The sequence below is a fragment of the Diadema antillarum genome, unplaced genomic scaffold (genome assembly GCF_040938485.1).
Source record: "Diadema antillarum isolate AM-2024a unplaced genomic scaffold, OU_Dant_1.0 seq00001249_RagTag, whole genome shotgun sequence".
NCBI classification, from domain to species: domain Eukaryota; kingdom Metazoa; phylum Echinodermata; class Echinoidea; order Diadematoida; family Diadematidae; genus Diadema; species Diadema antillarum.
The window spans coordinates 6,486-150,664 of NW_027272035.1; the positions used below are offsets into that span (position 1 = coordinate 6,486).

The 144,179-nt window shown below is 38.0% G+C and overlaps 4 protein-coding genes and 1 non-coding gene across 5 annotated transcripts; 1 reads left to right on the forward strand and 4 right to left on the reverse strand.

Annotated features, from left to right (window-relative positions):
• Positions 1–4,507: 4,507 nt before the first annotated feature.
• Positions 4,508–17,535, reverse strand: LOC139745290 (uncharacterized). The gene is made up of 13 exons (XM_071655689.1): positions 17,480–17,535; positions 16,585–16,698; positions 16,213–16,339; positions 15,697–15,733; positions 14,970–15,082; positions 13,515–13,642; positions 12,706–12,817; positions 10,546–10,699; positions 9,930–10,175; positions 9,171–9,298; positions 7,987–8,737; positions 6,655–7,143; positions 4,508–5,032 (listed from the first exon to the last, which is right to left on the reverse strand). The coding sequence occupies exons 1-13, from the start codon at positions 17,533–17,535 to the stop codon at positions 4,788–4,790; spliced, it is 2,700 nt and encodes an 899-aa protein (XP_071511790.1). The 3' UTR covers positions 4,508–4,787.
• Positions 17,536–26,978: 9,443 nt separating this feature from the next.
• LOC139745262 (metallo-beta-lactamase domain-containing protein 1-like) lies at positions 26,979–33,619 on the forward strand. The gene is made up of 6 exons (XM_071655663.1): positions 26,979–27,090; positions 29,680–29,733; positions 30,440–30,584; positions 32,051–32,214; positions 32,920–33,031; positions 33,383–33,619. The coding sequence occupies exons 2-6, from the start codon at positions 29,701–29,703 to the stop codon at positions 33,565–33,567; spliced, it is 639 nt and encodes a 212-aa protein (XP_071511764.1). The 5' UTR covers positions 26,979–27,090; positions 29,680–29,700; the 3' UTR covers positions 33,568–33,619.
• A 7,463-nt stretch (positions 33,620–41,082) lies between these two features.
• LOC139745269 (sodium/hydrogen exchanger 9-like) lies at positions 41,083–71,270 on the reverse strand. The gene is made up of 15 exons (XM_071655669.1): positions 70,973–71,270; positions 69,683–69,903; positions 67,749–67,826; positions 67,112–67,188; positions 55,766–55,866; positions 52,714–52,819; positions 51,096–51,222; positions 49,764–49,869; positions 49,432–49,520; positions 48,893–49,006; positions 48,135–48,246; positions 46,154–46,359; positions 42,860–42,957; positions 42,103–42,196; positions 41,083–41,574 (listed from the first exon to the last, which is right to left on the reverse strand). The coding sequence occupies exons 1-15, from the start codon at positions 71,268–71,270 to the stop codon at positions 41,344–41,346; spliced, it is 2,058 nt and encodes a 685-aa protein (XP_071511770.1). The 3' UTR covers positions 41,083–41,343.
• Positions 71,271–78,432: 7,162 nt separating this feature from the next.
• On the reverse strand, positions 78,433–78,506 carry Trnaa-agc (transfer RNA alanine (anticodon AGC)). Its single transcript has one exon. It is a non-coding gene; the product is annotated as a tRNA-Ala (tRNA).
• A 4,408-nt stretch (positions 78,507–82,914) lies between these two features.
• On the reverse strand, positions 82,915–84,463 carry LOC139745263 (octanoyl-[acyl-carrier-protein]:protein N-octanoyltransferase LIPT2, mitochondrial-like). Its single transcript, XM_071655664.1, has 3 exons — positions 84,274–84,463; positions 83,595–83,876; positions 82,915–83,172 (listed from the first exon to the last, which is right to left on the reverse strand). The coding sequence occupies exons 1-3, from the start codon at positions 84,461–84,463 to the stop codon at positions 82,931–82,933; spliced, it is 714 nt and encodes a 237-aa protein (XP_071511765.1). The 3' UTR covers positions 82,915–82,930.
• Positions 84,464–144,179: the final 59,716 nt, after the last annotated feature.

The following is a 144,179-nucleotide window of genomic DNA, read 5'->3' on the forward strand; positions in this document are numbered from 1 at the left end:
CATGTCATATTGCCCCATTTTTTGGTATTGCATTTAGCCTTAACCTACTAAAAACCTATAAAGCGTGCCAGTGTTTGGCACTCCATTAAGCTGTAACCTACTAAACTATAAGCCTTTTATCATATTTAACCATTAGACAAACTCACTCAGGCAAAAACAAAACAAAACAAAACAAACAAAGCCATAGTCCCATTCAATATCCATTCTGATGCACTTGTGATAATCAAGTTCTGGTAACTCTATTCACTGGTGTTTGGTTTTTAGATGTTTGCAGCTTGGCCAACAGAGCAAAGTCAGTGTTAAGAACAGTTCTGTATCACGGTGGGGGTCAAGAGAGCAAATATGCCATTTTGATTTCAGCCTTTAAGTGGAAAGCAAAGTACTGAGCAAATATTTCATTTTCTTTTCTCCCTTCCACGCATCACTTCACTTCTAAGCTCTCAGATCAGAATTCCTTGCTGGGTTGCTGGTATATGAGCTTGACTAACATTGCAGCTTTATACATATTCAGGTTATTCAGGTTAGACATTTTAAACATATATATGAACTACATGTAGTCATGATATATTTTACCCCGAATTTTATATATCGTATTCCCCCCCCCCCCCCCAAAAAAAAAAAAAAAAAAAAAAAAAAAAAATTACAACGGTCTCCTCCACAACGGTCCCCTCCACAACGATAACTTCTAAAAATAGTGAATCAATCCAAACACAATTTCAGGGTATGAAACTACATGTATAATTTATTACCCACATCTTACAGAAAACCCCATCCAATTTGCTTCAGTGGTCACAGAGAAATTAGGATCTTTGTAAAGCATGTCAGAAATCCCTTCCCTCCGAGTTTTGTCCATTGTTTTCACAGTTTCAAGAGCATGTAAGTGCTTAACTTGGAAGAAACAGACCCATGACATGCTTCACAATGGCCCACATTTCTCTGTGACCACTGTCTAACCAAATTGAACGGGGTTTTCTGCAAAATGTAGGTAAGAGGCTATAGTTTTATTCCCTGAAATAGCATTCAGTTTTTTTAATCATTTTGAAAATTATATGTGAAAATCCAATTGCATTTTTTTTTTTTTTTGGGGGGGGGGGGGGAGACATACTGTATAATATATCATGAAAGAATTGCATACCTTGACACATATATCTGTAAACTAATGACAACCAATGTTTCTGATAGCACTGCAAAGACGATGCATCCAAAAGACAAAAAAGCCAAACACATAGTGTAGATTGTTTCAAGTGTAATTTAATGTTTACAACTCTCTTAATCATTGCTGTCAAACAACTCCAGGATAAAGAAATAGACTGTTTCCCTATCAAGGAAACACCTGCACTAGATATCCAGTGGCACAAAGAGGGCACAGTTCACCAAAATTGCCACATTGATATCAATATATGATCATCGCACAATTTCCATGGTAACCAGTAAAATCACTGTGTTTATTCTGCGTCCTAAGTGCACAGCTGAATTGTCAGCAAGACACAAATGATTCAATTTATATTTCATGAAAATCTTAAGTGTGAAAAGGGTTTTCACAGAAGGAATGTTGATGTACAAAGTACTATCACCTCCGCAGATTTAAAACAACATGAGTTTACAGCTCTCTCATTTGTTCTAATTTTTACACAACCATGTGACATGCATTACAAGGCCAATACAGAAGATTCAAAACAATCCATTTCAAATTGATTCAATCCAGAATTTACACCACTATTGTGGGTAAACTAAAAACTCCAAACTCCATACAACAGCAACTTTAAGATCAATTTCCATTAAAAAGAAGTGGTTACACCTTGGTGATTATCAAGGTAAGTACCAGTACTCAAAGGGGTTCAAAGGGATTTGGGAATGTGGACACTATTTTATTAAATCTAGGTTGATTCTGTATAGACAAAAATAACAACGACAAATAGATAGTAAGACAGGCTAGTAACTGACATCAAGTGATACATGAGTTTGATATACACGTGTACATATATCATGGGAGTAGAGATCTGCTCACATTTTCAACAAATTGTAGTAGCCACTCAATTGCAAATCTTGACAAGCAATATACAGCATTAGAGGAGCCTGCAAACTCTAGTGGTAAGTACAGTATATACCACAAAAATCAAAGATCATAATCAATCACTTGCTTTTTTAATTTCATCTATCATTCTTAGGTGAATAAAAGACTCTCCTGGTCAGCTGGCATTAGAAGAAAAGAGGAGAATATATATCAAATCCTCTTGATTTGAACTGCTAAACTTTTAGAAAGTTTTCAGCTATAGTTTGATATGCACCATTCTTCAAATGAAACTGATCAGGTTTAAAAGAGAGCCTTAAAAAAGTGTCTCCGAGAAGAACAAAGAGATTCCACAAGGTTTTACACTGCAGTAGAACAGGATGATTTGCCTTATTACTCAGAAGAGAAAACATGTCCTGTTAAGTAAAGTCTTAAGCAGACCTGAACTAACACAATAAGCTTTATCTCATTTTCTGACCACTATTTCACAAACATTCATACAGACCCGAGTCTCAATCTCGTAGCTTGAAGCAGTTGCCTTGGTGTGTTAAAGTCAGAATATTGGCAGCCTTCACACACCTATCTCAAGTGAGCATGTCTTTGTTTCTATGAATTTTTGAAAATGTTTGACAATCTGTTGTCAATTTATTGCATCTACATTGACATTTTCTTCTTCTTCTTCTTCTTCTTTATGTGGCTTTGTAAGCTTAGAATACCCTTGAGCTGCATGTAGACTTCTTCCAGTCTTTTCACTGAAATGTTGACTCAAAATACACTTTTAAGAAGTACTCCAGTGACATAATAGGTGAATAATCACATCATATACATAGTGTTGCACTGATCACATAGATACTCTTGAATCAAGAAGATTCCGAGATTTGTTAACCCATAGTTTGCTGGAATGGAGTATGCCATATCAACATGATGCTGGATGCATGGAACTTTGAAGGCAGAGGATAAATTGCACATGAAAGCACAGAGCAATAATTTCAGAGTAGCATCAATATTAAGTGCAGTTCTCCATAGCAACTCCTATAATTTGACAAATCAATACCATTGATATCAAATGTTTCACATTGTGTGTTCCTACGTGGTTGCATGCAAAATGTATCAAGTCTCATGTAAATACAGTAAGGCTGTGTAATGTGTTTTCTGTGTACTATGATGAAGTAGGCTGTCAAATATGACTTTACTTCATATGTAGTTATTGACATCAGGAAAAACAGCTAATACACACAGAAATCCATTCAATAGATGCCGGGGTCTAGTATAGAATTATACATAAATCTACTCTTGCACCTTAGCTGTCTCCACACACAATAATTGTACACTTCAGTGAGTATCAGAAAACAGAAAAAAAAAACACCAAAACACAGCTCTTTTCTTTGCTCATTCAAACAAATTTAACAGTACTGTTCAATACAGTAAGAATACTTTGGAATAATTGTCAAGTAGCATGAACATTGTTACAAATGTGACACACAACAGTGATATACATATGTGAATTTACATTTCTGAATAAAAGGAGTTTCTGTACATTTGACCTTTGTCTTTCACTAGCATTCACACACACACACGCATACAAACCGTGTCTTTTATCTACACTAACACATATCAATTCTGCTTGGAGTCCTGCACATCAAAAACATAGAGAGAGAGACAACTACTAAAACATGAAAATCCTAGCATTTTTCCCCCCTTGACGAGCAAATCAATATGTTGGGAATCATAATTGGGGATCACCCCCAAATACTGTAAAACCAGAAACATTTGCCACATGAAACTTTTGCTTTTAAACAAGAGCAGCAGCCCCATTTGCCAGTTGGAGCCAACAGCACAAAACTTTTGCAAATTGCCACTGGCATTCAACACATTCTGTAGCCAAAAGCTTTTGCATGCATTCTACTTTCTGGAATCCTGGCTCCTCGCAAAATTTGCAAGATTCATGCATGCAAAAATTGCTGGTTTTACTGTAAACTGACTCATTTGGGCGAAAGATGACAGTTGAAAAAAGCAAAATCTATATCAATATCACATTGCTGGTTGAAAAATACCATTAACTCTACTCTTTTGCCAGCAAATTAATCAAGGCCAACTTCAAGAAACAAATTCTACTTTGCCTATGTAATAGGAAACTCGATCAAAACTTGGTCACCTTCCACTCTAACCTGTGTTCCTGTTTATGGACGAAATTTGTGACCACCCAGCTAAAAACTTACAAGAAGTCACAGATTAGGATTCTCTTTAATGGACCAAAATATGCCATTTGGGTTGACCAGCTCAAATTTTTAAAGTTTGTCTTAACTGGGAGAACAGTCTCTTTTTCTATTGACTATCAAAATTTGGTGGCTTAAAGCAAAACTGAAATTGAGATATTAGCAGTTTTCTAGATCACATTTTATGGGGGGGGGGGGGGGGGGGGGACAGGCATTGCTTTCACTGGTAAATAAAGTGTATTTTAATTGATACATGCACAGCATGCCTGAATGGCCCTAATCTTTAAATCTTGTTTACTTCCTTTTCTATGAAAGTGCATCTCCTAACTTTCTCTTATTTCAATCACATTTTGAATGGGTCAGGATGGTCCAATTTTAATAAGTTATATATCATTTTACAGCTTAGAGCTTACTCTTTCAAACTATGTAGAAAAGAGGAAATTAATTTTGGTCTCCTATTTGTGGGTTTTGAACTGGCTGTCACATTTGGTCAGGATTTGGGAAGGACTTGCACAAGACGACTGTTACCATAGCAACCACATCAGCTCCTCTATCCTCTCTCAGTGTAGTGCTTCCACCTCATCTTTGTAGCGCTGGTTATCAGCAGCAAGCTCGAAATCAGAGCGCAGCTCTTCCTCGCTGAGCCTGTCTAGGGAAAGGTCATTGCAGGGGGTACTGAGACCAGACCCAAGTCCATCATCCTGGACTATGCCAAGGGCCAGGTCCTGGTACTCCTCGGGCAGTTGAAGCATCTTCTCTTCGTCCAGATCCTGGATGAGGCTCATACTGGAGATGCGACCATCAGCTGTGGAGGGTGACATGATAGGATGTCTCTTAAAGCCCTTGTATAGTTTTGGCTACAAAGTATGTCATAGAGTGCTTCAAGCACCCATAAACCTGGTGGCTTGGCACTTTATTACAGCCAAAACATAGTTCTGGTACGCCTGCAAAAATTGTCAAATTTTGCTCCCAAATGTGAACGCATGCCTAGGAAAAGTGCGGAATAACGCTGCAATAACAAGATATTCGATGGGTAACGATGAAAATGCAAAATATTAACCAAAAAGGTTCAGTCTCAGAACTTACCCAAACGAGGTCAGGCTAAACTCGGTCTCGGGGATAACTCGGCCTCGCTTTGTTGACGGCGGGCTGAGTTGTCTTGGTTGTCCCTCTGGAGTGTACAGTGTTGTACTATGGGAGCTGCGGCCTGTATAGCGCTTCGCGTTCTGGCTACTTGCAGTAATGGTCCAAGTTGTTACAACGTGCGCTTCAAAAAACCTTTTGGCGCGCATGCAAAATTAGTGTGCGCCTATCAAGCACGTCTAAAAACAATCAAAGACGCTTGATAAACTGAGACGCGCTGTCTTTGAAGTTTTTCAGCGTCTTTGATTGTTTTTAGAGGTGCTTGATAGGCGCACACTAATTTTGCATGCGCGCCAAAGAGGTTTTTTGTTGCGCGCGTTGTAACAACTCGCACCATTACTGCGAGTAGCCAGAACGCGAAGCGCTAGTTTATACAGGCCGCTCCCATAGTACAACACTGTACAATCCAGAGGGACAACCAATACAACTCAGCCCGCCGTCAACAAAGCGAGGCCGAGTTATCCCCGAGTCCGAGTTTAGCCTGACCCTGTTCGGGTAAGTTCTGAGACTGAACCTTTTTGGTTAATATATCGCATTTTCGTCGTTACCCATCAAATATCTTGTTATTACAGCGTTATTCCGCACATTTCCTAGGCATACGTTCACATTTGGGAGCGAAATTTGACAATTTTTGCAGGCGTACCAGAACTAAGCTTTGGCTTTAAGATTCAACTGTGTGATTTGTTCAAAAGGCACAGAATGGGTTGAAAACAGTGCAAATGAATGAGGGCTCCCATCTCAGTAAATGTTGGATAAAGTTTTCTCTTTCTTTTCTTCTTCTTTTTTTTTTTGGGGGGGGGGTAAATTGGAAAATAGCAAAATTCTGCTGCATCTTGCTGATGTCTTGCAAAAGTTTTCCACAGTTGGTAAAATTGGTTGATGATAGAAAGCTGACAAGCTGTGTGGTACCACTGCCAGTATACAGGTATTTCGGTAACCCTCAACAGGAGGTTAGAAGTGTCACTATTAATCCGTTCCTCCAGCAATTCTCCAAGAGCCTTCTATGCCCCCAAACAAGATTCTTCTTGCTGGTCCACAGAGAATGGACAGGTTGGTAATCTACCTGTGTGAAAGCAGTCAGGTGGTACATGTGTCCCCTTTCCATGGTTAATGACATATGCCATATGTCAACAAACAATGAAAATATAAATCGGGCGAAAGGTACGAATAGAGCGTGCACTGACGGGCTCACAAACTGTTTTGTTATACACAAAACGAGGCACCAATGTGTTTTTTTAGGAACAACTCGCAGGGGGAATTAATCATTAAATCTTATCTACTTACCAGTGATTCTGCCTTCATTTGAGGCAAGCTCCCAGGTGAGTTGCTCCAGGGTCTCTTTGTCTGCCTTTTCCTGATCACCAGCCAGCCCGTGGTCATCGTACGAGGTCAGGTCATCGCCGTCGACCTCGATGCGGCTGCTGCTCCTGTCCGGTAGGGTAGAGGCACTGGACGTGGCCGAGTGGTCATCGGTGAGTCTCTTCTGCTGGCTGAGAACCCAGTGGATGGTGTGGTCATCATCCGATGCTCCTGCCTTCACTCTTCCCGACTTCCCAGACACCTTTCGGGACGTACCCGTCCTCTCTGACTTCCCCCCAGCCGACGGTTGGATGGGCTTCTCGGCCGATGTTCGGATGGAAGAGCGCTTCCTTCCAGCCACACCCGAAGACTTGGCATCTCTGGACTGCTTGGGAGGGGATGGTGAGAAGACTGTCACTGGCTGGTCAGGGTGGTTGGAAAGACTGCTGTCAGGACGCCAACTGGTAGAGGGACCTGCCAAAGCCAAGGGACATATCAAAATTGATATCATGATCGATGCAGCGACACTTCCTTGACTTACATTCATCTTAAAAATTGCAATACATCAAAAGATCTGCCAAATTTCTGAAATCAGCAGCAGCAAATCATCAGACAAGTTAATCCGTTGAGGACGAGTCCCAAGTATACTCGGGCACGTGTCTATGGGATATGTGTGTTGGAGCAAAATCAGTGATCCATCCTCAATGGGTTAAAGACTCGAGTGACACTTAAAATCCACATCCCTGCAGATTTAACCTTCTGTTTTAAAAGTGTCAGAGAAAAGTCATTACAAAACATAAATATCAAGGTATGGTATATAACAATACATACTGAAATCATTTTTTTTTTTTTTTTTTTTTTGGGGGGGGGGGGGGGTTGACAGGTAACTAAAAAGGATTGATAAATATATGTTGCTCCATACACCCAAAGCAGTTTTGGTGTCCTTTTTTTTCTTCTTCTTGAGAATGGATACCATACTCTTTAGCAATTTGTTTGTGGTGTTGTTTCTGTGTGGCTAGGCCATTAAAGCCCATTGTATAGATCACCTATCTTTCTGGTTTTTTTTTTTAACAAGGCTAGCACATTATCTGTCAGAATACATATCTAAAATGAGAACTATGCTTGAGTTTAGAATTAAAGAAAAAGAGAAAGAAAAACCACACAAACAATACAAGCAAAGGTAAAATTAATTACAGAGAAAAACATGATGCTCTTTTGGGTAGCATTAGATACTTTGGAAATTAGTCAAAGATAACTGCTCTTGAAAGAAATCTAAGCTTATGAATAATATGTTAAAACAAAGCATTAATTCCAAACCTTTATAACTGCACTCTGGTAGTTCATTGGTAGGAGTCCTGCTGTCCTTCAACCGATCTGGTTCCTTCTTTTCCTTTCCCATCTCTGCCTTTTCACCTGCTTCCCCTCCTAGGATGCCACCAGTGAAGAAGGCACCAAGCCCTTCTCCATAACCCTGGTGTTGCTTGGTAACCTGCATCCTGCTAATCTCCTGCAGGTTCCTGGAGGGAAGGGTGGTGAGACCGGTGGAAGGGGGTCTCTCTGGCTCCACAGCCCTTCTCCTGGCACTCTCTTTTCCACTCCTCTGCCCCGCCCTGTCCGGTTTCCGCGACGACTCCTTGCCCGACCTGCTTGAGCTGCCTTTTGCGTCTGCAATCTGCTTACCGCGAATCTCGTTCCGCGATGATGCACGACTGCTCCCGTTTCTTGCTGTTGACGAGGGTTTTTTCTCCTCTACCTTGCTTCGCTGTGATGAAGGTCTATTCTCATTCTTCCCTCCTATTTTTTTCTGATTTGGTCCCTGAGATGGTGGTCTGTTCGTTGTGGCTTTTATTTTCTTATCTTTCGCAGATTCTGTTGGCCTTGAGCCTACTTTGCCAGCAGTTGTCATCTCAGTGGATGGTTTGGGAGAGTCGTCATGCTCTGCTATCACAACATCAGATTGCTTGGAGTTGACGATGGTGGTGCGGGGTGAGGGCGTGCTTGTTGTTCCGTCCCACTCCTGTACACTGTACACTGACTGGACATCTATATCCTTTTCATTCAGGGCGTCCTGGAAAAGTAACAGGTGGACAGTGAAATCCTGCATCATCTACAAGCCATTTTCATTGGAAGCCACCATGATTAAACAGACACTAACATTTCGTGTGACCAAAAACTAGCACGAAAATGAAAGCACTTGAATATTTTTGCTTCTTTTATGCATCACTTTGTAATGTCTCACTTCTGTTGAACTAAAAATACACAAAATTCATCTGACTGAAAAAGCGCAAAAGATTTCGCATGCGAAAATATCCACTTTTACAGTATTACATAAAGACATTCTACAAATCCGTTCTACAAATCCTGCAGATAAATCACTAATTGGACATCCTAGGTTTTGCTATTTGGGAGGTGCTCTTGAATTTCAGAAATGGATACATATTCAGCCATCCACTAGTATGAATCATCCAATCCTGTATGAGTTTCATACACTGCCCTCTTACCGCTTCTGTGATTTCCACAATGGTGACATTGCTCTTGGGACGTTCCATCTCAGCTGGAGGGGTCTGTCCGTTACCACCAAACATGTCGGCATAGCGTTGGTGCTCCTCTGCCATCTCCAGCTCCTCCTCTGCAGAAATGGATGATTCCAATCAATGAATTAAAGATGAACACTGCCTGACATCTCTGATAATAGTGGTAATAATAATCACTATTATCAATAGTAGGATGAAAATTACGATCATGGACTTCACATGCAAAGCATCATGAGGCAGCTGCTCACAGAGAGTCTATACTCATTGCTGTTCAAACTTACAACTAATTTCATTTTGGTATTATTTCTCTGCCTTGAGGCCTACTGTGTGCTAGGATCTCGTGAATATGAGGAAGACGACTCAGAATAAGGGGAGATGACATTCAGGGGCCATGTTGAATCACACTTCGTCTTGATTGCACAGCTTCAGTAAGACTGTTCAAGCACACAGTGTGACTTACAGACAGTGAAATTGTCATTCCTAATTCATAGTCTCTCATATTTTCCAACTTGACCTCTCTTTACTACCAGTCAAGTACGACATGTGTTATTGAGGTCAGACACACACCCTTTTACTCTGGACATTAAGTTCTAAAGAGGGGTTTTTCCCTGTTGGCCACATCATGAGTGGAAGATTGTTACTCTACACGGAAGTATGTGTCTGGCTGTTGTGCCCTAAATATGTCTTACACCAGGATTCACAGGATGCTGAACCAAGCACACTAACCTGAGGGGTTGTAGTGACCGTTGGTCAACTCAGTATCTCCCGTCTGGGACTCAGCCCCCCTGGCCAGGTAGTGGTCAGCCAGTTGGCTAGGGGTAGGGCTCAGCGCTGAGGGTAGCTCGGTGCGCCGGTGCTTCTTCAGCAGAAGACGATCGGCATAGCTCAGCGCTTCGTTGTCACGGAAGTTGATCTCTACTGGCCGCTTGTCCGAGTTGTCCACTGCAGATGTTCCGCTACCCATGTCATGGACTGTGTCATCGGGCACAAAGATGAGAGTTAGGCATATGTAATAATAATGAAACAAAGCAAAACAAGAAAGGAGAAGGGGTGTGAACAGCTGAGCAAATGAGATCAGCAAATATCAAATATTTGATGAGTAAAGTGAAAACATTTATAATTGTCTCTGTATCTTCAGAACTTTACTTTTGTTGAGCTGGTTTTACAAATTTCATTCTCATGAATTTTCTCATACCAGTAAATTCTTCTGGAAAACAAACTTGATAATATGAGTTCTATTCATCCACAGAATATGACTTAATACACAAAACTATGTGTGATCATCTTAATTAACATCTGATAAAGATGCTGGGTACATAGCGATGACCCAAGGAGCACTCACCACTTTTCTTTCCATCCTGACCATTCTGAATTTGCTGACCCCCTTTCTTTGCTTGCCTCCATTCTGCGAGAGCTGCAGCGAAAGAGGCAGCACTCTCCTCCTCGTTGTACTCGCCATCAAAGAGACTCTTACCCCCCGGACCCGGCGATGGATTCTTGTGTGCAAGCAACAAAGATGTATTTCAAATCAATAGAAGTGTTCTCAATATAGGAAAAGAGGCATGGGTTAATGGTTTTAGGGACAAAACATTGTGGGTAGTGATTTGGCTCAGCTGACAGCATGTCTGCCTCCAGATCCAAATGACCCGGGTCCGATTCCCAAGTCTAACTGAGCAATGTTGTGTGTACTCATAACTTCCCCTCTAGCAGGAGTCAAAATCCTCAGATAGGACATAAAATGGAGGTCTCATGTGTGTGAGAGTCGCAACTCATACACATCAAAGATCCCGCTTCATTCATTCATCGTAAAAGAGCAGGGTGCACAACACGGTGAAGTGGTCCTGCCTCACGTCCAACTGGACCCCATGAAAGACCAGCTAGTGCAGCTGAATATGGGCTATCCAGCCATCTTCTCAAATGGAACTAGAAATGTCGCTATGGCGACTGATGCCTCCGCCATAATGCATGATTCTCCCAATAGGGGTATAGTACAATGTCTTCACAATGTGTGATCCATGACAGTTTCACATAACTGGCAAAAAAATAAAAATATGACAGGTTTGTCAGAAATGACTTGAATGTTCACTTTCCTTGAACTGGGTTTGCTATAATTGCCGAAGAGTGCAGGTACACATATTTGGGGAATTGAATTCTGACAGACCCTTTTATAAGTTTAATGCATTAAGTAATTTCCAAGGTACAAATGTATGAAGAAAGAGTGTACTTAGAGTACAAAATAGATATATATTTTTTTTTTTTTTTTTTTTTTTGGGGGGGGGGGGGCATTGAAACCTGGCCTTTGACCCTTAACCTTTGACCTTTGACATTCTGGCTGGAAATTTCCTGGAGAATCTCCAATAGGTAATGCATGTAGATATTAAGTTAAAACTAATAATAAAATGCAAGCATTTCATATACTAGTGTATGAGGGAAAATAATAAAATATTGAAGAGTTGACCTTGACCTTTGACCCTATGACTATTGACCTATGACCCCTAAATTTCCTAGATAATCTCTGCAAGTCAGTACATGCGTATGTACCAAGTTCCATGAAGATACATTGAACCATTTGTGAGAAAAGTGATATTACAACATTTTCACCTAACCTTTGACCTTTTGACCTTTGACCTTATGACATGAAACTCTCTGGAGAATCTTTATGCAGTAGTACATGTCTACACCAAGTTTCAAGAAAATACCTTAGGGCATTGCATAGATATTGGGGAAATAGCAACATTTTCAGCATTTGACCTTGACCTTTTGACCTTTGACCTCTTGCCAATGTCACTAAAATCTACTCAACTAATTTTCCCATCATACATCATCCTTGGACCAAGTTTGGTGAAAGCTGCTTCATCCAGTTTTGAGTTATCACGTAAACAGATAAATTTCAGGATTTGACCTTGATCTTTGACCTTTGACCTCAGTCCGATTTCACTAAAAAAACTAATCAAGTAATTGTCCTATCATACATCATCCTCCGACAAAGTTTGGTGAAATTTGCTCGATCCAGTCTTGAGTTATCGCGTAAACGGATACAATTTCATGATTTGACCTTTGACCTTCGGCGGATTTCACCCAAAATCCAATCAACTAATTGCCCCATCATACTTTATACTTGGACCAAGTTTGGTAGAATTCAAGTCAATATTACTCAAGTTATCGCGTAAACGAAAGAGGACGGACGTACGGACGGACGGACAACCCGAAAACATACTATGCCTCCGGCACCACTTCGTGGCGGAGGCATAAAAATTAAACAAACAAAATTCATTAAGATTTTGTATTATATCATCTCCCCACTATCCAGTGTCAATTGTCCACTACTTAAACTCAAAAATGGAAATCTAAATCTCATCATTGTTGAATTTTTAACATTGTCATTTGATATTTTGACATGAGTATTTTACCTCACAGTCCATCCTACGACCACTTCTTTAGTGCAGGTATGTTACAATCATAGAAACAAAACATGAAGAATCTCTGCAGAGAATTGACTTACAGCTGGTGGCGCTGTTTGAGGAATGATAACCTTGGTCTCACTGCTCATGGAATGGCTGTCTGCACTGGATGAAGTTTTTGTGACACTGGGCTTGCTGTTACTTGCAGCAATGCTGTTCAGTGATAACAAGGCAGAAATATATCAGGAATCGCTCAACTGTTCATTTCAAGGTACGCATGTTTGATTTGCTGCAAACAAGTCAAGCTGACAAACTTAAAAACTCCTATCAATTTCGAATGATCTAGATGAATCAAAGGCTATACAGACATGCACAAACAGTCTCTTGGTATACAGTGTATGTAAACTTGCATACATAAAGGGAAAAAAAAACAGTGCATACTAATTGTTGGTACTGCTTTCTCAAACATATTTGCAGAAAATCACAGTGCCTACAGAATTGTATATTTGTGTTACTATCCTAGAGCAGTGGGACATCGTGCGCAGCACCCTAAACTATCTGCTCATTGCTTCACATTCTGGGAGCCCACACAGGGAACTGCAAAAAAAGGTAAAGTATGGTAAGGTCAATTACTGTATACGCCATATATTTTGCAATGTTCTTATGTTCACAAACTTTGCGAGTCAGGTGCTTTTCGCAAATTTAACAACATGTGAATATATCAACTCTCACACCACCATGAATTGGACACACAAGTGTACATTTCTTCATTCATTACTGTACTCCATGATCAAAAATTTAACAACTCGCGAAGGCCTATAACATTTTTAAGAGTTCACAATACTTTAGTGCAGAAAGCCTACAGCCGTTCAATTAGAAAGAATTGATATGAAAGCACGAAAATACTCACCTGTTATGTGGAGAAGTTTTTTCTTTGTCAGGTTGGTACGGGATGGACCGATGCTGACGGAGCGCCCCCTTGAGGTGAAATTTTGCAAAGCAGCCAGCGCAGTAGTTTTCACCACATTCCATGCAAGTCTAAAGAGGGAAAAGACAGCACACAAAAAAGAACATGTCAGCATTTAAGAGTGCACATGACATCTAAACCTTTACAGTTTTATGGCCTGAGAAGTCAAACAGCCTTGTGCTCAACTGATTTCCAGCTCATGTGATCAATGGAATGGAAATGCATTCATATTGTCAATTTAGCAAAATGAGGCTTTTAATGGTGAAAAGAGTCCATGATATCAGTCCCTTGTTGCTCCTGGTACTGGTATCAAAAGAAATGTCATAGAAGCAGCTGCCATTTATTTCAGTTCATATCACAATATTCTTGTCTTAAATCATGTAGCAACATTAAATATCTAAATCTGAAAACATTGTATCTATTCTTTAAACAAAAAATGGCCTGACAACCCTTCAAATGCTATGGATCAAACAGATACTAGTGAAATATTCAGGCAGAACTTTCATTCTTATTTCTGATACAAAAGATGGTTGAACTTAAATTTCATCAATTCTTTTCTATGTTCTCTGCCATCCTATCTGAACTTTTGTACAAAAGGACAGTTTTTGGCTCATTAAAGCACCTTCCATTTCACTGCACAATGGCTCCTGGCTAGCCAATTCTCGTTTGCTCTCGTTCTACAGTCATATGATCATCAACTGACCAATCAATGAAACACAAATTGTCACTGATGGATCTTAGATCATCTTGTTAGTGTAGTAGACTCTGGATTAGGGATTACCAGTTAATGGGTTAAACACTTCAACTGCATGTGGCAGAATCCAGCAGGCTTACTGTCCCATCATGGAAGGCATCATAAAGATGTTAACTCTTTTATTTGCCATGGTGTAAACCCCCTGTGTGCCACATTATTCTGAGACAGCAATGTAGTCATGCTTTGGGAAAACATTCTGTTTTTCAAATCCACGTAACTTTTAGAGTTTCGTTACCCTGGACATATAATGAGAAAAGTAGTAGAGAAAATGCCAAGCTTTGCTTTGATGTAAAATTGTATGACAAATCTAAGATTGTTTTTCTTTGTAATGACCAGAAGCTTAATTGTAAGGCATGACTTTTAACACAAAACAGTGAACAAACTTGGAATTTACTTGTAAATCCAGTAAGGAACACCACTTGAAAGTCAATCACCACATCAAATGCCAGCTACATGTGATAGAAATGGAATCGTGAGAAACCCTTTCAATGTATTTTGGCATTTGGCGAATTACCAATCAGCTTGGGTGGGTTTGTGCGTATATTTAAGCAGAATATGCAAACTTGGCATGCTGTAGACTTGAGTTTGGCGTGCGATCGTGACACACAAAAGAGTCATTAAACTGTTCTTTCAGTGAGACTCACCAAAGCCACAGCTCGCTCCTCACACTGACCACACGCTGGCCCAGAGAAGGATTTCCTCACTGACGCCATTGGCTCTCCAGCTGGGTACTTCTTGGGGGCACGATTCGGCACCTCTGTTTCAGTCAATGTTATTCGGTGTTAGTTTACAATCTTAGTGTCTGGTTTTCCTTACAAATCCACATCTGTGCTACAACATCACTACAATTGTTAACTTAACTTGACAATTTACATTAGCATACATGTGTGCTATGCATTAAGCATAAGCTGAAATTTTACCTTCTTTTATTTGTCACGAGCTATGGACTACCTTTAAGGATAGATCTCAGCATAAGTTTCATTAAAACCTACATCATAATTCAAGGCTGCACTGGCTTCAAACAATACACATTCAGAAGCAGGAGCAATAGCAAAGCTGTAGAATTAGGGGTATGGATGCTGTCATTGTGTGATTGATTGTGTAAGAGCAGGTAAGAGTTTATGGGGTTTATGGGAGAAAACTCTGTATCTTGCACAATTCAAGAATTTCAATGGACAGAACATAATATGTGACCAAATCAGAGAAGTTTTCAAGTGCACCATCTCAAAAAGTTCAGTTTTGAAAGTCTCTGACTTCAAACGAGAAGGTTAACTCTGAAATTGCCTTGTCACCTAAGAGTGTCCACTAATAGGTCAGAGCCAATGAAAGAAAAGGAAAGTAAAAATGAAAAATGACCAACACAGAACTCACCTATTGGTGTATCTTTGAGAACTTTGATCTTTCGGACCTAAGAACAGACAACATAAAAAACAAAAAGAGACTTCATTTAACATTTTTCAATCTGTCATAAAGTTAATGTGTTAAAAAAATGCAAAGCTATTGCATCATTATCAAAAGACAGAGACATCAGTGACATAAAGCGAGAACAAATTTATATGACATAAAGTAAGTATCAAGTCATTCCTAGTATTGACACATTTCAGTTGAAAAAAAAATAAAGAAAAAGAAAAGGAGGAGCCCATTCCTAAAGTTTATGGTTTCAACTCTTAAACACTGGCAACTCTTAAACACTATGCTGGTTAAATACGAGCTTTATAATGAACATTGGTAAGTCATCGTTGTTGGAGCAAGCTTTTGGACAGTGGTTCTGGAAGAACTTTGAATCTTGTGGTAGTAGTTCAACCTAAATTTTCAGACTGTGCATAAATGATGGCTGAGAGTAATATTTGCCCTGTAGGATTTCACTCCACATGAGAGAAAGCATACCTTCGGTTCTCCAGGCTTGGCAGGTTTGGTAGGACTCTTCTTTTTCACGAGTTCATTGCCGTGTGTTGTCAAGGCGCCAGGTTTCCCTGATGACCAGATTCCACCAGATCCAGCACTCCCCTGTCTCCTGCGTGTCATGAAAAAGAAGCACATTCACTGATGAATGAATACTGACTTAAGAACAGTGCACTATTGTTGTTAACTGTAAGGCAACTGCATGAAGAATGTAGGCACATCTTGAATCAATGTGGACTGAATTCAAAGAATGCCGACTGACTGATCATCAACTTTTGTCATTGTCATCTTTAAACCAAAGTTGCACTGTTGGGTGGGATTGCTTCTCTGTTGGTTGTCATGGATACCACTACTCACTCTCTCTCCTGTTTCTCCCGATTCATGGCCAACTTGAGCTCCCTCAGTCTCTCCTCCATCCTGCGACTGTCAATCTCCAGCTGCCGGGTCACCTTCTTGGAGGTGTTCAGTCCCCTGCAACAATTACAGATTGATTTGACCAACCATGCTTGATATACATTACATTCTCATTTCAAGACATAAATATGATGTAAATAGACAACACAGTATGCAGTGTTTTTAATTTCTTTTTTTATATTGATCACGCCTTACTTTTTTTTTGTTTTGGGGTTTTTTTTTATATCTTCTCTACATCAATACAATACATGTTGTTGGCTTTAAAAAAAAAAATCATGTGGAGTATTTGAGGTTTAATGACTGTCTTTACTATGACATCACCTTTCAAAATACTAAGAAAAACAAACTTAGTCGATCCTGACTATTAGAGTGAATAAGAACATTTTCATGCCTTTCATACCAACTTTTGCATCATATTCGCAAAACTTTCACAAATCTTAAAATCTATATAGGATGCATAAACTACACTACTCAAATCACAATACTACTACACTATCACAGCATGAAAATCTAACTTCAAAACCAGACTAACAACTGGGAATTTTATCTCACTGTACATGGCATTTCCTAACACCACTGAACTGCACTAAATATACGTTTTCACAATTGGACTTCACCCTCAGTATTACATTTTATGTCATATGAATCTCAATGCATGGAGCTGTACCGGCACCCATTTATTTTTTTCCTTCTGTTTTGTTTTATCTACTGTTCTTTTTGTGGTACCATCTGACACAAGACTTAGGTTATGTGAGGTATGACAGAATGAATGATAAGGCTCTTCAATTTTCAACAATATGTCTACTGTCATATAATATGAACACAAACTTGCATTTACCTCAGCTTCATAGATACTGGCTCTTTGGTTGAAGTGTGGAATGGTTTGGAAGCCATTGTGCCTTGGTGCAGAGAGTCCTTCCAACCAGACTGTTTTGACAAAACATGTGAGAAAAAACTATAAAGAGAGTCAGTAGCAAATATACAGGCTACTGGTCACTGCAAGAAATGTTACCGAGGCTTTCGTCCTGGATATGTTATCACATAACAATTCAAGCAGCAAATACTTACATTTAATACGTGTATATTCACACATACACAACGTCAACTATGTGCCCTAAATACTGCATTCTCTGGCGATATGGCTGCAACATCGAATAAGCCGCATCCCGACTTTGGTGATGAAAAATGGAATAAGAAAAATCTGAGGGATTTTATTCTGATCAAAACATCATTACATTTCAATGTCACTTTTGATAAGAAACTTTGTTATCTCTACATGTTTACATCCAAGTGTTTTCTCAATGATTTATGTTTGTCTCATCTCAATTTTTCTGGTGATGCAAACCGCATGTCAGGATTTTGAATATTTCTCTGTGTAAAGGGTTTGAAATTCATAGTTGTAATACAGAGCAGCACCAGGCAGTAGATTTCTACATAGACCTCTAACTTGTTAGTTGGGGTCTAGTGTTCTACACTCATTTTTCATGAGCACCCCTCTGGCATGGAATCACCTCCCACCTAACTATACACAGCCCAGTCGCTGTATAAATAGCAACAGGGCTGTACCGGAGCGGCCCACAACACAGAGCAAGCTCAGCGCAAATTTTACGATCGTGTTGAGTTTTGATACTTGCCATCATTTTTTGTCACCTCAAACTCATTAAATGTAATCTTCATTAATGACACTACATAGCGCCCTAGCTATGTTATCGATATTGACATACACATTTCACAACTTACCGAAAATGAAGATTATATGCAGCATGTGCGAACGGTACATCTGATACTGTAATCGGGAGTTCACGCTAGATAGAAATGTATCGGTATTCTGTAAGTGTAAGTGTAACCGTACTGTAATTTACCCACACATTTTAACATTACTCATTAGACTTGGGCCTTTAATATACAATTACATCGTTTTAAAGTCCGAGACGCTGGGACTGGCTGGGTTTCCAATTTAGTTTTTAGGGTGGTAGCTGTAGTATGACTAATATAATTAGATCTAGAACCTCTAAATTTATATCTAGAGTAAGTGCACTAGTTCGCGGCCATGCACCAGTTCGCGGCCGGGCCAGCGGTCTCCAGTTGATAAAATCTGGCCAATGGGCTGGCAGCCCGGTAACTTGTCACCATTCAACGGAGAATATCCTGCACAACATCAACATACCTGGGACTAACAGCAGTGCGAGGTCTAGTCGCTGTAAAATCTCTTGGAAACCAAGGTGTTCACCGCAAGAGCTTGAATTATAGGTATTATTAACACGTAAGTCAACTATTCTGGACGTAGCTAGACGGCTGTCATGTCCTTATATGTCGTTTTCTTGTTGAAATATTGATCGTAGAGGAGGGTTAGAATGTGATGACTACTCACCACGGACGATACATTGAAAATGACGAATCGCGAAGGAAACGGGGGGAGGTCGCGAACCGGAACACCATAGAGGGCGCTTGCTCTATATCGCGTCCGGGGGTAAAACGCCAGCCAAAATAAGCGTACAGAAATATAGAAAAGCATTTGAAATAGAACAAAAATATATTTTTTATTAATAAAACAAGTAAATTGAAAAATAAGATCACGCATCCATATACTTTGATGACTTGTAAGGGCGTGCCTCATAGCTGTCCCTGATCTTCAGTTCTGCTGTCCCTCATATTCCTTGAAGTCCTCTTCCTCTTCCAATTTGTCAATGGCTCATATTCAGTAATTTGGGGAAAATTTTGAGGAAATAGTTTTATTAATCAAAACTAATATTTATAGATTGGGAAAATAGCATTTACAGTTTGATATGTTTCATTCTTGATGGAAAAAAACAAGTCACTTTGCGCTGGACAAAACCCAAAAGCGCGAGGCGGCCGCGAACCAGAACACCCCGGCCGCAAACCGGAACGCGCTGTACCGGATCGCGGCCGCGGTCTTTTTTGACCAACGGGATGGACATTGGTCTTGCAATGGTGACAATATGGTGTATTGGTAAGTGGTCAATCTCTATGATATAACCTGGATTAGAGCAATCTGCACGTTTGCATTTCAGAGTGGAAAAACCCTTAAGCGGCCGCAAACCGGTGCACTTACTCTATAGAATCTATTGTCATGGTTGTACATTTAACTTGTGTTGTGTGTGTGCATGCAGCATGCAGGTTGTGTGCGACTTCTTGGCCAACTTGAAACTCCCAATTGAAGGCTCACTTTTTGTTCGTCTTGTAAATTTCGGCATGCAAATGGCCAAATGCAGAGAGAGGTGATTAGTTGTCTGAGCTGAGAACGTCCCTCCGTCGTGAGTGGCGCGGAATCGTGATCGTGTTGTTCACAGGCACATTATTTACACGACATAAATGAACACATGTGGGACTAGGCATGGCACCCTTCCATTGATTTGTTCGTAATGATCGTAGACAGAACCAGTCGCATTCAGATCTCTCTCTAGTATCTAAATCTGCTCTGGTGCACATCCTTGCATAAAATATGTTATCTTCATAGTAAACAATACTTACAAAACAGAAGTCTGTTGTTGGTTGATGTTGCTTTCCACCACGGGAATTCTATTGCATTTCTTCCAAGCACATCGTTTACATTGACAACGGAAGCGCCATTGGAATTCAAAATGGCGATACTATCGTTTATCGTAGTCTCGATCTCCGCAGCAGAATATGCGCAGTCGCCGAAATGACCTCACATCTCTTGGTTGCTGTACCCACCCACAAACGCACCCCTTATACCGTACTTCGTTAATGAAATGTGGTATTTATAGACAGACCTAGGTAAATCAACGAGTATTGTATTAAGACAGATACGTTTTTTTAAAAATCCGTGAAAATAAAACAAAGAATGAAGTCAGCGTGACACAGCACCATGACGTAAAAATATAGGAAAAAACTTGTAACTTGTATACATGTATGTACTTGTAATTTTCCCTACATTTACAGTACATGTCGTATCCTGCACTATTTGTTTGTTTTGTTTGTCTGTCGTTGAGGCCTATCTGCAGAATAGAATGTAGGCCCTACCCAATAGGCCTACAAGATTTGCATTTGTGCCCACGTTCCTTCAATGAACATAAATATTGTCAGTGTATACACATTTTCAATGTATTTATATGATATCAAAATGATGAAAAATATAATTCTAATCTTGAACTTGAACTCATACCATAATCGTATAGTAAGTCATACGATGATGGGTTGGTAAACCAGGGGCGGATCCAGGGAGGACCGCAACCGGCGCACGCCCCCCCCCCCCTTTATTTTTTTGTTGAAACAGCAAGAAAAGAAAAAAATGGGGGGGGGAGGGGTGCGTGCGCCCCCCCCCCCCCCCCTTTAATTTTGTAAACGCGCCCCCTCTTCACGGAATTCCTGGATCCGCCCCTGTAAACTTAAATGCCATGCAGGCAAAATTTATGCTAAACAGAGTTGGTCATTGCGGACTTATTTGGGCCTGGCGGCTCAAATGAAATTGCCACAAGACTGGGATTTCAAGTTCTTCATAATCTCTATTAACTTTCCAAAATGAAGCGATGAATTTCCGAAATACTGTTCATAACTACTGAGTATCCGAGTACAGGCACAATGGAGTTGTATATGTCGTGAGAACACTAGATTCCTAATCTCAAGATTCTCACTTGAAGCTTACGTTACACTACTTTCAAATAAAAACATCCATAAATATTTTATAATAAGACTGTGACAACGCAATATTGTTTGATTTCATGGATGGAATAGCTTCTGTATCATCAAAGTTTCTAGCGAGTAATGATAGGGATAGAAGGTTAGAATACAGAAAACCAAGATTCGTTTTAATTATATACATGCGAATTAATGAGATACCATTGAGCTTTGGTAGAAGAATATATCCCCAGCTATATCGGATTTGAAACAAATTTACTGGATTTTTTTTAGACCTTCACTGAAAAGGATGCTAAAATTACTAGTAGCATGTGACAGATCTCATATGCTTTTCTGTATATACGGAACTATATATAGTTAAAATTTTTTAAAAAGTTCTGGTGGTAGCGTAATTTTTCAATGAAAGTACAAATGTATCTATATCTGTTGAAATCTTATGATGTACAACCAAATTAGGTTCGGTTTCATTGTCTCAATCAAGTCGTTTGTTTGGTTTTTTTTTAAACAAGTATTAAGATATCACACAGAAATCATTTTTTAAGGAAAACAATCTGTCTAACATAAGTTTACCTCAGATATTTCTTTTATTGTACCAGACAACAGTGCGTCTATTCTCTTTCTCTTTTTTATATCCGTTCCTATGCATTCATACCGGCATATACACCCAATCAATCGCAATATCGAACCAGGGAGCGTTTTATTGTTTTATTATTGCATATCCATCCATTGCATTTCCATCATTGTGTCCACGATGGCATGTGTTGTACCATAGTCTCATTTCCCCCTTTTTGTTCTTTTTCTTTCTTTCTTTTTTTCTTTTTCTTCTTCTTCTTCTTTTTTTCCTTCCTAAGTTAATTTCATGTCAGTTGACATTGGTTTCTTTGATTTTGTGTACGTATTTTTCGAGGGTCCCATACCCTACAAGCTTTGCTTTTTAGTGGCACCCTCCATTTCCATTCCAATCTTTGTATTATGTATATGTATATACCCTTAGAAAGGAAATTCTATTGTTACTCGTGACCACTGTACGTTTTCTTTGAAATTGTTACAAACATGTTCTGTATATGTATTGTATATATATATATTTTTTTTCTGTTTATTCAATGGAAATGGAAATAAAATTGAATTGAATTGAATTGAATTGAATATCCTCTATGGTATAATGCGGATAATATTCGTTATTCTGAACATCCGTTGATCAGAAATCGAAATAAGGTTTATTATTTGGAAACACACAAATTCTGCATACTTAACGTGTCTGTTAGTCCCATAAAGGAATGGGGTTAATCAATTCGAATATTATAGTACATATTTATAGCGTTTTTCAGATGGTTCGTTATTCTCAAGGTTCATTCTTCCAAAAATGAAATGAGGTCTGTCGTTCCGAAGGTCCGTTAGTCCGAAAATTGATGAATAAAGGTTGTTATGCCGAAGGTTCATAAATCCGAAAATGAAATAAGGTTTGTTAATCAAAAAGTGGAAAAAGTTGCATAATCATTTTATAACGAACCTTCGGAATATCTTTAACCCTTATTTCATTTTTTAACAAACTGAAACCATGCAATAATGAAAACTTCTGTATGCAAAATTTGTCGAATTTACAGTTACTAATTAACACCGCGTATTAATCAAAATGTTAATCAAAATTAATGATGTAGCCAGTTAAGGTACATTGTACAAGGCGAAAGTACATTCCTTATTTTTGGCAAACTCCAACACACTTGTAAAAGTTGACTAATTCACTACTATTAAGACAATACATAATTCCCTGTCTTTCCTGTCCTCTTTATAACTCCTTCCACGCTATAATTCGTCTTAGTTTTCTCTCTCTCTCTCTCTCTCTCTCTTTTACACGAGAGGTCCCTCGTGTTTGTGTGTGTGTGTGTGTGTGTGTGTGTGCGTGTTTGTGTGACTGTGTGTACCACTTGTCACTTTTGCCCTTTTCAATTTGCCTGAGCATCATACTTAGGTTCAGTTCAGTAATTAGCTATTGTCCACTATAAGGAGAGTACAAAATACAAGCTTTGCTTTTCAGCATAATAAAAAATTATCTCCTTCATGCTGATGTATATGTTTAATTGCGTTTGCAAACGCAAATGCATTTAGTTTTTTGAAAGGTGTGCATCACATGATTATGGTTATACCGCCATCAACATTTTAGGCCTAACAGCAGCACATGTCTTGGGAACATAAGAGGGAATCGTTGTGTTTTGTGATTACAGTTCGTTATTCCGAAGGTTCATGATTCAGAAGCAATGGAAAAAGGTTCGTTAAACATTCTGACGGTTCGTTAGTATATAGGTCTTTTCGTTTTCGGCTTAACGAGTATCATTTTTGTTATCGGATTAACGAACCGTCCAAATGATGAACCCTTATAGTTCATTTTTGAAAAAATACCAACAACTTTCGGAGTAATGAGCATTATTCTATTTGCGGTTTAATGAATCTTCCGAATAACGAACTTTATTTTATTTTAGGATTAACGAACCTTCTGAATAATGCCGCAAATATTCGGATTGAATTAACCTATCTTTTATTTTCTGATTAACGAACATCTAAACATAATCTTTTATACAGGAAATTTGTGTGGTTCGAAATATAGAACCTTCGGAATCACCTTATGAGAACCTGATGGAATGTTAACTTTCGCGTATATAGTGCATTCATCACTCGTAATTCGAGTGAGATGCTCGCGCATTGTATAATGGATCGAGCAAGAATTAATGGCATAAGGGGGATCAAACAATGGATGATTAGAAAAAACAAAACTTACACATTCAACAGAAACAGGATCTTTTGCAGACCTCCCAAAGATGACTTTTGTGCAATGAAACTTACATTATCCCATTTATAACCACACTATAAATATTTGGCATTTGATGAGCAAAGGTAAAGTTGATACAAATTCAGAATAATGAAAGTCTGAAGATTTCTTACTAGTATGGCAATTTCCATGTCTGATCCTATAGGCCGAAGTAAAATTAAACGGAACTTATCAGATCGGTGATGCGGAATTGAATCGTATACAAGGACACAACGTTGCTTTTACGATTCGAAGAATTCAGCCATACATTTCCTGTGAAAGTCGTTGATACATAAGGATAATTTTCTATTTTTGAAAGCCTGTAGCATTTATATACATTGTTTTACATTCGGATATCAGTTACCACAATGCATGTCCGACATTACACAGCCATGATTTCCTTTTAGGAGACGCATTTTTTTTTCTTTCTGGAAATTGGATAGATCAAAATGTGTCACAAGATTTATGAAACTTACCCTGCGGCAAATCCCTCATTTTCAGAAGACATAATTATATCAAGCAAATTCGATACAAAATCATGAATTAATAATAAACATCAGTAAGTACTTCAAAAATCTCTTTTGGTCGCCAATGATATTGTCCTTTTACATATACTTTTATTGAGTACATTTTATGAGCCTTCTTTGATGAATTCAGTGAAGGTGTTATAAGAATTGTGACATGCAATTTTGATAAACCATGAGTAACTGACAGATGATTGGTTCCTGAATTTATATTTTGTAATGATATAGGCCAAGTTTTTGTCTGGTCGTTTGATGAAGTTGTTTTTACAAAATAGGCTTATAGGACTTCTCAGGATACAGGATTACTTTATAGTTGTTAGAATATTGGTCAAAATACATGTGACACGATATCTTTGAGCCGAGATAATAGTGGGATTGACCATCTACATATTTTTTTTTTCACATGTGAATTAGTTTTTATTGCAAAATGGTCTAGTTAAGCTCCATTTTAAAACATTTCAAAGTAATTCCATCATCAGATAGAGCAAAATTAAACCTTTCCAGTAATATACCTCACTTGTAACATAACAAGAAATATTGTAGAAGTTATGATTAAAAATATCCTGTATTTTCTTATTCTGTTTCTGTGTCTGTTCCGGTTCCGTCGGTATGACTCAGAATTAACTGTACTTCACCAACTTTGTTTTTAGCAGCTTTAGGCCCTAAGCACACATATCTCAACTTAACAAGAATGGATTTAGCTCGTTTTGCGAAAAAAAACTCTTTAATATAGGTTTTCCCAGTCAATTTCATACTTTTATCACTCAAATTCATTAATGTGCATTCAAATTCACGCAGCGCACGCACGCGAAAATATCGGGGCATTCAAATTCAGAATCCGAGCGATCAATTTCATTTATGAGCGTTCTATTTCGTTTTCGTGAAATCAAATTCACGATTGGGCATTCAATTTCAAAATGCGAGCACCGACTTTCCTACTCGTGCATTCAAATTCATACGATAGTCACGTGATAGTCCCAATGAGCTTGTTTGGAGCGTTCAAATTCATTTTTAGGCGATCAAGTTCTACTTCGTGCAATCAATTTAACGAGGAAAATGGAGGAGACTTTTAAAAAAGGAAAAAGGGCCAACACAACCAATGAATGCTTGCATATTGTGTAATTAGGATTGTTTACATGTTCTACATTGTTCTCTGTACATGTATTCTTTGTTTTTCATCTCAATGAATGTCAAATTACAATGTCCAATCAGCAGTGCATCCAAACAACACAACGACTAGTAATCATATTTCTTGATGATACTGCATGCTGACAACGCCCCAACACCAACCATATAATGACAATTCATCAATTTAAGACAAACTGACACACAATGATCTCACATAGTCCCGCAAAATTAAATCAATAAGACAGCAATACACAACAGACAACACGTATAAAATGCTCATGTATCAGTCTCCTCGAAAGTGTCAACCAATCCTCCGTATTATGCTCGTCTGTAGGCCTATACAGTGCCTAATTTTTGTTTGTTTGTTTAATTTTCTATCAAAGAAGATGGCTGGATAACCCATATTCAGCTGCAAAAGCTGGTCTTCCATATGGAAATGGGGTCCAGTTAGATGTTTTGCTCTTTGCTATGAATAATGAAGTGGGATCTTTTACATGCATGAGTTGTGACTCTTTTACACGTGGGACCTCCATTTTATGTCCCATCCCAGGGAAATGTGCCTGTATATTCCTATTTGCTAAGCGCGAGTTCAAAATTGTCAATTAACAGGTGGACCTCTACTGCAAAATAAATAATCATCATAAATCCCAATATATTCAAAGCCAAGTGAGAAACACATGTATACACGGCCCCAAACTAACTAAATTCAGGACTTCTTTTAAATTGAATGCAGTTATTTGGAACATGGTTGCCTATTCACGAATTTGAATGACCGACGAGATTCCGTCGCCAGCTTGACATGAATTTGAATGCTCTTTGATGAAATGCGTGCTCCTCTCTTAAATTTGAATGCTCCGATAGTGAATTTGAATGTTCCGATAGTGAATTTGAATGCTTCGAGAGTGAATTTGAATGCTCGGATAGTGAATTCGAATGACCGGATTTTGAATTTGATTGCTGATTCAGTGCTGCGAGAGTGGAATGCGTGAAATCGAATGCTCGGAATAGGAACTTGAATGACAAAAGTATGAAATTGACCGGGAAAACCTATATTATTATGTTGTTATCCAATTTGAGAACATTTTCGTGTAAAGAAAAGTCTGACACAGCAACGATACTATACAAAAGACGGATTACGTAATACGGACCACGTGATGGGTCATGTGATCCCAAAGGTATGATCCACACGTTCAGAGCAGTGGTGTACATAGCGCTCGCTCCCCGATCCCGGAGCTCCCGGCGGCGACATACGGTGTCAGTTCAGCGTGGTTTGGTGTCGATGGATGTTGCTTTGACGTTCAAACTTACTTGGGCTCTTTGCAGCGTATGCAGGGATGCTTCGAAACTGGCCACCACAGGATATTCACGCTGAAGGTATGTGTTCTTTTTCACGGTACTGGTACTTTGGATCACCTATACAGCAGACAGCAAAATGTACAATTAAGGCTTCCGTCCCAACGCGACGGCATGCTCGATGCTGCAACGCGCCACCAACTTCGCGCGATCCCGCGGCTGCGGGATCGGAGCTGGAGGAGGCGGGCAGGGCCACAGGGTCGGGCTGGAGCTGCCGGCCGATGCTCCGGAGTACTACTAGTGACCATCTTAATCAATGACAATGATGAATAAAATGTATCGGTCTTATTAATAGTTCGATGCCATAAAACTCACAATATTGTATTTTAACACTAGTCTGTATGTAGAGTCTGTAGAAACAGATAGTGGAGTACCTTATTGGCAACGTCTCAGACGTTGGAAAAAAGAAGACCCACTCTCACAGATCTCGGCTCGGGTTTCGATAGTGTAGTAAAGTTTACTTTAGGCCATTTGATGTCATGTTCTCGCCATGTCCAAGCAACCATTCCCAGATTTTTTCTTCTTAAAGCCCAAACAAAGTTCTGGTACGCCTGCAAAAGTTGTCAAATTTCACTCCCAAATGTGAATGTATGCTTAGGAAATGTGCAGGATAACGATGTTATTACAAGATATTCGATGGGTAACGACGAAAATGCGAAATATTAACCAAAAAGGTTCAGTCTCGGTACTTACCCAAACGGGGTCAAGCTAAACTCGGACTCGGGGATAACTCGGCTTCGCTTTGACGGCGGGATGAGTTGTGATGGTTGTCCCTCTGATTGTACAGTGTTGTCCTATGGGAGCGGCCTGTGTAAACTAGCGCTTCGTGTTCTGGCTACTCGCAGTAATGCCATGGTCCGAGTTGTTACAACGCGCGCATCAAAAACCTCTTTTGCGCGCATGCAAAATTAGTGTGCGCCTATCAAGCACCTCTAAAACAATCAAAGGCGCTTGATAAACAACAACAAAAACTCCAAAGACCGCGCGTCTCAGCAACTTAGGACCGCGCGCTGTCATTTTTGTTTTGTTTTGTTTTGTACAGGATTACGTTAGCACGCACTTTCCTGTCCATTCAGTTAGGCTTCATTTGGTATTATGCAGTGGCCAGTAGAATGTGGCGATCACTTACTGCTTGTGAATTGTCTGAAGTAGAGTCGAATTTTTCGCGAGACCGAGTTAGCCTGGAGCCTTACTGGATGAAATCGACGTTTTTTGTGGAGATCCAACAAGAGGGAATTAAGTTTAAGAGTGAGGAGTGCAACCTAGTACAGGATGGTTCAGGACATGAGCTGTGATATGATCCACGCAGTTAATGTTATTTACAGACATATTTTATGTTACTGTTTTTAATCCCAGAATAATTTAGACAGATCTTACATATTTATTGCAAACATTTACACATCAGTTTAGTTTTGTACAAATACCATTTATTAACATCTGTAGAAGTATTTAAGGGGTCTTTTCAAAGGCGCATATATGTAGTTTTTTATCACACATAAATATTTATATATATATCTTATACAACGTGTGCTTTTTTTTTTAATTTAAAAAAGTTCACTTGGACCAAACTGCGTAAAAATTGTACAAAATATGTGTCAAATGTCATGTTCCAGTAAATTATGAATCACAGAATAAAGTGGTGATTTTAGCTTCAAACACATGATATCAGTTGGTTCACTTTGTCACTGAACTTAACAAGTGTACCTGAAGAAATTCTCTTTCAATCATTAGCTCATATTCTCATAATTTTCTCATCACTGATTTAACCCATTGAGGACGGTTTGATTTTGCTACAACATACATTCCCATCGACACCTGCCCGAGGGACTCATCCTCAACGGGTTAACAAGTCCTGGGGAAATTTATGCTCTAGTTTGGATTACAGTGCACTCTCGTTACAACAAACACGGTTATAACGAAATTTCGTTATAACGAAGTAAATCTTCTGGTCCCAAAATTATCACCATTAAAGTCTATGGTACAAAATTCGCTTAAATATCGAACATGGTTATAGCGAAATTTCCGTTATAACGAAGTCTTTTTCCGAGCGCCGCAGACAAAGAAAAACAAAAGAAATGTGCTCTGTTATAACGAAATGCGAATTGCTTTCAAAAATACGTAGCGGATCAAGCATATTATATAGCATCTTTGCATGGGTGAACGCTTCACACCACTGTGTTTGCTCCTTGTGTCATGCACAGTTTCTGAGGGGAACTTGCATTTATTACTGTAATACAGTTATCCCATCACATTTCACATAGCTTTCCAGTGTATGATGAGTATTCAGCAAACAGAATATGATATTATACACATGGTTTCCCTGTTTTCGTTATATATTGTATTTGTTCGGTTATAACGAAATTTAGTTATAACGAAAGAAAATTGCCTGTCCCGAGCATTTCGTTATAACGGGAGTGCACTGTACTTCCAAAAAGATACAAGGATTAAATCTCTGCTTCAGGGCAAAACAGTATATACATTTGTACATGATAAACCTCATTTGTCGAATGCTCCGAACATTCAGCAAGACATGAGGCATATGTACGTAGTTTATATCCTAAATGTCATGAATCTAGCTGTCATCAGATTATGATTTTGTTTTCTCTGCAGGATGGTGTGTAACAGTTCAGGATGAACAAGGTCTATGAGAGTGACCAAGTAACAGTGAGTGTGTGATTCATCTTTAACTTAATTCCATAAAGGACAAGGTTTTTTACAGTAAAAAGTACCAAAGGTATTCCTTGCTGTTAGTACCCCTTGTTGCCAAAAAGTTTTATGTAACTACTTTGTAATGTCTAGTAGTTGCGTACTTGTAGTTATTTTCATGCATTTAGATTACAGTAAACCCATGTTTTCTGCCACTTATGACATACATGAGTTATCAGTTTGGGCTTATCCCCAAGTGTTAGGTGATAATATTATGTATATGTAGACAGAGACTCCAACCCCAAGCACCTTCTGATCTGGAGATTCTCCCGCCCGAAACCCCTAGCAAACGGGAGACTCCAAGTTGATGTGTGCAAAGCGCGAAGTTCCTAGGATTCTAGATGTTCTCTGGTGCTATCTAAGGTTTATTTTTTCAACATACGATAGAAATAAGTAAGAAATCCTTTCCACCGGGAGACACAGAGCCAGGGCGGGAGAAATCAAATCTCAAACGGGAGAACGGGAGATTGTGCAAAAATGGGCTTTCGGCGGGAGATCTCCCGTCGAAAACGGGAGAGTTGGAGTCTCTGTGTAGATGTACTTAGTACCAGTGCAGGCTTGATGTACTAGTACTAGTGTACCCCCTCGAACCTGCTTACTCTGGGGTCACTCTAGCTACCTCTGCATGAATTTCACCTTTTCAATGTTTTACGGTCTCTCCCAGGTCACAGTCTTGAAGGAAGGCTACTGCACCCTAGAAGAGGATGGGAGTTTCCATGCCGATGGCACAATCACACTGGTTGAGACCTCACAGTGCAAGGTGCTAGTAGACACTGGTGGACCATGGGATAGGCAGTACCTTATTAACGGTAGGAACATGTCTCCATTCGCTCCCACAAGAATGCAGGAGATGGGGGTGGGGGGGGGGGGGGGACAAAGGATCTTGACTGAAAATGAAGGCACTCACAATGCAGAAATACTCCTGTGAAGTATCAGAGTTGAAATGATGTGAAACACTAGTTCAAAGATCAGAGCATATATGCATGAGAAACTTGAAGCACATCAAAATTCTTAAAAGCAAGTTTAAAGGCACATGGTCCCGGTGGTTTAGTCAAATGTGTACGCCGGCGCACGGCGCAAGTTTCTTACAGAGACCTACGCTATCGACTCCTCTTCAGTGCTTACACTTTGGCCCATTTCCCTGAGTCCAAAGAAGTTCGATCCACTGTAGTCAGTGGTCCGATCACAGTTCGGCTCATGATTTGGCTGAGGAGGATGGCAGCTTGATAGCAAACTTCTTTTGTGATGTCATACTAAGAAGCACATAAGCACGCTTCCTGGCATCACTACAGACTGCGTGACGCGCAGAGAAGACAACAAAGGCAATGTTACCTTGCAACACCTACGCGCTTTACTCTTGATGATAGCTCAACTTGGGCAATCTTTGTATCATGCTAACGATGATCGGCAGTATCATCCAACGGCGCCCTCTAACCCACCGGGACTATGTGCCTTTAAGATCAGTATTGTGTGCAACGTTAGATCTGAGATTTGAGGCAGTAAGCTTTTTCAGGTGAGTTTCAGATCAGTATGATATCTATCATTGGTAATTGATAGATAGTTCTTCATGAACTGAATAACTACTGTAAGTCATGTGGTTACAGAAAGATCCAAAAAAAAAAGAAAGAAACATACTCGGTTCAGCAAAATGTCTTTGTCAAACAATTTTTGTCACAAGATGTTTGCCAATGTTCAGTCTAACCTGTCTTGGTTATGATTTCAAAGTTTCACGCATTAGGCAGATCAGGTCTTCAATCCTCCTGTGGTAACCAGGTTGTCAAATTTTGTAAGAATTTATGTGAGAGCTGCCACAGATATTCAAACAGAGCTCTTAAAACTCTGACTTAAATGCCAGGAAGATTTTTTGTTTGTTTGTTTGTTTGTTTGGATTTTTTATTTTATTTTATTTTTTTTTTGCTGATACCAAAACCTAGGTGCTTTTAACTCTTAACCTGTTGAGGACGAGTCCCGAGTATACTCGGGCAAGCGTCTATGGGAAATGCGTGTTGTAGCAAAATCAAACCATCCTCAACGGGTTAATAATCTGTGTTTCTGTGTTTCTGTTTGCAGAACTTTTTGAGTTGAGGTCAGAGCTCGTAAATTGCTTGTATTAGATCTACTCATCAACTCTTAAAATAACTGAGTGTGCAGCCAGGCTACCAGTAACATTCCAAAGTGTTTTTGTGTTTGTTTTTTGTTTTGTTTTGTTTCAATGACGACTTATTTTTTTTTATTCCACAATGAATTTGCTTCTCCACCTTGCTCCACAAACAAGCTTTGACCAAAGCTGGTGTTGGAGTGGACGACATAAGTCATGTGATCGGCACGCATGGCCACTCGGACCACATCGGTAACCTGAATTTGTTTCCTGGTGCCACCCACATCGTTGGATGGGACATCTGCTGTGGAGACCTCTACACCTCACACTCTTTCTCAGAGGTACGAGCAGCAGTTAAGGAATTAATCAATAATATTCCCCGCTCCAATTGTGTATCAACCTATGCTGTGACTTGCTAATGGTTGTTGTATAGTTTTACATAGGGAGCGATTATGTTCCAGCACCACTCTAGCATTGTGGTTCTCTGTGACTTCATAGTGTTCACTTGCAGTGACGAATGCCAAGTTAGTCAGAAGAAATTAGAACACCATTGTGCCAAACCTTCACAAGCAGGTTTAATTCAATACAGTTACAACAAAGTAAAAATTCAGGATGCAACATTATCCACTCTATGTTTTTCATTGCTTATTTGTTTGGTTATAACGAAATTTCCACATAACGAAAGAAAATTGCCAGTCTCAAGGACTTTGTTGTAATGGGAGTCCACTGTACAATGTACGTCATTACTTTCCTAAGCTTCTCCACATAGTCTGCGCAATGATGAATCTTACACTTTGTGATAATGATCAAGCAGCTTAAACTCCTGACAGGGATCACTGGGGACTCAACTTATAAGACTGACAAAGCTTGCTATCATTCTGGTCGTCTTTGTTGAGTGAAGATGATGTGTAAAGAGTTTTAAACACTGACTGTGTGTGTAACATCTCGACTTGGTTGACCAAACAAAAAGTACAGTGTCAATTAGCCTATTTGTCTGATTGTGCATGATACAGTGGTAGTATATTTTCCTTGTGTTTTGTGTAAAGGGAAATCCATATCAGATAAGTTCGGAGCTGGTTGTCATGCCAACACCTGGCCACACCCACAGTGATGTCAGTCTGGTAGTTAAGGATGGCCCCAAGGTGGTAGTGATTGCAGGTAAGGGATGCCAGAGATTCTTCCTCCACACACACTGTACTTTCGTTTTGTTTTGTTTTTGTTGTTGTTTTTTTGTAAGGCTACTTACTAAGGAATGAAGGAACACCTCCATCAGTAAAGAAAGAACATAGACAATATATAACATAGACTGCAGAGTTTGGCAGTCCTGTATTTACATAACGACTTCTGATTTCATGTGGTGTGAAACTGGCCTGTCGCTTTTCTAATTTCTTCATAAAGATTTGGTTTGGTTGGCTATTTCACTTTAAATGTTTGTGTATAAACACAAAACAAACCCCCTTAGTGACTGTCGCTCACCCTGCCCCTTCCTCCACCCCCAACTTATCCCAGGAGATCTCTTTGAGAGCGAAGCTGACCTGAGTGACCCTTCATTATGGAGAGACTGCAGTGAGGACCCACCATCTCAGGAGAAGAACCGGACCTTGGTTCTGAAGATGGCTGACATCATTGTCCCTGGTCATGGACCACCATTCCATGTGAAAGAGAGCCACAGACACTCAAAACCAGATTTATGACCATGGGGCCCTGTTTTGGGCCCGGGATGAGTTTGAGGCAATCGGTAAATCAAAGGTGAAAGACACAGATGAAGGCTAAGAAAGCGCAGTGCAAGAAGATGACTGGGAAGTACAAGAGCCATGGATGTGAACTTTCATGCATCAACACCTGGAGGAATTTCTGTGTGATCTGCAGGATGATTGACAAGATCTCTACTATAATACAGGAAAACCCTGTTATAATGAGGTAGCAGGAACCATCAATTCCTCTTCGTTATAACCGGTACCTTGTCGTAAATGTACACTAAACCTATTACCGTACCATAGTACATTGTAGATTCTTATATGCCTGTAGTTGCCAGATTGAAAACCAAGAAAATAAGATTTCCACATTAGTAATGTCCTAGCTAATGCCCTTCTTCAGGTAAAATAACAAAATTACGATTCACACCCGACTTTACCAAATACAGTAGCTGACCAAATTTCTTGCCACTTCCTGTTAGCAAAGGGTATACATGTATCTGTATTTTGAAATACATAGACTAATTATCCGAGTCAAGTCATCTCGGTGATTTCTGGGCAGATGTCCGTCTGTCAGTTCCAAGACTTGGAAAATGATGAAAAAAATGATGAAACTTAGTCATAAATGTCCATGAATTGCCTAGTCACAGACTTCACACATTAAATCTAAGTTTCTTTGTGTTTGTCTTTTTTTTTTTTTTGACAAGACTGTTCCTGAACAATGTTTGATATCAAGATTCTTCTTAAGCAAGAAATGTAAAAAAACAGACACTACCCATTTTGTTGAAAATATCGACTTGAGATGTAATGATAAACTTTGGTGAAAACTGTTAAGACATTTTGTACTTGTGTTTGTTTGCTTTCTTGGTTTTCCTGGAAAATGCATGTGATCCTGCATCCTACAATCAGAGTGCTATCAGTCAACCTCGCCTCAGTCGAATCTATTTGGACTTAAGAAATAACTTCGACTTAGAGAAAATTTGACTATGAGGGAATAAAAATCAATAGAATATAAAGAGAAGAGGATTTGAAAAGACCTTCAACTTAGGCGATTATTTGAGTTAAGCAAGGTCGACTTAAGTAAGGTTGAATGTATATATCTTGGGGAAACAAAACTTCTATGAAAGGAGTAAATGATGACACAAGAGAAGATGGTAAAGCTCTGTTTTGTCTTGATATAGATGCATATTTATTTCAAAGTTGCAAAGGAAATAACGAGGGCATGGATACAATCTGGATGAATGGGTGAGACACTTCACATCGTCTTAACGCACTCGAGTTGTATGCTCCATTTCCCACCCACTGACATGGTAATTGCATAAGGAACACATCAAAAAGAAATAAGCAAGTAGAAAGTAAGATAGTATGAAGTTATTGCCAGCAATCACATGGATACATAAATAAATTCTTATTCTAAATACATTTTACCTCTGTATCTATACTTCACGATAAATTGATGATCACACAGCCACTGATCGGTCGGACATCACAGCTAAAGCTTGTACTGTTGACTGCAAACAGATGTTGGGAGTAGAGAGCCGCTCACAGATATTTCTATTTAGCAGCATTGGCCTTGAATCTACAAAGTATTTACCTTGGGTTTTGTATATAGATGTTGCTGACAAAAACATGAGGTGAGCATGTGTTGATAACATGTTCATGATTGAGAGAATAATTCTTTGGCCTCTCCATTTTGTATGCAAACTTCCTTCAGTCCTAAGCTGTACCAATCAGTGTATACGTAATGTCCTTCTACGTGCGGGGTTAGTATTTATAGTTATGTAGTAGTGATGTTTTCCATCTACACACTTGCACATATACATATGCAGGAGCTTAGAAGTGCAGAAAGGGGACATTTCAATTGGAACTTGTTAAGTTGACATGTTCATAAAGAAAAGACCAGAAAATCAGTCTTTTTGGCATTAATAAACTGTCAGGATACTGATGATGATTAACAGCATTTATACAGCAACATTTATCTGTGGAACATTCAAAGGTGCCCGGCTCCCACAATACGTCAAACAAAGTTGATGGAAATGAAATTGTCATGAAATTATCTTCTTGTGTGTGTGTGTGTGTGTGTTTTTTTTTTTTTTTTTTTGTCTTTGAACAAATTCACTTGGCAAGATCCAACAAGTCATCTGGTGTCACTTGTAATTTTGAGCTTCCATAATTTTTCTAAAAATGGGAACTCAAAAGCTTGAACAATGCAGCATATGGATCAACGTTCTGAATATTACACAAATCCTTAGAATACTAATATACTGTAATCCCAAGCTGCATGTTGCCACCTCGACATACAATTTTACATGTACACACCTGAACAATAAAGCTTACCATTCTGGGTTGACTATTAAGTACATCATCAGAAATATGTTGTCATGCTTTTGCTAATGGGCACAACACATACATTTAATATGTTAAAGAAAAGCAACAATTATCCATCTTTCTTTCTCTGCCTCAGGCAATAGTATTTGCTCATTATCATCTGTTGAGAAGAAGGACATTATGTCAGCAGACTTGTGCAGTGCCAACAACCCTCTGGCTCTCAGCGAACGATATTTTCTACAACCTCTCAGCTAACAATATTTTCTACAACCTCTCAGTGCATTGTGGGAACCCAATTACGGGACTTCCAACATGCACTTCGATATGGGTTACCCAATTACCAGTTTGCAAGATATGAAACACTTAACATACCTGTAATTACAACTCACCCTGTGTGTGTGTGTGTCAGATTTCAGAGAGCACATGACTCTTGTACAAAGATACTGTATTTTAATAGTTCCTGTTTTGTGGAGGGTCAAGTACATACTCCACACTGATGTCTGCCATCAAAAGTAACTTACCTGAAATGATAGTGTTCTATTTTTACATGAGTGTGCCGACAGCCTTGATGCTGTGTGAAATACAGACCTCCATTTGTCTGTCATTCAGTGCAAGAAGACACATAAAAGTGACTGCATGGCCATCTCTTTACATAACCAGATTTTCTTCATACCCTGTACATGATTTAGATAAGATGTATGATTTTCCATGTATAATTTTGTTTGATATAAAGAGGGTGCCAAATATGTGCCCAATTTTTTACAGGAATCACAAGTCAAACATGGAGAGAAAGCAATAGCATCTTAAATTTTACAAAAAAAGAACACAAAAACATACAGAAAGATTTGATATCTCTGTCCTAAAATCTGATTTTAGTGACAACTCTTGATTTCCTCAAACAGGCATTCATTTAGTATGTATGTTAAATTAATATGTGATGCTGTAAAAGATGCTCAGAATAAGTAGATTAACCATGTTGATACACATTTGTCAATTTGTAAGGCTTTTAACAGTCTATAAAGGACATATACAAAGTCCCTTCAATTGCATGAACAGCATAGTCTTACTGAATGTGGGTCATACCCCATATTACCTGATACAGTGTATTTGATATCGACCGCAACACAAAAATAAAAACTCTGTAACAAACCTTTTCCTTATTTTGTTTATCACAAAAATAAGAGTCGAACAGTAAGAACCAAAGCGAAGAATGGTCGCTATTCTTGGAATCTCCCAAGTCTGCTCACTGTGAGCAACAAGACAAATGGACCAGATCATGCAGGGCATTATGGGATGCATTAATTTTCACAAACCTAGCTCAGCAACCTACATTCCTGTCTGATGTATATGCTCCAAATGAATATGTTACCATTCACTGAAGGCTTTGAGAATTCACTGTCTGCATTTCTTTGCCTCCTCGGGTATCATTATTTATCCTTGCGAAATGTTTGCATTGTACATATACCATATCACAGAATTGACACTAAGTGCTCTTGCCAAAATACATAGCTGGGAATATGTTTAGTATTCTCACATGGGGTAATCGGCCATCATCTGCCATGTAAAGATTTTTCCACATCCAATTTGTAGTCTACATAGCACAAGATTTGATTAATCTACAGTATTTTCAGGTTTCTTTCTTTTTGTGTGTATGTGTTCTTCAGAGTAAAAAGCTGATACAATTTACCTCCATAATCATATGCTTTGTGTAGATGTTGCATCGTTTCTTGTCTACTTAACTTAATTCTTTTCTTTCTCACAAAGTCTTTTTTATAAGTGGGTTCAGCCTGAAGTCTTTAATGCCCCACATTGCTCAGTTATCATTCACATTTTACTCAAATGGCTTGAGGAGATATCTCGTTGACAGGCTATATTTGGTATTGTTGAGCTCAATCTATTAAAAACACAAGCATTCCCCCGATGAAGAGATGAAATGTGCCAAGATATGAAACAAAACACAGTAGAAGGAAAATCCTACGGTGAATTACCTACAGGTGAGTACAACTTTAGGTTTAATTGTCAAATTCATCTCATCTCCAGTTGAGTTTTGGGAAGCCATGATTTGCAATGAGAAGCGATGGTCTGTACTTAGGGTAAACATATGCTTACTGTGATCACTGATCATGTTCATGAACCTTGATTCACAACACAGCCTCCTAGAAAATCCACTTACATCTGGGTGTTTTGCTAAACACTATGAAGAAGATTAAGAAATATAATTTCTAAATGGTAGCAAACCACTGACCAGACATTTATACACACAGAGAATCCAACTCCAAAATGGGTGACAATACAATTTGTCAATAAGTTCCTTACATTGCTATGGCTTGTAGACATGTACAACATACATATAACAAAAATATTTGAAATCTTATGAACAAATGTCACAGGCTAAAGCACTTCAACAATTTCCCTGTTTACTTTTTTTTTTATAGAAAATTATATTTACAGGGGATGCTTCACATACATTGCCTCATATACAGCAGGATTTAAGCACACCAGCTAACAATCTTCTGAAATGGTGCCACATCAAGTTGTGTTACTACTACTACCTAAACTATGAACAGAATATGCACTGTCTGTAACCACATTTAAAATGAAAACCTTATTCTGTTCTCCACAAGAGACACATACACACACTCGTGACGAAGGGTCAGAGGTCACTTGAAATAGGAGGGCAATCCATCATTTGTAGTAACAACAGTTTTGTGTTTGGCAGCCATTGTCTGATAGACTCGTGTCTTTTTCCTCAAAACCTTCCCATCAACTGAAGCCGTGGTATGCCCATTGCTTTGATCTGGTGAAGTATATTGGCGATATTGAACTCTGGAAGGGTTGCTTAGCGACTGTTGTCAACATCCATCAAGACTGACCTCAATATGATGATCTCTTGGTATGACTTTTTTGGAAATATTTTCCCTCAAATTTCAGATCCATTTCTAAATATCTGGATAGCTGCAGAAGACTCTCAAAACTGGCATAACTTTCAAAGTCTTCTTTTGTGCATTCTATATACAACTGTACATGACTAATTCACAACAGGATATTCATGAATTTCTATGCTACATTCAAACAAAACTTTTCAATGATCAGAGTGATATAGAACATCCGCCTCGAGCACAGATGATTCTTGTCTTTTCTACATGATTAAGCAGGGAAAAACACGGGCGTGGTTTCATATGACCTTGACACCAGCATTCTTGTCAAATATTTGTAACATAACATGAAAAAAAATAACCCTTATAGTGTATAAAAAGAAAATGAGTTAAATGACTTCAAATATCTCTCCTCTGCTTCATTTCACACAGTGACCGGTTGAGTGTCTCATATTGTGTCTAAACTTAAAATGACTATCATCTACATTGTAGCACCTTATAAACTAAAATCTGCACAATACTCTAGCACTGCAATGTAGTCTTGACAAAGCTTTATGCTCCATCTCTGCTCATACACTAATCAAACAAGGTATACATTGACACATTCTATATTTCAAACAACATGATATCACATTTTCAGTACTCATTTGCATAATAATGTGTTGGCATACGTAGTGACTACACAAGGTGTACAGAGGAAACATCAAAGGGCAACCATCATCATCACAAAAGTGATACAATTTTTCTTGTACCATGGGTAAAGGAGAGCATTTGCCTCTGCAAATATTCAGAGATGGTATATCTGATGGAAAGAGAAATAAATCTCTCACAGCTTCAAGTAACATTTAATGAAAACACTTCACTATTCAACTTCTCTCATGAGATATGTATATATATAATTATATATTACTGAGGAAAATATTCACTGAATCAAATCGGTCACATAAGGAAAACATGACTTTTTAGCTGAATCAGAAGATTGGTTTGACAAAATAAGCCAGTTCGGAGTTAGCTCATGGGCACATTGGCACGAATGACCTTTCTTTTTCTCGGTCAGATAGGGGCACTGCACTCGTTTTCAGCGCATAAGCTTTACGTAACAATTTATGGGATTCATCAATCCTGTTCAAACAAAGAATGAACTTGTGTAGACCAGATGGACAGAATGATCTGTCAAATAACACCTGAAAAAGCATCCATTTCATTACTTTGCACTGAATGTATTAACAATCTCTTTCTGTTGATATTGCCAAATACCAAAATTTTCTGTCAGGTGGACGTGCTGGCAAGCACCATTTATAAGGATTGCATGAATAATCATCCCATCACAAATGCTTATCTTAGTGAATTTAAAAACCAATGCTCCTGTTGGTACGAATGACCTTTTTCTGCTCATGCGCAAAGTGGAACTGCGAACTGGCTTACTACCATGGACTAGCATATGGAGTGAAATGGCTGATATAAGAACCCTGAACATGGCTATGCCTTGGACTGTGTACTGTATATTGAGAATACTCCTCATTTGTAGAAAGCAAATTTACTGTTAACAATAAAACCCTTCAATTTACAATTCTATCAAACATATGTCAAGAACAGCACATTCTTACATATCTAGCACAAACTACATGTATCATCATAGAAAACTGTAGAAACATCATATTTCCAAATTCCTCATTAGAAAAATAAAATGCACAAACATTACGCTATTAAACAAAACATTCACAAGCGCATTAAACTAAGGGATAAAACCAAGAATATTTCATCAACATCATAAGCTAAAACTGAATGACCAAAGGATATGAAAACATCATTTTAACAAAATAATGTCTAAAAAGAAGAAAAAATACACATTAAATGTAATAATAAAAGTGCAAGCCTCACATTCTCATAAAACTTCAAAAATATGAAAAACAGTTCTCTGGAAACTTTCCTCAATGATAGAATGAATTCCATGCTTGAAAAATGCTTTCAACGAATAAAAGAAGACAATCTTAACACAAAATTTGAGAAGTACAGTTTTTGCATGGTTCTTTGACAGGCTTTGGCCATTTGTACTTGATCTGGCTTTATTCTTCCGTACTTGAATTCCACCATGAAATTTGACATTTCAAGTCACAAATATGGGAAAACGTTGCACAGAAAATGATCCAACGTACATTCACTGTTCAAAGTTGAGTTGATACTGTAAACGTCCATATTTTCACGCAATTAATTTTTTGTGCTAAGTGGTTCAAAACCACATTCCCAGTTTCTTGAATTTGTACTGCACAATTTTCCACCCATTTTAAAATGTGCAGAGAAATTGTGAAGATATTTTTTTTTGCGGGTTTTAGAATTCTCACTAGCCAAAAATAGCACAAAATGCACAAAAATTAATGCACCGCGAAAATTTGCGCGTTCACAGTACATGAACTAAATGTACGTCAGGAAAGCTCTACTCAGACATGAATAGCTCCAAGCTGCCCAGCACGTAGCTGCTGTCTCGGGGGTGAACAGACACGCACATCACAGAGCAAGATAGGAAGGAGAATGCTACTGCCTACTGGTGGCAGGGTGCCCCTTTGATACTGCGCTATACCCTGGTTGGGGCAGGGCCACCGGTGCTGAGGATGCCTGCCGTGTGAAGCTGGTGATCCCCAAGCCCCAGGTCGCCTTCCAAGGTGGCGTCCTCTTCCGGTGGGCGAGGCCCTGGGGGAGTGGCCGAGCCATTGTTGGGCGAGTTGGCGTCTACTTGAGTGGGGTTGATATCGTCATCAAGGATAAAATCATCATCACTGTCCTCAGTGACGCTTGGGTTGTCATCCTGTATAGGAGTTTAAGGCATTGTATAAAACTCTGTTCATATCACTGTTGAATTGTTGCATTCTCTTTCAATCAAAAGATTTATGGCTACTTGGTTCAGAAATATTTCATTTAGAATTTATACCTCAAGGAAAGGAATATGACATATTTCCCTTAAACCATGAATTTGGTATACTTCAGAGTATTTGTCTAAATGGGTTATAAGGACACTGCACTGCCAAATGAAAGGGGAAGACCCTTGGCAGAGACCTTTAGGCACGCTTATTTATTTCTATCTATCTATCTATCTATCTATCTATCTATCTATCTATCTATCTATCTATCTATCTGTCTATTTGTATCTGTCTGTCTGTCTGTCTCCCTGCTTGTCTTACTATCTAATGTTTCTGTCTCTATCTAATCTATCTGTGTGTAAACATACACACAATCATACACTGTGGTTCTATATACTTGAGTAGCATTAGTGAAACCCTGGTCTGTAATACAACATTTGATATGTAAAGTACTTTATATGTACAAGGATCCCCACCTGCACTGTCAGACACTCTGCCAGAGGTAGACAGCATGTTGGAACGTTTTCCCTCAAGTCGGCACCCTTCTTGGTGAAGATCGGCTTCAGGAACCTGGGAAGATGTTCAATCCAAAACTGGCTTTACGTATTCTGAATGTTAGCATCAGGTGTAGTTTGGGTTCTGTTCATGGTGAACAGATGTTTCAGAGATGGATTTCTCTAAATATGATGGACTTTTAATGCAACTTATAATTGCCCTGCACCGACTTAAATAAGCTGTGATTATTGCAGGTTTGTTGGTTGTTGTTTTTTTCGTGTGTGTGTAATAGCCAGGACAAAATGATGGGCATAATATACTCAGGTTGGACTCAAACCAACAATCTTCTGATTTTTCTAAACAGGAATCCAGACGGATGGACTTTCAGTATGATACACACATGCCAGGCACATTATTCCCTGCTTTGTTAGTCGAAACAAGTGGCAAATGGGCAGTGAGACAGTGAATACACTAGCCTCTATTTTTGTTCATCAAACTGCTTTATCACTGATCTAAGGGCTCTATTCTAAACAAATGCAGTCTGAAAACTGTTATGAAGCTCGCTCCTCTTGTGACCAGATTTTTAAAGAATGGTGAAAATCAATCAGACTTTGCTACACCATGTGAAGCACAGAAAGCACTACATGATGAAAGTGATGACTCATAAAGTTACTGCTCTCCCTCCCCCATTCCGCTCACACATATATATTTATTATATGATATAGAACTCTAGTTTACCTGTAGTCGAAGTCGTACCACTTTCTGACCACCCACGCCTGCTGCTTCCTCCTCTTCAACCGACTCTCCTGGTCGGAGATCTGTGAATATTGTGTGGACTGTTCAAGGTCAATACCATCCAAAGGACATCACCAGCAGGTTCATCGTGTCAGATTCAATGAAATAGAGGACAGATGCAAGGGAAGTTTCGGGGTGGAGGGGGAAGGGTGGAGGGATCACAAGCAAGTGCCATGATCAAATGGGGGGGGGGGGGGGAGGGGTTGTCAAGGAATTAGTAGGAGTTAGAAGTAAGAATGAAAAAGAGGTGCAAGGAAAGTGATGGTTCAGGGCAGTTGGTTGATAGGTATGGCACATGATTCGTAATGTGGTTGGCAGGTAGGTATGTCAAGGGAAAATGCTCAGAGGGAATAAAAATGGTGACAGGCACTTGGTGGAATGTACATAGGGTATGGTTGGAAGATACATAGGTTGTGTTGGTTGGAAGGTAGGTAGGTTGGTGGGAAGTTAGGTTGGTTGATTTTAAAAAAAAAAAATGTTTGGTCATTCATCAGATTGGGTTAGGATGTTCAGTGGGGTGTGGTTGGCACATGCACAGTGGATGGATGATCGAAGGGGAAGGGGATTATGGGGCAGATAAGACAGTGGTAGGTAGGAAGGGAGAGTGGAAGTCAGGTGAAATGTTGGCCATGAAGTGAGGTAGTTGTACATCCATTGAGAAAACATGAGGAGGCGGCAAAGCAGTGGTATGGGAGGAAATGAAGAGAGAGAATCGACACAAGATATGTAAATAGACAAAAAGAATGTGGAGGGGAGGAGGAGGAGTGGGATGGGAGGTGGAGGAGTGGGATAGGAGGAATAGGAAAAAGAGGAGGAGGATGAAAGGAGAAGAGGAGGAAGACGAAGAGGAGAATGAGGAAGGGGAGGAAGAATAGGAGGAAGAGGAGGAGGATGAAAGCAGAAGAGGAGAAGGAAGATGAAAGGAGAAGAGGAGAAGGAGAATGAAGAGGAAGAGGAGGAAGAGGAAGAGGAGCAGGAGAAGAGGAGAAGGAGGATAAAGAGGTAGAAGAGGAAGAGGAGGAGGAGGAGGAGGAGGAAGAGGAGGAGGAAGAGGAGGAGGCGGAGAGAGAGGAAAGGAGAAATGTAGAAATGAAGGAGAGCAAGGGGCAAGAGAGCCGGAGAAGAGAAGAGAGAGAGGACAAAAGAAGGAAAAAGAAGTGAGTTTATATGGAAACAAATATATGACATATTATGGAGAGACCAGGAGAATAAAACGGTTGAAAAAGGGAAGAAGAAATAACATGAAATGAGTGATAACACACAAATACAGAGGGAAAATGAAGTTATGGACAGTGGATAAGACATGGAAAAGTACACAAGTACATGCAAATGAGGTTGCACACTAAGTCCATGAGACAGGAATGAATATATGATTGGAAACATTTGCAAAGGGAACATGATGCAGATTTTGAGGAAGGTTTGTATCAGATGCATCAATAAAACAATAACATACAGTTGTAGAGATGACAACACAATTTCATGACAAAGAAAAAGGAAAATTACAAATGAAGATACAGTATAACACAATGCGGAATACCACTAAATCGAAAAAGGAATACATTGAGAAGAAATTTTTCTTCCAGAAGCCAAAACAGAAGGCATTAAAAAATGAAAACGGCAGAACATGGATATTAACAATCAGACAGACAAAATATCAATAGTAATACCAAACTATCAAGGGTTTGTAGAAAGGTTGTGGATGACAAAACAGAAAATAATTCCCAAAATCAGGCAACATCAAAGGGAAAAGAAAAAACATTTACTAATCCATACAGTCATCCATTGGTCATGACAAGAAATCAGACAGTTTAGAAAAGCAGGCACATTGGAAAGAAAGAGATAGAACACAATCAATCAAGGCTTAGATATATCAAACATAAGTAAGATTTAATTTTGAAAAGGCAAGCATGCATAGTAGAGTCAAGAACTCGGCATCGTCAGACAAGAAATAGTCAAATGAAGAGGGGCAATTTGGCAAAGTACAAGAATAAGCATGCCACCATACAGAACGTTGCAATCATGGCAAAGAAACCAGATAGAAACAACAACAGTAAAGCGAAAAGGGGGAAGAAACGGAGAGAGAAAGAGAGAAAGAAGAACAATCAGCAACAACGGACAGTCAGTGCTTGGCCTCTTTGCATATTGTTTGTTTATTTGCTCGAAATCAAAGCTGGCAATGTGCAAATAATGAGGCAAGATGAGAAGTGAGTCATATCAAAAAAATAAAATCAAAGTCTTGCCCATGCATAAATAGCATTGTTTAGTGCACAGTAGACATCTTGCAAACAAACATGGTGGGCAAAACTTAGTGTATCACATATAAATCCTCAACACTTTGTACTCTGCATTTGGAAGATCTTCGTTAAAAAAAAAAGGAAATCAACTGTATCCCTTGGGTTCCCCCCCCCCCCCCCCTTCTTCTTTTGCATTCATACTTTAGGCACAATCAAATACTAACAGCAAAAAGAAAGAGCACATATGAATTCACTTGTCTTCAGATTTACAACTTCCATAGCCCAACCTTCAGCTGCACTGTGAGCTGGCATTTACTCACATAGATTTTTTCAACAACATTAATAACTAACTCACTCCCTGATACATTGATTAATCAAATATCTGCTGGTGTCATCTATCTATCCACATTTTAAGTTGTAAATCTTTCTCATTCATGACAGATTAAAGAGACAAAAAGTCAATCATCTGAAGTGGAAGGTTCATCACCTAATTGCTGATCTTCAGTCAAGCTTACTTACAATCTATCTGTCTCAGCTATCTTTCTGGTTTAATCATTCTCATTGTCCTCTTTATTACGATCATACACGTCAAGACTTTCGGATCAATGCATGTGAAATCATAAAGACTGACTAATCTAACATAAGAGGCAAGCAAACTAGTCTATGCAGACTTTGTTTATTTGGTCTCTGATTTAGAGCAAAGCCTGCTAAAAATCTATTCATCATACCTACCTTCTTTTTTTTTTCATTTAGTCACGCATCTATTCATTCACATTCACAACTTTGACAGTCACGAACTTGAAATCAGGTAAAATCAATCCCGTGTTAAAGGTCAAAGGCATTTTGTTTCATGTCCTCTTTGTTATTCAATTCCATAATCTGGAGTTCAGGTTGCCTACGATCTATCCATCCTACTAGTCCTACATTTTTTTTTTTTTTGGTCATTCATTTATTCACATTCACACCCTTTAACAAGCAATAAACCTGGAATTAAAGAACTGACCGAGCCTGCATGGAAGGCGTTCTGGTTTGTGTCGTCCTCAGTGACCCCGACCCGGATCTTGAGCCAGGCCAGCATCTGAGTGGTCAGCCCGCCACAGACCACCACAGTGACCAGAACGATGAGCAATGTCGTGGACAAAATCAGCTCCTGGCCGTAGGTGGCGTTGTTGCGTATCGCCAGAGCAAAGGCGATGGCCCCTCGTAGACCTGGTAAGGAGAGAATGCGATAGTCACAATGTGCGCTCCTAAAATCTAGGGCACAGGGAAACCTATTCGCACATCCATTCCTAAATTCTTCTAAGCATTTCTGCACCTTTGTGAGAAGGCAAAATTTCTGCATCCGCATTTTGATTGAGACCAAAAATTGGGATGCGGAAATGATCTTGATAATGGTCCTAGATGTGTCTGTGCTGTCCTGCTACAATTGGCATTTTCCACAGCATTTTGTGCCCTTCACAAATATATACCTGGGACACTCCCAAGCATGTCAGCAGTCAAAAAATGTACATATTTGTAACACTGTCCCAGGAATCTATGGTTGGCACGTTTTTCTGCGTACAACATGGAAAGAATGCCGAGATGCCATGTTCTGCTTCTGCAAGCTTCCTAATCTTGTCAGGACTCTAGTGGACATCCACCTTAACATAAATCCTTCTTTCATACGGCATAATGTGCTGGGTTGATACCATTCACTATCCACCAGTATGATAGCCACCTTGAGTGAGCAACAGGGAGCGGCTTTTGTTCTACAATATCAAAAGAGGAAAGTGTTTGGTATTCTCTGACAAACACCATGATTACCTGGGTGACCCTAGTAATAAAGGTTAAGTATGAAGTTTGAATGCATCAGTTTTAACTTCTCTAGCAACAACTTTACCTGAGAATGATAATCTCAAACATACCTCCCTTACAAAATTCTTCTGTACAGTATGTCCCAAACAAAAATTACAACGGGGGCCCTCCGCTATGATATCTTTAAAAATAGTGAATCAATCTTAATGCAAATTCAGGGTATGAAACCATAACCCATCGCCCACATCTTACAGAAAATTCCCATTCGATTTGCTTCAGTGGTCAAAGAGAAATGAGGAATTTTGTAGAGGATGTCGGGAATCTCTTCTGTTCAAATTCTGTCTATCATTCACACACAAGAGCATTGAATTGCTAAAATTGGAAGAATCAGACTTTACATGCTTTACAACAATTCACATTTCTCTGTGACTGCTTAACCAAATTGAATGGGGTTTTCTGCAAAATAGAGCTAAAATGTTATATTTTAAGACCCTGAAGTAGCATTTAAAAGAATAGTCATATTGGGTGTTATCAATTCGAAAATCTGATTGTAATTTTTTGGGGACATACTGCAGTAAGTCGCCCCCAAAATTACAATTAGATTTTCGAATTGATAACACCCAATATGATCGACCTGCCCAAGTGCTACTTCAGGGTCTTGAAATATAACATCTAGCTCTATTTTGCAGAAAACCCCATTCAATTTGGTTAAGCAGTCATAGAGAAATGAGGATTGTTGTAAAGCATGTCATGAGTCTGATTCTTCCAATTTTAGCAATTTGATGCTCTTGTGTGTGAATAGTACACAGAATTTGGACAGAAGAGATTCCCGATATCCTCTACAAAATTCCTCATTTCTCTTTGACCACTGAAGCAAATCGAATGGGAATTTTCTGTAAGATGTGGGCAATGGGTTATAGTTTCATACCCTGAATTTGTATTTAGATTGATTCACTATTTTTAAAGATATCATTGTGGAGGGCCCCCGTTGTAATTTTTTTGGGGACATACTGTATTACACATAAATGCTCAATTAGTGTGAAGTCGCATTAACTTACAAGAACAAATTTGTATACTTTAAAAGTTTTGTGCATACTTTTTTTTTCTCTCAATAAATGTTGCCCTTGGCAACCCAGTAACAAGTTGTGAATCCAGCAAATCATCATGTCAGACGGAAGAACTTTTCTTACCTGAGAAGAAGAGCATATGTTGCACATTCCATGGTATTTTCTCCTTCCTCCCAAGATTGAGTAGAAATGACAGCGGATATATGTTGAGTAGTCTGCCTAAAATTATACCAAGCTGTTGGGGAATTATTCAGTGCTAAGGAAAACACATAGAAACTGAATATTTGCTGACAGAGCAAATGTTTGCTTTTGGATTGATATATGGCCTTAGGAGATATCATTTTCCATCTACAGTGATATATATAACTATGAAATACAATATCAATCTTTGACTCTTTTAATGCAGCTCTTCTCATATCTATATCAATCAAGATATTCGTAGCACAGCCAGCAACTTTGAAATTCTTTCGGTGGTATCTTTGCTAAACAATAAGCTGCCGCATGACGTATCATATTTTAGTAGCAATAAACTTGCCACTGATTATGAAATAATCTGTGCTCACATATTCCTATGGCTGTATTACAAACTTACTGCTCACTTACTGGTTACAAGATATTAAGAGTAGGTAACAACACAACATGGATTCACTGTTAATATGGAATATTTTGCAGTATGGAAATAATGAATTTTCACTCTAGTGAACTAGTGAAAAAAAAAATAAGAACACTGAAATATTTTGGGAAATCTGTGCACAGAAATGAAACACACTCATGTCTGTAATTAGAAATAAATATAATTTACAGAACTTGGTCTAGCACTATTTATAATGGTGTGAAAGTTTCCACTTTGGAAGCATGTTTTTCATCATTTTAGAGGATACAAAAGCCGCTAGCGTGAAGCTGATGCTGAACTGTTTGTTGGTGTGGTTGAACACTGACAGACCCATGTAGGAAAAGATGAAGTTCTCTGCCAAGAAGTTTAGCAGCTCAAATGCCTGCAGGCAAAAGTGGAAACACATATTAAAGACGAATGAATAAGTGAATAAATAAATAAATAAATAGATTGATTAATTAATTAATTACTTAATTATTCAATCAACACATATAAATAAATAAATAGATAGACAAATAAATAAATAAATAAATAAATGAATAAATAGATCAACAAATGCAAACACGTACACATTAATTGCAATCTTACTGATTGAATCCCATTCACATGGGGTGATTTATTTTCTACATTCTAGGCAATGAACACATTGTAAGCATATAATGAGATATACCCATAACTTTAGAAGATATTCATATCACAGACTCTCTCAATGAGTGTTTGTTTTGACTGCAAAAATCCATAGATTATTACTAAACAGTCTTTACCTATTTCGTTAATCCATAGATTATTACTAAACAGAATATCTACCTCTTTCGTTCTCCTCTTTGACTCTTCTGATAAGTTATTGTAGGTGTAATGTGCCTGTGTGACTCCACAGAAGAGAACAGCAACGATACCTGGATAGATAATGTGCAATGCAAGATTGAAGAAATTAAAGGGACATATCAGCAAAGTGAAAACAAATATGTCTTTGTGTGTGTGTGGGGGGGGGGGGGTGGGGGGGGGGGGGGGTAGAGGAACAAAATGCATGATCCATGGTATTTATTAGCAAATTGTTTGGCCCTTGGTTATAGAAAAATGAATGTCGTGGCGTCCTGCATCATATAAATACAATAACAACAACAACAATCTAAAAATACCTGTGAGCTGAGCAGCTTCAGCCATGAGGTAGCAGCTGTAGGACATGATGGTAAACATGGCTGTCTCTAGCAGGGGGAAGTCCCTGATTCGAGTGAACTTTGTTATCTGCACATTGGTTCTAAAGTTAAGGAGATACGTGATTAAAGAAAAACAAATATACAGGGGAAAAATATTAATAGACAGATGCATTTCATTCCATTACGCTACTAAAATACGAGGTCAAGAATCACATACCAGTACATTGAAGGTAGTATGAATAACACACACACACACAAACACAAAACCCGTTTAGAGGCTGCAAATGCTTTTTGTTTTCTTTTCGATTTTTTAACTGTGTCCCTTATACAGAAATCCCTAATGATACTGTGTACTGTTCTTCTTAAGTTATCAATAAAAATACATACGAATACGAACACAATGAGATATGTGTGAGCGAGAATTTACAAAATCAATTATTTCTAACTACCAATGGCAAGTGGGAGTTTCAAATTTGCAATGCAGATGTTTAGGTGACAATTGCGTTGGCCATTCTCCTCTCTCCCTACGTCGTGTTGCAAAGTAGCTTCAGATTACATGAGGACCAAGCCTACACAAAGTAAAACGGCGCCCCCATATGATCATTGCATCAAGAAGCTCTCTGCATCGTGAATTGGAGCGCACACTAAAATGGCCCAGAACCGACCATGAAAACTCAGACGATGCCAGATCGAATTTGATATTAAAGAAATTTTGCACACGTGCCAAATAGAGTTTATTTTCCTCTATACGTCCATGCCGCAAAAATCTATAGCTCCCTTTCTTATCTATCAGGGAAACTTATGGTACACAAATACACAATCACATACAGTCTTCGTGTGGGTTTTTCTAAGCATCACAAAAATGTGGGTCCTAACATACAGGAAACCTTTTCTTGTAGGTCAGTACAATCCCTTATCTGGTCATTGCACATCAACCTGATTCCTGTCAACAGTCCCTTCAAACTTCCTCTGGGATTTAACTGTTAACAACCTTTACAACACCGGCACGAAAAAGTGACCTGTGGCCGTGTGTTTGACCACCTAGGAGGCATACTGTAATTGAACAAGCTATTTGAAGGAATCATTACAGAAAATGATCCATGTGTTGGTCGCTTCTGCATGTCATAGTGCACATAGAGAGCTCTGAACAGTCAAATATTTGCTGTGCATGCCCAGTTTAAACAGTGTCACAGTTTGGGGGTGTAAATATTTGCCGTTAGCCACTATGATGTCAAGGCTGTGTAACCATGGCAACCAGGAGATTGGCAGTCTTCCCTACCAGGTGCTACTCTTACATCAAGGAGCAAAGGATACAATGGCCGTGATGATGCCCATGACTGCCCCCATGGCAAAGGAGCCCATGAAAATGCCTGCAAAGAGGCCGACGGACTTGAAGAATCCTCCCGCAGTGAAGGCTGTGTCTGAAAACTCTTCTACTGTCCTGTTGTAACCATGGTAAAACACAACACAACAAATGAAAATTATGGCAGTTCAACGTATGCAAATATAAGATCTCTACACAATGCTCTCAGAAAAGGAGGAGATAAAGATGGATTGAAGAGAAAAGCCCATATTGTTGGCTGAGAACTAGAAGGGCACTATCAGGTTCCAAGACTTACAATAAAAACAGAACAATCAATTTTTATGAAATAAAAAGTGTATTTAATCCAAAGCAGGTACATTGTAGATTTAGCATTGTTCTAAAATTGGATGAAATAATGCCCTTAGTGGTTTTGATTTTTAACATTTTACTGAAAATGAAAATAATTTAAGATTGACATCATAATGAAGAGAAGATTGATCTCTACAATGTGACACCAATAATTCAATACCTCTGCAAAACTGAGATGATGCCCTTCTACTTCTCAGCAGACAATATAAAGATGTAACATGAACAACTTAACTGAATGATTTATCTTTCAAATCTCATGTTTATAACCAACAAAGCAACCAGCAAATTTTTGCGAGTCGGACACTATACGCAAATTTAACAACGTGCAAATTTTTATTCATTATTATCTCTGACCTTGACAGGAATGTGATGTGCATGCATACATGTCTCCTTTCATTACTGTACTCCACAATCGCGAATTTAACCAAAGTGCTTGTGAAATTGTCTGGAAGTCCCAATTCGGAAAAAGATTAGACCCGCTTAATATCTGGCGTTAAAAAGTAATAAACAGATTAAGAGAGAGAGAGAAAGAGAGAGGGAGAGAGGAAAAACACAGACAGACAAACTGAAAGACAAACAGACAGATAGGGCAATGTTGTTATTCCTCGAGGGTTGAATGCCGAAGTAAGTTAAACATTGATGGAGCCTTAGAAGATGCATGCTCCCTGCAAACGTGTGATGGTGTTATATTTCTGAGATGTATTACAGAGGAGACAATATTTGTGTGAATAGCAGGAACTGCGTGGTAATTAGAACATTATACTGCAAGGCGGGGGTGATTATGTTACCTGTGAAAACTGATCAACTATGCAAACTGACAAGGGAAGTTTGCAGAATGAACTGCAGTGAAAAGATGGTGTAAGACTGGAAGCTTTACACACAGAAATGGCTGAACTGAAATCTTAATAATTTAAATTTCCCCCTCCCCATTCCCCCCCCCCCAACAAAAAAAAAATGAAAAGTTTTGTTACCCTATTATGCATTCATACCCTCGATACGCCTGTTTTGAAAACTACTGTAAAAGTGGATATTTTTGTGTGATCAATTTTTCGTGCGCAGCCAGGTAAGAAACTGAGTTTCGCATGGTTTTGATTCCGCGGAATCAAGACATCAACTACTGGAACATATGGCAAGCAAAAATATTCATGTGCTTTTATTTTTTGCACTATTTTCCAGTTGCGTGAAGCGCGCGAAAATTTCCACTTTCACACTATGATTAAGATGCAGCATTAAAGTCTGATGATGTTGGTGTATACTTGCCTGGTTAGGACTATGGCGACAGCATCGTTGAGCACACTCTCCCCAAAGACCAGGATGTACATGTCGACATCAACATGGAGATCGTGGAATACGGCCAAGACAGTGACTGAATGACGAAAAGAGAGAGAGAGGAAACTGGCTACAATACCACTTTATCTTCCTAATAGCGCAATTCTTTTTTCCCATATATTTTAACATTTTGCGGTGATTTCATCAGACAATTGAGTGACTGAATTTTTGCTATTTCATTCTTTCATCACACAAATAACATATAATCTGGAATTCAAGTTTCCTCTTAATTATCTCACAAGAAACTTTGCAGTAACATAATTGGAAAACTTAAAAGGCATAGACAGCACTGTACAAATTGCCATTATTTTAATCATCCCCCCTCACAAAGCATATTTTAGAATATCCATTCAAGCAATACTTTGGTGGTGCACGGAAAATCATCAATGAATACAAGCATTTTTTTTGGGGGGGGGGACCCTCTTTACTTATTATGCAAAATTTAAGAATTATTGGGTAATGAAATGTCATGAAAGCTTTTGCCATAATGGACAAAGAACCAATAATCAAAGGGCATTCTTAATTTTTCTTTGTTCCAAAACCAGTCAACCTTTCCCATACCAAAAAATCCTGTCATCTCAGGGAAGACTTTGCCATGGCAACCAGAAAGAAATATTCAACACAAAAACAGTTGTAACCTTTAATTCCCAAAACAGAGTAAGCTGCCTGACAGTCAAGGACAGAGTTGAAATTTTTCAGCATTGATTCACAGACAATCCAATCTTTTCCATACTTCCCTCATTTGACACAATCTTTTTGCCAAAGCAAGCACATTAAATGTTTTTCTACACATTACTTGATATGAGAAGCATGTTTTTACTCATTTTGTACATTGTATATACACAAGGGTGCAGGCAGAAAATAGTCTTTCTTAGAAAACTGATTGTTCACATTTGCTTCCAATGAGGTATGTAAATCTGCAAGCTGCTCCATTAAAGATATTGGCTCAGCAAATCATACTTATTTTCATCACATTTACACCATAACACATTTTGAAGATTTCTTTCAATTTTTTTTTTCATCATACCTGTGGAAGTGTATACAGTGCTATCAAAATGTATGCATGATAACACTACTGCGATGAGAATACTGTATTCCTTTGGTGCACGAGCGTGACCGATTCACATGATGCATAAATGATTAACATTGTACACTGATTATGCCTCGGGCACCCTTCAGGGATGGAGTGATAAAAACTGTAATGATTAATGAACTTATCAAATATGTGCCATCTGTTGAATTGCCTCTTTAAAAAAAAAAAAAAAAATCTGAGTTGCATACATTAGTGAGCGTACAAATTTCATCATAAGCAGTATGTAAAGCAAGCCGCCCATAATTTGACCATAACGCCATCCAACATTTGACCGCAGGCTACAGTGTACGTGTGCAACCTACGCTTGTGCATGCAGTCGAGTTCTATCACGGGAGGTCGAACCTTGGTGCTGGTTTTTTGATGAGCCAACTGGAAAATGAGAGGCTCTACTTTTTCCAGATACACGTATGCCAAAAGTAGGAGTCAACTTTCATGACTTAATCATACTTCCTAGTACACAGATGACGATCAGTGAGAACTTACACAATCATTTTGAATTGATATTTTGTGACTCCACAGAAGAAACAGCAAATCAGTTCACGTCTTTTGGCAGCAGACCAGTTTACGATCATATTCGTAGTTTGAAACATATCTTTATTTGCAAACAAAAGTTTTTTCCTGACAGATGAACAGCATGCTAAAGCAACAACCAATGCATGCAAACTGGAGTGCAATTTAACAATTTGATTTCATGCATTTGTTAGAAACAGCTGAACTAGGTAGGTCATTAAAAAGTCCATGAATGAAATATCAAAAGATTTGAGAACATCGGTATAAAAGCCAGCTGATTGGAAACTCCTGTTCAAATTAAGATTATTATGTTGTGACGACAGTGCAATGGTGATGTGCAAATGAAGGTTTAAAGGTTTAAGGGTTTTAAAAGAGAAATCCCACAGAATGAAAACTGGTGATGAGTTTCCTTTTTCTGAATGCCAATGGCAGGGAAATATTAGTTTCATGCAAATTTTATGTATGACATCCTGCGTTGGTCGGGAAGAACGGTTGCCAATACACACTAAATATGACCTTTGCAAGGAGATTTTAAAATGAGCTGAAAATCTCCAGTGAGGAATAAATCCATCTCATTACGAACCAGAAAAACCGTCACAAATCCCTTTTGAATAAAACATCTGTTTGGGGTGTTTTCTGAGGTGTTTTTTTTTTTTTTTTTTTTTTTTTTTTTAAGTTTCTTTTGACACAATAGCATGCTGTACAATACATTGTTGAAATTACACCCCCTGCATGTATTTCAGTCTGTTCTTGTACATTGCCTCATAATATCATCTTTAAAAAAGATACACACATTCATTTTAATTCCACAAGATCCTTCAGAACAAGAAAGTATAATTTACAAATCACTTTATCTCAACAAGCCCAGTAGCATGTGCCACAGCACTGTATGTATTCAAGACAATAACAAGTATTCTTATGCTGTATTATGTTGGAAGGAGCCTCTTCTTGCATACAGTAATTCTCAAAAGAGAAGCCCATTTCCAATTGACTCAAGGCTTAATGATTCAGAGCAAATATCTCTCAAGGAAGCCATGACAATTCTTTCAGTCTGGGGCTGCAAATGAAAACAGACTTTCATCAAAAATGAAAGAAAAAAGAACATCTATAAACACAGGAAATAAGTTACATGGGCAGATTTGGCACCACGCAATGAAAACTTTAAATGTCAAAGACTACGATAATGACTCAATATAACAGATATAGAGAAAGAGAGGGGGAAAAAGGGAAAAACAAATGATCATACTATGAACAAGGCAAGCATATCTACAGTTAGTGTCTGAATGGCTAAGACTACATGATATAGGCAGAGTGATTGTTTTTCTTCTTCTTTTTTCCCTGCTCTTTCTTTCACAGGAGGCCGTTAGAGCGTTTTCTCACCTGGATCGGTGGCCGAGATGAGGGCTCCAAAGAGGAAACAGTCCTGGCTGGTGAAGCGGGACTCGCGCATGATGACAATCACAAACAGGTACATGATGCCCCTGGGAGAGGTGAGCATTGGGGATGAGAAGGGAGAGAGAACAGAGAGATGGAGGGATGGTGAGATGAAAATTTGTTAATTATGGTCTTTAACCCATTGAGGACGGACTGATTTTGCTACAACACACATTTCCCATAGACACCTACCCGAGTATACTTGGGACTCATCGTCAATGGGTTAAAGTGTTTACCACAGATATTCAAGAACAAGAGTCTGCAATCATGGGCATAGCCATGTCTTTACCATGTCATTATTCTTAAAACTCATATTTTTTTAGATAGTTTTGACCAATTTCAATTCATTCAATTTCTCATTAATTCATCTTTGACTTAGTAGAAAAAGAAATGGAATCTGGGGATTCCTGTTGTAAGCAGAACTCATCAGGTACTACATGTACATTGCATCATAACAGAGAACTTTCAAACAGTAGTTACATCACCAGAGTGTTGCTTTTGTGAATCTTGCCTTCAAGGTCAGAGAATAAATCCCAAATATGTAATTATGTATTTCTAATAGTGAATTGAAGAAATGCAGCAATATTAGCAGAACACATTCAGTAAAGTTTGAGGAAAATTGGATTATCCATTCAAAAGTTATGAATGCAATGGAACAAGATTTCACACTCAGTGAAAGATCTTGTACCATTGTACACTTGTACTTGTGATCATTCACTTTACATAGAACACTCTTTATTTAGTGTTGGACCATAAAGTAGAGCAAAAAATATATATTTCATACGAGCCCTTTGTTGCTCACCGTTTCCATTGTAGAATTTTCAAAAACCTCTTACACTGTAACTGATTTATAAAAATTGATATTAAGTTGGCAACATATCTAAGAAAAAATGAAGTTCCCATTTCTCTCTGAAATTCGCATATTTTGATACTTTTTTTCTGATTCCTTGCCGATTTCATGATCAGTGGAACTAATTTGATGTTGACATACAATACTGGTGATGATTTCTGTGGCAAATTTTCTAGTGACTGACTGGGTTAAAGGCAAACTGAACATAAAGAAAGACCACTTTTTTAAAAACAGTCTAAAAGATATACAATATACCACATTACATGTATATCAACAGTTTGGTGCATGGTATCTGAAATCAATAATAACAATAATAATACATGTACATTGTAGTATCTGATCAGTTGTCAAAACAACGACAATGATGATGAAGATGATGCTGATGTTCATAATCATTTTAGCAACAGTAATGATGAAAAGAGTAATATTTACTGCTACAGTTCCTCTAGTGGTGGTGCTGCTGCTACTACACTGTACTAAATAAAAAAGTGGATCATAATTCAACAATATTTTTTGGTGGATGCTGAAGCACCCATGATAAGGAGGCACAACCTTTAACAGTGAATTTACTTGCTCACACACACACACACACACACACACACACACAGTGTGAACAAGCCGTCAAGCTGGATTGATTGAAGCGATCAAGAGAAGGGGGAGATGAGGACAAAGGAAAGAAGCAAGCACGCAGTGGGAGGACCGAGGGATGATGTGTTTAAACAAGACATCCATTATGCATTGAATGTGGTTTGCTCAGCCAGCGAGTCTAATTGGTGAATCCATACACCACACCCTCCCTGACTGGAGAACAGCTTGAAGGCGTGAGCGTGACTGGAAACATGTACATCATTCTTTATTCTCTTGTGACTTTAATCTATGTGATATGATATAACGTGACAAGATTAGCCGACGATATGCTCAATTTCATGAGACATGATGAAATATGCATTATGTGTATGTTATGACATGATATGATATGATGCAATGGTATATGTATGACATGATATCATGGCATGATATGATGCACTGTGTTAGGATTTGACGAGAATTTGGTTTCAATTGTAATATTACATATTACAAAAAGTAAACTGTTTTGATATCATTGTTTAGATGATATGACTTTAACTGATTTATTGTCATTGTCAATATTAAAGGACTATGGCTGCAAACACTGCAAAATGATATTGATTTTGTGTTCAACTGTATTTGTGATTGAGAATGAAATCAATAAAGATCAAAGAAAAAAAAAAAGGTGTGTGTATGGGAGGGGGGATAGGGTCAGGCAAACAGCAAGGTAATTGATGGGTAAAAAAGAAGAGGTAATCAAATTGTAAAAATGCTGTAAACAGCATCTCAATCCAGCTGACAGAAAGACAAAACCACAACTCTGAGGAACAGTGGACATCTGATTGAAATGCCAATTTAATTTTCCACTGCACTCCCCCAGCCTGTTTCAAGAACAGTGATTCTGATTCATAACAACCGTTGCTGGGCAAATTATAAGCCACGAGTGGCCAGAGGGCAATATTGCATGTTCCAGGACGAAAATATGCATTAATATCCATCCTACCATCTCCATCACGAACAAAAGGAAAATTACTATTTCATATTCATATACCACAGGCATGCAGTTAGTACACTCAGCATGCCATACACTGTGTGAGCTACATCCCCAGCTCTGATCTCCATGCCTATCTATTCCTTGTTAGGGTAAAAAGGACAGTGTTTAGCTGTACATATATGTGTACATGGCATTAAAAGAGTTGAGTTATTTGATGCAAAGGGTTACTTTGAATGAAAGCAGGCAAAATTAAGATGACAAAACAGCAATTAAATATAGCTAGAGAAAATTTTGGAAGTAGAATGAGACAAAAGTTGAGAACAAGCTAGTTTGACTCTTCCTTGGTTGTTTGCAGCTGATAGCAATTACTCATGATAGTTTTCACTTTTTGGTAATTACAGAAGATAAATTATTTGCTGCAATGCAAGTGCTGGATTAAAAAAACAAACAAACAATTTCTTGACAATTTGTCAGACCTGTGAGGAGTTAATATCATCCCCTCTGAACAACATTGATATTTCATGAAAATATGTGGCACTTCATAGCCCCCATAAAATTCTTATTTAATATCCAATTTACAGTGTATATGTACCTCGTACAATTGTACCATTCTGTTTATGCTGGACTTTCCTCCATTGCACTGTATTCCTTTAAAGTCAATCTGAACATGAGTGGAATGGCAATGGAACAGTTTGAATGCAAAAAAAAAAATAGAAAAAAAAGATAAACACTATTATGACAGCTTTTTAAAGGGAGGTCCATCATCAAATAGAGTAAAATGAAATCTTTTCAATGATACTGCACTCATTACATGACAAGAAATATTTCTGAGCAATATTATCTAAACTATGACCAATATTTTAATCATTTTCTTTCTTTTTCCGCATACATGTAGTTCTTTAATCTGAAATGTACCTAAAAAGAAAAATACAAATGGATATATTTTTTTTTGTACCTAAAGTCTTTAACTATAAGCTAAAACTCAATGCACTTTCTCCGGTGACTATGGATGTACACATGTACAGTTTAGGTACTGTAAAGCACAATATTTTCGCAGCATGAAATTTTTGCAAATTGGAGCTGACAGCCTTTTCGCGGCATGAAATTTTTGCAAGTTGTCTCTAATGTTCATTGCGCGTAGTGTAGACAAGAACTTTCATGTGCATTTTAGTTTTTCGTGAATCTTGGCTCTCGCGAAATTCGCAAAATTAAAATGCACGGGAACATTCCTCGTTTTACAGTATATTGCCTTCATAGCATTTCCAGGTACAGGCCTCGAATTAACCGACGGCCACCGACGGCCATGGCCGTCGGTGCCCCTCTCGTTGGCCGCAATGCCTTTCTTTCCTTGATCAAAGTTACGGCCAAAAAAAAATGTGCCCTTTTTCTTGTGGCAGTGGAGCCCTTATAGAATGAAAGTTATTACATGTATGTATGACGTACAATATGCCCTTTCTCAAAGTCTACTCAAATATCATACCTTCAGTTCACTCGCGTCCCAATATATCTGATTCAAACTCAAAGTATCTTTCCGAAATACGAGACGACGTGTACGTTCATGTGTCTACACCCGACCGGCTTTTACCGTCCCGACTGCCTCCGCGCCGCAGCACAGCGGCCATAGAGTTACTAGCTAGGCAGCGGCGAACCGGAGCAAGTGGTCGCAAGCCATGCTAAAAAATGCCAGGCCTGTCGGACGGCTGCGAGCATTGCCATCTCTCTCGCTCTGCATTCATGCCCACTACCCGACCCGCGGCGCGCCGCATGCTCAAAGCAAAATGGCGCCTGAAGTGCTCCAAAGCGAGCGCGGCGTGTGCGTTGAGAACGTACTGTATTACAGAACCTACATCGTATTGCGTATGGCCTACTGCCTAACGTCGTCTGCTGCGGAGAGATCTTATGCGTGCATGCGCTGCTGGAGTGTAGCAGCACGGTCGATAGCATACAGCTCTATGGGGCATTCACATTACATATAAACACCCAACATGCCCTTTCGAATGTAGCCTTGGTGCCCCTCTGACTGACCTAAGTGCCCTGGCCTCTTGGAAAAAGTGCCCTTTTCTAAATGGCCTTGCCCCTCCAAAATCCTATTTCGAGGCCTGCAGGTATCTATTCACACACCTGCTTGAAAAGGACAATGTATCACTGCTTCATCTACTCTGCATAATTCAATCTGGCTGATGTCAGTTTCATATTGTATGTGAAACTTTCATTTGGTTAATACATGTTTACATTTACATTTCTTTGTCCTGTTTTCATGAAACCTCTACCATCTTGTCTGTTGGATTCTACTCCGTTTATCACAGCCATTTTGAACACACAGCTACTTTCCACTTTTAGTAGATAAAAAACAAAATATCTGTTGACACACCATCACGATTCACAGTCAATATTGTTCGCATGGGAAAGAAAATACACAGAGACCTGTATTACACTGTAGATGAACTATCTCTTCCTTGAATGTGATGTGCACAGGAGCCAATAAATCTTTATTCTCAACTACATGGTGAAAAACAAATCTAGCAGAAAATGGTCACAGGATTTGATATTCATTTCTTTGCAGATCAATTGCACATTCCTCCCTCAAAAAGAAAAAAAAAATAGAAGTCATGCATGCCTCTGAGGGCCTGGGTATCCATTCACTTGGAGCATACAAAATCATCCCTGCATTTACAATGTACCCCCTTCTGTTCACGATTCATGCACTGAAATAAAACCTGAGAGCCATCATTCATGAGTCATACACTAATGGGCACCCCAGTAATGGGGGGGGGGGGGGGAAGCAATTTTTTTGTTTTTGTTTTAGTGCAATGCCAAAATCAACAGTAAGTAAACACATTTTCCAGGTAGTGTGCAAATTAAGGATACACAGACCTTCAAGTTACAACCCAAATTTGATACATTATGTGGTAAAAATTTTCTTGAATTTGAGATATCTATATGGAATCTAATGTCAGATTTAATTAGATAACGTTTTGATCTCTTTAAGACCGATCTGATCTGTGTGTCTAACTTAGTCTTTATATGTCCTGCCAAGAAGTAATTGACAATTGAATATTAATTCTGCACTTTTTTCTGCTTGTTTCTTTGTCATATTTGATTTGAATAATAGGTTTTGTGATATACAATATAATCATGTTTTCTTAGAATTTCATTTCATTACTTTCATGACCTTGCTTATGATCACATTTTAACACTATTCTTCATTGTATGTCTACATTGCATTTCAATATGTTTTTACGTGCATATTCCAGTTTGCTTAATTGATCTTTGCCATAGTGTGCAATGTGATTTTTATCTCAAACTGGCTATAATGTACACTTGCAAGAGAGCTCACTTGGACAGCAGGCCCCTTGGCTCTGAACCCCGTTTTGTTTTAAAAACTGAATAATCAAATAGATAATATTATGCATATATGCAGATACAATGTATATTCCATTTTATTTGTATATATTTGCTCTTTCTGCTTCTACTTTTTCCTTCCCTATCAACAGGATTCGCATCACCATTTAATGCACTGTTAACAGGTAAACCTCTGTAGGCTAATTGGGAGGGGGGTAAAAACTAAGTTATCTCATTTGGTACAAATTACAATGAAGATTCCTGTGTATTCTGAAGTTCACGTTACACGTATCAATAGACGGTATCAAGACCATATTGTCACTCAACATAAGACAATGAAAAGCAGCAGCAGGGTGGCGTGTGCTCATCAAAACCAGATGAACGTCTCCCATCGAGTTCGAGACTTTGTGGTGTGACGCAGGGAAGGTGAATGAGTGTATGCATGCATCGCGCGACCGTTACAGTGTCTACAGTGTAGATGCAGACTTCTGAGGCATGCTTGAGGTGTAAAAAATAAGGTATGGATTATCATGCTATATTGACTGAGCTGATGTGAGCCAATGGTTTGTTCTATTTGTTTGTTTTTTGTAAGCCCAAGTTTTCCTTCAGTTACAAGGCTAACAGTTTCTTTTTAATGATTGATAGACAAATGATATCACTGATAATATTTTTGCTGTGCCATACATCTGTTACAGGCCTCAAATTCTATTAGATTAAACGGTCATCACCACTTTAGCCTTGACTCTTAAGTTATTTTTTTTTTAATAACTTGAGGAGACATCAGGGCCAGCTTAGGAAGGCATCAAGGCCTAAAGTTAGTTTGATACTCATGCCAAGTTCTGAGTAATAAAGATAACAGTAGTAATGATAACAGTATACAGTATGCTGTATGTGTAGAATCCTGGAATCAGTGATTATGATACTGTATACACGAAAATATTGACTCTAATGCCGATATGAATGTGACGTACGCGTCAACATCCATTTTTCCGTTCAGTACAGGACTCCACAATCGCGAATTTAACCACTCGCGAAATTGTTGGGAAGTCCCGATTCGAGAAAATTTAGACTCGCAAAATATATGGCGTACAATAGTCTGTAAAGAGTGCAAGAACTTGCAAGAGAGAATGCAAAGGATGGGAAATGTCAAAAACTTGCATGTGAAAATTGTTTCTCTACAAATATTGTGATAACTTGTACTTATTGAAGAAAACTATACATTCTAAGTATTTAATTTCAGCCTAGCTGTACTGAGACAATTGGTTTACTGTCTTGCCAAAACCTACATGTAGTATAATGGCATGTGTGTAGTACAATGACTTCTACAAGGCTAGAGAGGCAAGTAAAAGGAAATGTTTAAAAAAGATTGGATTGATTCCAAGAAAAAAATGTAAAACTTTAAAGAAAGTAATAAATAGCCTGGAGAGCATTGTTTCAAGAATGTTAAAAGACAGAACAGCCTGTCTTCCATCATGAAACACAAAGCCAACTATAGTAGTGCAGTATTATGAGTGGTCTGACAATGAACCACAGTTTTTCATTGAATTGAGAGGATGACTATGTACACTGAACTTGTCAAATGACACTTTGTGCACTTAATAGGTGACCAGCATATAGTATACAGAGCAATTGTAAGAAAGTAAGAAAATAAGAAAATAAATAAATAAATAAACAAATAAATAGATAAATAAATACAAGTATATACATAGGCCTATATAAATAAATAGATGAATAAATAAATACAAAATGAAAATTTGCTGACACAATATCTAGAAACTTTTGTATGATTAATCCCACCAGGGTTATTCCAATAGTAAACTTCACTTGATGTTAATCTTATGAAGGAGAGAGTAATATTATGTACCACATATTTCAATAATTCTAGGGAAAAGGAAGAATATTCTTATTTTTGTGATGGTTCATCTCAGTAAAGTTCAGGATTTGTAATTGTGTAAGAAGTGTCACAAAAATATTTACTTTTCTGATTTTGGGAAAAACTACAACCATCTTGAAATAATCTCTTCTGATCACAGGAAACATTTTTTCCCCATAATGCAACTTTGAGCAGTTTACAAGAAAACAGACTGAAAATGTAAATCAAATGCTGTAACTGTAAATCTCATCAAATTGGGCTGGTGCATGATCTAAACACTGTACGAAATCTATACAGATAAAAGAAGTCAACAACATTGGTTCATTATTCATCAAAACTGGAAAGGCAATTTTTGAAACGGAGAAACTTCCTTCATCACTGCATCTGTCTGTGCCATTTTGAAACAACTCATCTATATTCATGGGCATCTAGTAGAATCTAGATTACAGTACCACAGCAAAGTATTGTTGAACCATGACTACAAAACTGGGCTCTTGCCTTTAAATATTGGTGAATCCTGCCAAACATCTAATTTTGAGCTCATGGACATCTAAAAATAGGCCATTGCATCTGTTGTATTCTATAATACTGGCTAATAATCCACTGTGGGGGATACAAGCAAAGAAGACAAACATCTCTCCCTTTATCTCAGAGACAAAAATGGAATCTTTTAAAAAAACAAAACAGGTATCGAGGAGGAAGGCTACAATACTGTACTGGTAAATGGGAGTGCTGTCAAATTTGATGACAGAATAGATACTACAAATGAGCACTGAAAAAAGGGGGTATATTGAGGAATACAGTGATCAAATCACAAACTGGGCTAAGTAATGCATTGGTCTGCACTGCAAAGTTAATATAGCACGGTATATCCTCAGAGCTGACTGAATGGTGAAGATTTTCAGGTCATCTTTTGTTGAGTAATAATAAAAACAAACAAAAAAACCTACAAATTGTACAGTACATATGTACAAACAAACCAGCATACGATTAAATCTTGCTTGTTGCTTTATACCAGTCCATAATTTAATGGAAAGTGCACTGTGTACAATGATATTTCGTGCTCACTAACACTGCTGAAATGTAGTAGCCGGCAAAGATTATCTTTACATATATTTTCTCATTTCCTGACTTTATATACAGTTTGTTAAATATATGATTTAACAATCGTTTTCCTGTCAAAAGGTATGTGTTCCAATGCAATCAGAATCAAACCCATGACATATTATTCAAACTAACAACAACAGAATTATATGCAATCTACAAAAAGGTCTTATTAATCTGGAGTGTGGTTTCAAGAAATTAGTAGTTCATCACAGTTAACACATTTTGCTAATATTCTGATTCATTTCATTTACTAATCAACTACATGTTGTATGATAAGCATGACAATAATTGTATTCATTGCAACATGGACAGATTGTCAGTCAGTGTGTCTAACAAATGCGTGGTGTACATACAGTAACATTATGAATCACAGGGGTTACACTGCAATACACAGTCTTTTACGGAAGTAACCTATGGTGCACCTTTAATTCATCATTAAAATTAAATTATGCAGAAAACTATTGACTTTTCAATTCTTATTTATTATATATTTATTTATTTATTTATCTATAGTACTATCTATCTATTTTCATTCATTTATTCATTTCTTTTTTATTTTATTTTTTTGCACACAAGGAGATAGCATGACAAGTAAATCAAATGTGGAACAAAATAAATTTAAAGTACTACTTAAGCACCACTGGCTCAGAATCAAAATAATTCCACTGTACTCAATTTACCATCTACATGCAAAAAGTGTACTATTACTTTATAAGTACAATTGTAACTGGGAACACACTCAAGGAAGCAAAGACTTTATTTCTTGTAACCAGGTGAATATTGGGTGTATTTGTAATAATGAAGCCACTTCAAATTTCATGACAGCACAAGCTATCCTCTTTATATCAGAAACTGTCTCTCATTTGCAAGAACAAAATTCTCTGTGAAAAAAAAAGACTTCCAACATCATTTGGAATACTGATCTTCCTCATTGAAAAAAAAAACAAAAAACAAAGAAACATACCAAAAGACAAAAACACACATGCACAAACAAACAACAACACAAACAGCAAACTTTGACCTCTAAGTTAACATCATTTAGTGTGGAATTATAACATTGCCCTGCAACACCCTACATACATTTTACAATTTGTACAACAGTTGCGTGATGTGTTTGAATCACATATATTGTGAATTCATTATACACACACTATTTGCCCTGATGTGGAATTAGTGTAATGATGTATTTTTTGGTTTGTTGCTGTTATGTTTTGAATGCAAGTCACACTTAACGGAGACTACTGCAATCTGGAAGTAGAAATACACCCTTATCAAAAATTTCCTCAATTATGTGAAACCATGCTGTTATTTACAAAGGGCAGGGATGCAAGCATTTTCACGTCATGAGCAGGTAGGTTCCAAAGATCAATTAGGAAGGTATTTGTCTGTCACCTGCATCTAAATTGGCAAAGATACCGTAATTCCCAAATCAGAGAAGCTTTTATATTTCCTTGCCACGACATGAAGAGATGATTTAATTTTTCAGGGAGCCTTTTGCAGAATTGGTGAGACATTGTAGCTGCACAAGGCCTTAATCTCCTTTTAACCCGTTGAGGATGGGCTGATTTTGCTACAACCTGCATTTCCCATAGACACTTGCCCGAGATATTCGGGACTCATCCTCAACAGGTAAATAGTGTAAGCACTGTTCTGTCAAGAGGTCCAACATTATCATTACCTAGACAATGCCACTGACTGAATACCAAAGTCCAGCAAAGCATCTTGGGTGTTAGGTATTGGCTAAAACACACTGTGGAGGGTCAGAACCCATGATCTAATGTCCTTGAGTCTACTACACCAACCACGTGCCTGACTGTCAAACTGCAAACATTGCACTCCACCTTGCGGAAATGTTTCTATGAGATGGCAAACATCAGAGGTGGAGGCCCTCAACATTTCTAGTCAAAAATTTTTCCCAGAATGACAAGTGGGAGCAGAAATGCATTGATATACTATCAAAGTCCAAATGATGATGACTCAGAGAAAGACAGTGTGCAATGGAAAGATATCACTATATGAAAAACAGTAGGTGCTTGATGAGTATATATCCTAGTTGTTCTGGCACTAAACTATTTTTTCTTTTGTGCAAATGCTTCTGTTCAAAACTCTTTATGTTTGCCCACAGCATTTGTTTGCAAATGTGGCAGTGAACTTAAGAGATCTATTTTATACATTGTGGGTTTTCAGTTTATCCCCCCCCCCCCAACTGAATTATTAAAAAAAGACAGCAGCCATTGTTAAAATACAAGTTGGACACACACAATCAGGTGAAAATGATACAACAGTCCGACAAGAAAGTCACAGTGTGATTGTTTGCATGAACAGGGTAATTTACAGCTCCCAACCTGCAACAAACTTGTGCACTGTGCTGATCAGAAAAGAAAGCACACCAAAAAATGTGCCACAAAGTGAATAAATGTGTGCTACAATCTATGACAACTTTCTGTTTTAATACTTCACCACACTATGCAAAAGAGAGGGCCTTATCCTTCTTTCTCTCTCTCTAGCTTTCTCCACAGCACTTCACAATTACAAGAAGTCATAAATGTTATAACTTACCCCACAACCAAGAAGGAGATTAATGTTCCAGCAAAAGCATATGTCAGGATTGACCCCAGATTGCGGAAAAAGTGTCTCTGCAAAGATGAAAGGAAACCTTGTAATTTCTTTGACAAATTTTGTATATTTTAGTAAATTACATGAATGAAATGTTTCTCTTGCCCTTTTCCAGCTGGAAAATGATAAAATGACAAATTTTTCCTTCACACTTTACTTACACAACAGCTACACGAAATTCAACCACAATTACAGATATGAAGAATATTTCAGACAACATGAAGTTTTATTGCCTATTTTGAATGTTTCAGTAATCTGTTGTACTGAGCTGTTACCTTATGAACAGCATTTTGTGTGTGACTTCAGAGAGGTTTTCTTCAAGGTATTTTCATACTTGATAATACAATGTATATCTAAATTTTGACCTAAGTATGACTTAAATTGCATTAACAATTTGAAAATGTTGGAAAATAGTTCACAGGACTAATTTGATTCAAGATAAACTGATTTCTTTCTGGGAGGCAAAAGAAGGTGTGAAAACCTGCTAATAAACCACTGCAAAGCAAATGAGTAACTTTATAACTGATGAAAATCCTGTATACAGAAATCAGCCATAAGAAATATATCAATATTTCCTTACCCGTTTCAGACTGTAGCCAGCATAGAATATGATTGGAGGAAGCAAGATGTTGAAGAATATTTCCGGATCAAATTGAAGCTGTCAAGAGGAAATAAAGAAAACAAATAAAGTACAGCAATGACATATTTGTTATGGAAATTTTCAGGGGTGACACCATTCAATATCATAGATGCATGTGCTGTGCTATAAATGTTTACACTGTACATTGATTTTGGTAGCTTTGGGTCAGAAACAAATACCACCAGTAATATATCATCTTAAGATTTAATGATAACATACACGTGTATACCTCAAAAGCAGTCCTACATTAGTTATGATAGTGTTATCCAGTCACCCTAAAAACGAAAAATATTCTGAAGAAGAATATCACACTGGAACAAAATTTGCATTGCAACACTGCCAGCATGGATCCCAGGTAGCTTCTGGCACATCAGAATAACAAACAGAGGTTTGGTCAAATCTGTCTTTCCTGTTTTGTTTTTGTTTGTTTGTTTGTTTTTTAAGGGATGGTACAGAATTGGTTGAGATGAGGATTCAGCTTTAAACTTTTTGCAAAATATTCAGAACCCACTTATAAAATGTTAAAAAGCATACAATTCTGAGAGGAATTCAAAGCATATTTAATGAAAATTGGTCTTCAAATGGCTGAGTTCTATATCCAACAAAAAAGTAAGACAAAGCTGCAATCCTAATAAAAGGTGAGTCTTGCCTTTTATCAAGATTGCATTGTTTTGGATATAAAGCCATTTCAAAACCAATTTTCATGAAATAAACTTTGAATTCCTCTTAGAATTATATACTCTTTCATATTTCATAAGAGGTTCCTCATTATCTCACACGCAAAAAAGTTGAAAACCCTAAAGCCCCATCTCAACCAAGACTATACCATCCCTTTAACCTGGATACTGTGATATGATTAAAGACAGGGCAAATGTGTATACATGAAACCACTGCCCATATTTCATTACATAATCTAGTTTTGTCTTTGCTTTGTTTTATTTCCCAACCAAGGGAGGTTCATGCATTTGAAACTTAGAATACCATGGAAACCATCAATAGCATGAAAGAGGTTTGCTATAGAAATCACATTCAATAGGCCTCCCAATATGTTGTCTACTAAACCTTCATTGAAGCTGCATTGACTACAGTTGCTGGGAGTACCATGCTATTTGCAATCCACTTTATTTTCCTATGGACTTTCAGATACTGTAGACACATTCCAGTAAATTCACATAAATACCTGAAGTGAGGGGGGGGGGGGTAAAAGATATAAGAGTGGCATCTCTAAAGATTCATCATCAAGCAAACAGTTGATGCAAATTCTCTACTAACTTCCACATCAGCACTTTCAATTTCTGAATCATTTTCGTGAGGATAAAAAAAGAGAGAGAAAGTGACTGGTTAGAGGGATGGTACAGTTTTGGTTGAGATGGGAGATTCAGATTTTAACTGTTTGTGAGATAAGAAACCACATATGAAATATTAAAGAGGATACAATTCTAAGAGGAAATGAAAATTTATTTGATGAAAATTGGTTCTGAAATGGCCGAGATAAAAAACAGAGTAAAACAAAGTGGTCCTAATAAATGGTAGGTTCCACCTCCTTTAATTAGTATCTCTTTGTTTTTGGATACATCTCAGCCATTTCAAAACCAATTTCATCAGACCAACTTCAAATTCCTCTTAGAATTGTATGCTCTTTCATATTTTATAAACTTGTGGTTTCTCATTATCTCACAATAATGTTGGAAATCTGAAGTCCCATCTCCCCCAAAACTAATTCATCCCTTTAACACAGATGTTATGAAATTCTACACTGACTTCTATACTGGGTGGATATGTAAAAGCTATTGCGCTGAGGTGGAAGTACTTTGTACAACTTTATAGGATTATGTCTGAGAACTTTCTGTGTGCCTCTTCTTTCCTCAACTGACCTTTGACCCAAAGTCACGCGATTTCTCCTGGACCTGGCCCACTACGCTGTCACGGATGTAGAGGAAGGTGACGTTCTGTGAACCCAACTCATCGTACACCAGGTGGAGATAGAGATCCATAGGGGCGATGCCTGATCCACATTTGCCCTTCTCTACAGCCACATAAGAATCCTCCCCATTTCCACTGGATACGTAGAATACTATCACCCCCACAATTACTCCTGAGGTAGAAAATAAAAACATGAAGAAGAATATGACAATGTGGACATTTAAAAAAAAAAAATCACATTGGTCTATACTTCAACCAAGTGCAGAAACATACCCTTCTAAGTGGGACAAAATAGAAACAAACCAGTATCATAATAAACAGTGTAACTTGTAAACACTCACATGGGTATGACTTGACACATGATCAACACATTCCTAACAAAGCCTAAGGTATTAGTATTGATAATAAAGAAAATGTGTAAAGTTAATTTGCTCATAGAGTTTCATACTAGTTGGCAATCAGTTGTACTAGTTGGCAATCATCTTGTGTTTTTGTCATCAATGATCTGCATAACTTGCCATAAGGTTAAGATAGCCAAATCACTGCATTTAATTTTGGAGGCAAAAAGCTAGTTTATCAACTGGTATGAGTACATCATATATGGGTGACTGAAAAAAAAAAAAGAATGCATCTGATCAATTCAACAAACACACACACAACACACACATACACACTCACACTGATTAAAAGTTAGGAAGTATCATTTCCTGATATGATAGTGGCTTGCTTTGCCTTCGATCAGTGTAACATTACAATAACAACATCATCTGATCATGCATCATCCATCTGATCATGCCCGTCTTGTCAAAGCAGCAAGCCAATGGCAATGACATTGTTCATCAACAACAAGCTGCTGTCAGTGCTGAGACTGATGAAAACTGCTGCCATAAACGCCCGCACGTACTGTAATCATACAACTCGTGTCAAGTTTATCCTCCCCTCGGACTTGTGCGTGGTGGTCTTCATGCCCATCATGGTCTCTGACTACACAACAGTCAACACCTAACATAGCCCGACCAGACGCTGTTACGCTATGCGACGTACCATGTACAGCGACTGGGCTGTGTATAGTTACACCTAACACCAACACAACAGTCTATCCATCACCTGCAATTTCTCTCTAGGAGTTTACTACTGTACTGTTCATGCATTACATTTTGACAAGGTCTATAATAGAGTAGAAGGTATCAGTAAGATATAATACAGTCTCAGGTTCCTCGTAAGGACGTTTTACTACTAACCGTATATCATTGCTAGGCCTGTCTCGTGCATGAAGCGAAAGCGGTGGTGTTTGAACAGCCATGTTGTGAGGATTGTGACAACCAACAGCACGAGGAACAATAACAAGTTCAGGGAGTCCTGTCGATGCTGCTTTTCGACGTTTTGCAAGGCGACTTTTCCCGGCTCCACCTCGCAGCCGAGACTTGTGCTTGTGGTGCTGCCGATGGTTGTCTGCGACCGACAACAGACGACCAAAATTAAAACTATTGAGGTGGTGATGATCACCTGTGCCGGTGCATCCCGGCGAAAGGAGGCCATGTTTGCTTCTTATTACCTGCACTGCTTAGCTAGCTGTTCGTTCAGCTATATTCGCGTAGCTTCACAATCGATTGATCAGGTAGTGGGAGGTGTTTTCACTTCCGGTGTCCTGTGATATGAATCGATTGTGATCTCTTTTCTGTGTGTGTTTCCGTGAGTGCCATTTCTATTTCTATTTCCTTTTTCTTTATCCTCTTTGTATTTTTTCTTCTTCTTCTCCTGCTCCTTTTTTTTTTCTTCTTCTTCTTCTTCTTCTTCTTTTTCTTCTTCTTCTTTTTCTTCTTCTTCTTCTTTTTTTTTTGTGACTTTTCAAAATGTACACATCACTCTTGCACACTATTCGCACAGTGAATATAGTGTTTACATACAAAATATTTTAAAAGAGGGGGTACATATTCGCCCTCGAACTTTTCATTTTTTTTTTTTGGCATTTTAATACACCGCGAGTGGTTCACAATTTCCATGGGGTAAAGTCGAGGTGTTAAATGCAAATCAGATGAAGTATAACAGTAATTGATGACTGCATTTGTAGTCGGCATGATTACATTATCATGACAGCTAATGGAGGTTTTTACAACGGTGCTGCAGTCAGCTTGTTAGCAGAAAGTTCGTAACTATGATATTGAGAACTAATTGTTGTTTTCAGTGGGTATATATGCATGATTAACTCAGATATCCTTATTTGGCCAGGTTATGGCGTACATGCTGGGGTGACAGCGGATAGTATATAAGGGCCAAAACCATTAAAAATGTACAATTCAGGTTTTGAAATTTTGAAAAAATAAAGTTTTCTAAAAAACATTCCGACAACGAAAAATTGCTAGAGGATACACTGAATTTCAACCTAAACAAAAATGAGCAACAAATATTGCAAACTTTTTATGTTCTGAAATTTGAAGCTGAACATGAAAATTTCACCACTGTAACTTACGTTACTGCGCTTATTTTTCTTTGACCATATTCATTCTGTTTAGGGATGGACAATGCAACTATCCTTCTGTTGGTGGATAGTTTCGAAGATATGACCATTCTTATTTCAATGTGCCTGCTATATTTTTCATTCATTTGATGAGTATACTGTAACCGTGAATTAAGATATTGATAGATATGATGGAGGTTGTTAACTATGTAAAGTTAGATTGTTTCCTATATTTTTTTTATTCGTACACATAGAACTTGTAGAAAACTGCCAAATGATTTTAGATGGATTTGTCCTACACATATTCTCAAACAATCTCAGTCACCATAGGACAAATGAAAATGTGACTGTTTAAACCTTGGTAACGTTTGTTACGCATATGAGTCACGTATGTTACATAAATGTATTAAACACTAAAAAAGAAGATAAATTTTAAGAGTTCTAATAAATATCAAGAGTACCAGCGTTGCAAGACCTTCAGTACTTCTGGAAGCAGATTTATTTAATTGCCGTCTGATGTTATCGTCCTTATATAGTATAATGTACCATACATTTGGCCTAATATGAAAAATTGGAATAAGATATTTAAATTTCAAGAGTTTATTTTGTCTGAATATTATGAGTTTCACTGCAAAATTACCTGTTGAAGTGCCTGTTTAAAACCAAATGAATGCATTTATATAAGAGTCACTAAAGACATTGTCAAGAACCCCTAAAATGTATCAGTGTGTACTTTAAACAATTGTAACGTATGTTTCAAATGTTTTCAGATTGAAATATTTATCACTCGAAAATGGAGATGCATTGGAAAAAGCATTAAAAAGGAATGATACATCGCTAAACAACATTGCACAGTGTGAGTGCACAAGCTGGTCAGCACTTAACTGTTTAGCATATCAAAGTTTACATCAATAAGGTATATCAGACATAAGAGTGAAAAATGTGAAATAAATCACAGCGAGCCTATGAAGTTTAACATGCAAACACCAGCACTGCTTTATGATTAATAATGCATGATTACCACTAGTTTCATTAATGAATAAACCATGCATTAGTGTTGCTTAAAACGTACAGATTTCTTGGCACATTATTCAATAATGTGCCATGGTAAGTTTTAAGCAACAATAATGCATGGTTTGGGTGATAGTCACAAAAATACAGAATTATGAACAATTTAAGAGTGGTCACGTAGATAGACAGCTTTCTCACGGTTTTAGATTGAGAGTATAACTGACCTATGACACACTAGTCTATAAAGACAACAATGATAAACACAAAAAGGCGCACCTTTCATAATTTGGATGCCCCCTTGTTTTGTTCTTCTTTTTTTTGGGGGGGGGGGGGGGAGAGGCAATGGAAAAGGCATAGAAATGTCAGAAGAACAAATTGCAATTCTTCTATTTCCATTACATAGAATAAAAGTTCGGTGACATACAAATTGTCTTCAATGTATATTACATCATTGTAAAAGACAACTGTAAACTCACAATTTGGTATTTTTCTGCAAAAGGCAACTGTCAATAAAAGGTATAGTGGGTTGGCCAGTGTAGGAGAGAATAATGCAAAAGTGGCGAGTTGTTTTAGAGTGAAATTATATAAAATTTGGTATAAGAGCGTTAGTATGACGCTTCCCTCTATTTTCTTGGTTAAACATATTTTCATTAATATCTCGGAAGAGTTTAGATTGGGTAGAAATTTTTATGAATGATTTTCGGTGCATAAACAAGGAAATTTACATACATTTCATCCTTTCAATTTGATATCTACAAGCCAACACTTTTATCCAGTACCTTTCATTGTAAAGCATACATAAGTATACATCATTAGCAAGTAAATAAATTTGTGAATCAATTTCCTTGTCAATCCTTGTCAATCAAGTCGACATTATCACCTTCCCTTTGCTGAGATCGGTTTAAGTCTTCTTTTATTTTCTTGCCGAAGGCTCTGTGCTTTTTAACTCTTTCATTTTTTTTATCTACGCTCTTGTTTTTCCCAACTCTTAAGATTTTCCACAGGAACGTTATACTTTTTTACAGATGTTTCTCGGCTTTACTCTCTAAAAAAAAAATCAAGTGAAAGTATTCACTCTTAACTGGGTGAATAAAAAAAAAGAGTGAATTTAGAGTGAAAATGTTCATTTTCACTCTTTTTAGAGTGACCTCAGGGACCACCCCTAAATCTTCGAGTGATCCCTGAGCTCACCCCAAAATGAGTGAAAATGAACTTTTTTCACTCAAAATTCATTCCAATTTTACTCTAAATTCACTCTTTTTAGTATTCACTCCATGAAGAGTGAATATTTACACTCAATTTTTAAAGAGAGTACTTCTTCTCCAATCTTTTCCTTTTTCCTTCCTCAGTAATCGGCCTGAATCTTGGCTCTTGATTTTCCCATTTTGACCTCTTGGAACCCAAGGAGTAATGATAAGATTCCCTTCACAGAGAAATAAGAAAATCCATACTGCAAATCAATAATAAGATATTCTTACATAATTACGTAACCTACGTTACCTCTAATTTCAAGGAATGAAGTGTCACATAATGAATTTGGTAGACTACAATCACTATAACTTTGAAGTAAATGATATGATAATTCAAATGAAAACAATTATTTTCATCGTTCATATATCATTAACATACATTTGGATTGATTTTGATAGAGTGATTGAAACCTACGTTATCAGGGTATTCAGGGCCTCATTGACAATGATTATCGCCAAAAAGAATGGTTAGTTCAAGCCTAAAAGTTAAATATGTTTTTCATCTGTCTATTTATGGATGTTAGTCTTTTTTAGGATAAAGCTTTGGTGAAAAGTACGACAGTGTACTTGCAGATGTAAAATTGAAACCTACGTTACCTTAAGTGAAACCTACGTTACAACATTGACCCTATGTTTAGGTACCTTAATGTTGTATAAATATCTGAGCGAGATGTAAACTTGTTATTCTCCTCGACAAAGCAAACACCAAAGTACTTGCTTATAGTAAAAGTGTACCAATATTTGAATGTAATTACGCTAAACATGACTTTGAAAATATATATACCGTTCGCTCAGATACTGAGAAAGATCTCGTGCAGTCCATTCCCTGTGAGTCGTCAACGTGATGCGCCATTTTGTCGCAAGGACTGTTTCTAAGCAACTATGGAGTAAGATGGTTCTAGATAGCACTTGTTATCGATGAATGGTTGCAATGTTAGTGAATCTAATTAAGATTATTTTTTCGGGGGTAACGTATGTTTCAGTAACGTAAGTTAAATCTAACCTTCGATGTGACTTTTTCAAGCGATTAGTAATGGCTCATTTAATTGAAAACTCAGTGTAGAGATTGGGGTACCGTATGCCTATGTTTGGTATCTTCCTTGTAACATTTTCATTTTTAATTTTCCATAGCGGTGGTAACGTATGTTTCATTTCTTAACCATACGGTCTGAAACATGTTAGTGCTTGAAGCTTTTTCTCTGCAGCAGATAACCAGGTGGCACAACTATTGTTTACAGCATTGGACGAGACATTTTTTAAGTTTTTAGGACGGATAATTCACAATTTCAACCCCAGGGAATGTTTTAAAGGAAAACTTGAAATCATAGTAACGTATGTTTCACAGGCCTTTGCGACAATTTTGACTTGTAAAATAATTCAACTGAATAGTTTTCAATTATATTTCTTTTTATTCTAACGTGTAGGCAAATGGCTTAATTTGCCTTAGAACAAGTTTTAATGAAAAAAGATCATGCTTTCATTTGCATAATAGTAACATATCGGCAAAACTATTAATTTGCGACATGCTGTTTTTGGTGGGTTTACCATCTTTATGAATGCATAACTTCCGAAAGAATCATAACTGGATGTTCAAATTCTCGGCAGTTCTAGTTAACAATGTACTAACGGTAACTATTACCCGAAACCTATGACAATCGGTCGTTGCTTTATTTTTTCTTTGGTAAAACTATTGCGACAAGTATTTCACTAAATTGTACATATTTAGTGGTTTTGAACCATAAACGTCGCAAAACACTGTGCGGCGTAATATGGGGAGCAACAAGCTCTACACCGAAAAAGAAGAAAACGTTATGGCTTTTCAAAAAAAAAAAAATGCTTTGTTTACATCATGCTTGCAAGCTATTCACATATACATGTTATGATGTGTACATACAAGTCAAAACAATTCAGTAGATGACTGTGCTTACAGTCTGCATGAAGATTTCTCATAACGAGCAAAGAGTGACACAGAAAACAATAATATTTGCACTTTTTTTTGCATTTTTGCATTTTTGCACACTTTTCCCATGGTGAAAGCGGTGTAAACATACAAAATATATTTTTTAAAGTCTTCTTCTTCTTCTTCTTCTTCCTAATTCTTCTTCTTCCTCTTCTTCTTTTTCTTCTTCTTCTTCTCCTTCTTCTTCTTTTCATTCTCCTCCTTCTTCTAAATGTCATTATGGAGCAAAAAAAAAAAGGACAGGAAAAAGAATGAAAACATCATGGGATGTAGTTAGGATATATGATGGTGGGATTTGGTACACTAAAAAAATCAAGGCAACACTAAAAATCTCTGCTGGGCTCTGGGCCCTTTTCGTTGTTAAAACAAATGTCTACTAAATCAAATTCGATCCCCATATGCTACACGTTATAATTATGATTTTAAATGATACACAATATTTACAAATTATGTGGACCAGGACTTCTGAGGATCTCCATTAACTTTCTCAGCCACCAAACAATTAATGCTCATTTTTAGAATACTATTTTGTTTATCAATTTGTAGAATAAAGTCGTTAGTTATGATACATGGTATGAGGATCATATACATGTATATTTCTCAGGAAAGAAGAGTAAGCTTTAGGAGGAAAATTTCTAGACTTCACCTACTGTACAAAATCATGAATGGAGAAGTAGGAATTGAGGCCGACGCCTACATCAAAATAAATAACAGAGGGGGAAGAACAACCACGAGGAACAGCAGAATTAAAAATCCAAAGGACACTGACCAAGGGAGACATACACATCAGTACAACGTACACATTCTTCCACAGGACAGCAGTGGATTGGAATATAGTACTTGATGAGGAAACACTCACGTCTACCTTCCATGCAGACTCAAAATGGGAAACACTTCTCATACTGTGCACATCCCATGACCAATCACAATGAATGTTGGTGGAGTACAGTTGATATTCTGAGTATGCCGACGGAACCGAAACAGAAACAGAAGCAGAAATGTGCAGCACTAGTTTTCCCATGCAGATATTTTCCCACACATCCTTATATAAATATTAATTGCTCTAATTTCCACAAAACAGAACATGCTATAAAATCACACCATTAAACTGTTCACCATTATTGCACATGTCATCTCTAGTGCATTCCATTTCTGATTATACAAATCAACCATAATAACAAGAAATATAATGGAAATCGAATCAACAGAAATATTGAAAGACTTGTTTAGAGTTCATGTATTTTCGTTAAGACACATTTCATTCACGATTCTGCAAAACCTTGTTACATATCTTGATATTTAAGCTTTTTTAATAACATTATAAAGTTTCTTCTAAAAATGGTAACATAACAAATCAGCAAAGGTGAGACTGCCTGATCAAATGACTATCAACTCTTCTCTAATTTTCACTGATCCTTGTTGACAATTGTGTTCCGCCCCTTTCTAAGAAAACAGGGGAAGTCACTGGGGATTTCGAGGGGGCGTGGCAGTAAAGGGAGAGAAAATGAGTGAATCGATCTCTAAACTTGGAATCGATTCCACATACAATTTTTTATCGATTGGTTCATACCCGAGTACAATACAGTACTTTGGAAGGAACGTACAAAGTGACATTTGCTTCCATTCTATTCGAGGGATTTATGCTGTACGAGAAATTAGGGATTGAGATAGAAGAATATTGTTAGCAGAAATAAATGTCGATCCTCCAGATATCTTTAAGCATGTAAAAATTCATTTGTAATAATGCTATGTGCAAAATTTACTAACCAGCTCCTAAATTGTTTACCTGGTACAATCTTTTCACTGTGTGTATACTCAATTGCACTGTCATCCCTGATGACGGGTAAAACCCCCACAAATTCAGATTTTTAATTAAAATCAAGATTGGCATTTAATGCATTCCTCTGTTGTGACATTATTACTGCTATTTCTAGTACTGCCAACACGCGAAGCATCTACAATATATATATATATATATATATATATATATATATATAGCGAAAACTTTGAGCAAAGAAAATGAGTTTTCATCGGGATTCGAACCCGAGACCTCCGGATTGCTAGACCGGTGCTCTACCGACTGAGCTATTGAAAGCCCTAGATCAGTGTTCGTCCCAAACCCTTAACTCTCTTTGCTCGTGTGGTCAGAAGCTATAGTGTGTGTATGTGCGGCACACACACACACACACACACACACATTAACCTGACATAAACCCAAATGATGTAAATCAACTTTGGAATAAATGTGAGGGATCGGCGAAGCGATGCAGCTTTTTTGTAATATATTTTGAAACAAGGAAAGAAAAACTGACCAGACACAATTATAATAATAAATAGCGAAAACTTTGAGCAAAGAAAATGGGTTTTCATCGGGATTCGAACCCGAGACCTCCGGATTACTAGACCGGTGTTCTACCGACTGAGCTATTGAAAGCCCTAGAAAGCCTGTGTGTGGCGCACATACACACACTATAGCTTCTGACCACACGAGCAAAGAGAGTTAAGGGTTTGGGACGAACACTGATCTAGGGCTTTCAATAGCTCAGTCGGTAGAGCACCAGTCTAGTAATCCGGAGGTCTCGGGTTCGAATCCCAATGAAAACCCATTTTCTTTGCTCAAAGTTTCGCTATTTATTATTATAATTGTTTCTGGTCAGTTTTTCTTTCCTTGTTTCAATATATATATATATATATATATATATATATATGTATATATATATATGTATATATGTATATATATATATATATATATATATACATATATATATATATGTATATATACATGTATATATATATATATATGTATATATATATATATATGTATATATATATATATATATATATATATATATACTGACATCAAAGGACTTAACCACAACATGGCGGGGCGGTGCAAGAACAGTAAATCTATTGACAGCAAATCTTGCACATTAATAGACGTGGCTGGTGTTGGGTAGCACCCCTTTAATCATCGAGCATTTGTTTCTATATATATATATATATATATATATATATATATATATATATATTATATACATTGTAAGTTGTGTCTATGGGGTTTTGGTACTAGCCATGGTTCAGTGGCCTGGGGCCACTAAAAACTGATGTTGGACCACCAATTTTCTAACAAGGCTATCTTTAGGGGCCAAATTAGGCACTTAAAATTCCAAAAGGATTTTGTTTCCTTTTATTTTTGGCCACTACATTGTGTGTGCGTGTGTTTTGTTGTTGTTTTTGGGGGCGGAGGGGAACAAAATTTCACTTTGAAAGATCTTAGTGGCATGAATGGGCCATCAGAGATTTTAAAAAATGTCGAGCCCCGCTGTAAGATTATCATTTCTAATAAAATTACCTCTGGTCTAAATGTTGTTTTGAAGGCAAGTCATTTGTTTGTTCTATATGTCTATTTCAGAGAAAAATCTAACAAACATCATAACAAAACTGTTTAAAAAATACATGAATAAAAGAAAAAATAGGGTAAAAATACAGGTAGACAAAATTGTTCCATCCCCAGAGCCAATAAACATAGACACAACTAAATAGATGAGTTCATTGTAAAACCATTTTCCAGTTGTGTACACATACATGTATATGTTTATTAGATATCTATTTTGGATAGAGCACTTATGCTGAACTGATTATTTGAATAATATAGTTCTGGCTTTGGTCAGTTGCCTGACAGCAGTGGAATCAACAACATTCTTGGAACTCCAGTAAATCACATGATACACACACATTCACAACTATCAGCACAAGTGAGAATACTTCTTCGGTTTTATTTTGTTTTGTTTTTTTGTTTGTTTTTTTTTAATGTAGAAATACACATGCATTTTACATGCTGGTGAGTAGACTATTGATAAAATCCTGTTGGGAACGCAAGCAAACTTTGGAGCTGCTACTGACAACATTACTCAATGCAGGGTGCATGAAATTTGAATACCGGTATACATTATATATATATTGATACACTGGTCAATATATACCATAGTATAACTGATTAATTTTAGATACATTGTATCTTGTACACTGACAGATATCAAGCCAAAGTATGGTTATCATACAAACACAGTATGAGAATGACATTACATGTATCATGATTAATCATACAGAGTATGAGAATGACTTTAAAAACTAATTACTCATACACACATCAAAATTATATCTAATACATTACGAGAATAGATATAAAATGCAGCACCAAGTTCATTTATGAGGGAAGAGAAAAGAAAACTTGGAAAAATGTGTAATGAAGAAACAATAGATAAAGCATGTAAATACCACACAGGCCTTTGTCACCAAAAACCACAAACGAGCGTAAATTCCCAATCAACATGAGGTGTTCAGTCCTTGTAAAGTTATAAAGACATACGAAAGAGCTGTTTGTAGGGTACAAAATCTGCTTTGCCTTGATAGATATATGAATGGACAATCATGCCAGCATAAAATGTGACAACAGTCACAATCTTCATACAGTCACTGGTGTGGAAATACTTTTGCATACTGAGCTAATGCTTTATTTCACTGATTGAAGTAACAGTGCAATGTTTGTCCTGAAGGACACACTCTAAAGTCAGGCATAAAATATGATTTCAAATTGCTTTGCTTACAAACAAGTGGCAATGTCACACATTCGGTATAATTTCATTAATTTATTACTCTATACTTGTATTACCATTATGAAAATCTTGATAATGTTTCAAACTATTCATAAATAATATAATCACCCAGAGCTAATCACTACAACCATTCTTCAGACAAAAATTAAAGTCAGTTGTGATCTCCCTGTGTTCAACATAAACATGAAAATGTTCATGTCCATCTACAGTATCCAAAACATGGCATGTTTTAAAATTTAGCTCAAGAATCAATGTGTGACATCTTAGAGGTACTGTATTTGTGTTGAGAAGAAAGGTGTTGATCCTTACTTTTTTCAATCAAATATAGACTTCTTTAAAGGACAAGTTCACCTTCATAAACATAAGGATTGAGAGAATGTAGCAATATTAGTAGAACACATCATTGAAAGTTTGAGGAAAATCGGACAATCCGTTCAAAAGTTATGAATTTTTGAAGTTTTTGTGCAGTAACCGCTGGATGAGAAGACTACTGCAGTGTGTGAAAAACTTAGATGTCACATGCGTACAACAATATAAGGAAAATATAAAGAGAATTTCACAAAATTTCATCTTATGAAAAAAGTACACATTCCCCCGACTCATTACCGACAAATGTTATGGGTAATATTATTCCCCCTGCCTTTAGAAAGAGGCAAGTCAAGTGCTCTTTTATTATGCGAAAAAAGTGAAAATATGTTGAATTTTCTTTATATTTTCTTTATACTGTTGTACGCATATGACTCACAAGCTGTAGTAGTCTCCTCATCCAGCGGTTCCAAAACAAAAATTTTAAAAATTCATAACTTTTGCATCGATTGTCCAATTTTCCTCAAACTTTCACTGATGTGTTCTACTAATATTGTTGCATTCTCTCAATCCTTATGTTTATGAAGGTGAACTTGTCCTTTAAGAAGTAAGGAATAAAATGGCATATTTCTATCGAGAGTAGATAGACTTGCAGCTATCTTCTCTTAGAAGTCAGGAGATATGACTAGAAGTTGGGCATTTGCGGCATGATTTCCCCTTGTAATGCCCCTCACAATAATACTGTTTTGTCATTTCTCCTTCTTTCTTTACAATTATTGGAGCTAAGCTAGACCCCAGACAATATCTAATGACCCTGACAGAACCTACCACACAGCAAATCCTGCAGAGCAAACACATTGCACTATCCAACCTGTAAGAAACAGGTTAATCACAGAAGAAAAATACTTTCATCTTGACCATAATAATCACAGTTTGAACAGACCAAAAGTCATTATATTATTCAGCACATACCATATTAATACAAAATAGTAAATGGTCAAGAGTGCAATGGCACAAGATTTTGCATGTGGCAAAAGATAAGATGCTCTATTCAGTGAGGCAAATCCAATTGGAATAGAGAATCCCATGTTTAACAGATTGTGAAATCTTGTTTCATTGCTTGAATAAAGACCACTACAGTATTTTATTTTACACAACATTTTGGAAGTTGATGAGTGCGGTCCAAGCCAAGGACTTTCATGGTATCATATTTCAGTACTGCTAACCATTTCTCAGGAAAGGCAACTGGTACAATTGGACAAGGAAGTGATTGAGTAAAATGACTGACAGTAACTGATAGAGTGCTCATGGCAAAAATATGAATATTGAGTTGTCAGAGGTGAGCAATAATGCTAACCTGCATACTTAGCAGCCTATCATGTAGTCAGTACATAACTGTACATGGATGACATCACTGTGTGCTATTCAAAAATGCTCTACAAAAAGAGCAGCTGACCAATAAGAATCTTTTGAGGCATTGTATAAATAAGAATAATATAGAGTCATCAACTTTATAGTGTTTGCGTGTAAATTGAATGTCCTTTGTCTGCCCATCAAGTAAGAATTGTCTCTCCATAGCAACAAGCACCACATCATCTCTATGCCACGCCCTGCCTGCCCCTGTCTGCATCCTCCAAGATGCATCCAAACTGTTCACTAAAGGAGTTCAGAAATGGTTCTATGGTGTCCTCAACGGCAACATCCCTCCCAAGCTCCCGGCTGAGCGAGGTCACTCCCTTACCCTCAATCCCGCATGGCACGATGTGGTCAAACCAGCTCAAATCAGTGTTGCAGTTGAGTGCCAGGCCGTGGCTTGTTATGTAGCGGCTACAGTGAATTCCTGCACAGAAATTTTATGGTTGTATTTGAATGACTGAACACATATTTCAAATTGAGTATAAAAATAGAATTTCATTGATGAAACGCATGTTGCTGGCATATTTCTAAAATTAATGTCCAATTCTCTCCTGCAGTGTAGAAAGCCATTAATTGTTCGCAAACTAAGGTGCAACAAACAGATGATAACACTGATGCAGGCAGTACATTTTACATCACTGTCTGGAAAAGGAAAGAAAAAGCTTGAATACAAATTACAATTTATCTTCAAGGAACTCAGTTACTGAAGCTTTTTTCTCTCTCCACATGTTCTCCCACAACACAGCCAGTTCTTTAATCAGTGGGTTCAGAATGAATGAAGTTAAATAGACAGTCATTTCATTTTAACAATCCGAGCACTTTATGTCTGCCTACTAAATCACTCACCTATTGCAGCAATTTTCCTATCCCCGACCCAGACACCAGTGTGAGGTGACCTTTCACCTTGGATGCCAAACTTATCGCACGTCCTGATAACGACGCCCTCTAGCTGTTCCACATACCATCGCACACTGCGATTATAATGAGTCAGGTCCAGGATGGGATAGGCCACCAGCTGACCCGGGCCGTGAAAGGTGATTAATCCTCCTCGCTCAGTCCGAAAGAAGTTGGCACCTAGTGATCTGAGTCTTTCTTCGTCGTCAGGAGAATATCCTTTGGTTCTGATACCTTGGAATCAAGCCACAAAGGTTTAGATAATAAAACGATAGATAGAATGGAATACAATAGAATAGAATAGAACAGAACAGAACAGAACAGAACAGAACAGAATAGAATAAAACCCAACCCAACACAACACAACACAACACAACAGGATAGAATAGTAAAGAATCAAATAATATGAATAACATTGAAATAACAGAGAAAGTGCTAAACCAGTCAGTCGCAATTGATGCAATGCTTGATATTCGGATTACTTAGGAAAGTTTTCACCAGTCACTGCTACGTCAACTCCTATTGGTGTTTAGGTACTAGTATGACATGCTACACTACAGTTATAAAGGATAGAATTCATGAAAAATAAATAAACAAACAAACAAACAAACAAACAAACAAACTGGCTTACCAATTGTATACACAGGACTGTGTGTGCATAGTAAGAGCAAGTCCTGAGTTCCTTCGTGCCGTCGCTCCTTATCTGTGATTGACTGGAGCACATCCAGCTGTCGTCTGACCAATTTCTGCTGCAGATCCCAGGCTCTCCTGTATGATATGCAGCCTAAATTGAGGACGGATACCAGTCTCCTTAAACCCATGGCTATCTGAAGGAGTTAGGTCTCATTTCTCCAGATGAAATTCTTACAGTCTGAAAACGAAACAAAACAAAACAAAACAAAGAAGACGAAATAATAACAGTGTAACACCCCACCGAGCCAGATAACCATCATCATGATGCAAAAATGCACTGAAAAGTGAAATCATAGCGACAGAACACTGAAAATATAATAAAGCAAATGTGCATCAGGTGTTGCATAAGTTTTTAGTACATGTGATGACGAAAATCTCAGTTGCCCTGGCCTGGTGACCATGCATGATATGCATGCATACATAGCATTTTTCTGGCAACTTAATCATAATCGCACATTCTACCTGCACATGTCTGGATTTCTACACATTTCCCCTAGGGTTAGTGTTACCAATACAAGGGTACCAGCTACACTCATGACACAAATAATGTTTTAATTGTTGTAGCCCGACCAGATGCCGTGGACAGCTCGCCTTGGACTTGCTTGCTGTGCAGCGACATATGACTCTCATGTACAGTGTAGCAGTTAGACGCTATGCCGTATGTATGCGAGCGCACGGCCTCGAGGCGAGGTTAGCAATCAAACAAACAAACAAGGCAACTGAATGTGAGAAACAATTTGTTATCACTCACACAAATATCAATGTATGGGACTATGCAATGATACAAACGAGAGAAGACATTAACAACCGAGCGAGCTCCGAATATGTACGAGAGCATTTCAATTTAGAAGTCTAGATCCGTTTCCAAAATCAGGTATCAGCGTCATATTGATCTAGAAAAGAAAATGTGAAATTCTACAATACTAAGTACATACCTTCCAAAAGTTGAGAGAAATGACAGAAGGACTGTTCAGATGTGTTTTTCGTGTCTGTGTAGTTTAATTTAATTTGCATAAATTTGAATATTCATAAATAAATGCATTTTTTTTTACATTGATTTGCATTCCGCCCTCTCCGTTTAGTGTGAGTTAATGATACTTCCAAGGCAAGCGTCTTCTTGTAAATAATAATTACATGTACATGTATTCAAAGAACGGTTTCAGATATGGTCATGATGACGATAGCAATCATATAACGATGACATCAAAAACTTGAAAATAGCACAAAGTTGGCGATGTAGTTGATTCTCATCAAGAGCATGAGGGTACTTATCGAATGAAATAATGATCCATCCAACGAGGTGTATAATAGTCGAGTTGAATCTGTCACCTAATGTTCTGTCCATTTCACGAATGAAAAAAAGAAAAACATTATTTGTTTTATACAATACCTAAGAATAGATCATTGTCATTTGATGACGATTTATGAATTTAGAAATAAATTGCATGATCGCATGTACACTGCAAGCCCAAGCGTTTTACTTACAGTACATAGTGTGTCGGGCTCTGGGTGTGCGTGCAAATGGAGCAAATCGCATAGATTTTAGATTGCACGGTAATTTGGGGAGCCACAAGTGCATGAAAGATAACGTAATAGGAAACTGGGACAAACAATGATCAATGTCAAACAACCAATCAAAATTAATGACAGGGATCCATTTAGGTACATTATAATAATGATTAGTTACCTAGCAATGCATCTATTGCACAGGCGGGATGTAGTGACAAGTTATAGTCTACCTATACCAATACAAATGAGAACAAGCAACGGGTTCATATTTTTCAACATCATATACGAGGAAAATGGATTTTCCAAATTTCAGTTGATACTAGCAATATTTTCACGAACATGGAAGTCTTAAATACTAACGATAACGCATAATACAAGTTTATTTCATTTTTATTTGTTAAATTTCTACACAAATTAGTTTGTAACATACTAGAGATTAATGAATAATTGATTATTGCTATAACAAATATCTGAAAATTCAATGTAGACTTTAAGATTATATTTCATGATACAGAGTGGATTTAAAGCTGCAGCAGCAGTCTAGAGTACGTCACAAGTGGGTATTATGTGCGGTGGAACCTATACAGAATCTTATAATCATTACTAATAGCAAACAGAAAATGCGGCACCGTGTTTGATAGGAATTAAGATAAAACCATAAATTCGTATAGAAATTTCGACACACTACTCAAACACCTTGCAGAATTGCTGATAAAGCAAATCAGAGAGAAAGAGAGAAAAAGTAGAGAAGGCCTATCTCTTATGGAACAAACACACGGTCACACAGTGTGGTGTATGTGGAAATGTCCCAATTTAGTGTCCAATCAAGAACTATCAACATCAAGGTAAAACAAAAATGTCCAGAGCGCACTCACTACAGAGAGAAGGAGAGTAGCTATTAGTCAGAGATGAGGTAGGAAGAGAAGATAATCAGAATAATGCTAGCATGAAAGTAAGACAAATCTATATGGACTGCAAGTTCTAACAACATCTCCAACATCCAACATCTATATACATTAGTTAGGTGATACGCTATCAGCGTATCACCTATTGTGATTGTCAAAATTTCTCTTTTTAGGTGATACGCTTTTAGCGTATCACCTATTGTGTTTGTCAAAATCTTCCTTTCTTTCTTTTTATTAGGTGATACGCTATCAGCGTATCACCTATTGTGATTGTCAAAATCTCTCTTTATTTCTTTTTAGGTGATACGCTATCAGCGTATCACCTATTGTGATTGTCAAAATCTCTCTTTATTTCTTTTTAGGTGATACGCTATCAGCGTATCACCTATTGTGATTGTCAAAATCTCTCTTTATTTCTTTTTAGGTGATACGCTATCAGCGTATCACCTATTGTGATTGTCAAAATCTCTCTTTATTTCTTTTTAGGTGATACGCTATCAGCGTATCACCTATTGTGATTGTCAAAATCTCTCTTTATTAGGTGATACGCTATCAGCGTATCACCTATTGTGATTGTCAAAATCTCTCTTTATTAGGTGATACGCTTTTAGCGTATCACCTATTGTGTTTGTCAAAATCTTCCTTTCTTTCTTTTTATTCTTCTTTCTTTCTGGCACATTTTGTGTCGTGAATATCTCAACATTGACATGACGGAATAACATGACATTTTCAGTCAACATGTCTCATGACAATATCTAGCCACAATAAGGTTTTCATGACAGTAACATATCTATGACGTCATCTAGGCGCCATTTTGTGATTTTCGGACCATGTTACATGATCGATCATAACTTCATAACTAAAGGTCATTTCTGTATCATTTTCGTTGGACATAAAGTTCAGGTCACGCTCTATATTACTTTTTAATGCTAATTACCTAGGACATCATTACGCGCGCATTAGCGCGCGTCAAAGTTTTTAAATGCTTAAAACGACTTCCCAATGGGAAATCTCGAAGTTTCAGACAATTTTAAGCGTTTCGCGCGTTCGCGTCCGTCCGCGCATTTCCGCGCGCAGTGCGCGTATGCAACATGAAAATGCACATTTTTTGACAGATTTGGATTCCTGATACATTAAGTAACAATATCCATTGATTTTCGATCAATTTTGACCTATAACAAAGGAATGCACTGGCGTCAAAGTTGAAATTTCGTGTGCGCGTCTATGTGGAAATATAGCGAAAAACATGTCTTTGTTTATTTCGCCATAGCTCTCTAAAACGTCAGGTGACCCTATGTTTTTATTTCATATTGCAAAAGCATATGAATTGAAAATAACGTTTCAAGTATCAATATTTCCCTAAATACATTATGACGTCATCATATCATCATCTGAAATCAAAAAAGTGGAATTAATTTTTTTGAGGTACTGTTTCTGACATTCATTTGCTCGTATCTCTGTTGTTTAAGCTCAATATTATCCCAAATTCAGATATGTTGTACTTTGAACATTTGCCTTTGAAGTCCAAGTCATGGTTTTGAAATATGATGACGTCATCATACCTTAAATTGTGATTAAAGGTAAAGATGCAAAATCGGACAAGTTTACGTGTTATGTCTATGGGAGGTGATTTTTTTTTAAACGATGCATTGACTTGACAACGTTTAAGCACCTTTATCTCAGCTGATTTTGCTTCATTTCCTCTAAAACTTAAGTATGTTGTAGCTGAGACAATGAGCGTCAGTAGTCATGCATTTTATTTTTTGAAATCTCATCATCAGGTTGACAATTTTGCAGTTTAAAACTGAAAATGAGAATGGAATGTGGACAAAACGATTCCCGATTCAGCTTTTACATACATAAGTTTACGTTCCTCATATTTTCTCGCCGAGACGTATGGCCGAGTGGTTAAAGGCGACGTCTCAGAGACGTGAGGTTGCGGGTTCGAACCCCACAAGATCACGAAACAAAATACTTAGCTATTTTACTTTTTTTCTTCAATTTTGTATTACATATTCGTCCATGTAGAAATCACGTTCGTATATAAACGCACCTATACACACACACAGACACACACACACACACCATATCCCTCTTTTTTGTGTTGGAGACCACATTGCTTCGACTGCTGCAAAATTTTGCAGGCTGACTTTGTCAAACCGATCATAGTATGTAATGACGACGACGGAGGTGTTGTACTTTGAACAATTGTCTTTCAAGACCATGTCATTGTTTTGTACTTTGATGACGTCATCACACTGAAAATTGTGATTAAAGGCAAGGTATCAAAACCAGCCGATTATAGGCTTTATGTCTACGGCGCGTATTTTTCCCAAGTTGCCAGAAATGGCATAGCGACATCAGTCGTTACAAGGCCGCATTTCCGTCTAGCAATGCAATACATGTTCACGCGGCCACGATTGTTGAGTGGGCATTGACTTTTTCCCCCTGTAATATCTATACATTTCTTTTTTGCCTTACCATTTCCGGGGATGTCCCGTGGCCGAGTGGTTAGAGAAACGGTTTTGCATGCACGCTCAATACAACTTCAAGGTGCCTATATCACATTCTTTTCTTTGTCGATCACAGATGACCGACACCTGATGACCCCAAGCGTATCACCTAACTCGTCAGCGTGACGAGTTTCATATCTCGTTTTTTTTTATTCTTCTTTCTTTCTGGACAATTTTGTGTCGTCAATATCTCAAGAATGACATAACGAAATAACATGACATTTTCAGTCAACATGTCTCATGACAAAATCTAGCCACAATAAGGTTTTCATGACAGTAACATATCTATGACGTCATCTAGGCGCCATTTTGTGATTTTCGGACCTTGTCACATGATCGATCATAACTTCATAACTAGATGTCATTTCTGTATCATTTTCGGTGGACATGAAGTTCAGGTCACGCTCTATCTTACTTTTTAACGCTAGTTACACAGGTCATCATTACGCGCGCGTAAGCGCGCGTCAAAATTTTAAAAGGCTCAAAACGACTTCCCAATGGGAAATCTCGAAGTTTCAGACAATTTTAAGCGTTTCAAACATTTTCTCGCGTGCGCGTCCGTCCGCGCAATTCCGCGCGCAGAGCCCGTAAGCAACATGAAAATGCAATTTTTTTGACTGATTTGGATTCCTGATACTTTGAGTAACAATATCCATTGATTTCCGATCGATTTCGACCTATAACAAAGGAATGCACTGGCGTCAAAGTTGAAATTCCACGTGCGCGTCTTTCTGCAAATATAGTGAAAAAACATGTCTTTGTTTATTTCGCCATGGCTCTTTAAATCGTCCGTTGACCCTATATTTCTATTGCATATTACAAAAGTATATGAATTGTAAATAACATTCCTGGTATCAATATTGCCAGGAAAACGCGATGACGTCATCATATCGTCATTTTAGATGAAAAAAGTGGAATTGATTTTTTTGAGGTACTGTTTCTGACATTCATTTGCTCGTATCTCTGTTGTTTAAGCTCAATATTATCCCAAATTCAGATATGTTGCAGTTTGAACATTTGCCTTTCAAGTCCATGTGATGGTTTTGAAATATGATGACGTCATCACACTAGAAATTGTGATTAAAGGTAAAGACTCAAAATCAGACAAGTTTACGTGTTATGTCTATGGGAGGTGATTTTTTTTTAAACCATGCATTGACTTGACAACGTTTAAGCACCTTTACCTCATCTGATTTTGCTCCATTTCCTCTGAAACATAAATATGTTGTAGTTTAGACAATAAGCTTTAGTAATCATGCATTTTATGTTTTCAAATCTCCTCATCAGGTTGACAATTTTGCAATTTAAAACTGAAAATGAGAATGCAATCTGTACGGAACGATTCCCAATTTTTCTTTGCAACTGTATATTGATCGAATCCACGCTGCCACTTGTGAGAAATTGAATAGCGCCATCACAAGTCGACACTGTCACAATAGTATTTACATTTAAGTTTTGCACTCGATCTTCAGGACAGCAATGTGGCATAATCTGTTAGCGCGCTGGTTCTTCATAACGCCATACCGGAAGGCGAGAGGTTCGACCCCCGCAGGACTTTTATCCGTTCTTTCTTCTTTTTTTTTCTCTCTTTTTTTTTTCGGCAGTTCAGCTTTACTCCGATGTCATTTATCGTATTATTTTATCAAGTGTACGTAACCCGTGAACACGGCTGCTCTATTTCCCTTGCTTTGTATTGGAGTTTGGAGATTGGGTTTGCTTCAATAATTTTGTCACACTTAATGTTGTAAATTGCCCCTTGTTACAGTGTCCCGCTTGCCACGATTCGTTTTCTCTTTCCTTTTCTCTTCATTTGTTCTTGTTATACTGTAGCAGGATATTTAGGAACGTGTTCGTTTACATAACTAACATGAATGGGAACTGAATTAATTAACTCTAGTCCAGGTGCATGGCGTCTCGCTTATCTCTTTGGAATTCCAGGTTATTGTTTGACCAAATAACGGAGTTAAAGACAGGCAGGGAAGGAAGTGACTTGATATTGCTTCATAATGAGGAATTTCGGGCAACACCTTTCCAAGTGTAGTGATTATGACGGGGTTCTCTGTCGTTTATTTTCGTCATGGCTGTTTCACTAGTTAGCCATAGGTGATATTATGTTGCTGGCATCTGGGAGAATAGAACAGATCAGTACCAAACTGGAATAGCCCTATAAGCAATGTGGTAAGCGTTCAATTTTTTGCATCATCTTTCTTCTTTAAAGTCAATCACTACTGATCGAAATACGCAATATAATATGACACGTTCCACTGGTAGTTTAGGCAAAGGGAGTTAATGCATGATGCAATGATAAATGTGCTACCATTGATTTTAGAGACGTCATTGTGGTGTGGTACTGGTGATGGTAAGGGAACCATAGATTGCTTTTAAAGTAATGAGACAATCATTGGACCTTTGCATCAAGACCGTATTCCCATCTAGAATATAATGCATGTTCGTGCGGCGTTTTTTTTTTAATCCTGACGTGGACATTTTTTTTTCTTGTTTTTAATTTAAGAATGTTATCTAAATTTGTTTCTTTCCCCTAACATTTGTTTTTTGTTGAATATAGAGTTAGACGTTCCGTGATCGAGTAGAAGAGCAGCGATTTAGTTACAGTTTCAATGCATCTTGTTTACCATCTTCTCTGACATTAAATTGATGGTTTTTATATTTGACATTGTCTGTCTATTTGCCAGTTTATGCTCATAAACCACTGCTATAACAACTAATACATTTGCTTCACCTGTCACACGCAATGACATGGATTGCAGTTGTGCATGCAGTTTTCCTTTTGCCACCTCTCGTTTTTCTCTCCCCTTTTCCCTCACTTTGGTTTTGTTATACTGCAGATGGGAATGATTACAATAGCATAACCCAACTTAAAGTAGGAATGAGAACTGAATAAATTAACTCTGGGCCAGGTGTATATAGCGTCTCGCTCATCTCTTTGAAATTTCAGGTTGCCATTGTTCGACCAACGGAGTTGAAGACAGGCTTTATGTTGCTATAGAGGTATCTCGCGCCACATGAATGGAATGCATACGCTGTTTAGTATTAGTAATACACTTTTTCATGCCCATCCCTGCCAATAAAAGTGTGTTTGACGGGGTTCTGTGTCATTCTGCCTACGAGAAAGCAAAGTTTTATTTTCGCCATGGCTGTTTCTCTATGCGTAGCCGTGGGTGATGGGTGTTGTTGGCATCTGGGCAGTAAAGAACCGAGTATCATGCTATAATACCCCCCCCCCCCCCGTTAGGTTCTAAGCGTTCAATACGGTGATATATCTTTCTTCTTTATTATATCGATCACTGCTGATGGAATTACAGAATTATGTTATGACACGTTTCACTCAAAGCTTAAAAAACAAAGTTTATGCACGATACAAGTAATGGTGCATGAGTCCTATAGGCCATTGATTTTAGATGAGAAATTATGATATGCCTAAAGTAGTGGTGTCATTGATTAGGAATTAATGACACGATTAAGCACTCCTTCCACTTCTAACTGTCCCCTTTGAATGTGTGTCGATCACGTGAGATCGTCATAAATTATCATTCACGTATAAGCTTACGTTCAAAGTGTACTCTTAGTTGGAGGAGACCTATAGTTACATGGTTAAAGGTGATGTTTTGCCCTTTTCTCTTTAATTGAGGTATCACTTTCGTCCAGGATAAATCACATTCTCATGTAAACAGACTCACTTGCTCTATATCCCCTGTTTTGTATCGGAGGCTTCATTGGTTTTACTGCTGGTAAATCTCACAGGCTTGTATATAGTTGTAAGAGCTCTCTGAACTGATCATTGTGATAGCAAGATTAGAGGGAGTCATATTGGTTATGTAAATAATGGTCAAAGGTCATGTTTTAAAAGGCCACTGTTAAAGCCAGGATGGTTATAAACACTTAATTGTCATGTTTTATTTGTACGTGCCGAGGATCACTTGGACCCCGTTTACAGTGCGAGGCTCGGCCGCGTTCGGTGTAAACGCGCAAAAGGCCAAATGCGGGGCCAAAATTGGCCTCGCATTAGGCCACGCTCTGGAGGTGGTCTCGGCCGCGGCCGAGCCGCGGTCGCGCCCGGCCTTTTTCTCAGTGTAAGCGCAAACTGGGCTAAATGCGCGGCCAATTTTAGTCTGGCTTCCAAACCCTCGCCTGTACTATTTCGCTATTCAGGATATTAACTACTTCAACGTCGAAAACTAGTATAGTTTAAGGTGGTTTTGTCCTGCAAAGGATTTTCTCCTTCGACAAAGGCCTTTGCCCGAACGGCGACTTCGTCGCCACGGAATTCAGTTGGCAAAGGATCTGAAAACCAGACAATACCAAATTGCGTTTGTTTAAAAGGGTAGAGCGCCACTACGACAAAATATTGAAAGGTTCGAATCAAAAGCGCGGCCGAGCCCGGCAGTGTAAACGGACTAAATTGCGGGGCTCGGCCTCGCAATTGAGGTTGTCCTTGATTGCAGCTCGGCCGCGGCTCGGCCCAGCCCCGCACCGTAAACGGGGTCTAAGTTTATGCACTGTAAGTACTCAAAAAGTCCGTAAATCGACTTAGTCGCACACGCACAGAATTTCCACTTAGTTTGTGTGACAGAAAAACAAATGTGATCTGAATAATGTAGGCCCAAAAAAGTTCAACTAAGTATCTCATTAGAACTTCAAGGTTCTGTATTACATTCTTTTCTTTGTCGATCACGGATGACCGACATCTGATGACCCCAAGCGTATCACCTAACTCGTCTTCAGTGTGACGAGTTTCATATCTCGTTTCTTTTTATTCTTCTTTCTTTCTGGACAATTTTGTGTCATCAATATCTCAAGAATGACATTACGGAATAACATGACATTTTCAGGGAACATGTCTCATGACAATATCTAGCCACAATAAGGTTTTCATGACAGTAACATATCTATGACGTCGTCTAGGCGCCATTTTGTGATTTTTGGACCATGTTACATGATCGATCATAACTTCATAACTAAAGGTCATTTCTGTATCATTTTTTGTGGACATAAAGTTCAGGTCACGTTCTATCTTACTTCTTTTGATGCTAATTACCTAGGACATCATTAAGTGCGCGTAAGCGCGCGTCAAAATTTTAAAAGGCTCAAAACAACTTTCCAATGGGAAATCTCGAAGTTTCAGACAATTTTATGCGTTTCAAACAATTTTGCGCGTGCGCGTCCGTCCGCGCATTTTCGCGCGCACAGCGCGTCAGCAACATGAAAATACACTTTTTTTGACAGATTTGGATTCCTGATACTTTGAGCAACAATATCCATTGATTTCTAATCGATTCCTACAAATAACAAAGCAATGCACTTGCGTCAAAGTTCAAATTTCGCGTGCGCGTCTATGTGCAAATATAGTGAAAAAACATGTCTTTGTTTATTTCGCCATAGCTCTTTAAAACGTCAGGTGACCCTATGTTTTTATTGCATATTACAAAAGCATATAAATTGGACATGACGTTTCAAGTATCATTATTTCCATAATTACATTATGACGTCATCATATCGTCATCTGAAATCAAAAAAGTGGAATTAATTTTTTTGAGGTACTGTTTCTGACATTCATTTGCTCGTATCTCTGTTGTTTAAGCTCAATATTATCCCAAATTCAGATATGTTGTACTTTGAACATTTGCCTTTCAAGTCCATGTCATGGTTTTGAAATTTGATGACGTCATCATGCTTTAAATTGTGTTTAAAGGTAAAGACGCAAAATCGGACAAGTTTACGTGTTATGTCTATGGGAGGTGATTTTTTTAGAAACCATGCATTGACTTGACAACGTTTAAGCACCTTTATCTCAGCTGATTTTGCTTCATTTCCTCTGAAACTTATTTATGTTGTAGCTGTGACAATAAGCTGCAGTAATCATGCATTTTATTCTTTGAAATCTCCTCATGAGGTTGACAATTTTGCAATTTAAAACTGAAAATGAGAATGGAATGCGGACCAAACGATTCCTGATTCATCTTTCACGTACATAAGCTTACGTTCCTCTAATTTTCTCGTCGAGACGTATGGTCGAGTGGTTAGAGGCGTCGTCTTAGAAACGTGAGGTTGCACACGTACGGGTTCGATCCTCACAAGAGCACGAAAGAAAATAATATATTTTTTTTACTTTTTTTCTTCAATAGAGTACTACACCTTCGTCCATGTAGAAATCACGTTTGCATGTAAACACACCTATACGCACACACTCACACAGTATACCTTTGTTTTGCGTTGGAGACTGCATTACTTCGACTGCTGCAAAATTATAGTTTTGCAGGTTGGGCTTTTCAAACTGATATAGTATACTGTCACAACATGAAATTTGTTCATATTAATTCAGTAACACAATGTAGTCGTGGTTACTTTGTGCTGATTTATACATGTAACAAGCTATACATTGTAAAAAAGGTATTCAGTCTTCTGTATTGATGATTATTTGTCAATTAGTGGTTTTTGTGGAGTTTCAGATAGTGATAAAAAGTATGGATGATAAGTGCAGCGATAATTCCTATAGTTAGTTCAAAGCTGTGTTACAGATGTTTGATACATACATTTAGCATTGTGTGTGTGTATATACGTGTGTATACAGGTTGGCCATATGACACATGCTAGACAATTACTCTTAATTGATTAGCAAACGTGATCAGCTATGGAACTGAATATGGTACTAATGTATGATGTTAATGATTCTGATTAAACTGTGACGAGTTTAAAGGGATAGCGTAACTGTGTGTAAAAATAAGGCAATTATAAGGATATTTTAGGGCAATTTGATAACCATGCCTATAATAATTTCATACAGGTACTAATGCCTGCCTCATATTCAAATGATAGATCGTCATGTCAATAGCAAACTGACAACGTACGATGAATGTGTTATATATTGAACAACTGTCTTTCAAGTCCATAACGTTCCCCATATTTTCCCGTCGAGACGTGTCGCCGAGTGGTTAAAGGCGACGTCTCAGAGACGTGAGGTTGCGGGTTCGAACCCCACAAGATCACGAAACAAAATAATTAGCTACTTTACTGGTTTTTTTTCTTCAATTTTGTATTACATATTCGTCCATGTAGAAATCACGTTCGTATATAAACGCACCTATACACACACACAGACACACACACACGCCATATCCCTCTTTTTTGTGTGTTGGAGACCACATTGCTTCGACTGCAGCAACATTTTGCAGGTTGACTTTGTCAAACCGATCATAGTATGTAATGACGACGACTGAGGTGTTGTACTTTGAACAATTTTCTTTCAAGACCATGTCATTGTTTTGTAATTTGATGACGTCATTACACTGAAAATTGTGATTAAAGGCAAGGTATCAAAACCAGCCGATTATAGGTTTTATGTCTGCGGGACGTATTTTTCCCAAGTTGCCAGAAATGGCATAGCGACCTCAGTCGTTACAAGGCCGCTTTTCCGTCTAGCAATGCAATAGATGTTCACACGGCCACGTTAGTTGAGTGGGCATTGACTTTCCCCCCGTTATATCTATAGGCCTACATTGTTGTTGTTTTTTTGTCTTACCATTTCCGTGGATGACCCGTGGTCGAGTGGTTACAGATACGGTTTCGCATGCACGCTCAATATAACTTCAAGGTGCCTATATCACATTCTTTTCTTTGTCGATCACAGATGACTGTCATCTCATGACCACAAGCGTATCACCTAACTCGTCCTCAATGTGACGAGTTTTCATGTCTCGTTCTTCTTTCTTTCTGGACAATTTTGTGTCATCAATATCTCAAGAATGACATTACGGAATAACATGACATTTTCAGGGAACATGTCTCATGACAAAATTTAGCCACAATAAGGTTTTCATGACAGTAACATATCTATGACGTCATCTAGGCGCCATTTTGTGATTTTCGGACCATGTTACATGATCGATCATAACTTCATATCTAAAGGTCATGTCTGTATCATTTTCGGCGGACATTAAGTTCAGGTCACGCTCTATCATACATTTTAATGCTAATTACCTAAGACATTATTACGCGCGCGTACGCGCGCGTCAAACTTTTAAAAGGCTCAAAACAACTTACCAATGGGAAATCTCGAAGTTTCAGACAATTTTAAGCGTTTCGCGCGTTCGCGTCCGTCCGCACATTTTCGCGCGTAGTGCGCGTAAGCAAACTGAAAATGCACATTTTTTGACAGATTTGGATTCCTGATACATTAAGTAACAATATCCATTGATTTCCGATCAATTTTGACCTATAACAAAGGAATGCGTTGGCGTCAAAGTTGAAATTTCGTGTGCGCGTCTTTGTGCAAATATAGCGAAAAACATGTCTTTGTTTATTTCGCCATAGCTCTTTAAAACGTCTGGTTACCCTATGTTTTTATTGCATATTACAAAAGCATATGAATTGAAAATAACGTTTCAAGTATCAATATCTCCCTAAATACATTATGACGTCATCATATCATCATCTGAAATCAAAAAAGTGGAATTAATTTTTTTGAGGTACTGTTTCTGACATTCATTTGCTCGTATCTCTGTTGTTTAAGCTCAATATTATCCCAAATTCAGATATGTTGTACTTTGAACATTTGCCTTTTAAGTCCAAGTCATGGTTTTGAAATTTGATGACGTCATCATACCTTAAATTGTGATTAAAGGTAAAGATGCAAAATCGGACAAGTTTACGTGTTATGTCTATGGGAGGTGATTTTTTTTAAAACCATGCATTGACTTGACAACGTTTAAGCACCTTTATCTCAGCTGATTTTGCTTCATTTCCTCTGAAACTTAAGTATGTTGTAGCTGAGACAATAAGCTTCAGTAATCATGCATTTTATTTTTTGAAATCTCATCATCAGGTTGACAATTTTGCAGTTTAAAACTGAAAATGAGAATGGAATGTGGACAAAACGATTCCCGATTCAGCTTTCACATACATAAGTTTACGTTCCTCATATTTTCTCGCCGAGACGTATGGCCGAGTGGTTAAAGGCGACGTCTCAGAGACGTGAGGTTGCGGGTTCGAACCCCACAAGATCACGAAACAAAATACTTACCTATTTTACTTTTTTTCTTCAATTTTGTATTACATATTCGTCCATGTGGAAATCACGTTCGTATATAAACGCACCTATACACACACACAGACACACAGACACACGCCATATCCCTCTTTTTTGTGTGTTGGAGACCACATTGCTTCGACTGCAGCAACATTTTGAAGGTTGACTTTGTCAAAGCGATCATAGTATGTAATGACGACGACTGAGGTGTTGTACTTTGAACATTTGTCTTTCAAGACCATGTCATTGTTTTGTACTTTGATGACGTCATCACACTGAAAATTGTGATTAAAGGCAAGGTATCAAAACCAGCCGATTATAGGCTTTATGTCTACGGCGCGTATTTTTCCCAAGTTGCCAGAAATGGCATAGCGACATCAGTCGTTACAAGGCCGCATTTCCGTCTAGCAATGCAATACATGTTCACGCGGCCACGATTGTTGAGTGGGCATTGACTTTTTCCCCCTGTAATATCCATACATTTCTTTTTTGCCTTACCATTTCCGGGGATGTCCCGTGGCCGATTGGTTAGAAAAACGGTTTTGCATGCACGCTCAATATAACTTCAAGGTGCCTATATCACATTCTTTTCTTTGTCGATCACAGATGACCGACACCTGATGACCCCAAGCGTATCACCTAACTCGTCAGCGTGACGAGTTTCATATCTCGTTATTAGGTGATACGCTATCAGCGTATCACCTATTGTGATTGTCAAAATCTCTCTTTATTTCTTTTTATTAGGTGATACGCTTTTAGCGTATCACCTATTGTGTTTGTCAAAATCTTCCTTTCTTTCTTTTTATTCTTCTTTCTTTCTGGCACATTTTGTGTCGTGAATATCTCAACATTGACATGACGGAATAACATGACATTTTCAGTCAACATGTCTCATGACAATATCTAGCCACAATAAGGTTTTCATGACAGTAACATATCTATGACGTCATCTAGGCGCCATTTTGTGATTTTCGGACCATGTTACATGATCGATCATAACTTCATAACTAAAGGTCATTTCTGTATCATTTTCGTTGGACATAAAGTTCAGGTCACGCTCTATCTTACTTTTTAATGCTAATTACCCAGGACATCATTACGCGCGCTAATGCGCGCGTCAAAGTTTTTAAATGCTTAAAACGACTTCCCAATGGGAAATCTCGAAGTTTCAGACAATTTTAAGCGTTCCGCGTGTTCGCGTCCGTCCGCGCATTTCCGCGCGCAGTGCGCGTAAGCAACATGAAAATGCACATTTTTTGACAGATTTGGATTCCTGATACATTAAGTAACAATATCCATTGATTTCCGATCAATTTCGACCTATAACAAAGGAATGCGCTGGCGTCAAAGTTGAAATTTCGTGTTCGCGTCTATGTGGAAATATAGCGAAAAACATGTCTTTGTTTATTTCGCCATAGCTCTTTAAAACGTCAGGTGACCCTATGTTTTTATTGCATATTACAAAAGCATATGAATTGAAAATAACGTTTCAAGTATCAATATTTCCCTAAATACATTATGACGTCATCATATCATCATCTGAAATCAAAAAAGTGGAATTAATTTTTTTGAGGTACTGTTTCTGACATTCATTTGCTCGTATCTCTGTTGTTTAAGCTCAATATTATCCCAAATTCAGATATGTTGTACTTTGAACATTTGCCTTTTAAGTCCAAGTCATGGTTTTGAAATTTGATGACGTCATCATAACTTAAATTGTGATTAAAGGTAAAGATGCAAAATCGGACAAGTTTACGTGTTATGTCTATGGGAGGTGATTTTTTTTAAAACCATGCATTGACTTGACAACGTTTAAGCACCTTTATCTCAGCTGATTTTGCTTCATTTCCTCTGAAACTTAAGTATGTTGTAGCTGAGACAATAAGCTTTAGTAATCATGCATTTTATTTTTTGAAATCTCATCATCAGGTTGACAATTTTGCAGTTTAAAACTGAAAATGAGAATGGAATGTGGACAAAACGATTCCCGATTCAGCTTTCACATACATAAGTTTACGTTCCTCATATTTTCTCGCCGAGACGTATGGCCGAGTGGTTAAAGGCGACGTCTCAGAGACGTGAGGTTGCGGGTTCGAACCCCACAAGATCACGAAACAAAATACTTAGCTATTTTACTTTTTTTCTTCAATTTTGTATTACATATTCGTCCATGTAGAAATCACGTTCGTATATAAACGCACCTATACACACACACAGACACACAGACACACGCCATATCCCTCTTTTTTAGTGTGTTGGAGACCACATTGCTTCGACTGCAGCAACATTTTGCAGGTTGACTTTGTCAAACCGATCATAGTATGTAATGACGACGACTGAGGTGTTGTACTTTGAACATTTGTCTTTCAAGACCATGTCATTGTTTTGTACTTTGATGACGTCATCACACTGAAAATTGTGATTAAAGGCAAGGTATCAAAACCAGCCGATTATAGGCTTTATGTCTATGGCGCGTATTTTTCCCAAGTTGCCAGAAATGGCATAGCGACATCAGTCGTTACAAGGCCGCATTTCCGTCTAGCAATGCAATACATGTTCACGCGGCCACGATTGTTGAGTGGGCATTGACTTTTCCCCCCTGTAATATCCATACATTTCTTTTTTGCCTTACCATTTCCGGGGATGTCCCGTGGCCGATTGGTTAGAGAAACGGTTTTGCATGCACGCTCAATATAACTTCAAGGTGCCTATATCACATTCTTTTCTTTGTCGATCACAGATGACCGACACCTGATGACCCCAAGCGTATCACCTAACTCGTCAGCGTGACGAGTTTCATATCTCGTTCTTCTTTCTTTCTGGACAATTTTGTGTCATCAATATCTCAAGAATGACATTACGGAATAACATGACATTTTCAGGGAACATGTCTCATGACAATATCTAGCCACAATAAGGTTTTCATGACAGTAACATATCTATGACGTCGTCTAGGCGCCATTTTGTGATTTTTGGACCATGTTACATGATCGATCATAACTTCATAACTAAAGGTCATTTCTGTATCATTTTTTGTGGACATAAAGTTCAGGTCACGTTCTATCTTACTTCTTTTGATGCTAATTACCTAGGACATCATTAAGTGCGCGTAAGCGCGCGTCAAAATTTTAAAAGGCTCAAAACAACTTTCCAATGGGAAATCTCGAAGTTTCAGACAATTTTATGCGTTTCAAACAATTTTGCGCGTGCGCGTCCGTCCGCGCATTTTCGCGCGCACAGCGCGTCAGCAACATGAAAATACACTTTTTTTGACAGATTTGGATTCCTGATACTTTGAGCAACAATATCCATTGATTTCTAATCGATTCCTACAAATAACAAAGCAATGCACTTGCGTCAAAGTTCAAATTTCGCGTGCGCGTCTATGTGCAAATATAGTGAAAAAACATGTCTTTGTTTATTTCGCCATAGCTCTTTAAAACGTCAGGTGACCCTATGTTTTTATTGCATATTACAAAAGCATATAAATTGGACATGACGTTTCAAGTATCATTATTTCCATAATTACATTATGACGTCATCATATCGTCATCTGAAATCAAAAAAGTGGAATTAATTTTTTTGAGGTACTGTTTCTGACATTCATTTGCTCGTATCTCTGTTGTTTAAGCTCAATATTATCCCAAATTCAGATATGTTGTACTTTGAACATTTGCCTTTCAAGTCCATGTCATGGTTTTGAAATTTGATGACGTCATCATGCTTTAAATTGTGTTTAAAGGTAAAGACGCAAAATCGGACAAGTTTACGTGTTATGTCTATGGGAGGTGATTTTTTTAGAAACCATGCATTGACTTGACAACGTTTAAGCACCTTTATCTCAGCTGATTTTGCTTCATTTCCTCTGAAACTTATTTATGTTGTAGCTGTGACAATAAGCTGCAGTAATCATGCATTTTATTCTTTGAAATCTCCTCATGAGGTTGACAATTTTGCAATTTAAAACTGAAAATGAGAATGGAATGCGGACCAAACGATTCCTGATTCATCTTTCACGTACATAAGCTTACGTTCCTCTAATTTTCTCGTCGAGACGTATGGTCGAGTGGTTAGAGGCGTCGTCTTAGAAACGTGAGGTTGCACACGTACGGGTTCGATCCTCACAAGAGCACGAAAGAAAATAATATATTTTTTTTACTTTTTTTCTTCAATAGAGTACTACACCTTCGTCCATGTAGAAATCACGTTTGCATGTAAACACACCTATACGCACACACTCACACAGTATACCTTTGTTTTGCGTTGGAGACTGCATTACTTCGACTGCTGCAAAATTATAGTTTTGCAGGTTGGGCTTTTCAAACTGATATAGTATACTGTCACAACATGAAATTTGTTCATATTAATTCAGTAACACAATGTAGTCGTGGTTACTTTGTGCTGATTTATACATGTAACAAGCTATACATTGTAAAAAAGGTATTCAGTCTTCTGTATTAATGATTATTTGTCAATTAGTGGTTTTTGTGGAGTTTCAGATAGTGATAAAAAGTATGGATGATAAGTGCAGCGATAATTCCTATAGTTAGTTCAAAGCTGTGTTACAGATGTTTGATACATACATTTAGCATTGTGTGTGTGTATATACGTGTGTATACAGGTTGGCCATATGACACATGCTAGACAATTACTCTTAATTGATTAGCAAACGTGATCAGCTATGGAACTGAATATGGTACTAATGTATGATGTTAATGATTCTGATTAAACTGTGACGAGTTTAAAGGGATAGCGTAACTGTGTGTAAAAATAAGGCAATTATAAGGATATTTTAGGGCAATTTGATAACCATGCCTATAATAATTTCATACAGGTACTAATGCCTGCCTCATATTCAAATGATAGATCGTCATGTCAATAGCAAACTGACAACGTACGATGAATGTGTTATATATTGAACAACTGTCTTTCAAGTCCATAACGTTCCCCATATTTTCCCGTCGAGACGTGTCGCCGAGTGGTTAAAGGCGACGTCTCAGAGACGTGAGGTTGCGGGTTCGAACCCCACAAGATCACGAAACAAAATAATTAGCTACTTTACTGTTTTTTTTTTCTTCAATTTTGTATTACATATTCGTCCATGTAGAAATCACGTTCGTATATAAACGCACCTATACACACACACAGACACACACACACGCCATATCCCTCTTTTTTGTGTGTTGGAGACCACATTGCTTCGACTGCAGCAACATTTTGCAGGTTGACTTTGTCAAACCGATCATAGTATGTAATGACGACGACTGAGGTGTTGTACTTTGAACAATTTTCTTTCAAGACCATGTCATTGTTTTGTAATTTGATGACGTCATTACACTGAAAATTGTGATTAAAGGCAAGGTATCAAAACCAGCCGATTATAGGTTTTATGTCTGCGGGACGTATTTTTCCCAAGTTGCCAGAAATGGCATAGCGACCTCAGTCGTTACAAGGCCGCTTTTCCGTCTAGCAATGCAATAGATGTTCACACGGCCACGTTAGTTGAGTGGGCATTGACTTTCCCCCCGTTATATCTATACATTGTTGTTGTTTTTTTGTCTTACCATTTCCGTGGATGACCCGTGGTCGAGTGGTTACAGATACGGTTTCGCATGCACGCTCAATATAACTTCAAGGTGCCTATATCACATTCTTTTCTTTGTCGATCACAGATGACTGTCATCTCATGACCACAAGCGTATCACCTAACTCGTCCTCAATGTGACGAGTTTTCATGTCTCGTTCTTCTTTCTTTCTGGCACATTTTGTGTCGTGAATATCTCAACATTGACATGACGGAATAACATGACATTTTCAGTCAACATGTCTCATGACAATATCTAGCCACAATAAGGTTTTCATGACAGTAACATATCTATGACGTCATCTAGGCGCCATTTTGTGATTTTCGGACCATGTTACATGATCGATCATAACTTCATAACTAAAGGTCATTTCTGTATCATTTTCGTTGGACATAAAGTTCAGGTCACGCTCTATCTTACTTTTTAATGCTAATTACCTAGGACATCATTACGCGCGCATTAGCGCGCGTCAAAGTTTTTAAATGCTTAAAACGACTTCCCAATGGGAAATCTCGAAGTTTCAGACAATTTTAAGCGTTCCGCGCGTTCGCGTCCGTCCGCGCATTCCCGCGCGCAGTGCGCGTAAGCAACATGAAAATGCACATTTTTTGACAGATTTGGATTCCTGATACATTAAGTAACAATATCCATTGATTTCCGATCAATTTCGACCTATAACAAAGGAATGCGCTGGCGTCAAAGTTGAAATTTCGTGTGCGCGTCTATGTGGAAATATAGCGAAAAACATGTCTTTGTTTATTTCGCCATAGCTCTTTAAAACGTCAGGTGACCCTATGTTTTTATTGCATATTACAAAAGCATATGAATTGAAAATAACGTTTCAAGTATCAATATTTCCCTAAATACATTATGACGTCATCATATCATCATCTGAAATCAAAAAAGTGGAATTAATTTTTTTGAGGTACTGTTTCTCACATTCATTTGCTCGTATCTCTGTTGTTTAAGCTCAATATTATCCCAAATTCAGATATGTTGTACTTTGAACATTTGCCTTTTAAGTCCATGCCATGGTTTCGAAATTTGATGACGTTATCATACCTTAAATTGTGATTAAAAGTAAAGATGCAAAATCGGACAAGTTTACGTGTTATGTCTATGGGAGGTGATTTTTTTTTAAACCATGCATTGACTTGACAACGTTTAAGCACCTTTATCTCAGCTGATTTTGCTTCATTTCCTCTGAAACTTAAGTATGTTGTAGCTGAGACAATAAGCTTCAGTAATCATGCATTTTATTTTTTGAAATCTCATCATCAGATTGACAATTTTGCAGTTTAAAACTGAAAATGAGAATGGAATGTGGACAAAACGATTCCCGATTCAGCTTTCACATACATAAGTTTACGTTCCTCATATTTTCTCGCCGAGACGTATGGCCGAGTGGTTAAAGGCGACGTCTCAGAGACGTGAGGTTGCGGGTTCGAACCCCACAAGATCACGAAACAAAATACTTGGCTATTTTACTTTTTTTCTTCAATTTTGTATTACATATTCGTCCATGTAGAAATCACGTTCGTATATAAACGCACCTATACACACACACAGACACACACCATATCCCTCTTTTTTGTGTTGGAGACCACATTGCTTCGACTGCTGCAAAATTTTGCAGGCTGACTTTGTCAAACCGATCATAGTATGTAATGACGACGACGGAGGTGTTGTACTTTGAACAATTGTCTTTCAAGACCATGTCATTATTTTGTACTTTGATGACGTCATCACACTGAAAATTGTGATTAAAGGCAAGGTATCAAAACCAGCCGATTATAGGCTTTATGTCTACGGCGCGTATTTTTCCCAAGTTGCCAGAAATGGCATAGCGACATCAGTCGTTACAAGGCCGCATTTCCGTCTAGCAATGCAATACATGTTCACGCGGCCACGATTGTTGAGTGGGCATTGACTTTTTCCCCCTGTAATATCCATACATTTCTTTTTTGACTTACCATTTCCGGGGATGTCCCGTGGCCGAGTGGTTAGAGGAACGGTTTTGCATTCACGCTCAATATAACTTCAAGGTGCCTATATCACATTCTTTTCTTTGTCGATCGCAGATGACCGACACCTGATGACCCCAAGCGTATCACCTAACTCGTCAGCGTGACGAGTTTCATATCTCGTTATTCTTCTTTCTTTCTGGACAATTTTGTGTCATCAATATCTCAAGAATGACATTACGGAATAACATGACATTTTCAGGGAACATGTCTCATGACAATATCTAGCCACAATAAGGTTTTCATGACAGTAACATATCTATGACGTCGTCTAGGCGCCATTTTGTGATTTTTGGACCATGTTACATGATCGATCATAACTTCATAACTAAAGGTCATTTCTGTATCATTTTTTGTGGACATAAAGTTCAGGTCACGTTCTATCTTACTTCTTTTGATGCTAATTACCTAGGACATCATTAAGTGCGCGTAAGCGCGCGTCAAAATTTTAAAAGGCTCAAAACAACTTTCCAATGGGAAATCTCGAAGTTTCAGACAATTTTATGCGTTTCAAACAATTTTGCGCGTGCGCGTCCGTCCGCGCATTTTCGCGCGCACAGCGCGTCAGCAACATGAAAATACACTTTTTTTGACAGATTTGGATTCCTGATACTTTGAGCAACAATATCCATTGATTTCTAATCGATTCCTACAAATAACAAAGCAATGCACTTGCGTCAAAGTTCAAATTTCGCGTGCGCGTCTATGTGCAAATATAGTGAAAAAACATGTCTTTGTTTATTTCGCCATAGCTCTTTAAAACGTCAGGTGACCCTATGTTTTTATTGCATATTACAAAAGCATATAAATTGGACATGACGTTTCAAGTATCATTATTTCCATAATTACATTATGACGTCATCATATCGTCATCTGAAATCAAAAAAGTGGAATTAATTTTTTTGAGGTACTGTTTCTGACATTCATTTGCTCGTATCTCTGTTGTTTAAGCTCAATATTATCCCAAATTCAGATATGTTGTACTTTGAACATTTGCCTTTCAAGTCCATGTCATGGTTTTGAAATTTGATGACGTCATCATGCTTTAAATTGTGTTTAAAGGTAAAGACGCAAAATCGGACAAGTTTACGTGTTATGTCTATGGGAGGTGATTTTTTTAGAAACCATGCATTGACTTGACAACGTTTAAGCACCTTTATCTCAGCTGATTTTGCTTCATTTCCTCTGAAACTTATTTATGTTGTAGCTGTGACAATAAGCTGCAGTAATCATGCATTTTATTCTTTGAAATCTCCTCATGAGGTTGACAATTTTGCAATTTAAAACTGAAAATGAGAATGGAATGCGGACCAAACGATTCCTGATTCATCTTTCACGTACATAAGCTTACGTTCCTCTAATTTTCTCGTCGAGACGTATGGCCGAGTGGTTAGAGGCGTCGTCTTAGAAACGTGAGGTTGCACACGTACGGGTTCGATCCTCACAAGAGCACGAAAGAAAATTATTTTTTTTTTAACTTTTTTTCTTCAATGGAGTACTACACCTTCGTCCATGTAGAAATCACGTTTGCAAGTAAACACACCTATACGCACACACTCACACAGTATACCTTTGTTTTGCGTTGGAGACTGCATTACTTCAACTGCTGCAAAATTATAGTTTTGCAGGTTGGGCTTTTCAAACTGATATAGTATACTGTAACAAAATGAAATTTGTTCATATCAATTCAGTAACACAATGTAGTCGTGGTTACTTTGTGCTGATTTATACATGTAACAAGCTATACATTGTAAAAAAGGTATTCAGTCTTCTGTATTGATGATTATTTGTCAATTAGTGGTTTTTGTGGAGTTTCAGATAGTGATAAAAAGTATGGATGATAAGTGCAGCGATAATTCCTATAGTTAGTTCAAAGCTGTATTACAGATGTTTGATACATACATTTAGCATTGTGTGTGTGTATATACGTGTGTATACAGGTTGGCCATATGACACATTCTAGACAATTACTCTTAATTGATTAGCAAACGTGATCAGCTATGGAACTGAATATGGTACTAATGTATGATGTTAATGATTCTAATTAAACTGTGACGAGTTTAAAGGGATAGCGTAACTGTGTGTAAAAATAAGGCAATTATAAGGATATTTTAGGGCAATTTGATAACCATGCCTATAATAATTTCATACAGGTACTAATGCCTGCCTCATATTCATGTGGTAGATCGTCATGTCAATAGCAAACTGACAACGTACGATGAATGTGTTATATACTGAACAACTGTCTATCAAGTCCATAACGTTCCCCATATTTTCCCGTCGAGACGTGTCGCCGAGTGGTTAAAGGCGACGTCTCAGAGACTTGAGGTTGCGGGTTCGAACCCCACAAGATCACGAAACAAAATACTTAGCTACTTTACTTTTTTTTTTCTTCAATTTTGTATTACATATTCGTCCATGTAGAAATCACATTCGTATATAAACGCACCTATACACACACACAGACACACACACACGCCATATCCCTCTTTTTTGTGTGTTGGAGACCACATTGCTTCGACTGCAGCAAAATTTTGCAGGTTGACTTTGTCAAACCGATCATAGTATGTAATGACGACGACTGAGGTGTTGTACTTTGAACAATTTTCTTTCAAGACCATGTCATTGTTTTGTAATTTGATGACGTCATTACACTGAAAATTGTGATTAAAGGCAAGGTATCAAAACCAGCCGATTATAGGTTTTATGTCTGCGGGACGTATTTTTCCCAAGTTGCCAGAAATGGCATAGCGACCTCAGTCGTTACAAGGCCGCTTTTCCGTCTAGCAATGCAATAGATGTTCACACGGCCACGTTAGTTGAGTGGGCATTGACTTTCCCCCCGTTATATCAATACATTGTTGTTGTTTTTTTGTCTTACCATTTCCGTGGATGACCCGTGGCCGAGTGGTTACAGAAACGGTTTCGCATGCACGCTCAATATAACTTCAAGGTGCCTATATCACATTCTTTTCTTTGTCGATCACAGATGACTGTCATCTGATGACCACAAGCGTATCACCTAACTCGTCCTCAATGTGACGAGTTTTCATGTCTCGTTATTAGGTGATACGCTTTTAGCGTATCACCTATTGTGTTTGTCAAAATCTTCCTTTCTTTCTTTTTATTCTTCTTTCTTTCTGGCACATTTTGTGTCGTGAATATCTCAACATTGACATGACGGGATAACATGACATTTTCAGTCAACATGTCTCATGACAATATCTAGCCACAATAAGGTTTTCATGACAGTAACGTATCTATGACGTCATCTAGGCGCCATTTTGTGATTTTCGGACATGTTACATGATCGATCATAACTTCATAACTAAAGGACATTTCTGTATCATTTTCGGTGGACATATAGTTCAGGTCACGCTCTATCTTACTTTGTAATGCTAATTACCAAGGACATCTTTACGCGCGCGTACGCGCGCGTCAAACTTTTTAAAGGCTCAAAACAACTTCCCAATGGGAAATCTCGAAGTTTCAGACAATTTTAAGCGTTCCGCGCGTAGGTGTCTCTCCGCGTATTTTCGCGCGTAGGGCGCGTAAGCAACATGAAAATGCAAATTTTTTGACAGATTTGGATTCCTGATACATTAAGTAACAATATCCATTGATTACCGATCAATTTCGACCTATAACAAAGGAATGCGCTGGCGTCAAAGTTGAAATTTCGTGTGCGCGTCTGTGTGGAAATATAGCGAAAAAGATGTCTTTGTTTATTTCGCCATAGCTCTTTAAAACGTCAGGTGACCCTATGTTTTTATTGCATATTACAAAAGCATATGAATTGAAAATAACGTTTCAAGTATCAATATTTCCCTAAATACATTATGACGTCATCATATCATCATCTGAAATCAAAAAAGTGGAATTAATTTTTTGAGGTACTGTTTCTGACATTCATTTGCTCGTATCTCTGTTGTTTAAGATCAATATTATCCCAAATTCAGATATGTTGTACTTTGAACATTTGCCTTTTAAGTCCATGTCATGCTTTTGAAATTTGATGATGTCATCATACCTTAAATTGTGATTAAAGGTAAAGATGCAAAATCGGACAAGTTTACGTGTTATGTCTATGGGAGGTGATTTTTGTTTAAACCATGCATTGACTTGACAACGTTTAAGCACCTTTATCTCAGCTGATTTTGCTTCATTTCCTCTGAAACTTAAGTATGTTGTAGCTGAGACAATAAGCTTCAGTAATCATGCATTTTATTTTTTGGAATCGCATCATCAGGTTGACAATTTTGCAGTTTAAAACTGAAAATGAGAATGGAATGTGGACAAAACGATTCCCGATTCAGCTTTCACATACATAAGTTTACGTTCCTCATATTTTCTCGCCGAGACGTATGGCCGAGTGGTTAAAGGCGACGTCTCAGAGACGTGAGGTTGCGGGTTCGAACCCCACAAGATCACGAAACAAAATACTTAGTTATTTTACTTTTTTTCTTCAATTTTGTATTACATATTCGTCCATGTAGAAATCACGTTCGTATATAAACGCACCTATACACACACACAGACACACACCATATCCCTCTTTTTTGTGTTGGAGACCACATTGCTTCGACTGCTGCAAAATTTTGCAGGCTGACTTTGTCAAACCGATCATAGTATGTAATGACGACGACGGAGGTGTTGTACTTTGAACAATTGTCTTTCAAGACGATGTCATTGTTTTGTAATTTGATGACGTCATCACACTGAAAATTGTGATCAAAGGCAAGGTATCAAAACCAGCCGATTATAGGCTTTATGTCTACGGCGCGTATTTTTCCCAAGTTGCCAGAAATGGCATAGCGACATCAGTCGTTACAAGGCCGCATTTCCGTCTAGCAATGCAATACATGTACACGCGGCCACGATTCTTGAGTGGGCATTGACTTTTTCCCCCTGTAATATTCATACATTTCTTTTTTGCCTTACCATTTCCGGGGATGTCCCGTGGCCGAGTGGTTAGAGAAACGGTTTTGCATGCACGCTCAATATAACTTCAAGGTGCCTATATCACATTCTTTTCTTTGTCGATCACAGATGACCGACACCTGATGACCCCAAGCGTATCACCTAACTCGTCAGCGTGACGAGTTTCTTATCTCGTTCTTCTTTCTTTCTGGACAATTTTGTGTCATCAATATCTCAAGAATGACATTACGGAATAACATGACATTTTCAGGGAACATGTCTCATGACAATATCTAGCCACAATAAGGTTTTCATGACAGTAACATATCTATGACGTCATCTAGGCGCCATTTTGTGATTTTCGGACCATGTTACATGATCGATCATAACTTCATAACTAAAGGTCATTTCTGTATCATTTTCGGTGGACATAAAGTTCAGGTCACGTTCTATCTTTCTTTCTCTGATCCTAATTACCTAGGACGTCATCTAGGACGCGTAAGCGCGCGTCAAACTTTTAAAAGGCTCAAAACAACTTTCCAATGGGAAATCTCGAAGTTTCAGACAAATTTAAGCGTTTCAAACGATTTTGCGCGTGCGCGTCCGTCCGCGCGTTTTCGCGTGCACAGCGCGTCAGTAACATGAAAATGCACTTTTTTTGACTGATTTGGATTCCTGATACTTTGAGTAACAATATCCATTGATTTCTGATCGTTTCTGACAAATAACAAAGCATTGCACTTGCGTCAAAGTTCAAATTTCGCCTGCGCGTCTATGTGCAAATATAGTGAAAAAACATGTCTTTGTTTATTTCGCCATAGCTCTTTAAAACGTCTGGTTACCCTATGTTTTTATTGCATATTACAAAAGCATATAAATTGGACATAACGTTTCAAGTATCATTATTTCCATAAAACATTATGACGTCATCACATCGTCATCTGAAATCAAAAAAGTGGAATTAATTTTTTTAAGGTACTGTTTCTGAGATTCATTTGCTCGTATCTCTGTTGTTTAAGCTAAATATTATCCCAAATTCAGATATGTTGTACTTTGAACATTTGCCTTTCAAGTCCATGTCATAGTTTTGAAATTTGATGACGTCATCATGCTTTAAATTGTGTTTAAAGGTAAAGATGCAAAATCGTACAAGTTTACGTGTTATGTCTATGGGAGGTGATTTTTTTAGAAACCATGCATTGACTTGACAACGTTTAAGCACCTTTATCTCAGCTGATTTTGCTTCATTTCCTTTGAAACTTAAGTATGTTGTAGATGTGACAATAAGCTGCAGTAATCATGCATTTTATTCTTTGAAATCTCCTCATGAGGTTGACAATTTTGCAATTTAAAACTGAAAATGAGAATGGAATGCGGACCAAACGATTCCTGATTCATCTTTCACGTACATAAGTTTACGTTCCTCTAATTTTCTCGTCGAGACGTATGGCCGAGTGGTTAGAGGCGTCGTCTTAGAAACGTGAGGTTGCACACGTACGGGTTCGATCCTCACAAGAGCACGAAAGAATATAATTTTTATTTTTACTTTTTTTCTTCAATGGAGTACCACACCTTCGTCCATGTAGAAATCACGTTTGCATGTAAACACACCTATACGCACACACTCACACAGTATACCTTTGTTTTGCGTTGGAGACTGCATTACTTCGACTGCTGCAAAATTATAGTTTTGCAGGTTGGGCTTTTCAAACTGATATAGTATACTGTCACAACATGAAATTTGTTCATATTAATTCAGTAACACAATGTAGTCGTGGTTACTTTGTGCTGATTTATACATGTAACAAGCTATACATTGTAAAAAAGGTATTCAGTCTTCTGTATTGATGATTATTTGTCAATTAGTGGTTTTTGTGGAGTTTCAGATAGTGATAAAAAGTATGGATGATAAGTGCAGCGATACTTCCTACAGTTAGTTCAAAGTTGTGTTACAGATGTTTGATACATACATTTAGCATTGTGTGTGTATATATACGTGTGTATACAGGTTGGCCATATGACACATTCTAGACAATTAATCTTAATTGATTAGCAAACGTTATCAGCTATGGAATTGAATATGGTACTAATGTATGATGTTAATGATTCTAATTAAACTGTGACGAGTTTAAAGGGATAGCATAACTGTGTGTAAAAATAAGGCAACTATAAGGAAATTTTAGGGCAATTTGATAACCATGCCTATAATAATTTCATACAGGTACTAATGCCTGCCTCATATTCGTGTGATAGATTGTCATGTCAATAGCAAACTGACAACGTACGATGAATGTGTTATACATTGAACAACTGTCTTTCAAGTCCATAACGTTCCTCATATTTTCCCGTCGAGACGTGTGGCCGAGTAGTTAAAGGCGACGTCTCAGAGACGTGAGGTTGCGGGTTCGAACCCCACAAGATCACGAAACAAAATACTTAGCTACTTTACTGTTTTTTTTCTTCAATTTTGTATTACATATTCGTCCATGTAGAAATCACGTTCGTATATAAACGCACCTATACACACACACAGACACACACACACGCCATATCCCTCTTTTTTTGTGTGTTGGAGACCACATTGCTTCGACTGCAGCAAATTTTGCAGGTTGACTTTGTCAAACCGATCATAGTATGTAATGACGACGACTGAGGTGTTGTACTTTGAACAATTGTCTTTCAAGACGATGTCATTGTTTTGTAATTTGATGACGTCATTACACTGAAAATTGTGATTAAAGGCAAGGTATCAAAACCAGCCGATTATAGGTTTTATGTCTGCGGGACGTATTTTTCCCAAGTTGCCAGAAATGGCATAGCGACCTCAGTCGTTACAAGGCCGCTTTTCCGTCTAGCAATGCAATACATGTTCACGCGGCCACGATTGTTGAGTGGGCATTGACTTTTTCCCCCTGTAATATCTATACATTTCTTTTTTGCCTTACCATTTCCGGGGATGTCCCGTGGCCGAGTGGTTAGAGAAACGGTTTTGCATGCACGCTCAATATAACTTCAAGGTGCCTATATCACATTCTTTTCTTTGTCGATCACAGATGACCGACACCTGATGACCCCAAGCGTATCACCTAACTCGTCAGCGTGACGAGTTTCATATCTCGTTATTAGGTGATACGCTATCAGCGTATCACCTATTGTGATTGTCAAAATCTCTCTTTATTAGGTGATACGCTTTTAGCGTATCACCTATTGTGTTTGTCAAAATCTTCCTTTCTTTCTTTTTATTCTTCTTTCTTTCTGGCACATTTTGTGTCGTGAATATCTCAACATTGACATGACGGAATAACATGACATTTTCAGTCAACATGTCTCATGACAATATCTAGCCACAATAAGGTTTTCATGACAGTAACATATCTATGACGTCATCTAGGCGCCATTTTGTGATTTTCGGACCATGTTACATGATCGATCATAACTTCATAACTAAAGGTCATTTCTGTATCATTTTCGTTGGACGTAAAGTTCAGGTCACGTTCTATCTTACATTTTAATGCTAATTACCTAGGACATCATTACGCGCGCATTAGCGCGCGTCAAAGTTTTTAAATGCTTAAAACGACTTCCCAATGGGAAATCTCGAAGTTTCAGACAATTTTAAGCGTTCCGCGCGTTCGCGTCCGTCCGCGCATTTCCGCGCGCAGTGCGCGTAATCAACATGAAAATGCACATTTTTTGACAGATTTGGATTCCTGATACATTAAGTTTTAATATCCATTGATTTCCGATCAATTTCGACCTATAACAAAGGAATGCGCTGGCGTCAAAGTTGAAATTTCGTGTGCGCGTCTATGTGGAAATATAGCGAAAAACATGTCTTTGTTTATTTCGCCATAGCTCTTTAAAACGTCAGGTGACCCTATGTTTTTATTGCATATTACAAAAGCATATGAATTGAAAATAACGTTTCAAGTATCAATATTTCCCTAAATACATTATGACGTCATCATATCATCATCTGAAATCAAAAAAGTGGAATTAATTTTTTGAGGTACTGTTTCTGACATTCATTTGCTCGTATCTCTGTTGTTTAAGCTCAATATTATCCCAAATTCAGATATGTTGTACTTTGAACATTTGCCTTTTAAATCCAAGTCATGGTTTTGAAATTTGATGACGTCATAATACCTTAAATTGTGATTAAAGGTAAAGATGCAAAATCGGACAAGTTTACGTGTTATGTCTATGGGAGGTGATTTTTTTTAAAACCATGCATTGACTTGACAACGTTTAAACACCTTTATCTCAGCTGATTTTGCTTCATTTCCTCTGAAACTTAAGTATGTTGTAGCTGAGACAATAAGCTTCAGTAATCATGCATTTTATTTTTTGAAATCTCATCATCAGGTTGACAATTTTGCAGTTTAAAACTGAAAATGAGAATGGAATGTGGACATAACGATTCCCGATTCATCTTTCACATACATAAGTTTACGTTCCCCATATTTTCTCGTCGAGACGTATGGCCGAGTGGTTAAAGGCGACGTCTCAGAGACGTGAGGTTGCGGGTTCGAACCCCACAAGATCACGAAACAAAATACTTAGCTATTTTACTTTTTTTCTTCAATTTTGTATTACATATTCGTCCATGTAGAAATCACGTTCGTATATAAACGCACCTATACACACACACAGACACACAGACACACACCATATCCCTCTTTTTTGTGTTGGAGACCACATTGCTTCGACTGCTGCAAAATTTTGCAGGCTGACTTTGTCAAACCGATCATAGTATGTAATGACGACGACGGAGGTGTTGTACTTTGAACAATTGTCTTTCAAGACCATGTCATTGTTTTGTACTTTGATGACGTCATCACACTGAAAATTGTGATTAAAGGCAAGGTATCAAAACCAGCCGATTATAGGCTTTATGTCTACGGCGCGTATTTTTCCCAAGTTGCAAGAAATGGCATAGCGACATCAGTCGTTACAAGGCCGCATTTCCGTCTAGCAATGCAATACATGTTCACGCGGCCACGATTGTTGAGTGGGCATTGACTTTTCCCCCCTGTAATATCTATACATTTCTTTTTTGCCTTACCATTTCCGGGGATGTCCCGTGGCCGAGTGGTTAGAGAAACGGTTTTGCATGCACGCTCAATATAACTTCAAGGTGCCTATATCACATTCTTTTCTTTGTCGATCACAGATGACCGACACCTGATGACCCCAAGCGTATCACCTAACTCGTCAGCGTGACGAGTTTCATATCTCGTTTCTTTTTATTCTTCTTTCTTTCTGGACAATTTTGTGTCATCAATATCTCAAGAATGACATTACGGAATAACATGACATTTTCAGGGAACATGTCTCATGACAATATCTAGCCACAATAAGGTTTTCATGACAGTAACATATCTATGACGTCGTCTAGGCGCCATTTTGTGATTTTTGGACCATGTTACATGATCGATCATAACTTCATAACTAAAGGTCATTTCTGTATCATTTTTTGTGGACATAAAGTTCAGGTCACGTTCTATCTTACTTCTTTTGATGCTAATTACCTAGGACATCATTAAGTGCGCGTAAGCGCGCGTCAAAATTTTAAAAGGCTCAAAACAACTTTCCAATGGGAAATCTCGAAGTTTCAGACAATTTTATGCGTTTCAAACAATTTTGCGCGTGCGCGTCCGTCCGCGCATTTTCGCGCGCACAGCGCGTCAGCAACATGAAAATACACTTTTTTTGACAGATTTGGATTCCTGATACTTTGAGCAACAATATCCATTGATTTCTAATCGATTCCTACAAATAACAAAGCAATGCACTTGCGTCAAAGTTCAAATTTCGCGTGCGCGTCTATGTGCAAATATAGTGAAAAAACATGTCTTTGTTTATTTCGCCATAGCTCTTTAAAACGTCAGGTGACCCTATGTTTTTATTGCATATTACAAAAGCATATAAATTGGACATGACGTTTCAAGTATCATTATTTCCATAATTACATTATGACGTCATCATATCGTCATCTGAAATCAAAAAAGTGGAATTAATTTTTTTGAGGTACTGTTTCTGACATTCATTTGCTCGTATCTCTGTTGTTTAAGCTCAATATTATCCCAAATTCAGATATGTTGTACTTTGAACATTTGCCTTTCAAGTCCATGTCATGGTTTTGAAATTTGATGACGTCATCATGCTTTAAATTGTGTTTAAAGGTAAAGACGCAAAATCGGACAAGTTTACGTGTTATGTCTATGGGAGGTGATTTTTTTAGAAACCATGCATTGACTTGACAACGTTTAAGCACCTTTATCTCAGCTGATTTTGCTTCATTTCCTCTGAAACTTATTTATGTTGTAGCTGTGACAATAAGCTGCAGTAATCATGCATTTTATTCTTTGAAATCTCCTCATGAGGTTGACAATTTTGCAATTTAAAACTGAAAATGAGAATGGAATGCGGACCAAACGATTCCTGATTCATCTTTCACGTACATAAGCTTACGTTCCTCTAATTTTCTCGTCGAGACGTATGGTCGAGTGGTTAGAGGCGTCGTCTTAGAAACGTGAGGTTGCACACGTACGGGTTCGATCCTCACAAGAGCACGAAAGAAAATAATATATTTTTTTTACTTTTTTTCTTCAATAGAGTACTACACCTTCGTCCATGTAGAAATCACGTTTGCATGTAAACACACCTATACGCACACACTCACACAGTATACCTTTGTTTTGCGTTGGAGACTGCATTACTTCGACTGCTGCAAAATTATAGTTTTGCAGGTTGGGCTTTTCAAACTGATATAGTATACTGTCACAACATGAAATTTGTTCATATTAATTCAGTAACACAATGTAGTCGTGGTTACTTTGTGCTGATTTATACATGTAACAAGCTATACATTGTAAAAAAGGTATTCAGTCTTCTGTATTGATGATTATTTGTCAATTAGTGGTTTTTGTGGAGTTTCAGATAGTGATAAAAAGTATGGATGATAAGTGCAGCGATAATTCCTATAGTTAGTTCAAAGCTGTGTTACAGATGTTTGATACATACATTTAGCATTGTGTGTGTGTATATACGTGTGTATACAGGTTGGCCATATGACACATGCTAGACAATTACTCTTAATTGATTAGCAAACGTGATCAGCTATGGAACTGAATATGGTACTAATGTATGATGTTAATGATTCTGATTAAACTGTGACGAGTTTAAAGGGATAGCGTAACTGTGTGTAAAAATAAGGCAATTATAAGGATATTTTAGGGCAATTTGATAACCATGCCTATAATAATTTCATACAGGTACTAATGCCTGCCTCATATTCAAATGATAGATCGTCATGTCAATAGCAAACTGACAACGTACGATGAATGTGTTATATATTGAACAACTGTCTTTCAAGTCCATAACGTTCCCCATATTTTCCCGTCGAGACGTGTCGCCGAGTGGTTAAAGGCGACGTCTCAGAGACGTGAGGTTGCGGGTTCGAACCCCACAAGATCACGAAACAAAATAATTAGCTACTTTACTGTTTTTTTTTCTTCAATTTTGTATTACATATTCGTCCATGTAGAAATCACGTTCGTATATAAACGCACCTATACACACACACAGACACACACACACGCCATATCCCTCTTTTTTGTGTGTTGGAGACCACATTGCTTCGACTGCAGCAACATTTTGCAGGTTGACTTTGTCAAACCGATCATAGTATGTAATGACGACGACTGAGGTGTTGTACTTTGAACAATTTTCTTTCAAGACCATGTCATTGTTTTGTAATTTGATGACGTCATTACACTGAAAATTGTGATTAAAGGCAAGGTATCAAAACCAGCCGATTATAGGTTTTATGTCTGCGGGACGTATTTTTCCCAAGTTGCCAGAAATGGCATAGCGACCTCAGTCGTTACAAGGCCGCTTTTCCGTCTAGCAATGCAATAGATGTTCACACGGCCACGTTAGTTGAGTGGGCATTGACTTTCCCCCCGTTATATCTATACATTGTTGTTGTTTTTTTGTCTTACCATTTCCGTGGATGACCCGTGGTCGAGTGGTTACAGATACGGTTTCGCATGCACGCTCAATATAACTTCAAGGTGCCTATATCACATTCTTTTCTTTGTCGATCACAGATGACTGTCATCTCATGACCACAAGCGTATCACCTAACTCGTCCTCAATGTGACGAGTTTTCATGTCTCGTTAGGTGATACGCTATCAGCGTATCACCTATTGTGATTGTCAAAATCTCTCTTTATTAGGTGATACGCTATCAGCGTATCACCTATTGTGATTGTCAAAATCTCTCTTTATTAGGTGATACGCTATCAGCGTATCACCTATTGTGATTGTCAAAATCTCTCTTTATTAGGTGATACGCTTTTAGCGTATCACCTATTGTGTTTGTCAAAATCTTCCTTTCTTTCTTTTTATTCTTCTTTCTTTCTGGCACATTTTGTGTCGTGAATATCTCAACATTGACATGACGGAATAACATGACATTTTCAGTCAACATGTCTCATGACAATATCTAGCCACAATAAGGTTTTCATGACAGTAACGTATCTATGACGTCATCTAGGCGCCATTTTGTGATTTTCGGACATGTTACATGATCGATCATAACTTCATAACTAAAGGACATTTCTGTATCAATTTCGGTGGACATAAAGTTCAGGTCACGCTCTATCTTACTTTGTAATGCTAATTACCAAGGACATCTTTACGCGCGCGTACGCGCGCGTCAAACTTTTTAAAGGCTCAAAACAACTTCCCAATGGGAAATCTCGAAGTTTCAGACAATTTTAAGCGTTCCGCGCGTAGGCGTCTGTCCGCGTATTTTCGCGCGCAGTGCGCGTAAGCAACATGAAAATGCACATTTTTTGACAGATTTGGATTCCTGATACATTAAGTAACAATATCCATTGATTTTTGATCAATTTTGACCTATAACAAAGGAATGCGCTGGCGTCAAAGTTGAAATTTCGTGTGCGCGTCCATGTGGAAATATAGCGAAAAACATGTCTTTGTTTATTTCGCCACAGCTCTTTAAAACGTCAGGTGACCCTATGTTTTTATTGCATATTACAAAAGCATATGAATTGAAAATAACGTTTCAAGTACCAATATTTCCCTAAATACATTATGACGTCATCATATCATCATCTGAAATCAAAAAAGTGGAATTAATTTTTTTGAGGTACTGTTTCTGACATTCATTTGCTCGTATCTCTGTTGTTTAAGCTCAATATTATCCCAAATTCAGATATGTTGTACTTTGAACATTTGCCTTTCAAGTCCAAGTCATGGTTTGAAATTTGATGACGGCATCATACCTTAAATTGTGATTAAAGGTAAAGATGCAAAATCGGACAAGTTTACGTGTTATGTCTATGGGAGGTGATTTTTTTTAAACCATGCATTGACTTGACAACGTTCAAGCACCTTTATCTCAGCTGATTTTGCTTCATTTCCTCTGAAACTTAAGTATGTTGTAGCTGAGACAATAAGCTTCAGTAATCATGCATTTTATTTTTTGAAATCTCATCATCAGGTTGACAATTTTGCAGTTTAAAACTGAAAATGAGAATGGAATGTGGACAAAACGATTCCCGATTCAGCTTTCACATACATAAGTTTACGTTCCTCATATTTTCTCGCCTAGACGTATGGCCGAGTGGTTAAAGGCGACGTCTCAGAGACGTGAGGTTGCGGGTTCGAACCCCACAAGATCACGAAACAAAATACTTAGCTATTTTACTTTTTTTCTTCAATTTTGTATTACATATTCGTCCATGTAGAAATCACGTTCGTATATAAACGCACCTATACACACACACGCCATATCCCTCTTTTTTGTGTGTTGGAGACTACATTGCTTCGACTGCAGCAAAATTTTGCAAGTTGACTTTGTCAAACCGATCATAGTATGTAATGACGACGACTGAGGTGTTGTACTTTGAACAATTGTCTTTCAAGACCATGTCATTGTTTTGTAATTTGATGACGTCATTACACTGAAAATTGTGATTAAAGGCAAGGTATGAAAACCAGCCGATTATAGGTTTTATGTCTGCGGGACGTATTTTTCCCAAGTTGCCAGAAATGGCATAGCGACCTCAGTCGTTACAAGGCCGCTTTTCCGTCTAGCAATGCAATAGATGTTCACACGGCCACGTTAGTTGAGTGGGCATTGACTTTCCCCCTGTTATATCTATACATTGTTTTTTTTTTTGTCTTACCATTTCCGTGGATGACCCGTGGCCGAGTGGTTACAGAAACGGTTTCGCATGCACGCTCAATATAACTTCAAGGTGCCTATATCACATTCTTTTCTTGTCGATCACAGATGACCGTCATCTGATGACCACAAGCGTATCACCTAACTCGTCCTCAATGTGACGAGTTTTCATGTCTCGTTTCTTTTTAGGTGATACGCTTTTAGCGTATCACCTATTGTGTTTGTCAAAATCTTCCTTTCTTTCTTTTTATTCTTCTTTCTTTCTGGCACATTTTGTGTCGTGAATATCTCAACATTGACATGACGGAATAACATGACATTTTCAGTCAACATGTCTCATGACAATATCTAGCCACAATAAGGTTTTCATGACAGTAACTTATCTATGACGTCATCTAGGCGCCATTTTGTGATTTTCGGACCATGTTACATGATCGATCATAACTTCATAACTAAAGGTCATTTCTGTATCATTTTCGTTGGACATAAAGTTCAGGTCACGCTCTATCTTACTTTTTAATGCTAATTACCCAGGACATCATTACGCGCGAATTAGCGCGCGTCAAAGTTTTTAAATGCTTAAAACGACTTCCCAATGGGAAATCTCGAAGTTTCGGACAATTTTAAGCGTTCCGCGCGTTCGCGTCCGTCCGCGCATTTCCGCGCGCAGTGCGCGTAAGCAACATGAAAATGCACATTTTTTGACAGATTTGGATTCCTGATACATTAAGTAACAATATCCACTGATTTCCGATCAATTTCGACCTATAACAAAGGAATGCGCTGGCGTCAAAGTTGAAATTTCGTGTGCGCGTCTATGTGGAAATATAGCGAAAAACATGTCTTTGTTTATTTCGCCATAGCTCTTTAAAACGTCAGGTGACCCTATGTTTTTATTGCATATTACAAAAGCATATGAATTGAAAATAACGTTTCAAGTATCAATATTTCCCTAAATACATTATGACGTCATCATATCATCATCTGAAATCAAAAAAGTGGAATTAATTTTTTTGAGGTACTGTTTCTGACATTCATTTGCTCGTATCTCTGTTGTTTAAGCTCAATATTATCCCAAATTCAGATATGTTGTACTTTGAACATTTGCCTTTTAAGTCCAAGTCATGGTTTTGAAATTTGATGACGGCATCATACCTTAAATTGTGATTAAAGGTAAAGATGCAAAATCGGACAAGTTTACGTGTTATGTCTATGGGAGGTGATTTTTTTTTAAACCATGCATTGACTTGACAACGTTTAAGCACCTTTATCTCAGCTGATTTTGCTTCATTTCCTCTGAAACTTAAGTATGTTGTAGCTGAGACAATAAGCTTCAGTAATCATGCATTTTATTTTTTGAAATCTCATCATCAGGTTGACAATTTTGCAGTTTAAAACTGAAAATGAGAATGGAATGTGGACAAAACGATTCCCGATTCAGCTTTCACATACAAAAGTTTACGTTCCTCATATTTTCTCGCCGAGACGTATGGCCGAGTGGTTAAAGGCGACGTCTCAGAGACGTGAGGTTGTGGGTTCGAACCCCACAAGATCACGAAACAAAATACTTAGCTATTTTACTTTTTTTCTTCAATTTTGTATTACATATTCGTCCATGTAGAAATCACGTTCGTATATAAACGCACCTATACACACACACAGACACACAGACACACAGACACACACCATATCCCTCTTTTTTGTGTTGGAGACCACATTGCTTCGACTGCTGCAAAATTTTGCAGGCTCACTTTGTCTAACCGATCATAGTATGTAATGACGACGACGGAGGTGTTGTACTTTGAACATTTGTCTTTCAAGACCATGTCATTGTTTTGTACTTTGATGACGTCATCACACTGAAAATTGTGATTAAAGGCAAGGTATCAAAACCAGCCGATTATAGGCTTTATGTCTACGGCGCGTATTTTTCCCAAGTTGCCAGAAATGGCATAGCGACATCAGTCGTTACAAGGCCGCATTTCCGTCTAGCAATGCAATACATGTTCACGCGGCCACGATTGTTGAGTGGGCATTTACTTTTTCCCCCTGTAATATCCATACATTTCTTTTTTGCCTTACCATTTCCGGGGATGTCCCGTGGCCGAGTGGTTAGAGAAACGGTTTTGCATGCACGCTCAATATAACATCAAGGTGCCTATATCACATTCTTTTCTTTGTCGATCACAGATGACCGACACCTGATGACCCCAAGCGTATCACCTAACTCGTCAGCTTGACGAGTTTCATATCTCGTTATTCTTCTTTCTTTCTGGACAATTTTGTGTCATCAATATCTCAAGAATGACATTACGGAATAACATGACATTTTCAGGGAACATGTCTCATGACAAAATCTAGCCACAATAAGGTTTTCATGACAGTAACATATCTATGACGTCATCTAGGCGCCATTTTGTGATTTTCGGACCATGTTACATGATCGATCATAACTTCATATCTAAAGGTCATGTCTGTATCATTTTCGGCGGACATTAAGTTCAGGTCACGCTCTATCATACATTTTAATGCTAATTACCTAAGACATTATTACGCGCGCGTACGCGCGCGTCAAACTTTTAAAAGGCTCAAAACAACTTACCAATGGGAAATCTCGAAGTTTCAGACAATTTTAAGCGTTTCGCGCGTTCGCGTCCGTCCGCACATTTTCGCGCGTAGTGCGCGTAAGCAAACTGAAAATGCACATTTTTTGACAGATTTGGATTCCTGATACATTAAGTAACAATATCCATTGATTTCCGATCAATTTTGACCTATAACAAAGGAATGCGTTGGCGTCAAAGTTGAAATTTCGTGTGCGCGTCTTTGTGCAAATATAGCGAAAAACATGTCTTTGTTTATTTCGCCATAGCTCTTTAAAACGTCTGGTTACCCTATGTTTTTATTGCATATTACAAAAACATATGAATTGGAAATAACGTTTCAAGTATTAATATTTCCATAATTACATTATGACGTCATCATATCATCATCTGAAATCAAAAAAGTGGAATTAATTTTTTTGAGGTACTGTTTCTGACATTCATTTGCTCGTATCTCTGTTGTTTATGCTCAATATTATCCCAAATTCAGATATGTTGTACTTTGAACATTTGCCTTTTCAGTCCATGTCATGGTTTTGAAATTTAATGACGTCATCATACTTTAAATTGTGATTAAAGGTAAAGACGCAAAATCGGACAAGTTTACGTGTTATGTCTATGGGAGGGGATCTTTTTTAAAACCATGCATTGACTTGACAACGTTTAAGCACCTTTATCTCAGCTGATTCTGCTTCATTTCCTCTGAAACTTAAGTATGTTGTAGCTGAGACAATAAGCTGCAATAATCATGCATTTTCTTCTTCGAAATCTCCTCATCAGGTTGACAATTTTGCAGTTTAAAACTGAAAATGAGAATGGAATGTGGACAAAACGATTTCCGATTCAGCTTTCACATACATAAGTTTACGTTCCTCATATTTTCTCGCCGAGACGTATGGCCGAGTGGTTAAAGGCGACGTCTCAGAGACGTGAGGTTGCGGGTTCGAACCCCACAAGATCACGAAACAAAATACTTAGCTATTTTACTTTTTTTCTTCAATTTTGTATTACATATTCGTCCATGTAGAAATCACGTTCGTATATAAACGCACCTATACACACACACAGACACACAGACACACAGACACACACCATATCCCTCTTTTTTGTGTTGGAGACCACATTGCTTCGACTGCTGCAAAATTTTGCAGGCTCACTTTGTCTAACCGATCGTAGTATGTAATGACGACGACGGAGGTGTTGTACTTTGAACATTTGTCTTTCAAGACCATGTCATTGTTTTGTACTTTGATGACGTCATCACACTGGAAATTGTGATTAAAGGCAAGGTATCAAAACCAGCCGATTATAGGCTTTATGTCTACGGCGCGTATTTTTCCCAAGTTGCCAGAAATGGCATAGCGACATCAGTCGTTACAAGGCCGCATTTCCGTCTAGCAATGCAATACATGTTCACCCGGCCACGATTGTTGAGTGGGCATTGACTTTTTCCCCCTGTAATATCCATACATTTCTTTTTTGCCTTACGATTTCCGGGGATGTCCCGTGGCCGAGTGGTTAGAGAAACGGTTTTGCATGTACGCTCAATATAACATCAAGGTGCCTATATCACATTCTTTTCTTTGTCGATCACAGATGACCGACACCTGATCACCCCAAGCGTATCACCTAACTCGTCAGCGTGACGAGTTTCATATCTCGTTTTTTTTTATTCTTCTTTCTTTCTGGACAATTTTGTGTCGTCAATATCTCAAGAATGACATAACGAAATAACATGACATTTTCAGTCAACATGTCTCATGACAAAATCTAGCCACAATAAGGTTTTCATGACAGTAACATATCTATGACGTCATCTAGGCGCCATTTTGTGATTTTCGGACCTTGTCACATGATCGATCATAACTTCATAACTAGATGTCATTTCTGTATCATTTTCGGTGGACATGAAGTTCAGGTCACGCTCTATCTTACTTTTTGACGCTAGTTACACAGGTCATCATTACGCGCGCGTAAGCGCGCGTCAAAATTTTAAAAGGCTCAAAACGACTTCCCAATGGGAAATCTCGAAGTTTCAGACAATTTTAAGCGTTTCAAACATTTTCTCGCGTGCGCGTCCGTCCGCGCAATTCCGCGCGCAGAGCCCGTAAGCAACATGAAAATGCAATTTTTTTGACTGATTTGGATTCCTGATACTTTGAGTAACAATATCCATTGATTTCCGATCGATTTCGACCTATAACAAAGGAATGCACTGGCGTCAAAGTTGAAATTCCACGTGCGCGTCTTTCTGCAAATATAGTGAAAAAACATGTCTTTGTTTATTTCGCCATGGCTCTTTAAATCGTCCGTTGACCCTATATTTCTATTGCATATTACAAAAGTATATGAATTGTAAATAACATTCCTGGTATCAATATTGCCAGGAAAACGCGATGACGTCATCATATCGTCATTTTAGATGAAAAAAGTGGAATTGATTTTTTTGAGGTACTGTTTCTGACATTCATTTGCTCGTATCTCTGTTGTTTAAGCTCAATATTATCCCAAATTCAGATATGTTGCAGTTTGAACATTTGCCTTTCAAGTCCATGTGATGGTTTTGAAATATGATGACGTCATCACACTAGAAATTGTGATTAAAGGTAAAGACTCAAAATCAGACAAGTTTACGTGTTATGTCTATGGGAGGTGATTTTTTTTTTAAACCATGCATTGACTTGACAACGTTTAAGCACCTTTACCTCATCTGATTTTGCTCCATTTCCTCTGAAACATAAATATGTTGTAGTTTAGACAATAAGCTTTAGTAATCATGCATTTTATGTTTTCAAATCTCCTCATCAGGTTGACAATTTTGCAATTTAAAACTGAAAATGAGAATGCAATCTGTACGGAACGATTCCCAATTTTTCTTTGCAACTGTATATTGATCGAATCCACGCTGCCACTTGTGAGAAATTGAATAGCGCCATCACAAGTCGACACTGTCACAATAGTATTTACATTTAAGTTTTGCACTCGATCTTCAGGACAGCAATGTGGCATAATCTGTTAGCGCGCTGGTTCTTCATAACGCCATACCGGAAGGCGAGAGGTTCGACCCCCGCAGGACTTTTATCCGTTCTTTCTTCTTTTTTTTTCTCTCTTTTTTTTTCGGCAGTTCAGCTTTACTCCGATGTCATTTATCGTATTATTTTATCAAGTGTACGTAACCCGTGAACACGGCTGCTCTATTTCCCTTGCTTTGTATTGGAGTTTGGAGATTGGGTTTGCTTCAATAATTTTGTCACACTTAATGTTGTAAATTGCCCCTTGTTACAGTGTCCCGCTTGCCACGATTCGTTTTCTCTTTCCTTTTCTCTTCATTTGTTCTTGTTATACTGTAGCAGGATATTTAGGAACGTGTTCGTTTACATAACTAACATGAATGGGAACTCAATTAATTAACTCTAGTCCAGGTGCATGGCGTCTCGCTTATCTCTTTGGAATTCCAGGTTATTGTTTGACCAAATAACGGAGTTAAAGACAGGCAGGGAAGGAAGTGACTTGATATTGCTTCATAATGAGGAATTTCGGGCAACACCTTTCCAAGTGTAGTGATTATGACGGGGTTCTCTGTCGTTTATTTTCGTCATGGCTGTTTCACTAGTTAGCCATAGGTGATATTATGTTGCTGGCATCTGGGAGAATAGAACAGATCAGTACCAAACTGGAATAGCCCTATAAGCAATGTGGTAAGCGTTCAATTTTTTGCATCATCTTTCTTCTTTAAAGTCAATCACTACTGATCGAAATACGCAATATAATATGACACGTTCCACTGGTAGTTTAGGCAAAGGGAGTTAATGCATGATGCAATGATAAATGTGCTACCATTGATTTTAGAGACGTCATTGTGGTGTGGTACTAGTGATGGTAAGGGAACCATAGATTGCTTTTAAAGTAATGAGACAATCATTGGACCTTTGCATCAAGACCGTATTCCCATCTAGAATATAATGCATGTTCGTGCGGCGTTTTTTTTTTTAATCCTGACGTGGACATTTTTTTTTCTTGTTTTTAATTTAAGAATGTTATCTAAATTTGTTTCTTTCCCCTAACATTTGTTTTTTGTTGAATATAGAGTTAGACGTTCCGTGATCGAGTAGAAGAGCAGCGATTTAGTTACAGTTTCAATGCATCTTGTTTACCATCTTCTCTGACATTAAATTGATGGTTTTTATATTTGACATTGTCTGTCTATTTGCCAGTTTATGCTCATAAACCACTGCTATAACAACTAATACATTTGCTTCACCTGTCACACGCAATGACATGGATTGCAGTTGTGCATGCAGTTTTCCTTTTGCCACCTCTCGTTTTTCTCTCCCCTTTTCCCTCACTTTGGTTTTGTTATACTGCAGATGGGAATGATTACAATAGCATAACCCAACTTAAAGTAGGAATGAGAACTGAATAAATTAACTCTGGGCCAGGTGTATATAGCGTCTCGCTCATCTCTTTGAAATTTCAGGTTGCCATTGTTCGACCAACGGAGTTGAAGACAGGCTTTATGTTGCTATAGAGGTATCTCGCGCCACATGAATGGAATGCATACGCTGTTTAGTATTAGTAATACACTTTTTCATGCCCATCCCTGCCAATAAAAGTGTGTTTGACGGGGTTCTGTGTCATTCTGCCTACGAGAAAGCAAAGTTTTATTTTCGCCATGGCTGTTTCTCTATGCGTAGCCGTGGGTGATGGGTGTTGTTGGCATCTGGGCAGTAAAGAACCGAGTATCATGCTATAATACCCCCCCCCCCCCGTTAGGTTCTAAGCGTTCAATACGGTGATATATCTTTCTTCTTTATTATATCGATCACTGCTGATGGAATTACAGAATTATGTTATGACACGTTTCACTCAAAGCTTAAAAAACAAAGTTTATGCACGATACAAGTAATGGTGCATGAGTCCTATAGGCCATTGATTTTAGATGAGAAATTATGATATGCCTAAAGTAGTGGTGTCATTGATTAGGAATTAATGACACGATTAAGCACTCCTTCCACTTCTAACTGTCCCCTTTGAATGTGTGTCGATCACGTGAGATCGTCATAAATTATCATTCACGTATAAGCTTACGTTCAAAGTGTACTCTTAGTTGGAGGAGACCTATAGTTACATGGTTAAAGGTGATGTTTTGCCCTTTTCTCTTTAATTGAGGTATCACTTTCGTCCAGGATAAATCACATTCTCATGTAAACAGACTCACTTGCTCTATATCCCCTGTTTTGTATCGGAGGCTTCATTGGTTTTACTGCTGGTAAATCTCACAGGCTTGTATATAGTTGTAAGAGCTCTCTGAACTGATCATTGTGATAGCAAGATTAGAGGGAGTCATATTGGTTATGTAAATAATGGTCAAAGGTCATGTTTTAAAAGGCCACTGTTAAAGCCAGGATGGTTATAAACACTTAATTGTCATGTTTTATTTGTACGTGCCGAGGATCACTTGGACCCCGTTTACAGTGCGAGGCTCGGCCGCGTTCGGTGTAAACGCGCAAAAGGCCAAATGCGGGGCCAAAATTGGCCTCGCATTAGGCCACGCTCTGGAGGTGGTCTCGGCCGCGGCCGAGCCGCGGTCGCGCCCGGCCTTTTTCTCAGTGTAAGCGCAAACTGGGCTAAATGCGCGGCCAATTTTAGTCTGGCTTCCAAACCCTCGCCTGTACTATTTCGCTATTCAGGATATTAACTACTTCAACGTCGAAAACTAGTATAGTTTAAGGTGGTTTTGTCCTGCAAAGGATTTTCTCCTTCGACAAAGGCCTTTGCCCGAACGGCGACTTCGTCGCCACGGAATTCAGTTGGCAAAGGATCTGAAAACCAGACAATACCAAATTGCGTTTGTTTAAAAGGGTAGAGCGCCACTACGACAAAATATTGAAAGGTTCGAATCAAAAGCGCGGCCGAGCCCGGCAGTGTAAACGGACTAAATTGCGGGGCTCGGCCTCGCAATTGAGGTTGTCCTTGATTGCAGCTCGGCCGCGGCTCGGCCCAGCCCCGCACCGTAAACGGGGTCTAAGTTTATGCACTGTAAGTACTCAAAAAGTCCGTAAATCGACTTAGTCGCACACGCACAGAATTTCCACTTAGTTTGTGTGACAGAAAAACAAATGTGATCTGAATAATGTAGGCCCAAAAAAGTTCAACTAAGTATCTCATTAGAACTTCAAGGTTCTGTATTACATTCTTTTCTTTGTCGATCACGGATGACCGACATCTGATGACCCCAAGCGTATCACCTAACTCGTCTTCAGTGTGACGAGTTTCATATCTCGTTTCTTTTTATTCTTCTTTCTTTCTGGACAATTTTGTGTCATCAATATCTCAAGAATGACATTACGGAATAACATGACATTTTCAGGGAACATGTCTCATGACAAAATCTAGCCACAATAAGGTTTTCATGACAGTAACATATCTATGACGTCATCTAGGCGCCATTTTGTGATTTTCGGACCATGTTACATGATCGATCATAACTTCATATCTAAAGGTCATGTCTGTATCATTTTCGGCGGACATTAAGTTCAGGTCACGCTCTATCATACATTTTAATGCTAATTACCTAAGACATTATTACGCGCGCGTACGCGCGCGTCAAACTTTTAAAAGGCTCAAAACAACTTACCAATGGGAAATCTCGAAGTTTCAGACAATTTTAAGCGTTTCGCGCGTTCGCGTCCGTCCGCACATTTTCGCGCGTAGTGCGCGTAAGCAAACTGAAAATGCACATTTTTTGACAGATTTGGATTCCTGATACATTAAGTAACAATATCCATTGATTTCCGATCAATTTTGACCTATAACAAAGGAATGCGTTGGCGTCAAAGTTGAAATTTCGTGTGCGCGTCTTTGTGCAAATATAGCGAAAAACATGTCTTTGTTTATTTCGCCATAGCTCTTTAAAACGTCTGGTTACCCTATGTTTTTATTGCATATTACAAAAACATATGAATTGGAAATAACGTTTCAAGTATTAATATTTCCATAATTACATTATGACGTCATCATATCATCATCTGAAATCAAAAAAGTGGAATTAATTTTTTTGAGGTACTGTTTCTGACATTCATTTGCTCGTATCTCTGTTGTTTAAGCTCAATATTATCCCAAATTCAGATATGTTGTACTTTGAACATTTGCCTTTCAGGTCCATGTCATGGTTTTGAAATTTAATGACGTCATCATACTTTAAATTGTGATTAAAGGTAGAGATGCAAAATCGGACAAGTTTACGTGTTATGTCTATGGGAGGGGATCTTTTTTGAAACCATGCATTGACTTGACAACGTTTAAGCACCTTTATCTCAGCTGATTTTGCTTCATTTCCTCTGAAACTTAAGTATGTTGTAGCTGAGACAATAAGCTGCAGTAATCATGCATTTTATTTTTTGAAATCTCATCATCAGGTTGACAATTTTGCAGTTTAAAACTGAAAATGAGAATGGAATGTGGACAAAACGATTCCCAATTCAGCTTTCACATACATAAGTTTACGTTCCTCATATTTTCTCGCCGAGACGTATGGCCGAGTGGTTAAAGGCGACGTCTCAGAGACGTGAGGTTGCGGGTTCGAACCCCACAAGATCACGAAACAAAATACTTTGCTATTTTACTTTTTTTCTTCAATTTTGTATTACATATTCGTCCATGTAGAAATCACGTTCGTATATAAACGCACCTATACACACACACAGACACACAGACACACACCATATCCCTCTTTTTTGTGTTGGAGACCACATTGCTTCGACTGCAGCAAAATTTTGCAGGCTGACTTTGTCAAACCGATCATAGTATGTAATGACGACGACGGAGGTGTTGTACTTTGAACAATTGTCTTTCAAGACCATGTCATTGTTTTGTACTTTGATGACGTCATCACACTGAAAATTGTGATTAAAGGCAAGGTATCAAAACCAGCCGATTATTGGCTTTATGTCTACGGCGCGTATTTTTCCCAAGTTGCCAGAAATGGCATAGCGACATCAGTCGTTACAAGGCCGCATTTCCGTCTAGCAATGCAATACATGTTCACGCGGCCACGATTATTGAGTGGGCATTGACTTTTCCCCCCTGTAATATCTATACATTTTTTTTTTGCCTTACCATTTCCGGGGATGTCCCGTGGCCGAGTGGTTAGAGAAACGGTTTTGCATGGAAGCTCAATATAACTTCAAGGTGCCTATATCACATTCTTTTCTTTGTCGATAACAGATGACCGACACCTGATGACCCCAAGCGTATCACCTAACTCGTCAGCGTGACGAGTTTCATGTCTCGTTCTTCTTTCTTTCTGGCACATTTTGTGTCGTGAATATCTCAACATTGACATGACGGAATAACATGACATTTTCAGTCAACATGTCTCATGACAATATCTAGCCACAATAAGGTTTTCATGACAGTAACATATCTATGACGTCATCTAGGCGCCATTTTGTGATTTTCGGACCATGTTCATGATCGATCATAACTTCATAACTAAAGGTCATTTCTGTATCATTTTCGTTGGACATAAAGTTCAGGTCACGCTCTATCTTACTTTTTAATGCTAATTACCCAGGACATCATTACGCGCGCATCAGCGCTCGTCAAAGTTTTTAAATGCTTAAAACGACTTCCCAATGGGAAATCTCGAAGTTTCAGACAATTTTAAGCGTTCCGCGCGTTCGCGTCCGTCCGCGCATTTCCGCGCGCAGTGCGCGTAAGCAACAAGAAAATGCACATTTTTTGACAGATTTGGATTCCTGATAGGCCTACATTAAGTAACAATATCCATTGATTTCCGATCAATTTCGACCTATAACAAAGGAATGCGCTGGCGTCAAAGTTGAAATTTCGTGTTCGCGTCTATGTGGAAATATAGCGAAAAACATGTCTTTGTTTATTTCGCCATAGCTCTTTAAAACGTCAGGTGACCCTATGTTTTTATTGCATATTACAAAAGCATATGAATTGAAAATAACGTTTCAAGTATCAATATTTCCCTAAATACATTATGACGTCATCATATCATCATCTGAAATCAAAAAAGTGGAATTAATTTTTTTGAGGTACTGTTTCTGACATTCATTTGCTCGTATCTCTGTTGTTTAAGCTCAATATTATCCCAAATTCAGATATGTTGTACTTTGAACATTTGCCTTTTAAGTCCAAGTCATGGTTTTGAAATTTGATGACGTCATCATACCTTAAATTGTGATTAAAGGTAAAGATGCAAAATCGGACAAGTTTACGTGTTATGTCTATGGGAGGTGATTTTTTTTAAAACCATGCATTGACTTGACAACGTTTAAGCACCTTTATCTCAGCTGATTTTGCTTCATTTCCTCTGAAACTTAAGTATGTTGTAGCTGAGACAATAAGCTTCAGTAATCATGCATTTTATTTTTTGAAATCTCATCATCAGGTTGACAATTTTGCAGTTTAAAACTGAAAATGAGAATGGAATGTGGACAAAACGATTCCCGATTCAGCTTTCACATACATAAGTTTACGTTCCTCATATTTTCTCGCCGAGACGTATGGCCGAGTGGTTAAAGGCGACGTCTCAGAGACGTGAGGTTGCGGGTTCGAACCCCACAAGATCACGAAACAAAATACTTAGCTATTTTACTTTTTTTCTTCAATTTTGTATTACATATTCGTCCATGTAGAAATCACGTTCGTATATAAACGCACCTATACACACACACAGACACACAGACACACGCCATATCCCTCTTTTTTGTGTGTTGGAGACCACATTGCTTCGACTGCAGCAACATTTTGCAGGTTGACTTTGTCAAACCGATCATAGTATGTAATGACGACGACTGAGGTGTTGTACTTTGAACATTTGTCTTTCAAGACCATGTCATTGTTTTGTACTTTGATGACGTCATCACACTGAAAATTGTGATTAAAGGCAAGGTATCAAAACCAGCCGATTATAGGCTTTATGTCTACGGCGCGTATTTTTCCCAAGTTGCCAGAAATGGCATAGCGACATCAGTCGTTACAAGGCCGCATTTCCGTCTAGCAATGCAATACATGTTCACGCGGCCACGATTGTTGAGTGGGCATTGACTATTTCCCCCTGTAATATCCATACATTTCTTTTTTGCCTTACCATTTCCGGGGATGTCCCGTGGCCGATTGGTTAGAGAAACGGTTTTGCATGCACGCTCAATATAACTTCAAGGTGCCTATATCACATTCTTTTCTTTGTCGATCACAGATGACCGACACCTGATGACCCCAAGCGTATCACCTAACTCGTCAGCGTGACGAGTTTCATTTCTCGTTCTTCTTTCTTTCTGGCACATTTTGTGTCGTGAATATCTCAACATTGACATGACGGAATAACATGACATTTTCTTCAACATGTCTCATGACAATATCTAGCCACAATAAGGTTTTCATGACAGTAACATATCTATGACGTCATCTAGGCGCCATTTTGTGATTTTCGGACCGTGTTACATGATCGATCATAACTTCATAACTAAAGGTCATTTCTGTATCATTTTCGTTGGACATAAAGTTCAGGTCACGCTCTATCTTACTTTTTAATGCTAATTACCTAGGTCATCATTACGCGCGCATTAGCGCGCGTCAAAGTTTTTAAATGCTTAAAACAACTTCCCAATGGGAAATCTCGAAGTTTCAGACAATTTTAAGCGTTTCGCGCGTTCGCGTCCGTCCGCGCATTTCCGCGCGCAGTGCGCGTAAGCAACATGAAAATGCACATTTTTTGACAGATTTGGATTTCTGATACATTAAGTAACAATATCCATTGATTTCCGATCAATTTCGACCTATAACAAAGGAATGCGCTGGCGTCAAAGTTGAAATTTCGTGTGCGCGTCTATGTGGAAATATAGCGAAAAACATGTCTTTGTTTATTTCGCCATAGCTCTTTAAAACGTCAGGTGACCCAATGTTTTTATTGCATATTACAAAAGCATATGAATTGAAAATAACGTTTCAGGTATCAATATTTCCCTAAATACATTATGACGTCATCATATCATCATCTGAAATCAAAAAAGTGGAATTAATTTTTTTGAGGTATTGTTTCTGACATTCATTTGCTCGTATCTCTGTTGTTCAAGCTATTATCCCAAATTCAGATATGTTGTACTTTGAACATTTGCCTTTTAAGTCCAAGTCATGGTTTTGAAATTTGATGACGTCATCATACCTTAAATTGTGATTAAAGGTAAAGATGCAAAATCGGACAAGTTTACGTGTTATGTCTATGGGAGGTGATTTTTTTCTAACCATGCATTGACTTGACAACGTTTAAGCACCTTTATCTCAGCTGATTTTGCTTCATTTCCTCTGAAACTTAAGTATGTTGTAGCTGAGACAATAAGCTTCAGTAATCATGCATTTTATTTTTTGAAATCTCATCATCAGGTTGACAATTTTGCAGTTTAAAACTGAAAATGAGAATGGTATGTGGACAAAACGATTCTCGATTCATCTTTCACATACATAAGTTTACGTTCCTCATATTTTCTCGCCGAGACGTATGGCCGAGTGGATAAAGGCGACGTCTCAGAGACGTGAGGTTGCGGGTTCGAACCCCACAAGATCACGAAACAAAATACTTAGCTATTTTACTTTTTTTCTTCAATTTTGTATTACATATTCGTCCATGTAGAAATCACGTTCGTATATAAACGCACCTATACACACACACAGACACACAGACACACACCATATCCCTCTTTTTTGTGTTGGAGACCACATTGCTTCGACTGCTGCAAAATTTTGCAGGCTGACTTTGTCAAACCGATCATAGTATGTAATGACGACGACGGAGGTGTTGTACTTTGAACAATTGTCTTTCAAGACCATGTCATTGTTTTGTACTTTGATGACGTCATCACACTGAAAATTGTGATTAAAGGCAAGGTATCAAAACAAGCCGATTATAGGCTTTATGTCTACGGCACGTATTTTTTCCAAGTTCCCAGAAATGGCATAGCGACATCAGTCGTTACAAGGCCGCATTTCCGTCTAGCAATGCAATATATGTTCACGCGGCCACGATTGTTGAGTGGGCATTGACTATTTCCCCCTGTAATATCTATACATTTCTTTTTTGCCTTACCATTTCCGGGGATGTCCCGTGGCCGAGTGGTTAGAAAAACGGTTTTGCATGCACGCTCAATATAACTTCAAGGTACCTATATCACATTCTTTTCCTTGTCGATCACAGATGACCGACACCTGATGACCCCAAGCGTATCACCTAACTCGTCAGCGTGACGAGTTTCATATCTCGTTTTTTATTCTTCTTTCTTTCTGCCACATTTTGTGTCGTCAATATCTTAACAATGACATTACGGAATAACATGATATTTTCAGTCAACATGTCTCATAACAATATCTAGCCACAATAAGGTTTTCATGACAGTAACATATCTATGACGTCATCTAGGCGCCATTTTGTGATTTTCGGACCTTGTCACATGATCGATCATAACTTCATAACTAGATATCATTTCTGTATCATTTTCGTTGGACATAAAGTTCAGGTCACGCTCTATCTTACTTTTTAATGCTAATTACCTAGGTCATCATTACGCGCGCATTAGCGCGCGTCAAAGTTTTTAAAAGTCTCAAAACGACTTCCCAATGGGAAATCTCGAAGTTTCAGACAATTTTAAGCGTTTCAAACATTTTCTCGCGTGCGCGTCCGTCCGCGCAATTTCGCGCGCAGAGGGCGTAACCAACATGAAAATGCAATTTTTTTTGACTGATTTGGATTTCTGATACTTTGAGTAACAATATCCATTGATTTCCGATCGATTTTGACCTATAACAATGGAATGCACTGGCGTCAAAGTTGAAATTCCGCGCGCGCGTCTTTCTGCAAATATAGTGAAAAAACATGTTTTTGTTTATGTCGCCATAGCTCTTTAAAACGTCCAGTGACCCTATATTTCTATTGCATATTACAAAAGCATATGAATTGGAAATAACGTTTCAAGTACCAATATTGCCAGGAAAACTCATGACGTCATCATATCATCATCTGAAATCAAAAAAGTGGAATTAATTTTTTTGAGGTACTGTTTCTGACATTCATTTACTCGTATCTCTATTGTTTAAGCTTAATATTACCCCAAATTCAGATATGTTTTACTTTGAACATTTACCTTTCAAGTCCATGTCATGGTTTTGAAATTTGATGACGTCATCATACTTTAAATTGTGATTAAAAGTAAAGACACAAAATCGGACAAGTTTACGTGTTATGTCTATGGGAGGTGATTTTTTTTTAAACCATGCATTGACTTGACAACGTTTAAGCACCTTTATCTCAGCTGATTTTGCTCCATTTCCTCTGAAACTTAAGTATGTTGTAGCTCAGACAATAAGCTGCAGTCATCATGTATTTTATATTTTAAAATCTCCTCATTAGGTCGACAATTTTGTAGTTAAAAACTGAAAATGAGAATGCAATCTGTACGGAACGATTCCCGATTGTTCTTTGCAACTGGATATTGGTCGAATCCACGCGGCCACTTGTTGGAAGTTGAATAGCGCCATCACAAGTCAACACTGTGACAGTCACGACAGTATTAGTATACATTTAAGTTTCTCATTCGATCTTCAGGACAGCCGTATGGCGTAATCGCTTAGCGCGCTGGGTGTTCATAACGCCATACCGGAAGGAGAGAAGTTCGACTCCCGCATTACTTTTCCCGTTCTTTCTTTTTCTTTTTTTTTCGGCAGTTCAGCTTTACTCCGATGTCATTTATCATATTATTTTATCAAGTGTACGTAACCAGTGAACACGGCTGCTCTATTTCCCTTGTTTTGTATTGCAGTTTGGAGATTGGGTTTGCTTCATTAATTTTGTCACACTTAATGTTGTAAATTGCCCCTTGTTACAGTGTCCCGCTTGCCACCTTTCGTTTGCTCTTTCCTTTTCTCTTCACTGGTTATTGTTATACTGTAACAGGATAGGTAGGAACATGTACGTTTAAATAACTTGCAGGAATGGGAGCTGAATTGATTAACTCTAGTCCAGGTGTATGGCGTCTCGCTCATCTCTTTGAAATTCCCGGTTGTTATTGTTTGACCCAATAACGGAGTTGTAGACAGGTTTTATGTTGCTATAGAGGTATCTTGTGCAACATGAATAGAAGGCATCACTGTTTAGTAGTAGTAATGAACTTTTTCATGTTGTAAATGATATAAAGATATGAATTTCATATCCAATCTTCGGGACAGCCGTGTGGCTTTATAGTCGCTTAGCGCGCTGCATGGTCATTATGCACTACCTTAGGACGAGATGTTCGGGACCCGCAGGACGCTATTATTTTTTTTCTCTCTCTCTTTCTTTGTTTTTCTTGTGGCAGTTCAGCTTCATTCCGATGTCATTACCCCACGACACACAGTCACTCAAGTTCCCTTTTTTGTCGGAGGCTAGAGGTTGGATTTGCTTCATTTATCATACGTAATGTTGTAAATTGCCCTTGGTATACAGTGCCCCGCTTGCCACCTTTCGTTTTCTCTTTCCTTTTCTCTACGTTTGTTCCTGTTACACTGCACAAGACAGGTCGGAAAATAATTTACATAACTCAACTGGAGCAGGAATGGCAACTGAATAAATTAATTCTAGGCCAGGTGTATGGCGTCTCGCTCGTCTCTTTGAAATTCCAGGTTGTTATTGTTTGACCCAATAACGGAATTGTAGACAGGTTTTATGTTGCTATAGAGGTATCTTGTGCCACATGAGGAGAAAGCATCACTGTTTAGTAGTAGCAATGAACTTTTTCATGTCCCTCCATGTCAATTATAGTGTGTTCAAAGGGATTGTGTGTCTATCTGCCAAAGAAAAGGAAAACCTTGTTTTAGTCATGGCTGTTTCTCTATACGTAGCCGTAGGTAATGAGTGTTGTTGGTATCTGAGCAGTGAATAACACAGCATCAGGCTAAAATCCCCCTTAGTTATACGCGCTAAGCGTTCAATTTGATATATCTTTATTATTTTATGTAGTCAATCACTGCTAATGAAGTTACAGAATTATGTTATGACACCTTTCACTGAAAGTTTGTAAAGCAAAGTTTATGGACAAGGCAAGCAATTGTACATGAATAATACCAATGATTTTAGAGGGAAATTATGGTATACCTAAATGTAAGGGTATCATTGCTTTGGAATTGCTGAGACAATAATCTTGGCACGAGGGCTTCCACTTCTAATAACTGATCCCTTTGAAGATGTGTCGGTCACGGGTGATCGTCATGATTCATCTTTCACGTAGAAGCTTCCGTTCCACACTCTTGGTTCGAGAAGACTTACCATCATACTTCAAATTGTTATTAAAGGTAAAGACTCAAAATCAGACAAGTTTACGTGTTATGTCTATGGGAGGTGATTTTTTTTAATGTGCATTGACTTGACAACGTTTAAGCACATTTATCTCGGCTGATTTTGCTTCATTTCCTCTGAAACTTTAGTATGTTGTAGCTGAGACAATAAGCTGCAGTAATCATGCATTTTATCTCCTCATCAGATTGAAAATTTTGCAGTTTAAAACTGAAAATGAAAATGGAATGTGGACAAAACGATTCCTCATGTATCTTTCACATACATAAGTTTACGTTCCCCATATTTTCTCGTCGAGACGTATGGCCGAGTGGTTAAAGGCGACGTCTCAGAGACGTAAGGTTGCGGGTTCGAACCCCACAAGATCACGAAACAAAATACTTAGCTATTTTACTTTTTTTTTCTTCAATTTTGTATTACATATTCGTCCATGTAGAAATGACGTTCGTATACAAACGCACCTATACACACACAGACACACACACACGCCATATCCCTCTTTTTTGTGTGTTGGAGACCACATTGCTTCGACTGCAGCAAAATTTTGCAGGTTGACTTTGTCAAACCGATCATAGTATGTAATGACGACGACTGAGGTGTTGTAATGTACTTTGAACAATTGTCTTTCAAGACGATGTCATTGTTTTGTAATTTGATGACGTCATTACACTGAAAATTGTGATTAAAGGCAAGGTATGAAAACCAGCCGATTATAGGTTTTATGTCTGCGGGACGTATTTTTCCCAAGTTGCCAGAAATGGCATAGCGACCTCAGTGTTACAAGGCCGCTTTTCCGTCTAGCAATGCAATAGATGTTCACACGGCCACGTTGGTTGAGTGGGCATTGACTTTCCCCCTGTTATATCTATACATTGTTTTTTTTTTTGTCTTACCATTTCCGTGGATGACCCGTGGCCGAGTGGTTACAGAAACGGTTTTGCATGCACGCTCAATATAACTTCAAGGTACCTATATCACATTCTTTTCTTTGTCGATCACAGATGACTGTCATCTGATGACCACAAGCGTATCACCTAACTCGTCCTCAATGTGACGAGTTTTCATGTCTCGTTCTTCTTTCTTTCTGCCACATTTTGTGTCGTCAATATCTCAACAATGACATTACGGAATGACATGACATTTTCAGTCAACATGTCTCATAACAATATCTAGCCACAATAAGGTTTTCATGACAGTAACATATCTATGACGTCATCTAGGCGCCATTTTGTGATTTTCGGACCTTGTCACATGATCGATCATAACTTCATAACTAGATATCATTTCTGTATCATTTTAGGTGGACATAAAGTTCAGGTCACGCTCTATCTTACTTTTTAACGCTAGTTACCCAGGTCTTCATTACGCGCGCTTACGCGCGCGTCAAAATTTTAAAAGGCTCAAATCGACTTCCCAATGGGAAATCACGAAGTTTCAGACAATTTTAAGCGTTTCAAACATTTTCTCGCGTGCGCGTCCGTCCGCGCAATTTCGCGCGCAGAGGGCGTAACCAACATGAAAATGCAATTTTTTTGACTGATTTGGATTTCTGATACTTTGAGTAACAATATCCATTGATATCCCATCGATTTTGACCTATAACAAAGGAATGCACTGGCGTCAAAGTTGAAATTCCGCGCGCGCGTCTTTCTGCAAATATAGTGAAAAAACATGTCTTTGTTTATTTCGCCATAGCTCTTTAAATCGTCCTGTGACCCTATATTTCTATTGCATATTACAAAAGCATATGAATTGGAAATAACGTTTCAAGTACCAATATTGCCAGGAAAACTCATGACGTCATCATATCATCATCTGAAATCAAAAAAGTGGAATTAATTTTTTTGAGGTACTGTTTCTGACATTCATTTACTCGTATCTCTGTTGTTTAAGCTCAATATTATCCCAAATTCATATATGTTGTACTTTGAACATTTGCCTTTTAAGTCCATGTCATGCTTTTGATATTTGATGACGTCATCATACCTTAAATTGTGAATAAAGGTAAAGACGCAAAATCGGACAAGTTTACGTGTATTGTCTATGGGAGGTGATTTTTTTAAAACCATGCATTGACTTAACAACGTTTAAACACCTTTATCTCAGCTGATTTTCCTTCATTTCCTCTGAAACTTAAGTATGTTGTAGCTGAGACAATAAGCGGCAGTAATCATGCATTTTATTCTTTGAAATCTTCTCATCAGATTGACAATTTTGCAGTTTAAAACTGAAAATGAAAATGGAATGTGGACAAAACGATTCCTCATGTATCTTTCACATACATAAGTTTACGTTCCCCAAATTTTCTCGTCGAGACGTATGGCCGAGTGGATAAAGTCGACGTCTCAGAGACGTGAGGTTGAGGGTTCGAACCCCACAAGATCACGAAACAAAATACTTAGCTATTTTACTTTTTTTTTCTTCAATTTTGTATTACATAGTCGTCCATGTAGAAATCACGTTCGTATATAAACGCACCTATACACACACACAGACACACACACACGCCATATCCCTCTTTTTTGTGTGTTGGAGACCACATTGCTTCGACTGCAGCAAAATTTTGCAGGTTGACTTTGTCAAACCGATCATAGTATGTAATGACGACGACTGAGGTGTTGTACTTTGAACAATTGTCTTTCAAGACGATGTCATTGTTTTGTAATTTGATGACGTCATTACACTGAAAATTGTGATTAAAGGCAAGGTATCAAAACCAGCCGATTATAGGTTTTATGTCTGCGGGACGTATTTTTCCCAAGTTGCCAGAAATGGCATAGCGACCTCAGTCGTTACAAGGCCGCTTTTCCGTCTAGCAATGCAATAAATGTTCACACGGCCACGTTAGTTGAGTGGGCATTGACTTTCCCCCTGTTATATCTATACATTGTTGTTGTTTTTTTGTCTTACCATTTCCGTGGATGACCCGTGGCCGAGTGGTTACAGAAACGGTTTCGCATCCACGCTCAATATAACTTCAAGGTGCCTATATCACATTCTTTTCTTGTGACAGATGACCGTCATCTGATGACCACAAGCGTATCACCTAACTCGTCCTCAATGTGACGAGTTTTCATGTCTCGTTTTTTAGCGCTTTGATGAGGAAGTGGAGACCTCCCCATAGGCCAGCTGATGGACAAGTTGTGTTGTCTTTCCCTGTTTCTCGCAGTGAGATTTTGAGGATTGCTCACGAGTTTACCCTGTTGGCGGTCATTTACTATAGGCGTCAGAAAGACAAAGGGTCAGATCATCAGGCATTTCTATCGGCAAAGGTACGAATGCGGATGTGGCTTAGTTTTGCAAAGACTTGTCACACATGTCAGGTGGATGGTAAAGATTATAGCATAGGTCAAGCCGGCGCCATTGATTCCGATATAAGATACCAGCGTTTCAAGAACCTTAATTCTTGCAACTTAGATATACAACCAACCTTTGTCACATGACGTCTTACACTTTTAGTTGAAAATTTCCAAAATATTTCAACAATAATGTGCAACAGATCGTTGAATTTCGATTTTATACTGATATAGTATTTTCAATTTGAATTCATTTGTTGAACGATCTGGTGCATACGTTTATCATGATATACAAATTTTACCTTGAGAGTTACTGGTTAAAACTATGGGCAGAGGAGTGCTCAATTGCTTCGTTCAATTGACTTTGTATTTCATTTATGTATGAAAAAGAAATTCAGAAATAAAATCAAAATCAATCAATCAATCAAACAAAAGGAACTATTCATTGAGGGGCGCAGCCCTGAAGTGAATAGTTCTTTTGGAGACACCGAGGCCTATAGTTTTAACCAGAAACTCGAAATTAGGAAAAGTATATTTGTTTTATATTTTTAATCAAAAATTTAAACAAAAGAAGGGGAAATAGGGAAAACGCGAAGCGAGAAGTCGTGTCGTAGTGGTGGATTCGGTGTTGTGAAGGGATTCTAGTAAGCAGCACACGATGTCACGTTGCTTTGTGATGTCATGCAATGATTGCACAGTACATTTCACAAAGTGACGGTACGAAGCAATGCGCAATGTCAGAATTGCTTTATGACGTCACAATTGCTTTATATTGATACAGTTCACCCAGACTGACTGACGTTACGAGCAGAAATTGTTCCATTTACGATGCGACGCATGCAGTCGTGCGCGATGTCAGAATTGCTTTGTGACGTAACAATTGTTTGTTAAAAAAATTATTGTGACGGTGCAAAGCTGCGCACAACTGCAGAAATGCTTTGTGACATCATTTTTCAAATACATTGTAGTATACTATTTGCAAATAGTACTTAATGGAGTGTCAAACATGCAAACACTCTGATATGGCTGAAAATTAACTACCCATAATCATGTGAAGCTCTTTCAACCAATCACTAGAGGATACATTTTTGATCCAAAACATAGTATTTAGTATGCTACAGCTCCCTTGCGTGAGAGGAGGATACCCATCGCCTCATCCTCCCCTCGCTTGAGTGTTTCCCCCAAATATTTGCTCCAAGTTGCACCTCCCCCCCCCCCCCCCGATGAAATATTACTGCCTATTAAACGGCCATGAACTCAACCATCGTCTCTTAACACTCCTTAAGTGTGTACAGTTCTGGTCGAGGTGAGGATTTAATTAGCTTTTAACGTTTAGTGAGATATTCAGAAACCACTCTATAAGATGTCAAAGAGCATGCAATTCTAAGGGGTATCAAAAGTATATGTGATGATAATCGGTTTTGAAATGGCTGAGATATCCCAAAACAAGGTGAAACAAGGAGATCCTAATAAAGTTGTGGCATGTCGCCCTTTATTATTAGCACTTTTTTGGTTATCTCAGCCATTTGAAAACCAATTTTCATCAAATAAACGTTGAATCCTTCTTAAAATTACATGCTCTTTCATATTTCATAAGAGGCTTTTCATTATCTCACTTAGGAATGTTCAAAACATGAATCCCCACCTCAACCAGTACTGTACAGTCCCTTTAATATTTATTACCACAGAGGAAGTGTTTTACCTAAAAGAGGCGGTTGACATCTGACTTCAGCAACACAGCCAAGAAGGATGATCCTGAGCTTGGTAAATCACCAAGGATAGAACATGATTTATAGGCATGAAGATCAGAGGTTTTTCTCCATGCTGGCTGATACATAGGCCTACGTCAAACCAAACTCTAAAAAGGTAGCACAT

Coding starts and splice junctions, on each gene's coding strand:
- LOC139745290 (XM_071655689.1), bottom strand. CDS start 17,535: ATGGCTTCCAAACCATTCCACACTTCAACCAAAGAGCCAGTATCTATG. Junction 15,734..16,212: donor CCAAGCCTGGAGAACCGAAG/GTATGCTTTCTC, acceptor GTCTGTTCTTAG/GTCCGAAAGATCAAAGTTCT. Junction 12,818..13,514: donor AAAACTTCTCCACATAACAG/GTGAGTATTTTC, acceptor ATCACTGAACAG/CATTGCTGCAAGTAACAGCA.
- LOC139745262 (XM_071655663.1), top strand. CDS start 29,701: ATGAACAAGGTCTATGAGAGTGACCAAGTAACA. Junction 29,734..30,439: donor ATGAGAGTGACCAAGTAACA/GTGAGTGTGTGA, acceptor GGTCTCTCCCAG/GTCACAGTCTTGAAGGAAGG. Junction 32,215..32,919: donor CCTCACACTCTTTCTCAGAG/GTACGAGCAGCA, acceptor TTTTGTGTAAAG/GGAAATCCATATCAGATAAG.
- LOC139745269 (XM_071655669.1), bottom strand. CDS start 71,270: ATGGCCTCCTTTCGCCGGGATGCACCGGCACAGGTGATCATCACCACC. Junction 52,820..55,765: donor CATCTCGGCCACCGATCCAG/GTGAGAAAACGC, acceptor TTCGTCATTCAG/TCACTGTCTTGGCCGTATTC. Junction 41,575..42,102: donor CAGAGTGTCTGACAGTGCAG/GTGGGGATCCTT, acceptor ACTCCTATACAG/GATGACAACCCAAGCGTCAC.
- LOC139745263 (XM_071655664.1), bottom strand. CDS start 84,463: ATGGGTTTAAGGAGACTGGTATCCGTCCTCAATTTAGGCTGCATATCA. Junction 83,877..84,273: donor CAGTCCTGTGTATACAATTG/GTAAGCCAGTTT, acceptor CTTGATTCCAAG/GTATCAGAACCAAAGGATAT. Junction 83,173..83,594: donor TAGGAAAATTGCTGCAATAG/GTGAGTGATTTA, acceptor ATTTCTGTGCAG/GAATTCACTGTAGCCGCTAC.